At 39.4% G+C, this 144,179-nt stretch overlaps 1 protein-coding gene across 1 annotated transcript in view; it reads right to left on the bottom strand.

Annotated features, from left to right (window-relative positions):
* Positions 1–143,083: 143,083 nt before the first annotated feature.
* LOC148038050 (uncharacterized) overlaps positions 143,084–144,179 on the bottom strand; it is a 15,150-nt gene continuing 14,054 nt past the window's right edge. Inside the window, exons 3-4 of the mRNA XM_087668365.1 lie at positions 143,618–144,179; positions 143,084–143,334 (exon numbers count right to left, since the gene is read on the bottom strand). The exon at positions 143,618–144,179 is cut by the window's right edge and continues 311 nt beyond it. Of these exons, the coding sequence (XP_087524491.1) occupies positions 143,239–143,334; positions 143,618–144,179 (658 nt within the window). The 3' untranslated portion in view covers positions 143,084–143,238. The remainder of the gene's footprint in view (positions 143,335–143,617) is intronic.

Raw genomic sequence — 144,179 nt, 5'->3', positions numbered from 1 at the left:
AACTCAAGATTTCCTTAAAAATGTAAAATCCCTACATGTTAGAAAATGTAGAGAATCCAAAGCAAGAAAATATTCACTCACCAAGAATTTAGAAACTAGGATTGAGGCAGGGCAAGCTCACTTATAAGAAAGCTAAGTAAAATTAAGGAAGAATTGAGGGAACATGAAAATAAAGAAGCCTCTAACGTGCTACTCTTTACAAGGAAATGGTGGGCAATCCTAGAGATGTTTAGCATCCTTTAAAAAAAGAAAGGAAAAGACTCAGTTCCCATTCTTATCGAGGAAGATGGAACCAAAGCCAAAGACAAGGTTGAAAACCTTTTGGTAGCCAAGGACTTCTTCACCAAGATCTTTAGCACCCCAAGAACCAATAACTTCACTTTTTAAAAAAATCTTCACCTTTTAAAACATCTAATAAATGCATACATTTAAGCCATTTTACAAATTTTACCTATGAAGAGATTAATACTTTATAGTAAGATGACATATTTCCAATTTCTTCAAAAGTCTTTAACTTTATTTGAAATACAATTTTTGGCCATTTTTGAATTTGGCCCTTTAATGAGAAATGCATGATGATTCCTAGACTTGCAACCACAAATTCTCATTAATATCATCACTACTACATTTTGTATACCATGTGTATCATATATTTTAAAGAAAACAATATGTTTAATGAGTATATTTAATAATCAAGAATTACTAGTTGTTTGAACAAAGATAGGCTACTATATAGCACTTGTTTTGCAATTAAGGTATTCATTACTATGTTGATTATAGTTTCTCTTTGGTAGATGTGAATAGGGGTATAAGTGGTCCCACGCTAGCATTAAAACATCTCTCCATAATCTCAAAGGATCATGTATGGCATGTTGCTAAGCATAATTGGGGTAAGGGCGATGCATGCATTGGAATAAATAAGAAATTGAAGGATTGTATTACCCAAGCTACCATAGATAAGAACGATAATTGGATAGTTGTTGATATTAAAACAATTGATGAATTTGTAGTTATATCATTGTATGCCCCTAACAATTCAATGGGGAGGGAAAGCTTGGGATTCTTTGCACGTAATTCAATGTCCCATTATATTTGACTAGGGACTTTAACATTGTTGAAACCATTAAAGATAGATTTATGGAGAAAGGTCAATGCATTGCAGGTACAAAAGAAGAGAAATGGTTGGTAGCTAGAGCTATTCATGGCCTTGTAGATCTAATTAGTGAGCTTGGTTTCTCTTGATGAAACAATTAAACTAACCCCAACCTTAGAAAAGCTAGATTGGATAGATCTTATATGTTTTTCGGTCTACTTGATTAAGTTCTTTAATATCAAGTGTAAAATGTTTCACTCTATGTTAATGTATGATCATCTTCCTATTAAGTTAAGTCTCTCTAACAATGACCAAGTGGTTAAGGTAGGCTGATTTCACATAGATCCTAGACTATTTAAACTCAAGGAGGTTCAGAATTCTATCCAATATTTTTGTGCTAGTTCCTTTCCATCAACGAACTCCCTAACACTTGGACTAGAGCCATTAGAGAAACTCAAGATTTCCTTAAAAATGTAAAATCCCTACATGTTAGAAAACATAGAGAATCCAAAGCAAGAAAATATTCACTCAGCAAGAATTTAGAAAGTAGGATTGAGGCAGGGTAAGCTCACTTACAAGAAAGCTAAGTAAAATTAAGGAAGAATTGAGGGAACATGAAAATAAAGAAGCCTCTAGTGTGCTACTCTTTACAAGGCAATGGTGCGCTAGCAAACCTGACAGGCCAACCCTAGAGATGTTTAGCATCCTTTAAAAAAAGGAAGGAAATAACTCAATTCCCATTCTTATCAAGGAAGATGGAACCGAAGCCAAAGACAAGGTTGAAAACCTTTTGGTAGGCAATGACTTCTTTACCAAGATCTTTAGCACCCCAAGAACCAATAACTTCACTTTTTTTTAAAATCTTCACCTTTTAAAACATCTAACAAATGCACACATTTAAGCCATTTTACATATTTTACCTATGAAGAGGTTAATACTTTATACTAAGATGACATATTTCCAATTTCTTCAAAAGTCTTTAACTTTATTTTAAATACAATTTTGGTCAATTTTGAATTTGGCCCTTTAATGAGAAATGCATGATGATTCCTAAACTCGCAACCACAAATTCTCATTAATATCATCACTAATACATTTTATATAACATGTGTATCGTATATTTTAAAGAAAAAAATATGCTCAATGAGTATATTTAATATTCAAGAATTACTAGTTGTTTGAACAAAGATAGGCTACTATATTAGCACTTGTTTTGCAATTAAGGTATCCATTACTATGTTGATTAAAGTTTCTCTTTGGTAGATGTGAATAGGGGTATTAGTGTTCCCAAGCTAGCATTAAAACATCTCTCCATAATCTCAAAGGATCATGTATAGAATGTTACTAAGCATAATTGGGGTAAAGGGGATGCATGCATTGGAATGAATAAGAAATTGGAACAATAATTGGATAGTTGTTGATATTAAAACAATTGATGAATTTGTAGTTATATCATTCTATGCCCCTAACAACTCAATGGGGAAAGAGGGAAAGCTTGGGATTCTTCGCAGGTATTTCAATGTCCCATTATATTTGACTAGGGACTTTAACATTGTTGAAAACATTAAAGATAGATTTATGGAGCAAGGTCAATGCATTGTAGGTACAAAAGAAGAGAAATGGTTGGTAACTTGAGGTTTTCATGGCATCGTAGATCTAAGTAGTGAGCCTGGTTTCTCTTGATCAAACAATCAAACTAACCCCAACCTTAGAAAAGCTAGACTGGATAGATCTTATATGTTTGCGGGTTTACTTACTTCTTTCTTTAATGCCAAGAGTAAAATGTTTCACTCTATTTTAATGTCTGATCGTCTTCTTATTAAGTTAAGTCTCTCTAACAATGACCAAGTGGTTAAAGTAGGCTGGTTTCACATAGATCCTAGACTATTTAAACTGGGGGAGGTTCAAAATTATATCTAATATTTTTGGGCTAGTTCCTTTCCATCAAGGAACTTTCGACTAGTGTCTTGGACTAGAGCCATTATAGAAAATCTAGATTTCCTTAAAAATGTAAAATCCCTACAAGTTAGAAAATGTAGAGAATCCAAAGCAAGAAAATATTCACTCAGCTAGAATTTCAAAATTAGGATTGAGGCAAGGCCAACTCACTTACAAGAAAGTTAAGTAAAATTAAGGAAATTTTGAGGGAACTTGAAAATAAAGAAGCCTCTAGCATGCTACTCTTTACAAGGCAATGGTGGGCTAGCAAAGCTGACAAGCCAACCCTAGAGATGTTTAGTATCCTTTAAAAATGAAAGGAAAAGACTCAATTCCCATTCTTATCATGGAAGATGGAACCAAAGCCAAAGACAAGGTTTAAAACATTTTGGTAGCCAATGACTTCTTCACCAAGATCTTTCGCACCCCAAGAACCAATAACTTCACTTTTTAAAAAAATCTTCACTTTTTAAAACATCTAATAAATGCATATATTTAAGCCATTTTACATATTTTACCTATGAAGAGATTAATACTTTATACTAAGATGACATATTTCCAATTTCTTCAAAAGTCTTTAACTTTATTTTAAATACAATTTTGGTCATTTTTTAATTCGACCCTTTAATGAGAAATGCATGATGATTCCTAGACTTGCAACCACAAATTCTCATTAATATCATCACTACTACATTTTGTATAGCATGTGTATCGTATATTTTAAAGAAAACAATATGCTTAATGAGTATATTTAATATTCAAGAATTAGTAGTTGTTTGAACAAAGATAGGCTACTCTATAGCACTTGTTTTGCAATTAAGGTATCCATTACTATGTTGATTATAGTTTCTCTTTGGTTGATGTGAATAGGGGTATAAGTGGTCCTAGGCTAGCATTAAAGCATCTCTCCATAATCTCAAAGGATCATGTATGGCATCTTATTAAGCATAATTGGGGTAAAGGGGATGCATGTGTTGGAACAAATAAGAAATTGAAGGACTTTGTTATCCAAGTTACAATAGATAAGAACAATAATTGGATAGTTGTTGATATTAAAACAATTGATGAATTTGTAGTTACATCATTGTATGCCCCTAACAACTCAATGGAAAGAGGGAAAGCTTGGGATTCTTTGCAGGTAATTCAATGTCCCATAATATTTGACTAGGAACTTTAACATTGTTGAAACCATTAAAGATAGATTTATGGAGCAAGGTCAATGCATTGTAGGTACAAAAGAAGAGAAATGGTTGGTAACTTGAGGTTTTCATGGCATCGTAGATCTAAGTAGTGAGCCTGGTTTCTCTTGATCAAACAATCAAACTAACCCCAACCTTAGAAAAGCTAGATTGGATAGATCTGATATGTTTGCAAGTTTACTTGCTTCTTTCTTTAATGTCAAGTGTAAAATGTTTCACTTTATTTTAATGTATGATCATCTTCCTATTAAGTTAAGCCTCTCTAACAATGACCAAGTGGTTAAAGTAGGCTGGTTTCATCACATAGATCCTAAACTATTTAAACTCGAGGAGGTTCAAAATTCTATCCAGTATTTTTGGACTAGTCCCTTTTCGTCAACAAACTCCCCAACACTGTCTTGGACTAAAGCCATTCGAGAAACTCAAGATTTCCTTTAAAATGTAAAAGCCCTACATATCAAAAAATGTAGAGAATCCAAAGGAAGAAAATATTCACTCATCAAGAATTTAGAAACTAGGATTGAGGTAGGGCAAGCTCACTTACAAGAAGAGCTAAGTAAAATTAAGCAATAATTGAGGGAACTTGAAAATAAAGAAGCCTCTATCATGCTACTCTTTACAAGGAAATGGTAGGCTAGCAAAGCTGACAGGCCAGCCCTAGAGATGTTTAGCATCCTTTAAAAAGAGAAAGGAAAAGAATCAATTCCCATTCTTATCAGGGAAGATTGAACCAAAGCCAAAGACAAGGTTGAAAATCTTTTAGTAGCCAAGGACTTCTTCACCAAGATCTTTAGCACCCCAAGAACCAATAACTTTTAGGTAACTAATGCAAAACTTTATTATAGCTAGAGTCAAGAAGAAGGTATTTCCACTTGCCCTAACAAACATTTTGGACAATGACTTAATAGTACAAGAAATAGCTGACACTATAGATACCTTAGCTAAAGGTAAGAGCCTAGGGTTGGATGGCCTACCCAATGAATTGTTTATAGAATTCAAGGAATTCATGAAAACTGCTCTACTATTAATATGGGAAAAAATCCTAGCATATGGAGCCTTGCACCATATAATTAATGGAGTTGTCAAATTGATACATAAAAGGGATGACGAAGATGTGTTAGCGAATTGTTGGAGGTCCATGACTTATCTAACATCTGCATATAAAGTCTTTGTAAAAACCCTAGCTAGGGGTTTGTGTTACATCTAGATTCTTGGGTAAGAAAGGATAAAAAATGCTTCATCAAAGGTGGATATATTTTTGACTCTATCGTAGAATTATTGGAAGGAATTGAGTTCGCTCAAAAAAACAACCAAGATTTTGTATTCTTCAAAATATATTTTGATAAAGCTTATGATTGACTAGAATGGAACTTCATACTACAATCAGTATATAATATGGGGTTGGCAAAAAGATTTATAAAATTTGTTAGTACTCTATTTGGCAAGGCCTCTACTAGAATTATTGTAAATGAAGACATGACTAATTCTCTTTCTTTATGACCATCTATCTGACAAGGAAGCCCCCTTGCTCCATTACTATTTGCCATAGCTACAAACTCACTAGGATGGCTGATCCAAAACCAAGTGGAAAAGGAAACTTGAAGGGAATTATCTTGTCTAATAACACAAATATGATGCTCAATAAATTTGCTGATGATACCAATGGAACTATCAATAATGATCCAATCTCTTTGGTTACATTTTGGAATTGTCTGTTGCTGCAATTATTCTATAAAGACCCTTCTCTCATACGTTAATCCATGGAAACACACAACAAGAGGAGAGAGGATAGAGGATAGAGAAAGACTAAAAAATGATCTCTTCATTTAGTACATCATTTTTTAATCTGATTCCTTGTGTTGGATGGCGAAGGAAATCTTCAAGTTATTTTCCTCTTGCCTCTTCTTGATGCCAATAGCCACAATAATCCATTATTTTAATCAAGAAGGGATGCAAAAAAAAGCAGCATCTTTGTCCCCCCAAGATTTAGATTTGGAAGTTTTTAAGCCTTTTTATTAAGGCTTAAGGCTTTAAACACTAAAAAAACTAGTTCATCGTGAAGTTTTCACACTACGTCAAGTGTTTTTTTGTTGAACAAAGGCCCAAACAAACTCTAATTCATGAAGGGATCGGATAACCACCTTCACAACATTGAAATCTATCAGCCTGGCCTCCATCATGCACTTTATGCCTCTTGAATCACATGTTTCTTTATAATACAAAACCTTGCAGGGATTAAATGGGGGTCAAATAGACTTCGATAAACTAATCAAGACTTGCGTTGCGTTTTTGGCATCGAACTCTATTTACAAAAACTCTAGCTCATCAATACGCAATTGTGTTTCGAAAACAGATCCCAAAATTCAGCTCTCATTGGCAACCACAGATAGGGTGACTTAGTCTGTCAAATCCCACTAACTTATCTGCACAAAAAACAACCATGAAAAGCATCAAACTAATACAAAAATAGAAGGCACAAAAAAGCACAAACACAGCTCTCACCCTACCCCTTGATAGAATCAAGGCATGAAAATCCTCAAGAAATAGGCCCATGATAACCTGACAGAAATCCAAAGTGAGTCACTAACCAATTGCTCCAACATAGATTGGCTAAAAAGAACCATCAAAGAAGTTATCCTAGGTGGTGACCTGAACTACATACCTAACTTAGGACAACTAGACCAAGAACTCTGACTAGGCGAGGACTCCTATAGCCCAGTCATGATAAATTTTATTTTAACAAAATTTTTCATTTCAAAGTTTCCATACTTGGGTTAAGAAGGAGGGAGTCGAGCGTAGTGACCCAAGGAGAACAAGGCATTGGCCTCAAGTCCTAACTCGGTACTAAAGAACCTACCAAAGCTCTCGCAAGGCGACAATTCAAATTTTTCTCTTTCTCTTACTTTTATTTTTTTCTCTAACCTTCCTTAATATTTCTTTTTCCAACTAGATGCCATTCCTAGAAAGACAAGGCATTGGCCATGCGCCTGACTCGTCCCCACAAACCTACCAAGCCTTCACAAGGCAACACTTCAACTACTCTCAAATTTTTTCTTTCTTGTTTTTTTTCTATTTTAAGGGGTTAAAATCTCTTTTTACACACTTTCTATTTTTTATATTTCAAATATATTCAAAATTTTCTCTTTTTAAATTTCAATAGGCTTCTCTAACTGCCTCACACTAGTAGGAACTCCTACTAGCTACCTAGCAGGGACTCCTACTAGCTACCTAGCAAGCTAGCAAAATAGGGTCCCGAGGATTTCCTTCTAAACATATGGTTTTCAATGCATGACAATGTCTTGACAAGAGATGGACAACTACTCAAAACTCCCTGGCTGAATATACCTAACATAATCCTAGGACTTCATGCCTTGATTGCTTGTCCCTGACAAAAAAACAATTCTCCCCAAATAGATAAACACATATAGCATAAAAGAAAAGTACTCATAAAGAAAAAACACCACCTGGATTCGGCCACAATAAGCTTCTATGTAGCAAGGGGCTCCCTCTAGGTTCCACTAAATCTGTATAGCATAGCATTAAAACAAAACCCATTAACTGCACCCACACAAGACAGACACATGGCCCTCTTGTCCTAATGAAATGTGATATTTCACTATAGAATAACTAGTCCTCTTGGCCTAATGAAATAAATGATAATGCAACAAAAAAATGGCCCTTTTGGCCTTAAAAACATATGTCAAGACCTAAAACAGGCCCGACACGGGCTATAGCCACTAGCCAAGCCTCTCTAACACTCACAAGACAACCCCACACAACCTCGCAGCCAAGAGCATCCAAGGGACACACTGCCCTAATTGCTAATGTAGATATTGCGTTTGTAGTGGAATGTAGTCCAACGATTGCCATTCCTTACTCCTCAGAGGGAGATCCCACACATCTTGGTGTAGTACGTCAATGTGATACAAACATAAAGGAGGCACCACTCTGGCTAAATGTCGTGGCCCCACTGCAGCTCTCCTACACCTTGGGGATTGGCCCCGAGATGTGCTACTCTAACATAAAGTACATACGAACACACCATGCTCTTATATATTTCAAACGTTCCAGGATATAAAATTTCCTCACTTGACAATTTCCAAAAGGTTCGATCATCTAGCCTACAGCTTGGGTTTCATCACAACTTAGCACAGGTCGTGTTTGGCAATCAATTGCTATGCATCCAGGAGTTACCATGTGGTATGCACAATGCAATTGTGAATGACAAACCTCGTGCTCAAGCATTGTATGATAAAAACCAGCAATGTGAGGTGCAAAAAAAATAGTTTAATGATTTCCAAGCTACTCATAATTGTGACGTTGCTAAAGACTAGCACCGAGTTTCCTTGTGCTACTAGTTACTCCTAAATTTAAATGGTGATCGACCTATATGATATGCATAATCAAATAAATAATAATTTAATATATTTTCATCAACCACTCACTTTTACAACCCCCCTTTCCTCGTGCCGTTTAGGTTTTGCATTCGTTGGATAGGTGTAGCATTCATTTTGTGTAGTTTTTCATGTAAAATTTGATAAAAACCATACTCTAACATAGAAACAATGCTGAATCCCTCATGCTCCAGCCTTGTTATATGTTTACAAATATGAAATATATATTTTTCCTAAATTTTTAGGTGCAAAAACTATTTTCCCCCTATTTTCTCTATTCTTTCTCATTTATTTGTTCATAAAAATGTGGTATTTTTTATTTATGTTTCTTGACTAATCATATTGATTGAAAAATGATTTTTATCAGTTTTTTACTCCATATGAACTTCATCCCCCAACCTAAAATGGAAGAAACCCTCATTTTCCCTCTTAAAAGACCCATTTCGAGTTTTCAATTATTTATTACAACCTTGTATGACTATGGGTTTTGCATTTTATCATGGGCCACCCTCAAAATGCTTCAAACATTATTCATACAAATTTTATTTTCATGACCACATCATTTAAGCCATCAAACATTAAAACAATGAAATTTCCTTTGTAAAAAATGAGCATACCGCTTACTTGCGTGTTGTATGTTATTAGAAATGGTTTCAGGGCAGCCAACGAACCCATCATCAATTTCTCAATAGTGCTGGACATCGCTTGTCAATAGCCTTTTGATCTTGTAGAAATCTAGTCCATGTCGGACAAGCATTATTTATCCCTCTTTCTTCTTGATTCAATACCTATGACCAGCCTCTTAGAGGAGAGAGAAAGACTAAGTTTTGATCTCTTCATCCCGGTAGCCATTGCACGAGCAAAAATAAGCGATCAGAGGTGAGAAAATGGGGAAGTTGATTGCCAATTATTGTTGGGGGGTTGTTTGCAGGCCTGCAATGCCCCCCTCTCAAGAATCGTCGCCATATGGAAAGGCAGTAGCATCTCGCCACGCCATTTGAAATAACATCCCCCCCCCCCCCCCCCCCCCCCCCCCCCCCCCCAACAAAACAAAAAATTTAGGGGCCTTTGGCATCCCCAAAGGACCCATGTCCAACCCTCTTAAAAATCTTTGGCCCTTTTTCCTTTTTGCAATGTCCAACCTCATATCTCCACTGTCCAACTCCCGAATCGAGTTTCAAAAATTTATGTCTACCTGACTCGGGGTCATGCACTGCTGGCCACTTACATTAGTCTAACCAAGAGTCTAGAAAAATTATGAAAAATCCACAACTGCTCTCCGAAATCACTTTCAAATCCCGTCTTCCATGGCTTGTAAAAATTGGCAAATCTGTCTCTGCTGCTTCCAACAAGGTTCAATTCCCGCCTTGGAGTAAAATATTTTGGCACATTTTGTCACTTTTTGGGATCTAAAATCCATCTCTCATTGGTAACCATGGGATAGGGTGACTTAGACCATCGAATCCCATGAATTGATCTGCACAAACATAAGCATAAAGAGCATCAAGCTTATACAAAAAAGACACAACAAACCTAGCATAGCTCTCATCCTATCCCCTGACAGAATCAATGCATGAAAATTCACAAGGGATAGTCCTAGCATAATCTAACAGAAATCTAGAGCAAGTCACTAACCAATTGCTCTAACACAGACTAGCTAAAAAGCCTATCAAAGGGGTGGCCCTTTTGCCTTTGTGTAATGTCCAGCCTCATATCTCCATTGTTCAGCTCCCAAACCGAGTGTGAAAACTTCTACATGCTTGACTCGAGGTCCCACATTGCTGGCCACTTATGCTAGTCTGACCAAGCATTCGAAAAAATTATGAAAAATTTGCAACTACTCTTCGAAAGTGCTTTCAAATCCCGTCTTCTATAGCTTGTAAAAATTGGCAAATCCATCTCTGTTGCTTCCAATGAGGTTTAGCTCCCACCTTGGAGTAAAATACTTTGGCACATTTTTATTGCTTTTTGAGATCTAAAGTCCATCTCTCAACATAGATCATTTTGCTCTAGCCAAATATGGTCTATTTGGCATGTAAATTGTTTCTTAGTAGAAAAATGTAGCTAAATCAAAGTGACATAAGGTGTGAGGGCTAGCATCATACCACATATACATGCCAACTCACTATAAGTCCATCATTGAGTTTTAATTTGACATTATTTGTATATCCACAAGTCTAAGCCTTTCCACTCATATAACGTCAATATGGGCTATTAACTAAACAAATGACCTCCCTACGCTCAAGTATCTTATCATTCAAATAGATTGGTTCTTCCACCTGCCCAAAGACCTCTCCTACATAGAGATCCTCAGATTTCAACTCATTTGACCCTTCCATATTTGGATTTTTGAATGTGTCACTGTTACTACCCAAACTAGGTAGGGCTTCAAGGCCCATCACATCGATGCATCCCAAAGTGGTGAATATTGTTAGATGTATCATTATGACCTCTAGTCTCATCCACTTGGGAATTGACAATGGTATATCCACTTGAAATTCTTGGCATCTCATCTAGAACACTAGCCACACTTTTAGAGATTTTGGGCCTCCAAACCCATCTCCTTTTAATCATTGTATGGTTTGATTGGAAGTCACCACTCCTTCTATTTTTATATTCTTTCATGATGACCAATCTATCTCGGTTCAATTGTTGCCTATCACTTTCTCTAAATAGGATCCTTTTACTAGATCCAACCCTAAATGGGTCTTTACCATGATAAACCAGAGGTTCCCTATCACCTTGGTTCTCAATAGTTGAGACAACCTCCACACCGTAGCATATATCAGCTATGTTTTGGGGTGTCATCTCATTGCCATGATTTTGTTTCAAACTTAGATATTGAGGGATTGCTTAGTCGCCCCACTTCCCTCATTAGGTCTACATTGATTTCCATCTAGCTCATGGCTTTGGAACATAGGATTGGTTGCATTAGGATGCCAAGGTTCCTTGGCCTTGGGATCTTCATAATTAATGCCAAGATTCTCCCTAGTATACTTGTCATTTGCAACTTTGACATGACTAACATTCAACAAATATTTCCCATCCTTATGAATTTCAAGGGTGTGAGGAAAACTCCAATAGCTCTCCCAACACCTGTGAATATAACTCTCATAATCATCTACTTCAACCTTTGCCATCTTCAGTGACTAAGGGTTTCTTATCCTAACTTGGAGTTGTGTATTTATTTCCAAGCCGTTGACAAAGAGTTCACCAAGCACATCTTCTAGTAGTTGACCATGACTTTCCTTGCCCAAAGCTTTAGAATGTCATCAAAGGCTCTCATGTACTCTTTGACAGAGGTATATAGCTCTTGCCAAATCTATATAACCTATCCCAAGACCTAAGTCATGGGAACCTTATTTTCATATTCATCCAAAAATCTATCACATAATTCCTCAAATGGTTTGATTGACCCTCTTGGGAGGCTCCAATACCATTTCCTAACCTCTTCCTTTAGGGTACTCAAGAACACAAGCATCCGATGTAGATCATTGGACCCACTTGAAAGGCAAGTTAGGCCATATTCTTTCAAGTGTAGCATTGGATCCTCATCAAGTAGCCCATAAAACACTAGGAGATCCCTGTAAAGAGGAGGTCATTTAGTCCTCTTCTTTGGGATCAACATTGGGTCATCAAGGTCTTCATATTCATCTTAACCTAGTTCTAGCATTCCAGAGCTCCTACTCTCTTCTGTTTCCACCTTTATCAGTATAAGAAGATTATGGGAATTTCCCATAAGTTTGGGACATGTAGTCAAAACTTTGGATTTCCCATAACTTGAACACCATTTCTCCAAAATGAGCACTTTATGGCTCTTGAGATCCCATTTTTCAAGCACTTTCCAACAATAGGTCATATGATAGGGTTTTGAGAAATTTATGGACATGTTATCCATGCCCCTCTTTTTTAGTTTTCAAAAATGGGCATTGGGAGATTTCCAAATTCACTAATATGGTGTTCCATGGACTTCCCTATCTGCCAACTAATAGAGTGGTCTAGGGAGTCCTATTACTTTTAGCATTTCATTACGATCCTTCCTCAGAGGATCTTCCATACCTTGCCCATTGAAAGGCCATTCCATAATGGATTTATGCAGGAGCTTTTTCCCTTCATCTAAAGTAGATATATCAAGATTATTTAGAGCTTGAGGGTCAGGTATTTTGAGCAATGGCTCTCCCTTAACAATTAAGGCTTCCACCATCCTTATGAGGTCTAATAATTCAATATGATGATCCACCATATGGGACAGTTCAACCACAACTAAATTGCATTGTATGTCGGTATGTCTCCATGGTGTTACAGCTTTAGCATGATCATTGGTTGATGCCATGATTGCCATGAGTTCCAACATGCTTGTTGCATATCCTCTAGGTTGATGGATGGTTGCACACAGTGGTTCTTGAATAGAGACTACACCGAGGTGAGTCTCGGCCCATGCCATCATACTAGAGGATGGACTAACAACTAGGTACTTACTTTCCACGTTACATAAATCATCTCTCATAGAGAATTCAATCTCTATGTAATTAATTAGGTCCATTAGGAGATTTTGAATAGCGCAAGCCAAGTTTTTGAGACCTTGGGAAAGCTCCATTAATTAGGTCCATTAGGAGATTTTGAATAGGGCAAGCCAAGTGTTTGAGACCTTGGGAAAACTCCATTTTACAAATACTATAGTGCACCCCTAATGTAAAAGGTTATAAATTTTAAGTCACTTTTTGGCCAAGGTTTGAAAACCGCCACTTATTAGTAGCTCCCAGTAAATGCACCACCTATCGGGACCTAAAACGGGGCCGAGACTAGCTCTATGGCACTAGTCGGGGGCCTCTACTACTATGTACCCAAACCACCCCTCATAGCCTCATAGCCAAGAGTGTCTAATGGGTATACTACCCTAATCTCTAATGTACAACTTTGCATTTGTATGGATTATAATCCAACGGATAGCCCTTTCCACACTCCTTAGAGGGAGTAGTTACACATATTGACGTAATAGACCATGTAAGTGCAGACAAAGGGATTGCCCCTCGGCTGATTGCCATAGCCCCAGTATGGCTCTCCTACACCTCCAGAATTGGCCCCAAGATGCACCGTGAACACATAAAGCATATACGACACATCATCCTCTCTTTTAATTAGTTGTTTCAAGAGATGTAATATATGCCTCACTGAATACTCCCCAAAGGAACTCTATAGCTTAGGGTACCTCACCTCCTCAACGTAGGTCATTGTTCATTAAAATAATTTTTGTGCATCTAGGATGATACCATGTGTTGAGTGTAATGCAATTGTGTATGGTTTATAGTGTTCAAACAATTATCCTTATTGACAACTAACATTGTGAATGTGCAAAAACATTTATTTTCATGCCTTTACTCTAAACAAGATTGCTACATTGCATAGGTCCAGAACTGAGCATGCTCGTACTACTAAACCCTCTTAATTTTCAAAACCACCTATCCTATATGCCATGCATCAGAAAAAAAAATTAGAATTTAGCATTTTACTAGCCCTTAACACCCCCTTCTCCCTATCGCTTAAAGTTGTGCATTTTTACTTCATAAAAGCAATAAATACCCACGTTTAAATAAAGACAGGTTGAAGTGAGGCTAGACCTCATGCTTAATCTTATCATACATTCACAAATATACATATTATTTTTTCCTATTATTTAAACGTAAAATTTTTATTTTTCCTATTTTTCTCTATTTATTTTTTGATAAATATGAATATTTTATGATTTACTAATATGCAGTGGTTGAGTTTGTTGAGAAATAATTTTCTCTTATACATCCCAAAGGAACACCTCTACATGACAAAACCCCAAAAACTCATGAATTTTCTTAAAACTGCAATATTGCGAGATTTGTGTGGCTATAGATAAATTATTAGATGACTGATTTTTATTGATTTCCTTAATATTTTTGATAGATCACAACATTGACAATTAAATACAAAAATTTCAATGGACTTTATCATAAAACAATTATATTTACAACTTACTCATAGAATCGTGCATTATATTGTATGTATCTTGTGACTGGAGGCCCGTTGACACTTCCCAACAGTCCTTAACAATCCTTCCAACCTCCATGTATGCTCCTTCACGCTCCAACATTGTCCCACGATCAAAATCTTGCATCTTAGCCTACCCCCTTCTCTCATACATTAATCCACGAAAACACACAACAAGAGAGGAGAGAGTAGAGAGAGACTAAAAACACATCACTTCATTTAGTACATCATTCTTTGATCCGATTCTTGCATTGCATGGCGAAGAAAATATTCATCTTGATGCCCTCTTGCCTCCCCCTAATGCCAACAGCCACAATAATCCATTTTTTAAATTGAGAAGAGGTGCCAAAAAAATGGTGCCCCCTCCCCCCCACCATTCAGATATGGTAGTTTTTTAGCCTTTGAAATAAGGCTTAAGGCTTTAAATACTGAAAAAACTAGTTCATCTTTGAGTTTTCACACTACATCAAGTGGTTTTTTGTCGAATGGAAGCCCAAACAAACTTTGATTCCTGAGAAAGAACTAGATGGCCGACTTGAAATCTATCAAACTGACCTCCGTCATGCACTTTCTGGTCCCCCAAATCACATAGTTGCTTTATAACATGAAACCTTTCAGGGATTAAATGGGGTCAGACAGACTCCAATCGATGAATCGAGACTTGTGTTGTGTTCCTTGCATCAATCTCTATCTAGGAAAACTCTAGCTCATTGATCCCAACTTTTTCATTTTCCATGAAAATTTGGTATTTTATGCCTCTCGAGCACTATTGCACTTCATAAACAGGTCCCAAAATTGAGCTCTCAGATGCATGTATCAAAGGAAATGTCTAAGTAGGGCAAGGCTGATGAAAATTGGTAAATTGAATCTAATGACTCAAATCATATGACCTTGCTACATGGAGAATAGTTTGATGAGATGACTATAGACTCTCATGACTATGTATGTATTGGTGATGATACATAGCATGATATCATGTACAATTGTTGTACCGCTAGTCCTACATGATGGGAAGAAAAGAAGTCTAGATGATGTGTTGCATATATCATCTATCACTAAAAAAGTATTATCCATTAGAAAAATGGCATAGCAGAATATGCAAGTCTAATTTAACAATGATGGTTGTTTTATTGAAGATTATGGAAATGATTGTAAGCTAATTGCTAAAGGAAGAAGGAATCATGGCAATATCTTTACCTTAGATGCTAGTATTTCTGAGTTAAAGATAGACATGTTTGATAATGACACTGGAGCAGTCAAAGATGTGGAAATTTGGCATAAGCACATTGAATATATAAATATGCAAGGCTAAAAACCATGCAAAAAAAAAGGAGATTGTACTTGGTTTGCCAAAATTTAAGCATATGGACTTAGGACATGTATGTTGCGCTTGCTAGTTTGGGTAGCAAATAAGAATTTCCTTTATCAAACATGTTAGAAATAGTACTAGATCATTGCAGTTGGTGCATTCAAATGTTTAGGGTTTGGTGCATAATGCATCCTTTAGTGGTGCAAGATATCATATCTCCTTCATTGATTACTTCAATGGGTATACTTGCATGTATATTCTGAAGCACAAGGATAAAGTGCTAGATGTTTTCAAGGACTTTAAAACACATATTGAAATAGAGTTTTGATGTTATATCTCATACTTAAGAGTTGATGGAGGTGTGAGTATGTCTCTCATGAGTTTGATAGGTACCTGAATATAATATTGAAAGATAGTTTATGTGCAATTATACACCACAATGGAATGATGTGGTAGAGATGAAAAATAGGGTGCTTATGGAAGCTGCAAGAGCCATGCTAAATGAGAAGAATTTACCAAACTATTATTGGATTGAAGCAGTTGTATCCCTAGTATATGTCTTAAACAAAATTCTTACAATTGGTATTCATGATCTTACACCATATTAAAAACTATATGGGCACAAAACATATATCAATCATCTTAAAATATTTGGATGTATTACTTATGTATATGCGATGGGTGAGAAGATAAAGAATCTAGATTCGAAGGCTAGTAAGTGTGTCTTTATTGGCTATGCCATGATAAAAAGGACTACAAATGCTAAAATTCGATTACCCATGAGACATTGGTTAACAATGATGTAGTGTTTGATGAGTTGGCTTCATGGTATGGTGGTCCAAATTCAGTTGTTTCCAATGGACTAGTAGATGATACTCATGGCAAATTTTGTATTATGGATAGTACCACTGTTAGTAGGCCTATAGGAGACACATCCTCTACTATTAGTCTATGGACATGTCACTTGCACAATCATAGTTCTATGTCCACTAACATGAATATGTCAGTGAGGGGGAGATTCAATTAAGGCAAAGGGAAGATATTTGAAGATGTTATTTGGACACTTACTTTTGGTTATGAGTTACCTAGCAATGATAGTCTTGATAATGAACTTGGTATATCATCTGTTACTACACCTCGAGTTAGGAAAAGAAAGTATGTACCACCTCATGAGAGGAATTGCATAGTGCACCGCTACTAACAAGGTCAAAGAGATTGAGAAAGCCTGTTGATAGGCTAACTTAGAGTGGGTATTCAACCAAATACTTTGCTTACATGACTAAAGTGATAGGTCATAAGGAGCCTACAAAATTTAATGAAGCAGTTGATGGGAATCAATATGTAGCCATCAATGAGGGATATGCAGCATTTTCTCAAAAGAACACTTGGGATTTGGTGAGGTTGCCTAATGGAAAAAGACCCAATGACTATAAATGGGTTTATAAAGTGAAATATAAAGCAAATGGATCTCTGGAGAGATACAAAGCATAGCTGGTTACTAAAGATTATGCATAGTAGTATGGGGAGATTTGATTAAGGCAAAGGGAAGATATTTGAAGATGTTATTGGGACACTTACTTTTGGTTATGAGTTACCTAGGAATGATAGTCTTGACAGTGAACTTGGTATATCATTTGTTACTACACTTGGAGTTAGGAAAAGCAAGTATGTACCACCTCATGAGAGGAATCGCATAGTGCACCACAAGTAAGAAGGTCACAGAGATTGAGAAAGCTTGTTGATAGGCTAACTTATAGTGGATATTCAACCAAATACTTTGCTTACATGACTAAAGTGATAGGTCATAAGGAACCTGCAAACTTCAATGAAGTAGTTGGTGGGAATTGATATGGATCCATGAATGAGGGATATGCAGCATTTGCTCAAAAAAATGCTTGGGATTTGGTGAGGTTGCCTGATGGCAAAACACCCATTGACTGTAAATGGGTTTATAAAGTGAAATATCAAGTAAAAGGATCTCTAGAGAGATACAAAGTAGAGTTGGTTGCTAAAGGTTATGCACAATAGTATGGTCTTGATTATGAGAAGACTTTTAGCCCGATTGCAAAAATGAAAACCATGAGAACTTAACAATGTCTAAGGGATAGAAGCTTTGCAAAATGGATATAAAAAATGCATTTATAAATGGAGATTTAATTTAGGAAGTGTATATGGAATAGTTCGAGGGTTATGTACACCCTAATTACTCGAATCATGTGTGTAGGCTAAAAAAGGAACTTTATGGGTTAAAATAGGAACCAAGAATATGGAATGCTAAGATGTGCTCATATTTACAATAACTTGGATTTTAGATTAAAAATGAAAATCATAGTTTGTTCAGGAAGTAAATAAAGATAGGGCATATATTCTTGCTTATTTATGTAGATGACTTGAACATTACTGGAGATGATGACCATGGTATTATTGAAATTAAATCCATGTTATAGGCAAAGTTCAAAGTGAAAGACTTGGAAGACTTGAACTATTTTCTTAGTATTGAGATAGTGACAACACCTGAAGGAATTTGCTTGCTACAGAAACAATATGCACATGATATGCTAATCAAGTATGGAATGATGGACTGTAAGCCCATGGAAGCACAGCTCAATTAGAATATAAATCTTGTAGTGAATGTTGGTAGTGAGATAGAGAGTGTTACAATGTACATGCGGATGATGGGAAACCTAATCTATCTTACCATTACTTGTCTTAACCTCATTTATTTAGTGGGGTTGATTAGTAATTCATGCAAAATTCACACAAACCTCACTTGGATGCAATCATGAGAATTATAATGTGTATAACGGTTACTATTGATTATGGGTTTATTTTATGAGTTTGGAAAGTCACATGAGTTGACAAGTTATACAAATGCCGATTGGACTAGTTGTGCATATGAGAGATGATCAACTAGTGGTTATCCTTTCAGTCTTGAAAGTAGTATGGTTAGCTAGAGAAGTAAAAAATATCCTACAGTTTCTCTCTTTAGCATAGAGACAGAAAAAAGAGGTATAGCCTTAGCTTCATGTGAAGCAATTTGGCTCTTGAAATTGTTGCACGACTTGGGTATATAGATGGATAGGAAGGTCACATTGCATTGTGCCAACATGAGTAGTGTGATGTTGGCTAGCAGCCAATTTTACCATGCTGGATCAAAGCACATAGAAGGTCATTATCACTTGATCAGGGAAATGGTACTATAGGAAAGATAGATCTACTTCATGTGAAGACTGAAGTGTTGAGATATCGAGCTCCACTCGTGATATGCCAGGGTGACCGTTGTGTATTTATGTCACCGACTTGTCAGTTGCAGATGCGGTTGGTACACCGTCCATGAATAATAGCTACATGATAGCTATCCTTATCTACTCTAGTTCGTGGCTTTGTTAGTATGCCACCTTAGTTAGTTGAGTTTGGTTTGAGACCCATATATAGGGTTCTTCTATTTCTTTGTATGAGAGTTCTTTTGGCTTCCACAACTAAGAAGAGGAAAACTGTTTTTCAGCCTCCACCTCTGTGTATATTCCCCCATTGTGCAAGCAAGAAAGCTACAAGTGAGACTCCTTCCTTCTCTCCCACAATCTTGACATGGTATCAGAGCCTTGTTCGTGGTAAGGAGCTCAAGAAAGCAAGCCAAGCTCGCGGTGATCTAGTAAGAGGAGCAGTGTTGCTTTCATTTTCTGTTTTGGGAGCAGATCTCTGCAGGTAGCACAGCTGAAAATTGCAGGAGTGCATTGTCTCAGGTTGAGACGCCCTTTGCGGTGAAGCAAGAGGGCAGTATATGCTGCGGGAGAGGCCTTTAGCCCTTGGCGACCCTGTTTTTTTGATTTGAGGCCATTTCGGGGCCTGTTTTGGAGGCGGAAGTTTTCTGCACGCACTCAGGAAAAGGCCCACTTTTTTGCTGTGCAGCCACTGTTCTACAGGTCGGTGAAAAGTTTCTGTAGAAATTGCATCGTATGCTTGTGCGCAGAGACATTGGGAGTTACAGAATCATCCCTGTTGCCTGTTGATCCAAAATCGTCACTAAGAAGTGACTGTGTGGTCAAATACCACTTTCGCCAGTTTTGCAGATTTGCCCTTGTGAGGGTAAAGTTGTGTTTTTTGCAGTGACAGAATTTTTTGCAGTGTTCTGTAATGGCGTCTGATTCTCTTTCACAGATTGTCACTGAAAAGCTTGACAAGAACAACTTCCAAGCATGGAAGTTTAGAATGACGAATTTCCTTATGGGAAAAGGATATTGGGAATTTGTTGCAGGAAATGAAGAAGAACCAGTTCTTCCTGATGTTCCCAATCAATAGCAAATGCAGGCATTCAAAGCATGGCATGAGAGAGCCAGGAAAGTTATGTACTGGCTGTCTATCAGTATTTCAGACTCTATGATTGTGCATATTCAGGATGCAAGTACGCCAAAGGAGGCATGGGATACTCTGTCAAAAATGTATAGCACAAATACGCAAGCCAGGAAAATGCAGCTCAAGCAAGAGTTGCATAACGTGCAAAGAGAAAGTATGAGCATCAATGACTACCACATGAAGGTGAAGAAGATTGCAGATGCACTTGCTTCCATTGGGTCGCCAGTGGAAGATGATGATTTAGTTTCTGTGACCTTGAATGGTCTAGGAAAGGATTATGCACAGTTTCGGACATCCATTTCCGTCCGTGAAAGATTTCCTGATTTTGAGGAGTTGATTGCTCTTCTAATTTCTGAGGAGCAGAGAAATGGTGGTGCATCTTCTTCAGGAGGAACTTCAAAAGAAGCTGTCTTCTACTCAAATGCTGGAAGAGGTAGAGGCAGAGGTAGAGGAGGCCGATTTGGAGGTCGTGGTAGAAATCAAAATATGTAGCAAACTCAAGAAAACCAGTCCTATGGAGGAGGACGTGGTAACTCTAGAGGCAGGGGGAGCCAAAGAGGTCGTGGTGGATGGCAAAGAGGTCAAAATGCAAACAGTAATGTTAAATACTACTATTGTGGTAAAATGGATCATATGGCTAAAGACTGCTATAAAAAGCAGAATGACATCATGAATGGAAAAATGCAACAAGGAAATTATGCATCTTCTAGTAGACAGGGTGATGACAGAAATGAGCATTTGTTTATGGTGCAGCACATGAACAATTCTGTGACAAATGCAGAAGAAAGCAACGAAGTGTGGTATGTTGACTCAGGTGCATCAAACCACATGACAGGTCATGCAGAATGGATGGAGGATGCAAGGAAAATGGAAAAACCAGGATTTGTGGAGACTGGTGATGATACTGCACATCCGATTGTGCAGATTGGAAAAATTCCTTTGTCTATGCAGGATGGGAAAAAGAAATACTTGTCCGATGTATTTCATGTCCCCAATATCACCAAGAATCTGGTTTCTGTTGGTCAAATGATTGAACAGGGCTTGCAGGTCAGATTTAATCCTCATGGATGCTTTGTTGAGGATATGAAAAATAAAGGTTGCTTGATAGCAAAAGGAAAGAAGAAGGGCAGAATGTTTACGTTGGATGCAGACATGTCTGAATTGAGTACAGCAATGTTTGCACATGGGACCGGTGTAGTTGCAGATATTGATATCTGGCATAAACGCATTGGTCATGTTAATGTACAGCGACTTAAATCAATGCAGGCCCAAAATATTGTTGCAGGATTGCCTAGATTCAAGGTTGCAGAAATGCATAAGGTATGTGAAGCCTGTCAGTTTGGAAAACAGGCAAGGAAACCATTTCCTAAACATGTTCAAGAGAGTAAGAAGCCATTGGAATTGATCCACTCTGATGTGTGGACTACTAAAGCTGCATCTCTAGGAGGCTGTCATTATTTTGTTACTTTTATTGATGACTATAGCAGAAAAGTTTGGGTGTATTTTATGAAAAAGAAAAGTGAAGTTTTTGGGCATTTCAAAACTCTTAAAGCTATGGTTGAAAAAGAAACAGGTCTGCAAATAAAATGCCTAAGGTCAGATGGAGGGGGAGAGTACCTCTCAAATGAGTTTGCAAGGTTCTTGCAGGAGCATGGCATAAAGCAGCAATATTCATGCAGTCATACCCCACAGTAAAATAGAATTGCAGAAAGAAAAAATAGACATATTGGAGAGGTGTCTCGTGCCATGGTCAATGAAAAAGACCTTTCAGATTTTTATTGGGCTGAAGCAGTTGCTACAGCAGTCTACATAATGAACAGGACTCCCACTGCAGCAATACATGGAATGACTCCAGAGGAGAGGTATACTGGTAGGAAACCAGATATTTCTCATCTGAAAATTTTTTGTTGCATTGTCTATGTACATGTGCCAGATGAGTTGAGATCCAAGTTGGATCCAAAAGTTGAGAAGTGCATCTTTATTGGTTACTCTCTGCAGCAAAAAGGGTATAGATGCTATAACCCTTCTACTCGTAAGTTTAGAGTGAGCAGAGATGTTGTTTTTGATGAGATGAGTAGCTGGTATAAACCAGTAAATGTGATTGATGATGTAGATGCACAAAATGGTAATGCTGCACAGAATTCACAGCAGCAGTCACAAAATATTAGTGGACCTGGAGCGTCCTCTAGAAGTGGTTCACATTCTTCACCATGGACAGGCAGATTGAGATCAGGAGAATCTTCTCAAAGTAATGCAGATAGTGGTATGCAGGTATCACAAAAAGGAAAAGAGAAGGTTGATCAGCCCATGTTTGATGTGAATGCAGGTCACTCTTATGTGGATGGTGAATCCAGTGGCTCAAAACAGAGCATTGATGATGAGTTGGGTATTCCTTCTATTGTTACACTTGGAGTAAGGAAGACCAGGGATGTTTTGAGAGCACCTGGGAGTGAACCCACTTTGCGCAGGTCTACTAGAGTTAGGTATCCTGTGGATAGGCTGAAATATGATGGATTTACAGCCATTCACTATGCATATATGGTCAAGGTGATACAAGAACCAGAACCCACTTCTTTTGAGCAAGCCATGGGAAAAGAAAAATGGGAGAAAGCCATGGATGAAGAAATGGATGCCTTGGAAGCAAATGCTACATGGGAATTGGTACCTTTGCCTAAAGGTAAGAATGCAATTGGCTGTAAGTGGGTTTATAAGGTAAAGCACAATGCAGATGGTTCTGTGAACAGATACAAGGCAAGATTAGTAGTCAAGGGGTATGCACAAACATATGGCATTGACTATGAAGAAACATTCAGTCCGGTTGCAAGGATGGCAACCATAAGAGCAATCATTGCTATGGCTGCTTCAAAGGGATGGTCTTTACATCAGATGGATGTAAAGAATGCCTTCTTGCATGGTGATTTGCAAGAAGAGGTCTATATGGAGCAGTCACCAGGTTATGTGCATGCTGTTCATCCTGAGTTTGTTTGCAGGTTGAAGAAAGCCTTGTATGGCTTGAAGCAAGCACCTAGAGCATGGTCTGACAAGATAGGACAGTATCTTGTCACTATTGGCTTTCAGATTTCCAAGGCAGATTTCTCACTTTATGTGAGAAAAACAGAGAAAGGTATTATGCTACTTGTCATTTATGTTGATGATTTGATTATGACAGGTGACAGTGATGAAGATATCCTTCATGTGAAAATGCTATTGAAGCAGAAGTTTGAGATGAAGGATTTGGGAGAGCTCCGTTATTTCTTGGGCATTGAGATGATTAGATCACCAAGTGGGATACAGCTCTTGCAGAGGCAGTATGGATTGGACATGCTATCCAAATATGGGATGACAGGCTGTAAGCCTATTTCAGTTCCTTTGGAGCAGAATGTGAAGCTGAGCACAGATGCAGGTGAGCTTCTGGAAGACCCTACTATGTACAGACGCATAGTAGGAAGTTTGATTTATATGACTATTACCAGGCCAGATTTGAGCTATGCTGTTGGATTGGTAAGTCAGTTTATGCAGGCTCCAAGGAAACCCCATTTGGATGCGGCTAGACGCATACTCAGGTATGTGAAGTCCACATTGCAGTATGGACTATTTTATGAGACTGGGGTTCAGATACAGTTGCATGGATACACTGATGTTGATTGGGCTGGTAGTATCTATGATAGACGATCTACCAGTGGATATGTGTTCTCTTTTGGGAGTGCTGCAGTCACTTGGAGCAGCAAGAAACAGCCTACAGTTGCCTTGTCGAGCACAGAGGCTGAGTACAGGGGTGCAACAATGGCTGCATGTGAGGTAGCTTGGTTGCATAAGCTACTTTATGATATGCATCAGTCTACAGATGGGCCAGTTGTCATTTATTGTGACAACATGAGTAGTATACACTTGGCAAATAACCCGGTCTATCATGCTAGAACAAAGCACATTGAGGTGCATTATCACTATGTGCGGGAGAGGGTTTTACTAGGTTTTATTGATCTAGTTTATGTCAGCATAGAGGATCAGGTAGCTGACATATTTACGAAGGCATTGGGCGCAAAGAAGCTGCGCAAGTTCAGAGACCTACTTGGTGTGCAGGAATTGGGATTGAGCTCGAGGGGGAGTGTTGAGATATCGAGCTCCACTCGTGATACGCCAGGGTGACCGTTGTGTATTTATGTCACCGACTTGTCAGTTGCAGATGTGGTTGGTACACCGTCCATGAATAATAGCTACATGATAGCTATCCTTATCTACTCTAGTTCGTGGCTCAGTTAGTATGCCACCGTAGTTAGTTGAGTTTGGTTTGAGACCCATATATAGGGTTCTTCTATTTCTTTGTATGAGAGTTCTTTTGGCTTCCACAACTAAGAAGAGGAAAACTATTTTTCAGCCTCCACCTCTGTGTATATTCCCCCATTGTGCAAGCAAGAAAGCTACAAGTGAGACTCCTTCCTTCTCTCCCACAATCTTGACATGAAGACTAGGTAGTTGACATCTTTACCAAATCATTGGATAGAGATAAGTTTATTCACTTCAGAGAGCTACTTTGAGTATAGCAATTGACTTGAGCTTGAGGGGGAGTGTTGAGATTCAAGCTCAGTATCTATACCAACTTAGTTGTATAGCTCTAGCTAGCCATTATCTTCTTGTGTACCGTACTAATGAGTCAACCAAACTTAACTTAGATTAAAGATGCCTAATTAGTTAGTGACCTATTTTCATACATTGTATATGTGACTTGGACTTAGTACCTTTGTGTGTTACAAAATGAATGAATAATGGAAGAAGAGAGAGTACATTGTTCTCTATTCATGGCTCCCATTCTTGTTTGTCTCTTTCCCTCTCTTTGAATATTCTTTAGGATGGAATGTAGTGAGTGATCCATTGCTACCATGGTTGGGAATGAATTTCAATGAAAAGGTGATGAGACCAAGGGAGATTTAGAGGTAATTCACATTGGTTGGTAGGGGGTATTGATTTATTTCTTTGGTCTTTCCTAGATCTATTTATAGGACTCAATGTGAGACGATGAAGATAGGGAACTTAATGTGAGTTATGCTATATCAATACTATTTGTACTATAATTATAGGCTATTTTTAAATTATGTTTTTGAGTACTTCTCATAATACTTCTTTGTGTTTTGACCATGTTTGAGTATCAAGAATGTCATCCAGGTGGTAAAGTTCCACTACCTTCCATTTAACTATGTGTGAAGATTCTATCCCCCATGTGTTGCATTAGACAATCTGAATGGCATGTGGGTGAATTCATATAATCCATTTGTTGTTTTGAATGTTATTTTGTATGCATCCTATTTCTTTGGTGGGATATATGAGTATCGTAAAGCCAAGTCCAAGGATGTGACATACGTAGATTTCTAGTATTTTCTAAGAGGTCATCTAATCAAGGTATTAGGTACACATTGTGTTGAGTGACCTTGTTTAGTGGCCTAAGATCTACAAAAAATCTATAGGTTCTATCATCCTTCTTAACTAGGTGAGGTTGGGGTGCCCAGTGGCTTGTTGAAGGGATGATGATATCCTTTTGGAGAATTTTTTCAATAGCTTTCTCAATTTATTGGTTCTCTTTTGGAGATCTTCCTCGCATTATCATCTTTATAGGTAGTTTTAATTTGGTATGAATTTCTTGAACAATAGCTAAGCTTGTTATATTTGTTAATTTCTTGTTATAGAATAGGGTTGAAATTTTCCCTAGTACATTTTGAGGTTCTTGTTACCTTATGTGCCTTGCTATGATTGCCTCATGAAACTCAACATGCTACATGTATTGACTATGTGTACTATTATCTATATTGTTAGGTGGGATTGGGTGTGATAGGGGAATGATTAAATTGTATTTGAGAAAGTCTACTTGCCTCTACTATGGATAGCCAATTATATCCTAATATGATACTAAAAATGTGATTTGCAATTATACAAAATGTGTGTCTAAATGTGTTTTTCCCTATTTAATAAGTGATATTGACTATTTTTGATAGATGATTTTTTATGTCGAGAAGTGCTTAAAAATAGCCAAAAACTCTAGATTTTAGGGAAATAATAAACTTCGTCGAAGGCGGCAGTGGCAATCAGTATGATTTTGAGCAACAATGCCCAGAAAAGGCTTAAAAGACCCACCCACTTGACGAGAGTTGATGAATTTTCATAATTATTTGGCATTTCAAACAGGACCTTGGGAGATGCCCGGTAGTGGAGGACTTCAAGATGGATGCCAAGGATTTTTCAGACTTCAATTCGGGTACCAGATGTAGAGATAGGATGTCCAAGATGCCAAGAACCAAAGGTAAGTGTGAATGGGACTTAATAATAAGTCCAAAAGTTATGACCTTTGGGGGCTCCCTTTGGGAGCCCAACCAAAAAAAACGATTTTGTGGGTGTTGTTTTTCTCGCACGGACGTGTAGGGAAGTCATTGTTACACGAGCGGTGATCGAGAGCAAGCCTCACTCACAACCCAACAACGAGATGTTAAGGAGTGCCAGTTGGGGTAATTGACTTTGTTGAATGCACAACACAACTTGAAATTTTCAAATATTTGACAATACACTATGAAAAACAAAACAATTAAAAACTACCTCTTGTAGCTCAAACAACTAAAACCCTAATTTGGGTACAGCATCACACAACCACAACTCAACAAAAAAAATCCAACAATTTGAAAACAAACCAAGTGGAATATATTCTCGTACCTTAACAACCTTGAGCTGATACTCGGCGTTTTGACATCCAAAAACTCCAACTTCCAAATTAGCATGACAAGAGCTCACTCTAGCATGCGACTCTCCACTCTCCTCTCTCACAAAATATAATTGTAATCAAGGGGGAAGGCCCTTAACTCTTCAATCTCCTCTCCTTATATAGTTTTCTATCCACACTCACACACATTAGGCTTTTTGCTTTTAGGTTTTGGCTTTTGCTTTTCAACTGCTTTTCACTATTTTCGTTTTTTCTACTTTATGCATGTTTGCAACTTGTTTGGATCATAACTTTGTCATCTAAACTCCGAATATAGTTATTCGGATACTCAAAACGAAACACATCTAGTCCGACAAGCCAACGCGGGAAGAATTACAAAAATCTGTCAAAATTGGGCAAAAATACTGATTTTTGTAAATCGCATCATTTTTTCTCCATCTTTTATCTTGGACGACTTATTCCCTTCCTTGGCCTATTGTTCTTGTGATTGCATACACTTTCAGCACACATGTCCTTTTTCTCTTCAAGAAATACTCACTGACGATATAAAACATATGACCTTTTTCCTTTGATCCTTGGGTCTTCAAAATAAACATTCTCTGGATATGAACCTATTTTTTATGCAGTGTGCCCTTACAGAAATATGCTTTGGAATAGAACTTTGTGCTCATCCACTCTTGATTTGAGAAATATGCAATATCGAAACCATGATATGTAATCAATCAATCAATGCTACACACAAAAAATTATAAATGCATTGAAGAAATATGCCTAGCCTATCTACATGTGCTTGTATGTCATGCATAATGTAAACATAGTTCCTTAATTATTTAAATCCTTATCCTCACCTCTCAACTCTCATAAAAAAGATATGATATACTTCGCTCCACCCATCCAAAAATCTCACAATCACTCTAGAAAATGATGGTCCTCAAGATGTTGACCAAATATGAACAAGCCTTCTCACAATTGATGGCGTCCTTCACGACCCTCTAACTCACCCAACCACCTTACACTCTTAACCAGAGCTTCCTAACTTTGTGATGAACATCCCAAATGGTGCGTGCAAGAAATGTGCGTGCTCAATGACAAGTGCTCTCTCATGTGCACGTGCATCTAAAATTTACTGCATATAGTTGCAACGGACCTCATGCCGTGCTAGCACTCAATGATGGTGCAAAACGTGCATAATCCTAACCCATGGTATGGAAGCATTTGATAAGAACAGGAGACGACCCCCGAGTGCAGTGCATCAATAAGTGCAACGTGAAGTGCTCATGAACCCATTATCCTTGTGATGTGCAAAAATCTCGACAAGAAAACATACCTAGCTCCTCAATATTCTGTAGCTATTGACAAACACAAGCTTCATCCTGTTCAAAAAAATACCAAGCTCAACCAAGGCTATCAAGTTTCACACTCAACAAATTAAACAAAATGACAAAAACAAATCCTAAGCTAGACAAACACAAGAAATCCAACTACGAAATAACAAAAAAAACTGTCACGCAAAAAACTAAATTAGCAAATATCAAACCTAACTACAGTTTGACTAGGGCTTTTCAGTTTTTAAAAAAACACTTGACAGCACCATCATTCCAATCATTGAGGAGGGACTATGAGGCCTGTAAACAACCCCCCACACCGATTGCATACATGATTTACACTTAATCTTCACTTCTAATTGCTAGTCTCCACTCCTCCATTGGCTTCCCGGTTGTGGAGATCAGATTTCAGTATTTCTCTCTCCTCCCTCTCTCTCCTGCAAGGGGCAGTTCCTGCGTGTGAAGAAGAATGAAGCCCGGTTGGTGAATACTCATCCGATGTAATACCAGATCACTTCCAAACTAAAGATGGGCTGAAGATGGCAGTGTGGAGGTGTGCTGAGCATCAAACAGGGCCTGATTTGTAGACCCGCAATAAGTTTCCAAACTCGAAATAATAAAACATACACGATAATGGCATTTTTACAAAGGAAATGACTCTTTTTTCGCATTTGATGGGGTTAACAATGTTCTCATGGGCTCAAAATTGATGGACATGTTTGCTACTCGTTTCCTATTTGGATAATAAAAAACTCAAAAAAAGTACACTTAAAGTGTTGAAAATAAATGGGAAAAACCCGAAAAGCATGGTTTTTAGAGAAAAAATAGGGTTTTTAGTCTTAAAATTGGAAAAGCATGAAACAAAACACCAATAAAATCTACATGTTTGCTATTTAAGGAATAAAGAGCCACAACTCTGAAATAATGCTAATTTTCTTCTATTTTTATTGATAATAAATAAGAAAAAATAAGAAAAATTTAGGAAAATGCTTTTTAAAAGGGAAAAAAAATAGAAAACTGACGAGGAAAATTATGGAAAATTATAGATGTGTCTGTGAGTGTACAATGTGGATAAAGCATGAGGGTTTGCCTCAGGTTATTTACTGCTTATTTTGTGCGAAATACACATGAAATCACCCCTTTACCTATGCAATGCGGCAAAACCTTAAACGGTAGGGGAGGGAAGTTTGAGTACTGAAATATAATATAAAATCTGATACATTTACTGGATTATTCATATAGGATGATGTTAAGTTAAATAAAGGGAAGTACAACACGAGTGTAAGGCTCGGTGTCTTCTCTCATCATAGCAATTATGTGTTAGTGTATGGAAACATGAAAAGGATGGATTTGCACAATGCACAAGGTTGTTTTTCCAATTTTTTGAGTACTTAATTATATACACATTGGCATCAAGCATCGTTAAAAGGTATCAATTACAAGCTCCTAGATGCATAGCACTTGGTTTCTTTAGGACTTGACCCACGTATAAAGAGTGAGCAACCCGACTGTAGGTCTAGATGGTGGGTCCAAGGGGAGGGATAAGTGAGGATCAGTGCATTCCTAGAACGATAAATATATTGGCACTAAGAGGGGAGTTTGTTTCAAATGTGTATATATGTGGAAGCAACGCATCGAGGGCTCGATCCCCAAGATGTAGGAGAGCTGCAATAGGGCCGTGACAATCAATAGCCGGTGGGGTGCCCTTATGTCTGTGATATGTGGCATTTATTGCCAATATATGTATAATCTCCCTCTGAGGAGACGAGAAATGGAACATTTGTTGGATTACAGACTATAAACGCGCAGTGATTAGTGTTTAGGATAGTGTATCCCTCAACAGACACTCTTGGCCCGCGAGGCCGTGTGATGGGGTTGTCTATTGAGGGCATGAGGTCCAACCAATGCCTTAGCTAGTGCCTTAGCCGCCAATAAGTGGTGATTCTTGAATCTAAGGTTTCTAGGGACCAAATAGTTGGTTTATGTCCTCTGACAAGGACCGTCAAGCCGAAATACAAATAGCAAAATATGCTGAGAGGGCTTGATGGCGGTTGGAGATTATAAGTCGTTATTCTCCTCAAAGGAGCATCCCATTGTGCATAAGTGGTAGTGATTCTAGTAACTTAAGTGTTACAAGTAGCTCTTCAAGTGCAAGTGGAAGTCTTAGTACTTCCCTACTTCCAATTAATCGACCCACAACAAGTGGGGGTGTAGTTTTACTTATACGAACTCTTGTTGTCAATCTGATTGTAGCCATGGCACAACCTATCGCAATTCCAGTAGGGACACCAGATTTGCTAGCATTAGGAGCATCGGTGTCCATTTTCCATGGGTTAGCAGAAGAAGATGGAGAACTCCACATTAAGGAGTTTCAAACACTCATGTTCAATTATCAAATCCAAGACGAAGGATACCTAATGGTGTTCTTCAACATGACGTTAAAAGGAAGAGTGAAAGCATGGTACCATGGTCTCAAAGCTGGAATCATAACTAGCAGTGCCCAATTCTTTATGGCTTTCTATAGAGAGTTTGCCCCTGAGAAGGGTGGACAATATTGGTTGCGTGTCGTGAATGTAACACACCAAGAGCCAAATGAGAATGTCCAGGCCTATGCCAAGAAATTAAAGCAAGTTCTTCGTAAACTAAATACTTATATCCCCATTCCAGCACCTACCCAGTTACAATATTTCCTACATGGATTGGATTTTAATATCGAGGTGTAGTTGAGTGGTGTTGCTTTGGCCGACATTGACACTGCTATTACCCAAGAAAAATAAGTAGAGTCGTGCTTGCAAGCGGCTTATGCAGCAATGATAAATTGGAATGGTAATAACTTGGCCTTGACCAATGGAAGTCAAGGGGATCCCATGTCAAACGCAAATGGGAGAGGAGGTATCATGCCAAATTTGCTTATGTTACTAGCTCCTCCTAGCATGACTATGTCCATGAATAGCATGACTATGCCCATGGCTAGTCAGGCGGCCTCACTAAATAGTGGGGGCCAAACAATGCATCCTAATGTTGTCCTAGTAGGTCAACGTCCAATCCCTAATCAAGTGGTTAGGCCCATGGGACGACAAACTGACGATGGCAGCTACGAGTCGAGTACCTCTAATGTCCTTGGTGAAGTTAAGGACATGATGAAGCACTACACCAATATGATCTCTGAACAGTATCAACAAATAGCTATGGATGTCAATTTCCTTAAGAAGTAATAGAATTTGATAGGGAGTCGACACCCTGAAGAGGGTGGCCCCTCAAGATTCAGTTGTAAGTGGTGTGGTGGCCAACATTTCCCTAGGAATTTCCCGAATGTCAAATGTGATGTTTGCGGAAAGTCTGGCCCCTTAGCTGCTACCTCTTGGAGTAAGATCAATTCTCTCCAACAAGGAAGTAAACAACATGGTCCAGTTAATCATCGCGCACAAGGGAATAATCTCCAGCAAGATGAGGGACCAAGACAAATACTGCAACAAGGAAAGGCTGTTGTAGAGGAGTTTTCTCATAGCAATGGAGTCAGCCTTATTGAGGTTGTACGTGTCAATGATGCAGAAACTTCTAATCTACAAGCCATAACGAGGGAAAAAGGTTAAAGAGGGTGATAAAGAAACTGTAAAACCCGTCGAGGGAAACCCTAAGTAGGATGCTAGGGAAAAGCGAGTCATGAATCCGAATATGGAAGGTGGACCTCTAAGGCTTGTTGACGATAAAGTGGATCCCGAGAAGGATAGAGAGGTGCCAAGAAAGAAGAAAAAAGTCAAAAAAGAGGCACTAAAGCTGGTGGTCCAACGACCAAAGGAAAGAATGGTTTGGAGCGAGAAGAGAACTTTGGCTAACTACCATGACTTTGACCTAGCAATTTCTCTTTGCGAAGTCAAACTAGATGTGCATCTCCTGCAATTGATTAAACTTTCTCTAGGAGTACGCAAGGAATTTGAGAAAATACTGTGTATCGGGTATATAGTAGAACCTTTGGGCATATCTAGAGTGGGAGAAGATTGGTTTGATCATGCTAAAGAGCATTGCCCTAGGGTTCCAGCCTATGTGGATAGAATATTAGTGGAGCACACTGTTGTGGACACTGGATCTTCCGTCAATATCATAAGTTCAGACTTGATGGAGCGGCTAGGTCTCAAAATTCAAAAAGACGGCTCCACACTTCTTAGGATGGTGGATGATAGTCTAAGACAACTGGAAGGTTGCATCCCTAAAGTCCACGTTACTGTTGCAAGCATGGAATGCTATCTAGACTTTAGGGTGATAAGGTTTGCAAGACGTCCTAGCTATCAAGTTTTGCTAGAAAGGCCCTCGATTTTACAAATAGACTGTCAAGTCAATATACCCATTGGTCGAGTGATTCTAGGTCAAGGTGCCCCTCGTGTAATAGTGGATGCTTACCCTCAGTCTCCTCAGAGTGAGAGAGCTCCTTTATCTTCCACTGAACTAGAAATAGCAGATGATCCATCTAATAGTGAGACGTCATCGAGTGATGGATCTAAGGAAGGGTCCACTACAAAGGATATTTATCAGATAACCTTGAATGAGCCGATAGAGCCTCATGATTGAATAAGAGATGCGAATGCTATTGAGCTGGACCTTGGTACGCCTAATGATTTGTGGCCAATCAAATTGGTTTCTATGCTCAGTTTGGAAGAGCAAGAGGACTATGTGTCCCTGATTCAGGAGTTCCGCGACATCTTTGCTTGGAGCTATGACGAACTTAGGGGTATTCCTCTCAGTCTAGCTATGCATACTATTCCTGTAAAGAAAGATACCCACCTTGTACGCCAAAAATTAAGGCGTATGCCTTTTGAATTAAGGGACGGGTTGTTCGAGGAACTACAAAAGTTGCGAAAAGCGGGTTTGATCTTCCCTATTCAGCATACTCAATGGTGCTCACCAGTTGTGATCAGGAAGAATAATAATAATCAGATCCAATTTTGTGTAGATTTTAGAGAGTTGAATAAGTAAATTATTAAAGATTACTACCCGTTGCCATTTATTGACCAAATTTTGGACAACTAGCGAGTAGGGAAATCTATTTGTTTATGGACTGCTTTGCAGGGTATAATCAAATGGCAATTGCTGAGCAAGATAAGCTAAAAACGACGTTTATTACTGTCTTTGGTACCTTTGCATACCATGTGATGGCATTTGGGTTATGTAATGCACCAAGTTCGTGGCAGAGAACTGCCAACAAGACCTTTGGTGACATTATCCCCAAGGAATTGAAAGTATTCATTGACGATCTGGGGGCAGCCACCTTAAGAGATAGACAATTAATTATCTTATGGAAGTGTTTTGAGCATTGCAGAAAATTCTGCATAGCTCTCAACCCACAGAAGTGCGTCTTCGAAGTCCCTTATGGACTCTTGTTAGGCGATGTGGTCAATTCCGTAGGGATTGCGACTGATCCTGAAAAGATCAAGGTTATAGTTGCCATGAGTCCACTGCGTATTCCAAAGGAAGTGCATAGTTTCTGTCATCGTAGGGTATTATGGCAGATTTATCAATGCCTTGGCAGAAAGAACGTTGCCACTGACGAACCTATTATCCTTTAATTGTCAATTTTCATGGAATGATGCTTGCAAAGTATATTTTGACTATGTAAAGCAGGAGCTTGCCAAAGCACCTAAAAGGGATAAAATATTCTATATATTTTCAACAGCAACTATGTATAGTATCAATTGTTGTTTGGCCCAAATTTGGGAGGAAAAGTGGTACCATCTGATAGCTTTTGCTAGTTGAAATTTGGGCATATCGGAAATTAACTACACCTATATGGAGAAGTTTTGCCTTGAGATGGTATTTGCGACCAAGAAGTTCAGGCACTACATTCTTTATGAGAGGGTAGTTTTTTATACGAAGGCAGAAGGGTTTCAATTGTTGTTGAATAAGTTACAACCGCCTGATCGTTTAGCAAAGTGGTTAATCACTTTGCAGGAGTTTGATTATGAGATTAAGATCAAGCTGCCAAAGCTTCAAGGCCTTGTCGGTGTCGAGTGTCTTGTGGATTTCAGAGAGCCAAAAGAGGTCATGGTTGAAGGAAGTGACATGGAAACATTGTTTAAGATTGATACGGCGTTTATTCCCTCCTAGTATGCTGCTATAACGCATTATCTTTCTACAGGAGAGACTGGAGCTACTCTATCAAAACTCGAGAAGACGAAGATTAAACAGCAGGCATTGAAATTTTCCTTGATCAGAGGGACATTACATCAGCAAGGTGTTGATGATATCTATCGCTGATGTGTGATGCCTGACGAGGTTCCCTTTATTTTGGAAGAGTGCCATGACTCTGCTTGTGGAGGGCACTTTGATGGGTGGTTGATGGCACAAAAGGCTTTACGAGCTGGTTATTGGTGGCCGTCCATCTTCTAGGTTTCATTTGACTATGTTAAGAGATGTGATACATGTCAAAGGCATGACAATCGAGAGAATAGGAAGCGTTCACTTACGCCTATTATGGCTATCCTTCCATTTAAGAAGTGGGGCATCGATTTTGTGGGACCTATTACCCCATCCTCGACTACTCAAAAAAGATACATTATAGTAGCAACTGATTACTTTACAAAGTGGTCAGAAGCACAGCGACGAGGCAAGACAATGCAAAAGAGACTACTAGTTTCCTACTTGAGCAAATCATCTGCCGTTTTGGTCCCCCAAAGGAAATAGTATCGGACCCTGGAACTCATTTTTTGAATAAGGTAATTAGAAGCCTGACTAAAGCATGGAGCATTAAGCATAACAAGATGACCCCCTATAATCCGCAAGCCAATGGACAGGTTGAAAGTACCAATAAGCAGCTTGTGGGTATCCTATCCAAGATAGTCTCTGAAAAGAAACGCGACTGGGATACAAAATTATATGTGGCAGTTTGGGCGTATAATACGACGTTTAAATGAGCCACTTGCCACACCCCATTCAAATTAGTTTACGGGGAGCAGTGTGTCTTACCCTTAGAAATTGAGTTGCCGACTATAAGATTCGCAATCAATCATTCTTTGGGTGATGAAGATGCCTTATTTGAGTGGTTTACGACTATAGCCCACTTGGACGAGCTCAAATTGTAGAGTTTGTTGCACCAGGAGGTAGCTAAACGTCAGATGAAGTGGTTGCATGATCTAAGGCGAAGAAGTATACCTTTAAAAAAGGGCAATTAGTTCTGTATTACGATGTGTGTAGAAAGCTATTTCCAGGAAGGCTGGAACCTCGATGGGATGGCCCTTACATGATAGTTTGAATAGGTAAAAATAAGTCCACGATTTTATTATCTGATCTACAAGGAGTGGAATTTAAGAATAAGCAAACCTTATTATTTCTAAATATGCTAATGCACTAAATGCATTGCAGGTCGATGCTGGGGCTGATTTGAGACCTGCAAGAGAGCTTAAACTAGTTGATGGGGCGGTTAATCCCTTATTTGGAGCACCCATATCTAGAGCAAAGATATCATCAGGGGAGGCTTATCTGGTGGAGTAAGGGATACAAAGTGATTGAGTAAGAAGACGATACCTTTGTGTGGGAGATTAAAGTTTTCTGCCATCACTTTTTACAAATCTTGACAAGCATCCCTGTTGAGTTTAATGAAGAAGGTGGGATGGAGCCGTCAGTTCATCCTCTAAATATGTTGAATTTTGGTTATCATAAGTATGAATAGGGGAGTTCCTGATGGCTAACTGTGTAAACCCATTGTGGACGTACACGTTATACTTTGATGGAGCGTCCAGGGGACCTAATAGAAAAGGGAGTGTTGGAGTAGTTATCTGAGATCCCCGACGTAGAGTTACAATGAAATTAGCTGCTTATCTTGGGGTGGGATTCACTAACAACATGGCAGAGTATAAAGCCTTGATTATGGGATTGAATATTGCCAAGAAAGGTGACATTAGGCGGTTGTTAGTAAAAGGGGATTCCCAAACTGATCTTAAATCAACTTATTGGGACATATAAAGTCCAGAATCCTATCCTTCGTATTTATCATCAAACTGCTATAACCCTACTTGATGAATTTGAGAACATATCTCTTCAGCTCATTCCACGTTATTGGAATCAATTTGCGGATTCATTAGCCGATCTTGCTTATGAGGAGGACCTCTTTTTCAGTTGTGGTCCTAGTCTAGATGTTGTTATTGATAATGAGACGGGACCTAGTTACTTGAGGGGAATGTTATCAGACCACGCGTTATATGGCAGGCGATGGTTGATATGGGTAATGAGAAGAGTGGCTGAGACCCATCTACCACTATTCTCTTGGACCCATAGGTTGATTCGACGACACGTTATGCGTACGTTTCTTGTTGTATATGCAAGAGGTATGGGTCATAACTTAATGCATTTAGTTTAGGGTTGAGCGTCCTATCTTTCCCCTTGGAGTGGAGCGTGTGTTTGTATATCTGCCTTCTTCTAAGGAGGGATCTATATGAGCATGTTTGCTTGATTCCTTTAGGCCAAGAGGGCCAGTTGTTTTCAGGCTTTAATGATCTATTTTCTTAGGCCAGGAGGGCCAGCTGATTTAAAGTTGGTAATGTCTGCTTTCTTTAGGCCAAGAGGGCTAGCTAGTTTGCAGTGAAATGTGCTATTTCTTTAGGCCAAGAGGGCCACTTGTCTATTTGGTGCGGGTACGATTAATGGTTTTTTGTTGTAGTGATTGTAGCATACAGGTTGAGGAAGTCACTGGAGGGAGCCTTTGCTGCGAAGGAGCTTCTTGTGGCCATTCCAAGTGGTTTTGTCCCCTTTTCGAGTTTTTTCCCTTAAGCAATTAATGATATATGTGCATGTAAGGGTTACTTTTTTTTGTTTGGTGGGGACCAGCAATCAAGGCATGAAGTCCCAGGATTAGACTCTGTATGTCTAGGGGAGGTCTGAGTAGTCATGGCCTCTTGCAAGGAATTGTCAGGCATTGTAAGACCTGTTTTAGATGGGAGTTCTAGTGATCGTGTTTTGCTGACCTGCTAGGCGGCTGTTCTAGGAGTTCTTGTTAGTTGTGAGGCCGTTAGAGAAGCTTGCTAAAAATCACCAAACGAAAATAAAACCCTCAATATCTGAAAGAACATCTATGAATATACGAAGGTGTGTAAAAAGGGGTTCTAACCCATAAAAATAGAGTAGAAAGGAAAAATCTTTGAACAGTTGTTCATTACCTTGCGAAGGCCTGGTAGGTTCCTGGGGACGAGTCAGACCCACGGCCAATGCCTTGTCTTCCTAGGGGTGGCTTCTAGCTGAAACATAAGAATAAAAGAAGGTTGGAGCGAAAAAATAAAAGTGAGCGTTAGAAAAGGATTAAGTGTCGCCTTGTGCGGGCTTGGTAGATTCTTGGGTGCCAAGACATGACCTAAGGCTGATGCCTTGCTCTCCTTGGGTCACTATGCTCAGCTCCCTCCTTTTTACACGTCCGAGTATGAAAAATAAGAGGCTAAAGACCCAATGTGCTAAAAGAAAATATTTGTTGATCAGGCTATAGAAGTCCTCACCTAGTAGGAGCTCCTAGTTGCATTGTCCTTAGTTAGGTAGGTAGTTTAGACCACCACTGAGGATGACCTCTTTGATAGATCTTTTTAGCTTGGTTGTGTTGGAGCAGTTGGTTAGTGACTAGCTTTTGACGTTCTATCAGATTATGCTAGGCCTACTCCTCATGGATTTCATGCCTTGGTTTTGACAAGGGGGTAGGGTGAGAGCTGTGATGTGTTTGTTGTGTATCTATTTTGTATTAGCTTGATGCTCTTTGTGGTTGTGTTTAGGTGCAGATTTGTTCATGGGATTCAATGGGCTGAGTCACCCTATCTTGTGGTCGCCAATTACATATGATTTTTTATGCTGAGAAGTACTTAAAAATAGCCAAAATTTTTGAATTTCAAGGGAAAAATAGACTTCTTCAAAGGCGGCGATGGCAATCAGTATGATTTTAAGCGGCAATGCCCGAAAAAAGCTTAAAAGACCCACTTGATGACAGTTGATGAATTTTCATAATTATTTGGCGTGTCAGACAAGACCCTAGAAAATGCCTGGCAGTGGAGGATTTCAAGATGGACGCCCAGGATTTTTCAAACTTCAATTCGGGTACCGGACGCGAAGATAGGATGTCCAAGAGGCCAAGAACCAAAGGCAAGTGTGAATGGGACTTAATAAGTCCAAATTATGACCTTTGGGGAGCAACCAAAAAAAACGATTTTTTCGAGGATGGGGAGAGGGGGGGGGCGGGCGCTGATTTTTTCACACGGACGTGCAGGGAAGGCGCCATCATTCCAATCATTGAGGAGGGACTATGAGGCTTGTAAACAAACCCCCACACCGATTACATGTATAATCTACACTTAATCTTCACTTCTAATCGTCAGTCTCCACTCCTCCATCGGTTGCCTGGTTGTGAAGATCAAATTTTAGTCTTTCTCTCTCCTCCCTCTCTCCTACAAGGGGCAATTTCTACGTGTGAAGAAGAATGAAGCCTGGTTGGTGAATGCTCGCCCGACGCGGTACCAGATCACTTCCAAACTGAAGGTGAATTGAAGATGGCACTGTGGAGGTGGGCTGAGCATCAAACAGGGCTTGGTTTGCAAACCTGCAACAAGTTTTAAAACTCGAAATAATAAAAGATACACGGTAATGACATTTTTACAAAGGAAATTGCTCTTTTTCCGCATTTGATGGGATTAACAATGTTCTTATAGGCTGAAAATTGATGGACATGTTGTTTGCTGCTAGTTTCCTATTTGTATGATAAAAAACTCAAAAAACATACACTTAAAGTGTAGAAAATAAATGGAAAAAACCGGAAAAGCATGGTTTTTAGAGAAAAAATGGGGTTTTTGGGCTTAAAATTGGAAAAGCATGAAACAAAATACCAATAAAATCTAAATTTTTGTTGTTAAAGGAATCAAGAGCCATAGATCTGAAATAATGATAATTTTCTTTCATTTTTATTGATAATAAATAAGGAAAAATAAGAAAAATTGGGAAAATGCTTTTTAAAAGGGAAAAAAAATAGGGAACGGATAAGGAAAATTATGGATGTGTCTGTGAGTGTACAATAACGATAAAGCATGAGGTTTTACCTCAGGTTATCTCCATTTATATGTTTTTTTGAGTATTTACTGCTTATTTCATGTGAAATACACATGAAATCAACCCTTTACCTATGCAATGCGGCAAAACCTTAAACGGTAAGGGAGGAGGGAAGTTTGAGTGCTGAAATATAATATAAAATGTGATGCATTTGCTGCATTATTCATATAGGATGACGTTAAGTTAAATAAAGGGAAGTACATCACGAGTGTAAGGCTCGGTGTCTTCTCTCATCACAACAATTATGCGTTAGTGTATGGAAACATGAAAAGAATGGATTTGCACAATGCACGAGGCTATTTTTTCAATTGTTTGAGCACTTAATCGTATATACATTTGCATCAAGCATCATTAAAAGGTATCAATTACAAGCTCCTGGATGCATAGCACTTGGTTTCTTTAGGACTTGACCCACTTAGAGAGAGTGAGCAACCCAGCTATAGGTCTAGACGGTGGGTCCAAGGGGACGAATAAGTGAGGATCAGTGCATTCTTGGAATGATAAATATATTGGCACTAAGAGGGGAATTTGTTTCGAATGTGTCTATATGTGGAAGCAGCACATCGAGGGGCCAATCCCTAAGATGTAGGAGAGCTGCAGTAGGGCCACGACAATCAGCCGGTGGGGTGCCCTTGTGTCTGTGATATGTGGCATTTATTTCCGATATATGTATAATCTCCCTCCGAGGGGACGAGAAAGGGAACATTCTTTGCATTACAGACTATAAACACAAAGTGATTAGTGTTTAGGATAGTGTATCCCTCGACAGATGCTCCTGGCCCGCGAGACTGTGTGGTGGGGTTTTCTATTGAGGGCATGAGGTTCGGCTAGTGCCTTAGCCAATGCCAGACCATTTTAGGTCCCATCAATTTTCTAAGATTGATATCAATATTTTTAATCACCAAAAACACTAAAATGGGTTATAAATGGTTGTACTTTAGTTCTACTTGTTATGTAATATGTGGTTGTTGGTATGGTACTTTCTATGTCAAGCTATTGCATTATCATAATATCATTTTGAATAAATAAAATAGTTGAGCATGACATAACATCCACTCTTTCATTGCATTCATTACATGGTATTGGAAATATATATCATGGGCCACACAACACCTGTTTTTATGAACATTGATCTATATTGAGAGGGTGTCAAGTCCCTAACTATAGGGTTAGTGATCTATTTCCTTTGGAGGACTTATTTAGTTAGAATTATACTTTATCCCTTGGAATGATCAATTAAAAGAGAGGACTATGTGTTGTATGTGCTTTATGTTTGAACAACACATCTTGGGGCCAATCCTTGAGGTGTAGGAGAGCTAAAGTAAGCCACGAAAGTCAACCAAGGGGTGCTACTTGTGTATGTGATATGATCTATTTGGGTACTACATGTGAGGCATTGGGAAGGGATCCATTGGACTATAAATGATACAAACATGTGTCTAAGTTAAATCAGTGTGTGTACCCTTCGGATGTTCATGGCAGCGAGGTTGTGGGGTATTTTGGTTGAGCATAGAGGCCCTGTTAGAGCCTTAGAGCTAGTATTAGGTCAAATTTTTGGTCCTGACAGGTAGTGTGTTTGCCAAGAGCCGCTAATAAGTGGTGATGTCCAAATCTTGGTTGATAAGGACCAATTGATTAGTGTATACCAAAAGGAAGTGAAATAGATCCAAAAGATTTTCAAGCCAATCTTCAAAACCAAGAAAGAGCTAAAAGGGCTAGACAGTGAACCAAGATTATAAGGAGGTATTCTCCTCAGTGAATTAGCCAGATATCCCTACAATCGAGGGGTCTTAGCAACCCCTAGTTCTACAAGCAGTTCTTTAGGAGGAGGAGTAAGATCTAGTACTTCCTCTCTCCCAATTGGCCAGTCCACTTCTTTGAGTGGGGTAATAGTTCTAATACTTCGGAGACCTTTAGTGAATTCGATCATCATCATAGCACAACCTATTGCAATCCCAACAGAGACTCCAGACTTGCCACTTTAGTATTCCCTTTATCCATTTTTAAAGGGTTAGCAAAGGAAGATGCAGAACTCCACATTCATGAGTTCCAAAATTTAATGTCCAACTATCGAATCCAAGACGAAGGACATCTATGATGATGTTCTTTAATATGACTCTAAAAGGACAAGGTGTAGTATGGTATCACAACCTAGAAGATGGAACTATAACTACAATTGATCTATTTTTTGCAGCCTTTCAAAGAGAGTTTGTTGTTGAAAGTGGAGGTTAGTATTGGCTACATGTTCCTAATGTAACATCTCAAGAACCTCATGAGAATGTTCAAGGATATGCTAAGAAACTGAAAGAAGTGTTTTGTAAACTACAAACTTACATTCCCATCTCCGTTGTCGCTGCTCAACTGCAATACTCTTTGCATGTGCTAGACTTTAATATCTAGGTGCAATTGAGCAGTGTTGCTCTTGGTGACATGGATCAGCTATTACATGAGCAGAGAAGGTAGAGTCATGATTACAAGCAGTGTACACTTCTAGGGTAAACTTGAGTTTGAGTCTAGGGCTTGGAAATAATCTGGCATCTCATTGACCCCTGCCAATGGAAGTCAAGGAAACTCATGAACAATTTGAATGGGAGAGGAAGCATAATGCAAAGTGTGCCTATGTTATCAGCTCCCTCTAATGTGACTCTCTCCATAGCCAGTCAAATAGCTCTATTAAATAATGGAAGCCAAATGACAAACCCTAATGTCATTCCAATTACTCAATAGAAGTCAATCCCTAAATAGTTGTTTAGACCAACTGAACGGCAAGTAGACAATCGCGACTACAAGTCTAGTGGCTCAAATGTTCTTGGCAAAGTCAAGGACATGATGAAGAATTATACTGATATTATAACTAAACAATATTAAAAAATAGTCGCAATTGTTAATCTCCTAAAAAAGCAGCAGAACAAGAAGTCAACACCCTAAAGAGGGTGGTCCATCAAGATTTAGTTGTACATGGTGTGGCGATCACCACTTTTCAACAAATTTTCCTAATGTCAAGTGTGACATATTTGGGAAGTCCATCCATTTACCTAGTACTTGACTAGAGTAAGATTATCTCCCTTTAGAAAGGGAGTAAGCAAATAGGTCCAATAAATCATCAAACAAAAGGGAACAATCTTCTAAGAGATGGACCAACACAAATACTGCAAAGAGGAAAAGCTACCATAGAGGAGCTACTCATTGGTAATGGTGTCAGCCTTATCAAAGCTGTGCATGTCAATTTTGCGAGCTATTACAAGAGGACAAAAAGTTAAAGAAGGTGACAGGGATAGTGTAAAATCTATTGAGATAAACCCCAAAAAAATGATAAGGGGACGCAAGTCCTTAACCTTGATGTGGAAGCAAATCTTATAAAAGTGGTTGACAATAAAATTGACCCCAATAATGCACTACCAAAGAAGAAGGTAAAAGCCAAGAAAGAGATACTAAATCTTGTTCAACGACCAAGAGAAAGAATCATTTGGCAGGAGAAGAGAACCATTGCTAGCAATCCTGAACTTGATTTAGTAACTTCTCTTTGTGAGGTAAAGCCTGATATGAATCTCCTACAGTTGATCAAGTTATCTCCAAGACTACATAAAGAGTTCAAAAAGATTATTTGTACTATTGGGTATATCATTGTGCCATGGAAATAGCTTGGGTGGAAAATGATTGATTTGAACATGCTAAAAAGCATTGCCCAAGGGTAGTAGCATATGTTGACAACATATTAGTAGAACATTCCATTGTGGACACGAGATCCTCCATCAATATTAAGAGTTCCGAATTGATGGAAAGATTAGGCCTAGAAATCCAAAACGATGCCTCCACAATTCTCCAAATGGTTGATGATAGTTTAAGGTAACCTAAAGGTTGCATTACCAAAGTGTGCGTGACAGTTTCAACACTCATAGATCCCCCTCTTCCTACTATTAGGTGTTGTGCATGCAGTGGTATGTTTAGAGAGTATTTCAATGTATTGTTTTTGTATGAAAAGTGATAAACATGCACTCTAACATAGAAATAGGGCTAAATTAATACTAAACCTCATGCTTTAGCCCTATAATACATCCACAGACACATCTTTGATTTTTCTATAATTTTTGAACACATAAATCTTATTTTTCTCTCTTTTTTTATTTTTTCTCTATTTATTTATTAATTGGTTACTACTATTTTCTAATTTTTTGTTTCAATTTGATTAGAATTATTGGAAATCATCATTATTCTTCATTTTATTCCATAAGAACATGATTTTTTCACCCAAAACGATAAAATTCTCTATTTTTCACTTAAATATCGCATTTTGGGATGTTAATTATTTATAATGACCACATTTAATTACGTGCTCTAGATATTATCACTTCTAGCCCTCAAAGACATGTCAAAAAAAAATCATACAAATTTTCATTCCATATGCACTTCATTTGGATCATAAACGATTAAAAACAAGCAAATTTTCTTCATAAAATAGACATACCATTAAATTGCATGTTTCGAGTTACAAAAACTAAATTTGTAGATAGCCACCATCAGACCCGTCCTTGAACTCTACACAACACGAAATATCAATTCTCAGCATCTTGCAACAATTTGGTGCATGCCGACAAGCATCCTTTATCCCATTCTTCTCTTTCTTCCACCTGCATGAATTGCCTCTTGGGAGAGAGACAGGGAGGAGAGAGAAATATTGATTTTTTATCTCTTCGTCCAAGCAACCATTCTTCATGTGGAGACAAGCAATAGGAAGTGAAAATTTGGAAGATCAAGCCTATGTCATCAATTTGGTGGGTTGTTCTTCAGGTCCAAATGGCTTTTCTTCTCCACATGTTGCATGTTGCCATGGCGCCCTCCTTCTTTGATTTTACTATTTTTTTATTTTTCTAATTCAAGCGGATTAGCATTACTGAGAATCATCCTTATTCTTCATTTCATTCCATAAGAATACAAATTTTCCACCCAAAACGATAAAAATCCCTATTTTTTGCTTAAATATTGTATTTTAGGCTTTTAATTATTAATAATGATCACATTTAATTATGATTTCTACATATTATCACTCCTAGCACTCAAAGACATGTCAAACAAGGTTTGTACAAATTCTTATTCCATATGCACTTCTTTTGGATCATAAACGGTAAAAAACAAGCAAGTTTTCTTCATAAAATATGCATACCATTAATTTGCATGTTTCGAGTTACATAAGTTAAATTTGTGGATAGCCATCGGATTACCCACCTTGATCTCTACATAGCATGGAACATCAATTCTCAGCATCTTGCAACAATCTGGTGCATGGTGAACAAGCATCCTTCATCCCATTCTTGTTTTTCTTCCACTCGCATGAGTTGCCTCTTGGAGAGGAGAGAGAGCGAGAGAGAGAGAGAGAGAGGAGAGAGAAAGAATGATTTTTTATCTCTTCATCCGGGTAGCCATTCTTTGCATGGAGACAAGTGATAGGAAGTGAAAAATTGGAAGACATGCCTTATAGAACATGTAATATACCACGTGAGTTCAAAAGAAATGGTATTTTTATTATGTTGACTTAGAGTTTTCCAAAAACAGAAGGGGTTTATAAATGCATCTCATGTAAAATTTACATTAGGGGTTTTTTTATTCAAAATTTTTTAGAATCACACTTTTTTAGGGAATCGGGGGGGGGGGGGGGGAGTAGGGGATGTGTGGGATGGGAAGTTTGTCAGGTGAGGCAAAGCATCCATAATTGTTCCCTCTCCTTGAAATTTTATTAGCATTTCCCTTTAGGGCATATGCTAGTAAAATGGTGTGTGGCAAGGTAGTGCATGGCTCCAAAAAAATAGCCACACTTAACTCAAGTTAAGTGGCTCACTATCTTGAGTAAAGTGGCCCACTTTATGATTTAAGAGTTGTGGATCTTGGAAAAAAATGAGTCCTTAAAATTAGGCATTGGCTACATCAAGGCAGATTAGAAGTATCGGAGAAGGGCAATCAACTCACTCAACCTTGTAAACTATCATGGATAGTGGTCAAAATAGAAGTGATACAATGGTGTAGTAGTAAATCACATCTTAGTATGGATAGCACCCCCCTCTCTGCATAGAAGGCAAGAAGATTAGCCAATCATTGTCTTCCACTCATGTTAGGAAGATATTGTTAAGGTGTAGACTTGATTTTAGCCACATTTGCAAAATCTAGGGCATTGAATTGTCAAATGTTGAGATTGAGGAGGCACTTTTTCATCTTTGGAACATTAGGGCTCCTCTCAGAGATAGAGTATTTGACTGGAAACTCATTTCAGGTGCTCTTTTTATACATTAAAAATTAAAGAAGAAAGGCATTTTAGATGGCCTATGTGTCTATGGAGGAGTGAAATGTCTTCACACTTATTCTGGGATGGTTTTCATGCCCCCCATATTTGGAGGGAGGTTCTTCCCAAATTGAGTCAATGGGGATTAACTAATCACAACCCAAAATCCTATATCCCAGTCTGCAAACTTTTGTTGTTAACATAACTAGGTGATTTACACTACGTGAGATATGGTAACCACACATTAAACTCCTCTTAGGAGAAGGAGATGGGCAAGTTTTCTAGGCTGCAATATGGCCAAAAGTTTGGTGATATTTTAGGGGACTTTGTAAGGAGAATCACTTTAGCAATAATGAGCTAGGTTAGCTAGCCAAATGGCTTCCAATTTTGTAACCTAGAGATTCTTTTTTGACACCATTAATTATAATACAATACTTGGTCACCTTAAAAAAAGGAGTCCTTGATTTTAGGTTAATGCATACTAGACCATCAAATGGCCGCTTGATGACTTGATACTAGACAAATTTTCTCCATCAAATGGCCGCTTGATGGCTTGATACTAGACCATCAAATGGCCGCTTTGATGGCTTGATACTAGACCATCAAATGGTCGATTAATGGCTTGATACTAGACAAATTTTCTCCATCCTTTCCTACAATTAGAGATGTAGAAAAGGGGGTATCATCATCATCATCATTCACCATTTTCATCAATCAGATCATCATTCTTACCAGTAGCATTTCTACAAGCCTTAGTAAGAGAGATGGTCTAGCATCGGTAGCTCCCCTTTGTGAGCCCTTTGCATTCAATCAAATATCAAGAAGTGAAGACGGAGTTGTTATGGACGTAGTAGTTTAAAGATCCCTCGTTGTGGCAAGACAATTACAAAAATAAGTTAGTTTGCCCTGACATATCTCATCATGACGTATTCAACCTCTACAAAACATGAAATCTTTGTTGAGATATCGAGCTCCACTCGTGATACGCCAAGGTGACCGTTGTGTATTTATGTCACCGGCTTGTCAGTTTTGCAAACGTGGTTGGTACACCACCCATGAATAATAGCTACATGATAGCTATCCTTATCTACTCTAGTTCGTGGCTCAGTTAGTATGCCACCTTAGTTAGTTGAGTTTGGTTTGAGACCCATATATAGGGTTCTTCTATTTCTTTGTATGAGAGTTCTTTTGGCTTACACAACTAAGAAGAGGAAAACTATTTTCAACCTCCATCTCTGTGTGTATTCCCCCATTGTGCAAGCAAGAAAGCTTCAAGTGAGACTCCTTCCTTCTCTCCCACAATCTTGACATGGTATCAGAGCCTTGTTCATGGTAAGGATCTCAAGAAAGCAAGCCAAGCTCGCGGTGTTCTAGTAAGAGGAGCAGTGTTGCTTTCATTTTCTATTTTGGGAGCAAATCTCTGCAGGTAGCACAGCCGGAAATTGCAAGAGTGCATCTCTGCAGGTAGCACAACCGGAAATTGCAAGAGTGCATTGTCTCAGGTTGAGACACCCTTCGCGGTGAAGCAAGAGGGCAGTTTATGCTGCGGGAAAGGGCTGTAGCCCTTGGCGACCCTATTTTTTTTATTTAAGGCCATTTTGGGGCCTGTTTTGGAGGCGGAAGTTTTTTGCACGCACTCAGGAAAAGGCCATGTTTTATGCTGTGCGACCACTGTTCTACAGGTCGGTGAAAAGTTACCACAGAAATTGCATCATATGCTTGTGTGCAGAGACATTGGGAGTTACAGAATCATCCATGTTGCCTATTGATGTAAAATCGTCACTAGGAAGTGACTGTGTGGTCAAATACCACTTTCATCAGTTTTGCAAATTTGCCTTTGTGAGGTTGAAGCTGTGTTCTTTGCAGTGACAGAATTTTTTGTAGTGTTCTGTAATGGCGTCTGATTCTCTCTCACAGATTGTCACTGAAAAGCTTGACAAGAAAAACTTCCAAGCATGGAAGTTTAGAATGACGAATTTCCTTATGGGAAAAGGATATTGGGAATTTGTTGCAGGAAATGAAGAAGAACCAGTTCTTCCTGATGTTCCCAATCAACAGCAAATGCAGGCATTTAAAGCATGGCATGAGAGAGCCAGGAAAGTTATGTACTGGCTGTCTATTAGCATTTCAGACTCTATGATTGTGCATATTCAAGATGCAAGTACGCCAAAGGAGGCATGGGATACTTTGTCAAAAATGTATAGCACAAATACGCAAGCCAGGAAAATGCAGCTCAAGCAAGAGTTGCACAATGTGCAAAGAGAAAGTATGAGCATCATTGACTACCACATGAAGGTGAAGAAGATTGCAGATGCACTTGCTTCCATTGGGTCGCCAGTGGAAGATGATGATTTAGTCTCAGTGACCTTGAATGGTCTAGGAAAGGATTATGCACAGTTCCGAACATCCATTTCCGTCCGTGAAAGATTTCCTGATTTTGAGGAGTTGATTGCTCTTCTAATTTCTGAGGAGCAGAGAAATGGTGGTGCATCTTCTTCAGGAGGAACTTCAAAAGAAGTTGTCTTCTACTCAAATGTTGGAAGAGGTAGAGGCAGCGGTAGAGGAGGCCGATATGGAGGCCGTGGTAGAAATCAGAATATGCAGCAAACTCAAGAAAACCAGTCCTATGGAGGAGGACGTGGTAACTCTAGAGGCAGGGGGAGCCAAAGAGGTCGTGGTGGATGGCAAAGAGGCCAAAATGCAAACAGTAATGTTGAATGCTACTACTGTGGTAAAATGGGTCATATGGCTAAAGACTGCTATAAAAAGCAGAATGACATCATGAATGGAAAACTGCAACAAGGGAATTATGCATCTTCTAGTAGAAAGGGTGATGACAGAAATGAGCATTTGTTTATGGTGCAGCGCATGAACAATTCTGTGACAAATGCAGAAGAAAGCAACGAAGTGTGGTATGTTGACTCAGGTGCATCAAACCACATGACAGGTCATGCAGAATGGATGGAGGATGCAAGGAAAATGGAAAAACCAGGATTTGTGGAGACTGGTGATGATACTGCACATCCGATTGTGCAGATTGGAAAAATTCCTTTGTCTATGCAGGATGGGAAAAAGAAATACTTGTCCGATGTATTTCATGTCCCCAATATCACCAAGAATCTGGTTTCTGTTGGTCAAATGATTGAGCAGGGCTTGCAGGTCAGATTTAATCCTCATGGATGCTTTATTGAGGATATGAAAAATAAAGGTCGCTTGATAGCAAAAGGAAATAAGAAGGGCAGAATGTTTACGTTGGATGCAGACATGCCTGAATTGAGTGCAGCAATGTTTGCACATGGGACCGGTGTAGTTGCAGGTATTGATATCTAGCATAAACGCATTGGTCATGTTAATGTACAGCGACTTAAATCAATGCAGGCCCAAAATATTGTTGCAGGATTGCCCAAATTCAAGGTTGCAGAAATGCATAAGGTATGTGAAGCTTGTCAGTTTGGAAAACAGGCAAGGAAACCATTTCCTAGACATGTTCAAGAGAGTGAGAAGCCATTGGAATTAATCCACTCTGATGTGTGGACTACTAAAGCTGCATCTCTTGGAGGCTGTCATTATTTTGTCACTTTTATTGATGACTATAGCAGAAAAGTTTGGGTGTATTTTATGAAAAAGAAAAGTGAAGTTTTTGGGCACTTCAAAACTCTTAAAGCTATGGTTGAAAAAGAAACAGGCATGCAGATAAAATGCCTAAGGTCAGATGGAGGGGGAGAGTACCTCTCAAATGAGTTTGCAAGGTTCCTGCAGGAGCATGGCATAAAGCAACAATATTCATGCAGTCATACCCCACAACAAAATGGAATTGCAGAAAGGAAAAACAGGCATATTGGAGAGGTATCTCGTACCATGCTCAATGAAAAAGACTTGCCAGATTTTTACTGGGTTGAAGCAGTTGCTACAGCAGTCTATATAATGAACAGGACTCCCACTACAGCAATACATGGGATGTCTCCAGAGGAGAGGTATACTGGTAGGAAACCAGATATTTCTCATTTGAAAATTTTTTGTTGCATTTCCTATGTACATGTGCCAGATGAGCTGAGATCCAAGTTGGATCCAAAAGCTGAGAAGTGCATCTTTATTGGTTACTCTCTGCAGCAAAAAGAGTATAGATACTATAACCCTTCTACTCGTAAGTTTACAGTGAGCAGAGATGTTGTTTTTTATGAGATGAGCAGCTGCTATAAACCAGTAAATGTGATTGATGATATAGATGCACAAAATGGTAATGCTGCACAGAATTTACAGCAGCAGTCACAAAATATTAGTGGACCTGGAGTGTCCTCTAGCAGTGGTTCATATTCTTTGCCATGGACAGGCAGATTGAGATCGGTAGAATCTCCTCAAAACAATGTAGATAGTGGTATACAGGTTTCACGAAAAGGAAAAGAGAAGGTAGATCAACCCATGTTTGATGTGAATGCAGGTCACTCTTATGTGGATGGTGAATCCAGTGGCTCAGAACAGAGCATTGATGATGAGCTGGGTATTCCTTCTATTGTTACACCTGGAGTAAGGAAGACCAGGGATGTTTTGAGAGAACTTGGGAGTAAACCTACTTTGCGCAGGTCTACTAGAGCTAGGTATCCTGTGGATAGGCTGAAATATGATGGATTTACAGCCATTCACTATGCATATATGGTTAAAGTGATATAGGAACCAGAACCCACTTCTTTTGAGGAAGCCATGGGAAAAGAAAAATGGGAGAAAGCCATGGATGAAGAAATGGATGCCTTGGAAGCAAATGCTACATGGGAATTGGTACCTTTGCCTAAAGGTAAAAATGCAATTGGCTGTAAGTGGGTTTATAAGGTGAAGCACAATGCAGATGGTTCTGTGAACAGATACAAGGCTAGATTAGTAGTCAAGGGGTATGCACAAACATATGGCATTGACTCTGAAGAAACATTCAGTCCGGTTGCAAGGATGGAAACCGTAAGAGCAGTCATTGCTATGGCTGCATCAAAGGGATGGTCTTTACATCAAATGGATGTAAAGAATGCCTTCTTGCATGGTGATTTGCAAGAAGAGGTCTATATGGAGCAGCCACCAGGTTATGTGCATGTTGTTCATCCTGAGTTTGTTTGCAGGTTGAAGAAAGCCTTGTATGGCTTGAAGCAAGCACCTAGAGCATGGTCTTACAAGATAGGACAGTATCTTGTCACTATTGGCTTTCAGATTTCCAAGGAAGATTTCTCACTTTATGTGAGAAAAACAGAGAAAGGTATTATGCTACTTGTCACTTATGTTGATGATTTGATTATGACAGGTGACAGTGATGAAGATATCCTTCATGTGAAAATGCTATTGAAGCAGAAGTTTGAGATGAAGGATTTGGGAGAGCTGTGTTATTTCTTGGGCATTGAGGTGATTAGATCACCAAGTGGGATACAACTCTTGCAGAGGCAGTATGGATTGGACATGCTGTCCAAATATGGGATGACAGGCTATAAGCCTATTTCAGTTCCTTTGGAGCAGAATGTGAAGCTGAGCACAGATGCAGGTGAGCTTCTAGAAGACCCTACTATGTACAAACGCATAGTAGGAAGTTTGATTTATATGACTATTACCAGGCCAGATTTGAGCTATGATGTTGGATTGGTAAGTCAGTTTATGCAGGCTCCAAGGAAACCACATTTGGATGTGGCTAGACGCATACTCAGGTATGTGAAGTCCACATTGCAGTATGGACTATTTTATGAGACTGGGATTCAGATACAGTTGCATGGATACACTGATGTTGATTGGGCTGGTAGTATTTCTGATAGACAATCTACCAGTGGATATGTGTTCTCTTTTGGGAGTGCTGCAGTCACTTGGAGCAGCAAGAAACAGCCTACAGTTGCCTTGTCCAGCACAGAGGCTGAGTACAGGGGTGCAGCAATGGCTGCATGTGAGGTAGCTTGGTTGCATAAGCTACTTTATGATATGCATCAATCTACAGATGGGCTAGTTGTCATTTATTGTGACAACATGAGTAGGATACACTTGGCAAATAACCCAGTCTATCATGCTAGAACAAAGCACATTGAGGTGCATTATCACTATGTGCGAGAGAGGGTTTTACTAGGCCTTATTGATCTAGTTTATGTTAGCACAGAGGATCAGGTAGCTGACATATTCACGAAGGCATTGGGCGTAGAGAAGCTGTGCAAGTTCAGAGACCTGCTTGGTATGCAAGAATTGGGATTGAGCTCGAGGGGGAGTGTTGAGATATCGAGCTCCACTCGTGATACGCCAAGGTGACCATTGTGTATTTATGTCACTGACTTGTCAGTTGCAGACACGGTTGGTACACCGCCCATGAATAATAGCTACATGATAGCTATCCTTATCTACTCTAGTTCGTGGCTCAGTTAGTATGCCACCTTAGTTAGTTGAGTTTGGTTTGAGACCCATATATAGGGTTCTTCTATTTCTTTGTATGAGAGTTCTTTTGGCTTACACAACTAAGAAGAGGAAAACTATTTTTAGCCTCCATCCCTGTGTGTATTCCCCCATTGTGCAAGCAAGAAAGCTTCAAGTGAGACTCCTTCCTTCTCTCCCACAATCTTGACAATCTTATGATCTATCATAGAGACATGAATTTTTCTCTCACCCCATTCCAACCGCAAGCTAGTGCAAAGGTCTCTAGATTTCAAGCACAAAGTGACAATAGAAGTCTTGTGGTTGGATTGCCAGTACAATCCAACCTAGGTTTTTGAAGAGCTTAGAAAAACAAATCAAAGTTAATACTTGAATTGAACAAAGTGGAGCCTCAAGAGGAGAAAGGAGCTATCTTTTGATAGGAGACTGCTCATGTTGTGGGACTTTTTAAGGCTTAAGCAAATCAAACCAATCTATTCAAGGGCACAAGGCTATGCGAGAACATTTGCAAATGGTGCTTACTTGAATGAAACCCCTATGCTACAGGCACTTTAATAATTATGTATGCTAAATGTGGTGCTCTTGCAAAAGAATAACAAGTACTTGACAAAGGTATTGTTCATGAATAGATTCTCATGATCTACAATGATTGCAAGATATGCACAAAATGGCCATGATGATGAAGCTCTAAAATGCTTTGATAAGATGCAGCACGAAGGCCACTTTCCATATTCAGTTACCTTTGCATGTGCATTGAAATCCTATACTTGTGTAGAATCACTCAATAAGGGTGAATGAATTTGTGATGAGATTGTCAAATCAAAGTTGTTGGAGAAATATATTGTACTTGTTAGTAATGATACTTTGGTGAACATGTGTATCACTTGTGGTGCATTGGGAAAAACATGAGTGTTGGATGAACTTCCTATCCAAGATGTAGTCACTTGGAATACAATAGGCAAGGTATGCACAACATGGGCAAGGAAAGACAGCATAAAAATGTTTTGATGCAACATGAGGGACACTCCCCCACTTTAGTCACCTTTATTTGTGCCTTAAAATCATCTGCCAATGTAGGAGCACTTGACAAGGGCGAACAAATTTGTGCCTGGATCATTAGATTGGGGTGGCTAGGCTGAAATGTAATGCTTGGCAATTCTTTGGTGGACACGTATGCCAAATTTGGTGCACTTGTAGAATTGCACGAGCTCTTGGGCAAGCTTCCTGTGCAATATGTAGTGTCTTGGAGTGCATGAATTGTAGGGTGAGTGTAGGGTATGCACAGCATGGGCAAGGGAAGGAGGCGTTGAAATGCTTCAATAAGATGCGACATGAGGGGCACTACCCCACTACAATTTCCTTTGCTTGTTCCTTGAAAGAATGTGGGATGTAAAAACAATTGTAAAGGGTGAAGAAATTCATGATGAGATAAATAGACTAGGGTGGTTGGAGAGAGAGTGTGTGCCTGACAATTTTGTGGTGAATATATGTATGCCAAGTGTAGTGCATTTACAAAGGCAGAGTGAGTAGCTTCCTATTAGGTATGTTTGTTAACCCTCAAATGAATGAAGGTGGAAAATCCAGAAAAGCTAAAGAAAAAGACAAAGACAAAGGCCAAGGCAAAGAGAAACGGAAGACAAAGATGTACAAGGAGAAGAGTCCTAAATAAGGAAGAAAGGCGCACAAGGAAAAGCGCAAGTCAAAACTTTTGTAAAAGAGCGCAAGCGCATCATGGTTTAATTCAAGGAGCACCGGGCTCTCACCCATGCAATTTGTAAATGTAGACGAGCAGTGGAAAGGAAGCTAGGAAGATAGAAGGACAATGGGAAAAAGGGCCTAGGCTACGGCTAGGCTACGGCCGGCCATGTAAAAAAGGGGAAAAGGGGATGACCGCCCAAAAGGGATTTAGGGTTTTGTATATAAAGTTGAAAAGAGAATGAGAAACTCATTCTTGTGTGTGGCCAAAAGTAGCTCTCCTCTTCTTCTTCTTCTTCTTCTTCTTCTTGCTTGCTTGAGCTTGTGCTTGAGAGAGGGAGTGTGAGAGTGTGAGGGAGTGAGTGTGTGAGGGTGAGGGACCATGGGGTGGAGAAGCTCTCCATCTTCTCCTCTCTTCTTCTCTTCTCTTCTCTTCTCTTCTCTTGCTTGCGGCAATGGAGCTTGGAGCTTGGAGCGAGAGGATCGAGCTTGCTTGAAGCTTGCACTTGGATTGTGGAGCTACCAAAGTGCACGGGAGAGGAGGTAACTCGAACGGCATGGAGGTAAGCTCACTATACCTGTAGATATGGATGGCGCGTCGATTATGTGAGAGGTAGCCATTAGTGCTCAGCTTGGAACGCTTGAACAATAAGCAGTCCGTGGGTCTTGGCGGTTGAGCAAAAGCTCTCATATTTTGGTTCTGTTGCCGGGACCAACAGATTCAAGCCTTGAGCGCTTGCGCGCTTCAAATCGAGCATTGGAGTAGGGTTTTCCCCGAACCGATGCTTGAGGTAGATAGGTAGAAAGCGAGGGAGTTTGAAGAGGTATTCAATCTCCTTAGCTAGTAGGTTTTTGGTTTTTTGGATTTGGAAAAGCATGTTGGAGTAGTGTAGGTGATTGCTTTGTGATTTATATGCATTTAGGATAGGAAAAAACAAAGAAAAAGAAGCAAACACTAGGGTTTTTTGTTGTTGTATAACAGGCTAAAACAGGGAAATAGGGGCACAGAACCTTGGAGTGCCGTTTGATTCGAGCACCATAGTGATTCCAAGCATGTTTAGCATTTCCTTGTAGTGTTTTGTACATATTTGGAAGGCGCTAGACGATTCGGTGTAGTAGACGTTAGCCTAGAGGCATCGTGTGCAACTCTTGGGCTGTCGGCCGCGTAGTCAGACCAGCTCGTCCGAGTCCCAGAATCAGACCCGCCCAGAATCGGACCCACCGTCCAAAATCAAACCAGTCCATAATCGAACGCTCGGACAATCGAACCGCTCGGACCAACCCGTTCGATTTTGAAAATCAGACCACTTACACTCGGACACTCGGACCATCCTATCCAATTGGACCACTCAAACCAGCCAGAATCAGACCAGTCCAAAATCGAACCACTCCAAAATCGAACTAGTCAGAATCGGACCCAGTCCAGAATCAGACCAGACCACCCTGTCTGATCCGATTCCCAGAATCGGACATGACCAAAATCGGACCACTGGGCCAATCTGATTCCCAGAATCGAACGTGACCAAAATCAGACCACTGAGCCGATCAGACCAACCCAAAATCGGACGTCCGATTCAGATAATCGAACTCCTAAAAATTGGACATATGAGAATCGAACAAAAAACTGTCAAAATCAGACAGGTATCTAGAACACAAATTTTGACGCATCTAAACCTCGAAATTGACCCCAAAGGCTACATAGAGCTAAAGGCATATCACAGATCCGTCATTGCGCTGAAACTTAGAGCAAGTGGTTCAAATTTTGGCTATAAACGGTCCTCCAAATTGCGCATGGTGTTTACCGTAATGGCCCTACGGGCCGGGGGGACTGCCCCCCGTAGACCCCCACAGAGGGGGCTCTGCCCCCTCCGCACCTCCCCCAAGTAGGTTGGAGAGAAAACGCACGCCGTGACAGGTCCTCCAAATTGGACCCTAGTGTAGTAATGACTCTACACAAGCATAGATTCTCACTTGCAAAAGAGCAACCAAAAGCTCATACCTGAACAGAGAGAAACAGAGACCCTAGAACCTCAATGGGCCCATCTAGCCAACAAGGGCAAAAAGGCCACACTGCAAAAACACATACGTGTTGCATTCGGTCTACATCTAGTCAAAGCGAAAAGCAACAACATCAAGCTACAATAGTGATAATGACTAGATATGACAATCCTAACGAGAGATGTACCTTGAGCAATACTGCACAGACAACCCAAGACATTGGTGGAGAATCCATGTCTAGTCAGGCAAGTGGAGACTCAAGGGCATCTGTCAGAAGGCTTAAATTTACAAGCCAAGACCCAAAAGATGAAGACATAGTACCACCTGCTTATCTTAGGGTCAAACTCACCACGAAAAGAGAGCATACTATCGATGCTCTGATTGATGAAGGAGCAGATTTTAACATCTTGACCTATGAATCATGGACCCTAGTAGGCCAACCAGAGCTCACACCGACTAGTGCAACTCTTAGCCCTTATAGGGGACATCCACAAGCACTCATAGGGAAGTGCAAAATCGCAAAATCCTTGCGACAATTGAAACGGAAGGCTTGCCTATCCTATTTCATGTTCCTCCAAACAATGCTAGCTGTGGGAAAGAAACCCTCCTAGGAAGACCCTTCAAAAGGGCAACCAAGTGTGAGGCCGACTATGTAGCACAGAGGATGCATCTGACACTATCGGGTGTGAGGATAGTCACAACCTTTAGCAAGGGTGACCTCATCAAACCTCGAGGGAAAGGCAAGGAAGGTGCTAACGTAACAGTCAAGCCTACTAACGAGAGCAAGGACTTGTTGGAAAAACTTATACAAGCACAGGTCGAACAACAAGAACCAGTGAGAGTGAGGCCAGGCCTGAAACAAGAAGGTCAAGAGACAATGCCAAGGACGGGCTTGGGACTTACAAATATAGTAGAAGACCCCAAAAGAAGCCCAAGCATTATAGATGCAAGCATCGGTGGAGGGTCAGCACAATGCCACGATGGATATCCAAAGCGTTGCTACGTGCTCAAGGGTACTACGTAGGTAACCAATGGATTTGGGTACCAAAATCCCTTGCTAAACCACCTCTATCAGCTAAAGGCCAAAGTGCATCAAAAGCAATGAAGCACAGGAGGAAATCTAAGAGAAACTCTAGGTCTCGAGGCAAGAAACCAAACATGATTGTTCGAAGGAAAGAGCCTCAGCCTAGCATGCTAAATAGATAGATGTCATATGTAGCCATTGAGCATGCACAAAAATCGTTAGTGCCCAAAGAGCCTTTGATTTTCCAAGGGGAGAAAAAGCATCATAGGCACAACATTGCTCAAGGAAAGGCTGGTCACTCAACAAAGCAAATGGCACAATCGTCTAATAGCCTCGAGCAAATCATTTAGCCAGTGCCAAGTCCACCTAAGAGTCCTAGATCTCCTACATCCTCTTTTTCCAAACGGACACAGGAAGCACAACAACGGTTGTCACGAGAAATTGCTCAATTCCAATCTCTATCTCCATCTAAGCTTCCAAATGTCCAAGAGGTGGGACATGACGCCCTCTGTAGCTCTTGACCCAAGGATATGCATAAGCAACCTAATGTGACTAGATCAACTCATGCTCATCTACACATATGAGTGCTCAAAGGGCAACAAAAAATACGGCCACTTCTGATCACCCTAGGGACTTGACACCACAATCCACCAAGGGTAGCCAACCCACTAAACTAGCTGCTACTACTTTCAATCAGAGATCATTGCAGTCACAGCTCTTGGCTATGACAATGCCCCTTGTGGAACATGTCCTTAGTAGTTTACCTGTGGAGGTGTCACAACCAAATCCCTCAACAACTCCAGCACTTTCAAAGTGCCTAAAGCCTAGGTTGGAGGAGTTAAACACAAGGGAGTTGGCTGAAGGGCTAGACTCTCCAAAAAGGGAGGTAGTTGTGCTCTCACAACCTAGCAAGGCTTTTCAGCAGGCCACAGCGATGTCCCATAAGGACACACTAGAGAAAGAGAATATTGAGGCCCAACCAAGCACATCAACGGTTGACCTAGTCCAGGGTCCTGAGTCGTTGAGAGATGCACCTTCATTGACCAAGAAAAAGAGGAGAAAACGTCGAAAACAACAGCAGCTATAGGTGGTTGTGGACCCCAAGAACATTGGGACCAAGAGTGCTGGAGAGCTGGGGAAATAAAGCATCAAGTCCATCCATCAGTGAATCCATTGATGTCTTTTCTTATAGTGGTGAAACTTCAGACACATCCGTGTGTTCTGAAAAATCAAAGTAGCTGTTGCCATCAACAGTTGCTTTCAACACTCAATCCACCGACAATAGAACTCACATCGACCAATCAAGAGTGGATACAACACTGTCACAACGGGATGGCGAATTTACACCAGTCACGCCCAAGGAGAACCATGACGCAATAACGAAACCTCAAGAGCAACATGGAAACCCCAAGAGCATGAGCAATCCTAGCATTGACCAATCTTGCTCATATAGGCCTGAACCCCCAACTATGCTAAAGCCTAGACAAACTCCTAGAACCTTACATGAGATGGCAGCCGAGCAAGCCCTCGTTGAACATAGAAGTATCGCAGAATGCTTAGCTGAGTTGGATGCTAAGCTCAAGGTTTTTGCCCGAGTTTATGTCCTTATGGATGTGGGCACAATCCCCAAGGAGCATCTTGGAGATTACTTTCCCTTTCCTCTATCCTAGGAAGAGCAAGAACATCTTAACGAGCACTATGACAGGCTCCTGCATGAACACATGCGACTCATCTCTGATGAGGAAGCCGACGAACTGCGCTTAACTGTCACATTCAATGATGTGCTCTGCCAACCAAATCTCTTAGAGATAGAGCAATTAAAGCGACTAACAGAGGGCCGAAGTCAATTTGAACAGTGTTGGTGTGAGAACTACGTTGCGATGTCCGAACTAGGGGCTCAAATCATGACAGTCTTTGAGGAGCGATTGGCCAAATGGCGGTCTCAAAGAGACCCAACCTATGTGGCACCAACTTCCCTTCGAATACTAACTGACATTCGGGGTATGGACTTAGCTGGAACTAGCCTAGAGAGCCCTTTGATTGATAAGGTTCTCACTGAGGAGGAGTTACACGTTGCCAGTAGACTCGGACAAGGTTTCATGCTGCTCGATTTGGCAAAATATCTATTGGTACTGAGTAAGTTGCCACGAGTGCTGGATGCGTGTGCCACACTCCAGTACAATCCTAAGTTCTACAATTGGTTTTTATCCTCATAAAGCGACATGGACTTATGGATATGTATATAAATAAACAATGACTTTTGTGATCCTGTATAAACATCATCAACACACACAAGCAATAAAAACCCAAGCGCTGACAGAAGAATCAGGGCCAACAGGCTACGCTAAGCCGGTCCCCCTTTCACCAAATCATGTCCACCTCCAAGCAAAGGGCATGCACCTGCATTGCCACCATGGAAAACCCTAGCCAACGTCCCTCATGATGTAAGCAGGGCACAGTCTCTCTCTACACACTTTCCCTTCCTGGCCTATCCTTCCGAGGATGAGCCCTCCAAATGTAGGACTACCAACCGACGTAACTTGGCGTGAGTCAAGATCTGCTCATAGTTAGAGGCCAGAGGGACACCATTACAACGAGTACAACATGTTCCGCGCCTTCTCTTCTAGTTATATACGTTTGACAACCCACACGGAAATCCCTCTTATGTGAACAATCTTATTCCATATCAAGGCCTAACCCTTGGATTGCATCTTGCAGGCTTCCAGACAGAACACATGGAGAACCACAGACATCTGGCATGCAAAGATGCTCTTCACAGACAACGGGAGCATGTGGCACATGCCCCTCCACCGGTATGCTATGTACCCACTCTCAAGAAATATGCAAAGAAGTGAGGGCCTAAGCGACACCGACCCGGACGAGGGCCAAAGAATCCCCGAGCCAAGAGAGTAGAGACTCAAAGAAATGCGCAGCAGGTGGCAACGCCAGTTGCACAGACCCCCAACATACACTCGGGCGCCAGGTTCCCACGAAGAGAAAAGGCAACCTGGGACAGGGAAGAATTTAATGAACTGTTTAAAGATATTTTGGAAACGGTCACGGCCCGAGACTACACCATTCATGTCCCAGCTGACATGTTTCCTACCCAACCTTACAGGAGCCCTCCACCAGCACCGCCCCGGTCCCCTAGCCAACTAGACTCACCCCGCCTAGTACCTATCGACTAAGCCCCTATTATGTACAAGTAGCTTGACAAGTCATCATGCCATAACTTTTTGTTTTTGATGAGTAAAGGGGCAAGATCCCCACTTGTACACACTTCCTTCACCTACCATTAATGTATGCGTCCTTAACAAGTAATGGGATAGGCATCATAGCATTCTGAAAAATTATGTCTTAACATGATTGCATTAGTTTGTTGTACTTAACGCAAACAAGTACATACTCTCACGAAGTGACAAGTGGATGCAGAATGACACAAGTCAATGTCTAGAAGCATTTAATATCCAAGTCACCACAAGACCACCAACCCCACAAAGAACCATTATGGAGGAAGTGACAGGAATACCAGGAAACAAATGCCATGACAGAAACGCCACTGGATGAGAACCCAAGGACATCTCTGCAGAAAAAGCACATATTGCAATTGAGCATGGCCAAAGCATAATCATCGATTACCTCCTCCTTCTTGTCCAAACTCTATGTTTGGGCAGGAGCCACACTCTCAACAAGGGTGAACGTCTCTTCATCATCCAGAATTCAATTCACAAGATGCTCTGCCCTTGTCCATGCACAACTCACTCCAAGTGCTACCTCAATTGTTCGATGTCTCACATGTTACAAAGAGGTTTGCAAAATCTCAAGTGTATCTCTTCATCTCAACAATAGTTCCTCTAGCATCAAGGCTAGTGACACAATCATCTCTGTAATATCAATTCTTCATAGCCTTTGAATCCTAACATTTCTCAATCCAAATGAAAGGCTAACAGTCTCAATGTATGGCATTGATTGTATTCACTTTTCCCACAAAAAAAAGGAAAAAAGAAAAGGAAAGAAAAAAAAGAAAAAAAAAAGAAAGAAAAGAAAAAAAAAACGCACACGATCACATCGCCACACCTAGGGGTCCTCAAATTAGGTATGCCCAATGACCTTGGTCGGCTGGCTCCGTCCTTAATTCCCTAGCCATTTATACATCCCCCACAATTGTTCAGGGCACATCAAGGGCAGGACATACCTAGGGAGCTCGCCTCGCCTATAGTTAGACCTGTTACCCTGAACCACTTGCCATTTCTTTTGCACTCCATCTCAATGCCATTACAATTAACAGTGGTAAGCAAGGCATGAAAGACAATGGAAAAGTACACCATACTTTTCAAGCACTACAAGTAGTCACTAGCTACCAAGAGCTAGACATCAAGGAGCTCAATTATGCTACATGGCCTTGACAAGACCATAATGATGTCTCAAGCAATCTTCAAGTGTACTCCCCGTCTTCATCGACAAAATTTTCCATCAACTTAGCCCCTTGCTTCACTAACCCATTGCTATACAAGGAACCAGACCGACAATCTTCTAAGTAATATCTAAGTATGCACAAGCACTCACATAATACCTGCACCGGAGTATATACACAATTTGGGTCCTCAAGTGCAGGACCATACTCTCAGCTTGCTTAGAGTTTGACCTGTCTCCCAAACTAATTGCACTATGTCTTGTGCACAATAGAGAAGACTAGCACTACCCTTAGGGAGAGACCACATGAGAGGTTTTCAATTGTAGGTATTGAAGACTCCAACAAAAGTGTCGTTTGCTCTTCATCAACACCCAACTTTGAATGCTTATCCCTTACTATCCGACAAGCCCGCAAAGAATCGTCATGTGTAGAATCCCCAACAAACCAACACTTGTACTGGCCATCAATGCAATCCCCAACACAGAATAGCCCTACCACCAACTCCAACACCCTTCCACTAGCCACCTTGGCCACCAACAAGCCCCCAGGACCTTCTGCCACACCACCACCAACACTCCTCCACGGAAACCACAGGTATCCTTGTCACCCACGTCTTCGGTGCATGCTACAGCCTACTACCTATGATGGTGAGTGCCATGGGACTGGCATTCATCTAGGAGGGGGGTAATGTTAACCCTCAAACGAACAAAGGTGGAAAATCCAAAAAAGCTAAAGCAGAAGACAAAGACAAAGGCCAAGGCAAAGAGAAACGGAAGACAAAGATGCACAAGGAGAAGAGTCCATAAGGGAGAAAGGCGCACAAGGAAAACCGCAAGTCAAAACTTTTGTAAAAGAGCGCAAGTGCATCATGGTTTAATTCAAGGAGCGCCGGGGCTCTCACCCGTACAATTTGTAAATGTAGACGGGCGGTGGAAAGGAAGCTAGGAAGATAGAAGGACAATGGGAAAAAGGGCCTAGGCTACGGCCGGCCATGTAAAAAAGGGGAAAAGGGGATGACCGCCCAAAAGGGATTTAGGGTTTTGTATATAAAGTTGAAAAGAGAATGAGAAGCTCATTATTGTGTGTGGCCAAAAGTAGCTCTCCCCTTCTTCTTCTTCTTCTTCTTCTTCTTGCTTGCTTGAGCTTGTGCTTGAGAGAGGGAGTGTGAGAGTGTGAGAGAGTGAGTGTGTGAGGGTGAGGGACCGTGGGGTGGAGAAGCTCACCATCTTCTCCTCTCTTCTTCTCTTCTCTTCTCTTCTCTTCTCTTCTCTTCTCTTCTCTTCTCTTCTCTTGCTCGCGGCAATGGAGCTTGGAGCTTAGAGTGGGAGGATCGAGCTTGCTTGAAGCTTGCATTTGGATCGTGGAGCTACCGGAGTGCGCAGGCGAGGAGGTAACTCGAATGGCATGGAGGTAAGCTCACTATACCCATAGATATGGATGGCGTGTCGGTTATGTGAGAGGTAGCCATTAGTGCTCGGCTTGGAACGCTTGAACAATTGCTGGGCTTGGAACGCTTGAATAAGCGGTCCGTGGGTCTTGGCGGTTGAGCGAAAGCTCCCACAATGTTTCTTGGAGTTCACTTATCATAGGTAATGCACAACATGGAAACGTAAGGAAGCACTAAAATGTTTTGAAAAGCCATGTCAGGATGGTCACATTCCTAATGCAGTCACCTTCTTGAGCGCCTTGAAAGCATGTGTGCTGACATAAGAGCCATTGACAAGGACAAAGAAATTCATGAAGAGATTGCTAAGCTAGGGTAGTTGAAGGGAAATGTTGTGCTTAGAAATGCTCTAGTGGATATGTATGCTAAGTGTGGCAAATTTACAAAATCACGGGAAGTGTTTGATGAACATCCTGTGTGTGCGATGTAGTGCAGGATATAGTCTATGTAATACCTGGGGTTGTTGACTAGGTTGATGAATATAAAAGTTTTATAAAACAAAAACTATCATGTATCATCAGGACTCCATGAGGAATTTGTGAAAAGTGAAAAAGAAAAGAGTGAAAAGGTGTAGGATTGGAGTAAAGGTCATACAACGAGGGGCTTGCTAAACTTCTTTCAAATCTAGCAAGTGCCTTGTAAGTTTGTGATACTTTCTTAGCCTTATTTAAAAATTCTTTAAACAATGTCTCGAGAAAGAAAGCATGTACCATGGGTTGTGTTTGTTGATGTGGAGGCCGCTACAATCGATGAAGTGCACACATGAACATACTTCACATTGAGTAACTAATCAATGGCAAGGAGGTTGCTACACCAAGTAAGAATCTTTGCATATAAGATGCTTCATTCTTCTTTTTTTTTTTTTAATATGTTTTCTGTCATAATTTCCCTCTCTATAAAGATAGTGATTTAATGGTTGAAATTTCCTAGAGGTTACTAAATCATGATTGGGTCTCCTCTATCCCCCCATCGGTTCCTCTCTCTCTCGCCTTCCTACTTGTTGTCGATGCTGTCGATGTTGCTACCAAGTTGATGATGTTTTCGATGATACAATCGATGCTGCCTCCTACCTGATGTTGATGATGATGTCGATGCTACTGTCGATGATGTTGCCGATGCTGCCTCCTACCTACTGTCGATGATGCTGTTGATGCTGTCGACGCTGCCTTCTACCTATTGTCGATACTTCTTGGAGCTGTCAATGGTTCTACTGAGTTGATGACGGGATGCTGCTAGTGAGCTAATGGTTACTGAGTTGGCGATCACTGCTACTGAGTTGCCGCCGGTTTCGAGATGATGATCGTTGCTACCTGACGATCATTTTGTTTATGGTCGCTGCTATACCTGATATTCATTGCTACTGAGCTACTAGTTTTGAGATGATCATCGCTACTACTACCTGACAGTCATTTTTTTGATAGTCGCTATTATCTGAGCTAACGGTGGCTATTGCTACTGAGTTGACGGTGATAAGCTGACGATCGTAGCCCGACGTTGCTCCTTGAAGCTGCCCAATGCTGCTACTCAGCTAATGACTTCTTGGAGCCTGCCCGATGCTGTTGCTAAGCTGCCCAGCATACAAGAAGTCCTCCGTAGGTGACCTTGCCTCTCGCCACCAAGCTACCCCATGTTGTTGAGCACACATGAGCTCCTACCCTCTCGCCAAGCTGCGATGATGCCTATTTAAGTCCAATTTTGTTTCTATTTTATTAAAAATTTATCTAAAGAGTCTTACTTTATCCTCTCAGCTGATCCCTTTCCAGCTACTGTGTGCTAGCAAACAAGTGACATCAGGATAATATTGTATGATTTGTCATCTCCAATGAGAGGATTTGCTAGAAATAATTGCCACACTGTATCACCCCAACTACCTGTACTCTTTCCCAATGCAATTTATTGGCACCAAAGTTAACTCAGAGCCAAAATAGTGGTTATTAAAAATGGAAGGGAAAACACTGATAAGCATTGCGCCATGTGATAGTTGCTACATTGACTAGCATGTGACTAGGAAGAACATAATAGATGCTTCATCGAATGAATGGCGATAAAGCTTAAGGAGGTATTTGTTCACTCATTGAAAATAATCATTCCCTTGTAAAAGCATCCCATGTAGGACATATATTCATCTCTTTGCCATCATCTTTATCTTACTTTGTATAATTTGTAGGTACACCTTGGTGACCTGGAACAAGGAGAAGGCTCTCAAGCCTGCACAAGGGTGAGTAGTTCTGGTTGATCAAGTGCATGCTATCTCTTTCTTTCCCTCATACGGGAGTGCTCGAAGCCAACAATTTATATTCATCATCCTCATCTTCTTTGAGGTATACATAGTTTCAACAATCCAACTTTGTGTTGTTATTATAAGAATAATTAAGACATCTACTTTAAGATGCTTGGTCCATTATATTTCACAGAGAAATGCTTTCCAACATAGATGGTTTTCTCATACTGGTGTTCAGATCTTTCTATTCAGCGTGCACCTCTCCTATTTTGGTTGAATTAGCATGAATGGAGATTTACTTCTGCAATATTGAAAATAGAATAAGATATTATTGCTTAGACCCTCCCTAGGACCTACAAATTGATTTAAAAGCTTCAAAATTGTAATGAGAATCCCTTTGATTAAGAGAAAGGGAGGATAAGAAGAGGATTGTGAAAAAGAAGTTTATGACAAATGTGCAAAGTAACGTGTATAATTTGAAAGATTGCTTATGTACTTATATCTTAATAGATATATGTATGTATTTATGTTTATGTACTTCTATGATTAACACTTAATTCTCCCCTACCTCCTTGAATGCATAACATAGGTACACACACATGATTGGAATCATCACTATGTACAAGGGTCTTAGGGGATGAGTGCGTCATGATACATTTGTCTTGTGATGAGTCCGTAGGGCCAAAAGGTGCTTGTCAAATAGGCACTTAGTCGTGAACTCAGCAAGTAAGTGTCTTTTGATAAGTATACCACAATTGACTTGGCACTATGTTGTGAACTCGGCATAGAGGTGTCACTTTGGTTGTGATACCCTCCCTTCCCCCCTGGGTGTAGATGGGCACTTGGTCGTGAATTCGGCTAAATAGTGTCTTGAAAAGCTACACATAAAATAAGTGATGGGCATTTGATCATGTATTCGGTTTCTTAATGTCCTGATACACTAATTGTTCGCTATTGTTTGATGGGATGGGCATTTAGGTCATCTATTCGGCCAAAAAATGTCCTAACCTATGTGTAGTTTTTTTTAAATCTATCATGTTCTTGCATTTGTATGTTTTTTATAAGTTATGACTTGATGTAATTCGTGTTACCTTTTCAATGTTTAGATGGTATCATGCAATTGAAGTTCATATGCAACACCAACATAAATTAAGATTGATATCATAAAATTGTATTCTTAATCAAAGATTATATATCATACATTTATATTAAAGTTATGTAGCTTAACTTACAATTGGTTGCTTAAGTCTTGGCCATTATGCTTATACACTTCTTTTCTTTATTGTAGAGAGTTTACAATTTGTGAAGAGGACCTTTAACATTGCCAAAGCACTATACATTTGCTTGATAGAGGCTATATCATCCAGCACAGAAGAGCAGATATCACTTGTCAATAGTAATGAAATTGTCTTTGTCAATTTGTGCAATTCAACATGTACAACCATGCAAAGCATGTTGCAATAGCAAGGGCTTTTGCACCCAGTCACTGATGCACTTTGGGATCCCGAGAAGAGCTTGCATCTTTGTCGTACACTGCTTGGGAATGCACCCAAGATGGTTGAAGATCTTCAGGAGTTAGCACCAGTGTCTACATCAAAGGAGAGGTTAGTCTTTTGGAACATGAAGTGGAGAGAAGAGGTGGCACGCTTAAAGCCAGCAAAGGACTTGTCCAAGATAACCTCTCTACCAAAGCATCTAAAGACCACTATAAATGCAAGTCCCAGTTCTAGTCCTGCAAGGTAGAGAGAGAATCCATCAGGGGTAGGAACTATGTTGCGCACATTATTGAAGAATCACCAATGCGCACCAACGATTGGCATTCCCTTTGATGCCATCAAGCTAGGTAGAGTCATTGGTGAAGGTTCCTTTGGATAGTGTGTCCAAGTTACTATAAATAATATTACTTATTTTCCTTTAGATTTAACATATTGTGCTAAAATGTACAAGGGCTTCAACAATGTTAAGCTACAGCAATTCCAAGTGGAGTGTGGGATGCAAAAGGTCAATGCATCCATTGTATGATGCATTGCCTTTACTTATGAGCCCCCTTGGGTTACGGTCTTTCCCTGTTTTCATGGTGGTACATTAGATGATATATTGATGTGGGGCCCTTTTCAAAAATGTAAATATAGGAAAACCATCGAGCACCTCCACAAGCCATCAATGGGGTTTAGACCTGATCTTGACAGTGTGCCTATTGCAGAGGAGAGGGCTAGGATCATGGGCGTCATCAATAATATGCCAAACATTATTCATGCATTGGTGGATGGGATGAAGGCCATGCATAGTGCTAGTATTATCCATTTGGACTTACATGCCAAGAACATGGTGTTGGATTTCACCAGAGATAACACCCCCAAGGTGGGCATCATAGATTGGGGTCTCATGCTTATTTTTGGTATGAAAAGATGAGCTCTCAATTGCCCATCTAGGGGACCAAATGAGCCCATGCACATCGTAGATGAGTGCTGACGGAAAGGAGTGTTGGAAAGGAAAAGAAGGCCATGGATTGCTCCCGAGATCTATGATCCATTGTGCGAGTCTACTTACAACAAGGAGTCAGATGTATACGCAGTTGGTTGGCTCATCATCTGTCTTGTTGAATTTTGGCACTTAGGCCAACGTCTGTGGTTGCGTAGGGAGTCGAGAGATACCCTAGATGAATTCATCATGCACTTAATAGAGTTCAAGGCAAGGGATTGCATGTTGTTAGATGATAAGGCCATGTGAATGTCTTTTGCAAATCTCGATGACTTTTTGAGAGCACGATGCAGCACTGATCCTCCAAAGGCACAAAGATTGCTTGTAGAGCTTGGCCCTATTCTAGCTCACCCTTTTTTAACATCCCACCTCTTGTAATCTCTCCTTGTATTTTGTAAAACAACCTATCAATTTTTGGAGTCTCTATGACTCATGAAACCAAGGATAGTTGTATATTTTTTGTAAAGCTCTATGCTCTATAGAATACACCTTGTAATTTGTGATTTAAGATTAAGCTACTTATGTGGATATATGTCTTTAAGAGCAATTATTTCAAGATTCTGTGTCTTGTTAGCAATTTGCATGGTTGACTTTCTCAAGTTTTGAAATTTAATAACCACATTGTTTCATATGTAGTATCATGGTGTAGATTGTATATCTATAAATAGTCTCTAACTAGTATACGTGAAACATTAATGAACCATTTAATGTATATACAAAGTTTTAATCTCTCTTATTTTCTTTGCTAAATATGATTGTGCAAGTGGAGTGATGTAGACATGCGATTTTTAAAGTTTCCAAAGAGATATATTTTTGTTGTAAACACATAAGTGTGCAAGAAAGAGAACTACTTCAATGGTTTAAAAAGCTATGATTTTCACATCATATTCATATTGCATTTTAAATTATTAATGATTAGAAAACAATAATACATTATAAATGAATTATTAAAAAACTAATGACCAAGTGTACTAGCAATTATAGATGATACCAAACCTCTTAAACTTTCCCCAACAAACTATTGCTTTTGAAGTGATGCAATAACTTGTCACCTCCACTAGTGCAAGTAAGCATTCTCCTATGAGAAATACCCTAGTTTTGTAAGCTTAGTCATCAACGTGATCAAGTGTGCAGAATGTATTGGTGAATTTTATATCTTGTTATCATTTCTAATGCCATGTACTTTATTTTCTATGGATAGGACTTATTAGATAAATATTTAAGTCTTTACTAAATGCATTGCTTTAATAGTTACAAGCTAAAAACGTGGGGTGTATTTTCCACTGAGTAGAAATTGATGCTTGTATTATGTGATGGAACCACTTCTAATTTATTTTTTAAATATTAGCGTATTTCTTACATATGAGAAGTTACTAAATTATTTTTTGTTTTGTATTTGGTTATAAGGTTGATCATTCATGGCTTCAAGAACTCACATGAAGGTCTTTGATTATGGCTCTAGCGAGAAGAAACTTTTGGGTTATGTCCGAGTTATGGTTGATTCCATGTATAGTGAAATACGATAAGAGATTACACAAGATGAGCTTATATTTGGTCCCTTTAAATTCATAATTGAAGATGAAGATTATGATAGTGGTTGCATCCTAAACCTAGTACAATAAGAACATTGGCATGTAGAGAATGTCAAGTTTATTGGTATAAAGAGATATTCAAGCATGGTAGATAAGGTTGGGGATGAGGGCAGGCCTAGAAAACGCATATGTGAAGGCTTGAAGGATACTCTCAAGGACACTAACTTCAATGCAAGCGATGAAGGTGATCATAGTTTTCACAAGTCAAGTGACAACCTAAAGCATGTTAAAAGCATGCTCAAGAGCACATTGATTTCAAAGTCTACTCTTGAAAGTTGGCTAAACTAATGTGAGAAGACTTGCAAGAAGTTGAGGGAGCGAAACCCACCAAGATATGATAGGTTTGAGCTTGCCATAGAAGATCTTAATGGTGCACCCTTGGCTCGAGTATGGTGCCATGAATGTGAAGCTCCTTATGGATCGGGAGTCATTGGCAAGCAATCTGCTTACTCATGTCTTTCTAATTTCATGAGAACCCATATATTAGAAGGCCAAGCGCATCAAATAAGATATTTGACAAATCAAGGGTTGAAGGTGGGAGCCACATCTAGCTCAAAAGACGTAGAAAAAAGCAATGAAGATAATATGGTTGCGGTTTTAGTTGTAGTAGAGGAGATGGATATTTTTAATAGCACTCATGAAGGCAAGTGACATCTTTTTAACCATTGAAACCTCCAATAAAATGTTATTTTCATATACAAAAATTAGTGGCTTATGAAAGAGTTGAGCTTTGGTAAGGTTTGGGTTTGTTTTAAAATCACTTTTGTATATGTATCTTAGGGCCAATTTCTAATCATTTTGGAGATTAATTTGTTAGTCTTGACTTGAAATTGCATAGGATCTGATTTTGAGCTTATTGAGGCAACATTGAATGACTACAAAGATAAAGGGAGAGTAAGAGTTGTATGCAAGTATGATAAAAAATGGTTGCATTTGTGCCCTTCAAGATCAAACTTGCATACGATTCTCACAGAGCATATCAAGTCAAAGTCTCACATCATGGCTATATCCAAAAAAACATCTACCAACCATGTAGTTTTGACAAATGCTAGAGGGTGACCAAAGAAGCTCTTTCATGCAGATCCACAACAAAATTCACTAAGCTCTTTTCTTCACCCAACCAAAGAAAGTACCATACTAACAAATTCATAAGGACCTTCTACTTGTACGAGTGACCCATATATGCCTTCTTGTGATTTAAATTTGCTCTGTTGGGGATTATGGCAAAAGACCGTGCCTTACAAAGCATGTGACATCAACATAAAATCTAATCTACATGACCTTAATATAGGAAAGGAATGGTATCCAAAGCCATATACAAAAGCTATCTTGTATGACTGATCTCTTGAAATTAAGGTAGATGGACGCTACAGGCACAAAAATTGCCTTCGTATTTCATGTGGTGGAAATCCCTTTGAAAGTTTTACTTGTGAGTATTGTTAAAAAAATCCCACTTATGAATTGTTGTGCTTTTTGTTAGAAGCAAGAATTGTTGTGCTTTTTGTGAGGATTAGGTCCTTGAAAGAAGCAAACTTTGAATTCTTTAACAAGAAGGATTTGCAGTGCTTTTGTAATAATATAGTTGAGGCCCATCAACAAGGTAAATTTGGAGGTAAACAAGCTTTGTGGGACTTTTTTCAAGATGTAGCAAAGAATATAGTACAAACAAAACAAGCACAACGATTCAATGAGTCCATAAAGGCCATGTTTGAGCTCATTAAGCTTTGGGGCAGACCACGCTTGCATGAATTTATGAGTACTAACCTTGGAGGGCCATCCATGTGCACTACAAGTAGGCAAGGGAAGAAAGCAATTCACTTCATGCCTAGAGAGCACGAGTATATATTTGAGGCAGTGGATAAGATATACATGGATGCAAAAAGTAAACATGGAGTAATGTCAATGATGCCGATTATCATTGTTGAAGATGAGACAGCGATCAAACATCGCATAAGGTGAGCTTAATAGATCTAATATCTTGTAGTTTGTAATGTTTTTTACTTTTAATCATGTAAAAAACGTTTGTAAGATATTGAAAGTTAAAGCAAACTTTTTTTATGTAGGTGGAATGCAAAGGATGACACTCTTATTGGATTCTGTGGAAGTAAAGGAGAACGTCACCAATGCCTTACAAATGACACAATTATTGTGGGAGAGGAGTCACATGGTTATAATATGATAGTGGATGCCTTTCAAAATCATGTGGTGGGAAATTATGTAAGACTTTTGATAGTAAACCCTCTTCATGAGAGTCTTCCATGACTATCTTTGGTAGTGCAAGTCACATGTAATCGCTTTGATGGAGATAGTGCACTATTGGACTTTGATGGAGATAGTGCACAATTATTGGACTTGAACATGTAATCTCTTTGATGGAGATAGTGCAAGTCACATGTAATCGCTTTGATGGATACAATAGGTCCAATAATTGGGCATGCTTTAGATGGAGATAGTACACTGCACAAGCTCATGCTTGAAGATTACCTTGGAGAGCATAGTGACCAACTCTTTATTAATTGTTGTGGATGGAAATTAAGAGGGAGAACACTGGAAGGGCATGTGTATGGTTTACATGATCAAGACTTTGTATATTGTGGAAAAAAGCTTGTTAGTCCACTTGATAAACCTACTCAACAACTTGTAATTGGTAAAGTTTGGATTACACTCAATCATGTTGCAATGGTTTATAACTCATTTTCCATTGATAAACACAAGCTACAGGATGGAGATATACAAAGAAATGATCGTCGAAATTGGGCAGTTGCCAAAGGATTGCAAGCAAACAAGTGCAATGTTGTATGAGACAATTACAAAAGAAATAGAGAAATATGCAAGGAACTATGGCATATTTGCATATTGTGGCTGATTACATTGATGTTTTCCTATCACCGTATCTAAACTTGAAGGATCGTGTGGTGATGGCAGCCAAGGTTAGTTTCTTCTTCAAGATTTGGTGGTTGTGGATACATCAACATGCAATGTACAACTTGAAGATAAATTTCATAAGTAGAGAGGCCTACATATATATTCAACTCTCATGCCATTTTGTTGTGCTTCTCATAAAGGTTTTTCATTACTTTATCCTACTCTCAAGTGCCCATTACATCTCACTGGATCGGATGCAACTCGGTAAAATTGGAGGTATGGTGGGACAAGAGAGAGCCTTTGACTTTGGAGATTTGTTGCATAGTGTTGGTACTTTGAATAAGATTGCCATGCATGAATGTAGTTTAGATGGGCTGGTTTTCTCAAGGGCTCATAAAAAACAAGAGCATATATGGAAATGCTTGAATAAGAAAGATGGAACTGTGGAAGTAGATTTAGGAAACTATGAATTTGTGTCTTCAAATGATGTAATAGTGGATGCCTTGAAAGAGGGCTTGCATCAAGCACAAATGTTGTGTTAGTCATTGGGATTGAAACTAGCAAAGCAGATAACTTGAATTGGTGGTTACACCCTTGGGAGGATACAGATTTGACATGGTCAAAACTAGATGCTGAGATGGGGCAGGCTGATGAGTACAATGACTTTCCACAACCAAGCGGTGATGACCAGCAATTACAAGAGGCTCCAGATGGGAATGATGAGATCATTGCTCTTAGTGAGATTCGACATGAAATTGTGGGCTCTTGGATGAAGTTCATGACTCATGCACTATTGCAAAGAGACAGAAGATCAAGCCAATAGTAGAAGTTGATGGAAAGTATATCTTTAAGTCCACATTGGTCAGCCAATTGAATGGGAATTCAAAATTATCAAAAGATCAATTGGCAAGAGTGAGGCAAGGTGTCTATTTCATTCACAAATCAAAATCACAATCATCAAGCAATGTGAATCTCTTTGGGATAGGTTGTGATTGTGCTGTATTTTTTGTGTATGGCACACAAGATCGAGGTAGTAGCAAGCATCCAACGAGACATGGAAAAGCCACAATCTTAAATAAAATGGATAAACCTCGTGGCACATGGTATCTTGGCCAAGTCCAAAAGATGAGGAAGAAAGTAGGATGTAGATGTGTGGATTATAAATCGGGCTTTGATTTGACAAATCAACCTCAAGGGATAGAAGTTTAGCTTGGTTGGTACCAAAGGGTGAAAGGACAACGCATGTTCACGTATGACTTAACTGACTTGAATATGATTGCTATAGAGTCAGTCATAGCATTGGAAATTTTAACACACAATGCATCAAATGATAGATACCAACTAGATGAGAATGATTTTAAGATATTTAATGACTTTCTCAAGTGCACTGAGTAATCATTTTCATACTCAAAATAAGTGATTTTAATCTATGATAAGCTTTGTATTGCCTTTCTAAATAGGGTCATTACCTTTATTGTAGTGTCTTCTTTCTTGTAGGTAATGGACATCCAAGCTAGAACTTGGCAAGGTTGGGTTATACTCTTTCTAGCTGAAGTATTGCAACAAAAGAGTTCTTTTGAGATATCTTCAAACTAGTCATATGGCAATGTGCTACATTGATAGAAGTATATTTTTGTAGTTGAAGTATTAAGGTGATGTATCACTATTGCATCATGGTTGAAATATGGTGCATATATTGTAAGTAATATCTAATCTTTTTCTTTTGATTTTAGTTATGCTATATACTTTGCACACACTATTGATGTGTGAGTGCTTGACAGAAGGAATTTGTTTTTGTTTTGATTTCATACCAATTTTGTGGCATTTTGATCTTTTGGGATTCTCAAGCAGCATAATGCATGGAGATGGCTAGCCATGGAAGCAATGAAGTCAACATACTTATGTATTATTCTTTTTTATAATATACAACCTTTATCATACTACACAATCCAAATGTATAAGACATGCCTTGGACATGTGGATCTTGGAGTCTTTTGTGTATAGCTTTATGTTGCAGTGCTATTATAAAAGTTTCATAATATTAACATTGTGTTTGGATATCCATCTTGGATCATTGTGAGAATTCCATGGCTACATCAAGGGGCCATGAAAATGCACATTCGATTCGAATTTTAGATTTATAGAGGGGGTATAACTATTGCCTTCAAAATTCACAAAAGCGGTATATAAAATGGTGATTTTTTTAAAAGGGGTTTTTAAAGTATCCTTTGAATGCACATTATATACAGGGCTTCTATAAGGTGAACCCCTCGAGGACCACTATTTGATCCCCGAAAGTCTAGCCTCCAGCTTCTCCCTTGTTTGGCACTCGAATTCATGTCTGAAAAATCATGCATGTCCTCTTAAAGTCCTGAATGGCTGGAAACTTGTCTTAATTTGACTTGACACTGGAAAAAAGTATTAAAAATTTGCAACCACTATAAAGATTGGTTTTTGAAATAATTTGAATTCTCGTCTTTCTCCATGGCCACTTAAAATTATTGGATTGGCGGCTTTTGCTTCTGTTAATCATTAACTTCTTCTTTAAATTTGCATCAATTGGTACTTATCCGACATTTCTTGGTGTTTAAATCCCACTCTTAGTAGCAAGGGAATTACAAAGCCCAAATGGCATCAGTCTATTGACATAGGTATCCCATTCTATTGTAAATGTTGTCTTGGATTGGTCCTCCTCTGCTATCTAAACTTGGTTGTACCCATTAAATCCATCCAATAGGGAATAGAGGTCATGTCCCACCACTGTACCCAATAGTTGGTGGTCTATGAAGGAATAGGGAAATGATCCTTCCTTGTCTTGGAGTTCAACTTCCAAAAGTCCACACATATTCGTAGCTTTTCATTCTTCATGGGTACTACCACAATGGTGGAGTCCCATTCACTATTGCCCCACTGGATAGATGAACTCAACTTCTAATAGCTTCAATAACTTTTCTTTCACCAGGGCTGAGTAATTTGGGTTCATGTGCCTTTGTTTTTTCCTTACATGCTTGGCATCAAACTCTAGGTTGATGTGATGGTAATATACTATGGGATCAATCCCCTTCAAGCTTGGCAACAGGCTTTAGGTCGATGTGATGTTGATACACTATGGGATTAATTAGCTTTAGGTCTTTATATGACCATACAAACATGTTTAAGTTCTCATTCATGTTCAGATGGCAAGCTCAACACGTGCAGACATTGATGACGGACCGCCTAGCTAGATGAGTCCGCACATCTACACTTAGCACGTTGGTGGTCATTATGATACTCACATGGCCACTGACTTATCACTTATTATATTTAGTTTGTTACACCAACCTACAGCTAGCAAAGATATAACGTCAGTCAATTAGTGTAGTTGGTTATGCACTGTTTGACTTAGAAGGCCACTTTCCTTTATGTTGTATCTTATTTATACTTTGTGTACATTGTATAGTATGTGGAAGAAGAAGAAGAAACTAGCAAGAAACATTTTGGCCTCCATCTCTCTTCTTCTGTTCTTGAGTGAGATTCCTCTTGTGTATACAGTGTGTGTTTAGCACAACGATTCCTCTTGTGTATACAGTGTGTGTTTAGCACAACAGCTCAAGCACATCCCCCCATCACGCGATTCTTGACATGGTATCAGAGCCAGCCTTCTTCCACTCTCTCTCTTGGATAGTGCCTATGGAGGCACCGGTAGCAGGGTCAAGCAAAAATCTCAAATTGCTGTGAGATTTGGTGTGTGAGTAGATCATTGTATATTCTGCAGATAAGCCCTTTATGGCTTGCCTACAGTTATTTTGGGCGTCTGAGGTCGTTTTAGGCCCCATTTTAGAGCCACGAACAACAATTTCAGGGTACATTGTGATTTCAATTGTATTGACTGAAAGTGGGTGCACACATTACAGATTGCGAATCTATAATTTTTGAGGTATTTACAAAAAGCAAACATAAGGTTTATTAGCAAACAGGTTGCAGATTAAATGTACTATTGAGCAATCAATGAAAAAGGTTGCTTGGTGTATTGTTGTGCATGTATTGTGAAAGATTGCAGAAGACTAGCTTGATGTGTTGTATCCTTGTTTGTGATAATGGCAGAGAACAGTGGAAATCCCATTATTGAGAAGCTTGATAAGAACAACTACCCTTCATGGAAGTTTGTGTGATGAACTTCTTCATTGGAAAGGGCCTTTATGAGTTTGTTTCAGGTGAAGAAAAGGAGCCAGAGCTGGGTATTCCTTTGACTGTAGATGCAAGAGCTGGGTATTTCTTTGACTGCAGATGAGTTAAAAGAATGGAAAGAGTGGAATGCAAAAGACAAAAAGGTGATGTACTAGCTATCTTCAATCATTGATAATACTATGCTGGGACATATGAGGAATGCAAAAACTTCACATGCAGCTTGGACAAATTTTGAGAGAATGTTTTCAGTAAATACAAGGCACAAAAGATTCAACTCAAGCAAGAGTTGAATGCCTTGAAGAAAGGAAAAATTTTTGTCAATGAGTATGTGTTGAAGGTGAGGAGCATTGCAGATGCTTTAGCAGCAATTGATGCAATGCCGGATGATGATGATTTGGTTTCATCCACCCTAAGTGGCCTTAACAATGAGAAGGCATGGAAATCATTGGTTACTTTAGTATATGTATGGAAGCCATTTCCAGATTTTGATCAACTGATCTCTCTCATGATTACTAAAGAGATCAATATGCACGGTTATTCATCTGAAAGAAATGGTTAACAAGTCCAACCATTTTACTCAAGTTCAGGAAGGGGAGGTGGTAGATTCTCTTTGAGAGGCCGTGGTATGGGACATGCTGGCAATAACCAATAAAATAGGTTCAATCAACAATTTGATGAAATGCAGGTTTCTGTAGGCAGAGGAAACTTTAGAGGTAGGGGGAGCTTTAGAGGAAGAGGTGGATGGCAGAATAGAGTTTTTGGAAATTTTGCTATTGTTTGCCATTATTGTGGCAAAACATGCCATATTACAGCCCATTGCTTTGCAAAGAAGGATGATATTCGCAGTGCCAAATTGCAACAAGGAAACTATGCATCGTATTCACAAAAAAATGAAGACAAAAATGAGCATCTATTTGTTATGCAGCGTATGATGAATGCAGTTACATGAAAGGGGACACATGATGATGTATGGTATGTCGATTCAAGTGCATCTAATCATATGACCAGTCATGTTGAATGGTTTGGAGAGATGCAAGACTTACAAAATTCCAGGTTCTGTGCAGACGGGTGATGATTCATGCCACCCAATTTCACACATTGGAAAGGTTCCCTTGTCCTTGTATGATGGCCAGACAAAGAGTCTGACAGATATATTACATGTGCCATCAATTATAAATAATTTAGTGTCTGTTGGCCAAATGGTAAGAGCAGGGGTTGTAGGTCTGATTTAATGCAAAAGGTTGTTTTGTAGAAGACTTTAATGATAAGTGCAAGTTGGTCGCAAAAGGAAGTAGAGTTGGCCAAATGTTCACTTTAGATGTTGGAATTCCTGCAATGGATGTTGTGTATGCTAAAGGAAAAGGAGTAGTTGCAGATATTGAAATATGGCATAAACGTATTGGACATACAAATGTGCAAAGGCTAAAATTAATGCAATCCAAAGGATTAGTTATAGGATTGCCTTCTTTTAGAGTTGCAGAATTGCATAAAGTCTATCAAGCATGCCAGTTTGGTAAGCAAGCAAGACAACCCTTCTTGCATGATAGAGAAGTGAGCAGAAATATACTTGATGTAGTACATACAAATGTTTGGGGACCTACACAGAATGTATCTCTTAGTGGCAGCAAATACTTTGTCACATTTATTGATGACTATTCAAGGAAGCTATGGGTATACTTTATGAAGGAAAAGAGTGATGTGTTTGAGCACTTTAAATCTTTTAAGGCAGCTGTTGAAACAAAAACAGGCTTAAAAGTGAAGTGCTTGAGATCAGATGTAGGGGGAGAGTACCTGTCTAATGAGTTCAGTGGCTTCTTGAGGACTCATGGGATAAAGAGGCAATTTACTTGTAGGTATACCCCACATCAGAATGGTATTGCAAAAAGAAAAAACATGCATATTGCAAAAGTTGCACAAGTATTAATGGCTGAAAAGAATATGCCCAAACATTTTTTGTCTAAGACTGTCCATACTGCTGTCTACATTATGAACAGAACTCCCACAGCTGCAGTTCATGGGATGACTCCTAAAGAGTGCTTTACTGGCAAGAGGCCCGATGTATCACACTTGAAGGTATTTGGATGTGTTGCATATGTTCATGTGCCAGATGAGCTACAGAAGAAGCTTGATCCAAAGGCTGAAAAATGCATTTTTATTGGGTACTCTTTAGAGTAGAAAGGGAATCGCTATTATAACCCTATCATAGGTGAGTTCAGAGTGAGCAGGGATGTTATCTTTGATGAGATGGGCAGCTAGTATGCACCTACTAGTGATGTATTAGATTATGATAATGATTGGGATAGCTATGTGCAAAAATAAAAACAAGAATCATAGAGTCTTAGTGGACCTGGTACTATACCTACAGTGAGCCCTTGGTCTGGGAGACTAAGGAGTAGTCCCACATCTTCAGGTGGATCTATAAGTGTTGCAGGGAAGGACAAAGGAAAGAAAATAGTGTTGGATGGTAATGATGCATCTACCAGTCATTTGGGATTTGACAGAGATTCCAGTGGTTCGGAGAGTTTGGATGATGAGCTTGGCATTCCTTTAGTCAGAACACCACATGTACAAAGAGCACATAGTAATGTAAAGGCTCCATTGAGTGATATGGTGGTACGCAAATCTAGCAGGGTCAAATACCATGTTAAAAGATTTTGTTTTCAAGGTTATGCAGCTCACCATTATGCTTATATGGTGAAACTAGTTGAGGATGTTGACCCCACTTGTTTTGAGGATGATGTTGGTCACGCTCATTGGAATGCAGCAATGGTTGAGGAGATGGCTGCATTAGAAGCCAATAAGACTTGGGATTTGGTACCCTTACCTAAGGATAAGAAAGCTATTGGCTGTAAGTGGGTTTACAAAGTCAAGCATAATGTAGATGGTTCAGTTATTAGCAGGTATAAAGCTAGGCTGGTTGCAAAAGGCTATGCTCAAACATATGGCATAGATTATGAAGAGACATTCAATCCAGTTGCTAGGATGGCAACTGTTAGATGTGTGATCGCCTTAGCAGCAGCCAAAGGTTGGAGTTTGCAACAAATGGATGTTAAGAATGCCTTCTTGCATGGTGAATTGCAAGAAGAAGTGTATATGGAGCAGCCCAGGTTATGAGGATTTAGAGCATCCCACATATGTATGCAAGCTAAAGAATGCACTCTATGCGCTGAAGTAAGCACCTAGAGCATCTAACAAGATTGGAGAGTATCTTGTCAATATTGGATTTTGTCTTTCTGATGTTGATCACTCACTCTATGTGAGAAAGAGAGATGCAGGGTTGGTCATCATAGTCATCTATGTGGATGACTTGATTATTACAGGTGGCAGTGATAATGGGATTGTTGAAGTTAAGGACTTCTTGATGAAGAAGTTTGAGATGGAAGATTTGGGTGAGCTGAGATACTTTCTTGGTATTGAGGTGATCGGATGTGATGATGGTATATGGCTATCCCAAAGGCAATATGGCTTGGATATATTATCCAAGTATGGTATGACAACATGTAAGCCTCTTTCAGTACCATTGGAGCAAAATGTGAAGCTGAGTACTGATGTTGGAGATGAGATAGAAGACCCTACTATGTTCAGGAAGGAGGATAGTAGGGAGTTTGATTTACATTACTATCACAAGGCCAAACTAGAGCTATGTTGTTGGTCTTGTCAGTCAGATTATGTAGATGCCTAGAAAGCTTCATTTGGATGCAATTAGACATATATTGAGGTATGTGAAATCCACTTTATATTATGGACTTTTTTATGAGGTAGGTAAGGACATACAGGTCTTTGGATACACAAATGCAAATTGGGCTGGTAGCATGTCAGACAGAAGATCTAAAAGTGGATTCATGTTTTCCCTTGGTAGTGTAGTAGTTACATGGAGCAGCAAAAAGAAAACTACAATTGTTTTATCAAGTACAGAGGCTAAGTGCAAAGGTGCTGCTATGGCAGCATGTGAGGTGGTATGGTTGCAAAAGTTATTAGGTGATTTGGATGTGCAGGGAGATGGTCCAGTAGTCATTCATTGTGATAACATGAGCAGCATACAGCTAGCTAGGAATCCAGTGTTCCATGCTAGAATAAAACACATTGAGGTGCACTACCACTTTGTGAGAGAGAAGGTACTTGCAGGAGAGATTGACTTGGTATATGTCAGCACAAAGGATCAAATAGCGGGCATTTTTACAAAGGCATTAGGTGCAAAGAAGATTCTAAAGTTCCGAAGCTTACTTGGAGTTGCAGAGATAGAGTTGAGCTTGAGAGGGAGTGTTGAGATGGCAAGCTCAACACGTGTGGACATTGATGATGGACCACCTGGTTAGATGAGTCCGCACGTCTACACTTAGCACATTGGTGGTCATTATGATACTCACATGGCCACTGACTTATCACTTATTATATTTAGTTTGTTACACCTACCTATAGCTTGCAAAGATATAACACCAGTCGATTAGTGTAGTCAGTTATACATTGTTTGAGTTAGAAGGCCACTTTCCTTTATGTTGTATCTTATCTATACTTTGTGTACATTGTATAGTGTGTGGAAGAAAAAGAAGAAACCAGCAAGAAAATGTTTTGGCCTCCATCTCTCTTCTTGTGTTCTTGATGAGCTTCCTCTTCTTCTGTATACAATGTGTCTTTGGCGCAGCAGCTCAAGCACATCCCCCCGTCACGCGATTCTTGACACTTCAATAGGTCATGCAAGATCAACAACTTGACTTCTAGGAGACTATTACCCACTTTCAAGTGCCATTTAGTGCCATCTCTAATAGATTGCTGAATGCAAGTACATTGGAAAATATTTGAGCAATCCTAAGTTTAAGTTTGTGAAGGAAAAGGTGATTTAGTGCACATTAAAAGATGTGTCAAATGAGTTCTCAAGTGTGGATGCACAATCCATTTGTGACAGGGCCAGTATTAGCACAAGGACTTACTCATAGATATTCAAAGGTGTGAAGGTTGGGTTTGGTCATGTGTTGAAGAGAAATAGAGTCATGCCTCTTCCTCAACCTTCAAAGTTAATAGAGGCCCGACAGCAACTTAATACAAAGGTTTTGGAGCTGATAGGAAATCCCATGCATGTTCAATGCATGGAAACACTAAAGGATGGGATTGAAAATGCATATAAGGTGAAATTTATTGAACTCAAAAATTACTATTTAGATTTATAAAATGTGCAGTCGGCAATGATAATGTACTACAATATGTATGTTGAGGAATGTAATGGTAAATTGCAGCTTGTTATAAAATTAGATGAAAGTGAGGTCGTCAAAGAAGTAAAGCTTGAAAGAGTTAGTGTAACTCTAATGAATAGAACTTTACAATTGGACAAGAACAATCCATGGAACTTTAGTGTTCAATCTGAGTGCCGTGTGGTGGCTCGCTGCATTTAAAGTTCCTAAGGAAACATTTGAGGTGCTGCAACTATTCTTTATACACACAAGCATCATCGATCATCATGAACATGGTGAGATGCTCTCAATTAAAGGGTATGTTCAATACTTGGTTGAATGGCATCCTACAGAAAACTTGAAAACTTTAAAATACATGTGTGGAATCTCCAATGGTGCAAACACAAAGAATACATGCCTATATTACTTGACAGAGAGGATGGAAGGAAAGGACAGAAAGAAGAACTAGTAAAGGGTGACAAGTGTTGCATTGACATGCAATAGAGAAGATCCCACTTGGAAGTCCATCTTCAACATTCCATTGGATCGTATTCACATTTGTTCATTGCATGCTTTTGTTAGAATCATGGAGAAACGTGTACATTTGCTTTGCTTATAGGATGCAATCAGAAAAAGAAGCCATCACAATGTGTAGGAATGTGGAGCGAGAACTATTAGAAATTGGGCTACACAAGCATCAAGTGACGATTGAAAAAGATGAGAAGAGATCAGAAAAATCCGATAACTTGCCAAAAAAGCCTTGCTTTGGAGAGAAGCAAAGGCTAGAAAGTTTCTCTCACCACCCAACAATGAGGAAGGGAATGTCATGGTTCACAGGCCACATGACTATGATGGGTGGAAAAGTTACATTTTGCAATTCCTAATCAAAGTAATGGAGGAAAAACAAGGTTGGCCAAAGCTAAGGTTTGGATAAGTCTTAAAAAATTGGCTCCCTTACTTCGCAAGATAGTGTTTAACAATGAAGATAAGCAAGAATATATCGATGTTGTGCATAGCTTCTACGAAATCATGGTGGAAGCATGGGGCAAAATCTCTATCGCACATGACATGGTGCGTACTAAGTTAATATTTTAAAATTATATGAATTGTATAAACTATTGAGCATAGTTTTACTCATGTGTGACATGTGTCTTTGTAGCATATCCTTGAGGCACATGGGCCATACTTTGCAGAAAAGGGAAGCATCGAAATTTGGTCCACACAAAGGATGGGAAATTCACATTGGATAGCATGTGGTGCATACCAAAGAAGAACTGATCATGGTGGAGAGGTGAATGTAGCAATCCAATGATCCAATTTCTATATTGGTAGTATAGGATTATAGTAAGGGATGAAGCTAAACTCTTGCAAAAGAGAGCAAATGAAAGTGCTAATGAATCGGCTACAGACATGATGGAATCACATCGTGTCACTAAAAGAGTGCATTATGAAGAATCAAGTGCCAAAGAAAACCATAACAAGTGGCTAGAAATAAGGCTTCGACAAGGCACCAAATGGGCTTGAAGAGAGCTAAGATAGTAAGATAAACAATGTATTCAATGTGAACGTAATTCATAGTTTAAGAGAGAAAGAGAGAGTGTGCATCTGTATGAATGAGTCTTACAGTTTAGGGTTATATAAAAGAGGGTTTCACTTTCTATCTTATTCGTTGAGTTCTCATATCTCTTGTGTAGGAAAGATGGCTAGGTCTAAGGTAGTCTGCTCAGCGCCCCATATTGTGTTCAGCCCCTTGGAGCATCTACTAGCTCAAATGCACCCCCTTCTCAACCTGACCCAGCTTCCTCAAGCCACCCTCACAAGAGTCCTCCTCAGCATCCCCATAAGAAACGCAAGTGGAAGCCAAGTATAGTGGTCCTAAGAGAAATTAGGAGGTATCAATGCTCTTTTTATCTCATCATTTCAAAGGGGAGCTTCTCAAGACTTGTTTGGGAGATTGTGCAAGGCCTCTACCGCACAGAAAGCAAGAGATTGTTTTTGGCACAAGGTCATGATAGACCTAATTGCTTCACAAAAGAATGTCTTCATGCTCTATAGTGTGCTGCAGAGGCCTTTTTAGTTGACTTGATGACTGATGCTCAGCATTGCGCAATACATGTGAAGCGCATCAGTGTAACTCCCAAGGACTTCCAACTTATAAGAAATCTTCAAGCAGTGAAGGATGCATTCGTTCCAATGGAATGAACACAATTTGTAATGTTATTTTTTTGGCATAGTGTTCTCATCTTGCATTGAATATATGACTATGTCCCAGTGCAAAACAATTGTACGTACTCTTAAAATATGAATTAAATTTTTACTCTTGTCCTTCGCTCTCATCTTTGACTATATATCTTCATTGTATTTTCAATTCTTACTTACAGTTTTTGCTAGCACTGTCAATTTCAATAGGAAAAACATGCAAAATTTTCCATTTCTTGTTGTAAACTTTACTCCTGATGCCTTTGTATAGTTTATGTGGTGTGAAGTTTCTAAGGGCTAGTAGTTGCAATGTTGATTTCTCGATTATCAATCCATCCATAATTTTGGTGTGGGATAATTTTTGAAATACTAAATTGTATCTGAATGCAACAAATCTTCACACGCACACTCGTTAGGTGGCCAATAGCCCTTTTTTTTGGAAAAAAAATGCCTGCACACCCCTGGTTCGAAGTCTGATAGGAAAGTGGCTCCAGATGCCAAACTTTGGACCAGGGTCTACAAGCTTTTTTTTCCCTAAAAAATAATTTGGGCTATTTTCCACCTAACGAGTGCGCATGTGAAGTTTTGTCACATTCCGATAAAAGGTTATGGATTTATGATCACACGATAGATAGTGCATATGAAGCTATACTAACCCAGTTTTGGGATTTAAATGGTTAAAAGTTCATTCTTCTTCTCATTTTCACATCTTACTTTCTTTGCTTCCTCCATTCTCGCACCCCCAACCTCTGTCTCTTCTCCATCTTGCTCTCCTCAAGCTTGCATGGCATGCACCAAGCAAGCGTGTCGTTGTTTCGGCCCTAGGAAGACCTCATGCCAAGGCCTGCCACCTAGAGCACAAGGTGGAGCCTCCTCTAGTGTAGCAAGAGGTGCTCCCCATAGAGTAGAATGACCACTACAGAATAAGAGGAGATGAAAACCAGGAAGAATTGTCACCTTCGAGAGATAAGGAGAATCCAATACAAATACGAGCTTCTCATCCCAAAACGATCCGTTCATAAGGTTGTTTGGGAAGTCATGCAAGACTTCGAGTTGAAAGGGATGGGAAGATTTTGGGCATGAGTGCGGGATGGCCCACCAGCAAGAAGGTGGATTGCTACAGCTGTGGAGGCCCTACAAATAGCTGCAAAGGGGTTTCTCATCAACTTGTTCTATGATACACAACTAGCGGCCATCCATACAAAGCGTGTCATAATCACAGATAAAGACATGAACTTTATCGTTCGGCTTCAACATGGCAAGGGGACTCCTCCATAGGTTATAAGATTAATGCTACAAGGTTTTTGATGCCAAGAGGCATATTCCATGGTGGATTCCGTGAGGTTTTATGGTGGATTTTGTAAAATTGTATTTATTGTCGGGGCTCATACACAAGGTGGATTCCTTGTGCGAAAAGTCGATGGGGACGCATGTCCTTTTCGAGTGTCTTGTTAATTTAATGTACAAGTGGGTGATTCCATAGCGGGTGATTTTGCAAAATACATATTTAAATTAATGGATGTTTATGAGTTTAGAGTGTGCACTCGTAATAAATTAAGGTTAGGATTGAGTTCTAACCAATTTATTTATTTTGTAGTTGAAGACTACTAGGTATTCACTTTTGTCGGTATAGGTGAAGAACCCCCTGCTACATTATTAGATCGCGAAGGACCTCTCCCAAGAAGTGGAGGACCACCTCTGAAGATCTTTTGTAAGTCTCTTTGTTACAAAGAACAGAGAAGATTAAGCTTTGAGTTAAAAGCTTGATAAGCTTTATTTAAAAAGTTTAGCTTCAAAAACTTTTTGAAATGCTATGTGAGGATGTCTTTGTTGGCGACGATTGCACCAATAGCATACCGTTGTCCTGATCGACTAATTTAAAATCATTAAGCTTTAACTAAAACTTAAGGTTATTGAATTTTTTAAAGACTAAAGCTTCTAAGCTTTACACAAAGGCTTTGATTCAATTTTCAGCCCCTCCCATAGTGGTTTTTCATATACAAATAGTCCTGAACGGGTTTTGAATTTCATCAAAGCCCTTGTTCACACCTGTGGACTGACAGAGTTCAATTTCAGCAAACAAGATTGCTACATGCAGACTACATGCATGAATATCCTCTTGGAAGAAGACCGTAACATCAATTTCAACATCCGCAAAGAAGAAATACTGTAAAAAGCCATTTAGAAAAAAGAAATAAGCCTTGTAAACTCGACTTTGAGCTACGCTCATCCTGCTAACAAGATTTTGAGTGTGTGAGGTCTTTTGGAATTTTGTAGGATGTCCGATCAAACCATGGAATATTTTATAGCCGAAGGTGATCTACCGGAACCAATGATGGAGAAAAAATTGGATTTGATTATGATGCAGCTTCAAGAGGAACAAAGAGCACGTCAAACTTTGCAAGCTCAATTGGCCAATCTACCATCGACCAAGATGGACCGCAATCTGAAGATCTTATACGATGTATGATCGATGCAACACTTGAAGCACAATCTATTTCGAAAGAAACAAAGATAAGTAAAAGAAATTTCAAATTTTGTACTTTCAATGGGTCACACGATGGAAAGACTATACTTGCTTTTATTAGTCAATTTGATGATTATTTCCATGAAGAACAGTATGCTGAGAAAGACAAAATTAAGTGTGTCACTAATCATCTAGTGGATAGAGCATCCCTATGGTGGACTGTTGTCCGCAAAAGCATTGATTGTCCTACTACTTGGGAGACTTTCCAAAAGAAATTTTTGCAGAATTTCCTTCCACCCCAATTCCACAAAAAAGCAATCAAACAATGGAATCTTCTGCAACAGAGGGACCGTGAGCCTATTTCACAACATACCGAGCGTTTTTGGAATGCTTTATGGCAATTTTGAATGCTCGAAGATGTACCTAAGGCAACTCATAAACACAAGTTTATGTCTGGCTTACTTGGAAATTTTTATGTGGTTATGCGAAGGTGAACATTTTCAAGCCAACGACTCTCGAAGATGCAATTTCCTTGGCCCATGACACTGAAGACAAAATTCAAGGACAAGAGAAGCGACCACAAAAATTTCAAACTAATGCTAGCTTTGGTTCAAAACAATTCAATTCAAATTTTTGAAGATTCAATCAAAATCTTTTCCTTCCATCTTCATTCCTAAATCTTGGACACGACCCCTTGCTTTACCATCAAACACAAATCCAAATCCTAAGCCATCTTTCCAGCCAAATTCCAACATTCCTAAACTTCCAATTGTTACCAGTAATGTGTCTAAAGCCAAACCTTTAGTCTATTACAAATGTCATCAACTTAGACATCTAGCAATGAATTGTCGATCCAAAAAGCCAATTGTTCACATCAACTATTTGGGAGCAACAGAAGATGAAGAACATGAAGAAATGCCAAATTTCACAGAAGACGATGACGATATCGGTACTACTTTAGATACTTTACCAGGTATGCCAAATCCCCATTCTTTATTAACGATGAAATGTCTTGTGCATAGTAAAGAAAAGATTGGTTTACATAATGATGGGAGCACACATGACTTTATTTCTGCAAAATTGGTCAAATAATTAAATTTACATACTATTTCTACTCAATATCACATCAAGGCTGCATTCTTAAGCACTAGATACAATGGAACACAAGAAGTGCATGACTTAGAAATTAAAATTGGTGACTATGTTGAACGTAGAATTTCTTAGTTGTGCCTTTACAATCTAGTGACATTATCTTAGGAATGCCTTGGTGTCATCAGTATAATCCCAATATATATTATTCCATGCATTCAAGATTCATTCTAATGGGAAACAAATCACATTGCATGGTATGAACACTTTCGATAATTTTCCATTGCTTAGTCATACACATGCTAAACGTGCATTACGAAAAGGTAGCAAATCCTACTTAATATGGGTGAATGAAATTGAAGCTAAAGAAAATCAGATGCATCCTAGGCATGCACAATTTCTTTCACAATTTCAAGATTGTTTTGCTCTGCTGACTTACCACCTATACGTCCCGAATATCACAAAATAGACTTAATTCTTGGATCACAACCACCATGTAAATCACCATATAGACATAACCAAATTGAACAGAAAGAAATTCAAGCCCAAGTTGAATAATTGTTAACTCGATGACTCATTAGACCTAGTAGTTCTCTATTTTGTGCACCTGTCATATTAGTGAAGAAGAAAAACAATACCTATAGGATGTGCATTGATTATCGTGCCCTAAATAAGATCATTGTTAAGAATAGATATCCGATTCCTAGGGTAGATGATCTTATGGACAAACTACAAGGATCTACAATATTTAGCAAGATAGATCTTAAATCTGGATACCATCAAGTACGATTGGACACATCTGATATTTTCAAAACTGCATTTAGAACGCAATTTGGACACTATGAATTCCTTGTTATGCCTTTTGGTTTAACTAGTGCACTAGCCACATTCAGTCGTATGATGAATCACATATTTTTGATGCATCAGCATTGTGTCATTGTTTTCTTTGATGACATATTGGTTTTCAGTAAGAACGAGAACGAGCATTATGAACATCTATCCTTGGTTTTCAAATTATTGAAAGAGAATCAATTATATGCTAATCCTGAAAAGAGTGAATTTTTCCAAACACAAATTGAATATCTAGGACATATTGTTTCATCTGAAGGTATTAAAGTTGACCCTAAAAATATAGAAGCAATTTCGAATTGGTCAATACCTAAAAATGTGCACAAGTTACGTTATTTCTTAGGTCTTGCTATGTTTTACAGAAAATTTGTGAGAAATGTTTCATTGCTTGCATTGCCTTTGACCAAATTATTAAAGAAAAGCATTGTGTATCATTGGTTCGACAATCAACAAAAGTCCTTTGATTTACTAAAACATGCTTTAACTCATGCTCCTATATTGCAATTACCTCACTTCAATAGACATTTTTCCTAGTAGTCACATTAACGCTAGTGGATTTGGAATAGGAGCAATCCTTATGCAAGATTCCCATCCCATAGCCTACTCTAGCTGCAAACTTAAACCCTCTGAACTTAAGTATTCTACTTATGATAAGGAATTGCTAGCTATAGTACAAGCTTTACGTGAATGGAAACACTATTTAATGGGATCTAAATTCATGAACAAAACTGACCAACAAAGAATTAAACATCTCCTTAGTCAACCACAAATATCGACACATTATATAGGCTGCTTTTATTCAAATTTTTCATCCACTTATACAATATCAACTCGAAAAAGAGAATGTTGTTGCCCGATGCTTTAAGTTTGACTCTCTTCTCCCTATAAAAGATACCTATGACCAAGACCCTAGTTTTCAAACTAATTAGAATAAATTAGTTTCAAATAACTGGATTCCAATTGATTCATTGTCTTACGCTGATGGATTTATGTTCTATGAAAAAAGATTATGTGTAACTGTTCCATTTCGATCATTTGTTTTGCATGAAATTCATTGTCCCCCATACCAAGGTCATAGAGGAATTATTTCTACTTTGCGTACACTGATTGAAGATTTTTATCGGCCACACATGAAATTTGATGTATCTAACTTTGTATCTGAATGTTTAATTTTCCAAAGAGTTAAACGACACCATGGTAAACAATATGGTTTATTAATGCCTTTATCAATTCTAGAATGACCATGGAAACGGATCTCAATGGATTTTATCATTGGTTTGCCTAACACTAAAGCTAATACTGATATGATTTGGACTATTGTCGACAGGTTTAGCAAACAAGCATATTTCATTCCATGCAAGAAAATGTTAACAGCATCTCAAGCTGCTCAATTGTTTTTGAAAACTATTTTCACTAATCATTGTTTGCCAAAATTTATTATTTTTTATTGTGATTCTAGATTCTGCATTAATTTTTGGATTACTTAGTTTGCTAATTTAGGAACAAATATTGATTTTTCATCTGCATTTCATCCTGAAACAAATGAGCAAACAGAAGCTACTAACATTACCATTTTAGATCTTTTGCATGCATACACAATTTCAAAACTACAAACATGGGATACACATTTACATTTACTTCAATTTGCATACAATAACACACCACATACAACTACACATAAAGCATCATTTGAAATTATTTATGGATATAGATTGCCTACACCTGCTACATCATTGTCAAACAAAGTTCAAGCTGTTAATGATATTGCTAACATGCATGCTACTATTTTTTATGAAGTTAATGATATGATTGTGAAAGCCCAGAAATCATACACAAAACAAGCCAACAAGAAAAGAAAAGCTATGAGTTTCAAAGTTGATGATTATGTTTGGTTACGTATTGAAAAGCGATTATTACAAAGTGTTGACAAACACCCTATTGTAAAGTTAGCTCCTAGATTTTATGGACCTTTCAAGATCATTCACAAAATCAATAACAATGCATTTAAGCTAGAATTACCACAACATTGAAAAATCCACAACACTTTTCATATTAGTTTATTACGACCTTTTAGAGGCCAATTACCTGTACATCCTGTCTATGAAAACCCTCCTTTGCTGGAAGAAGAAACTAAAATCCTTGAACCTGAAACTATTCTAGATACTGACTTTATGACCACTAGAACTAGCCGTAGATATTCTAGATATTTGGTTAAGTTTAAAAATCATCCTGTTGAAGAGGCCCAATGGATGCACACTCGAGACCTAAGTGCTTACCCTTCACTATTGGCTCCACATTGAGCTAATAGCAATTGAGGACAATTGCTATCCTACCCCGAGGGTATGATGCTAGGAGGCATATTCCACGGTGGATTCCATGAGGTTTTGCGGTGGATTCTGTAAAATTATATTTATTTTCGAGGCTCATACACAAGGTGGATTCCTTGTGTGAAAAGTTGATGGGGATGCATGTCCTTTTCGAGTGTCTTGTTAATTTAATGTGCAAGTGGGTGATTTTGCAAAATACATATTTAAATTAATGGATGTTCTGCAAAATACATATTTAAATTAATGGATGTTTATGAGTTTAGAGTGCACACTCGTAATAAATTAAGGTTACACTTTTGTCAGTTTAATTTTATTATTTTCTAACAATTGTGAATGCTTCAATTGATGTGTAGAGCAGGTAGTGGTAGCATTAGGAAGCACTGGGCGATAGCGTGTATTCAAGTTATTTAGAAGAAATTATCATTTTTGGAAGCGCATATCATAGGCGTGGCGCCAATATTTATTTTGATGCACTTATTTATTGAAGCGCATGATATTTATTTATTATTTTGTATGCGCATGGACGCACGATTTAAATATTTGTTATTGGACATTGTATTTAGACACATCCCAAACCTTTGGGCGCCCAATCGCTTTAATTCTTTAGTGGGACAAAAGCAAACACAAAAGCTAAAGCATGCTAATTGTAAATTGGACTATTTTTTGAGCTTGGAGATGAATAATATATCAAATACATGTTTTGTGGAGCGCTCACACAAGGCATGGGGGGAGATTGTACCCAATTGATCTTTTGATTCATGTCGTGCAGGTCTTCTCTCTTGTTTTTTATGCAAAAATAGAGTTCTTTTGTTATTGGGAACCTTTCGGCACTCGCTACGTACGCATACAACATTCGATATGTGCACCAGTTTTGTAATGAGTGTTACAACACCATAGCATCTTGGAAGGCCAAAAAATTTTGTATACTCTACCACATTTGAATATTTATTTATATATACATAATATCTCATGCAATGTGTATTGAAAAAATAATTGAGTATTGTTTTGTTTTGTTTCTTGAAATACACAACTCTTAGTTTTTTTTAAACATACCAACGCATCAAAAGTAGTAATACGTATGGATACAAGTTACGTTATTGCTTATGCACAATCGCAAGTGCAGTACTACGCATTGATATAATTAAATTGGATTATGTTAACGTATGTGAATGTGTCATTCACATACGACACATTATCATCACATTTACACGAACCACACATTTATTCAATAAATGTTTATTTATAAGAACAAAGTAAAATATCGTATATTCATCAATACATGTGATGGCTAATAATCATGGCAGATACAAAAAGCTAATAGCCAACAAGAACTCTCAGTTGTTCCTTGGCTTTTTCATCAGTGGAGAGGAGGGGCCAGCTTTCAATAAAAATATAAGTTCCTTCTTTGCTTAAATAATGATGTGCTCCCCCTTCAGCTCTTTCTCCAAGAGAAGTGGATTTGACACTTTAGCAAGGTCACCTAATGTAGCAAGCACACACATTGCTCCACCACACGTTTGGTCAAATAAGTAAAGAAGCTTTGACTGCTTGATTAGCACTGCCTTCTCCAAGCTAGATATCACATTTATCGCTCGAAAGATCAAAGCTCAAACTTTCATGATTATTTCTTGTCCTCGTGGTGAGCACTTCTTATGGAAGATCACCAATTCCACAACAAGGTTGGCAATGTACTCCTTCAGAGCTGAATCCTTACGTCGATCCGCATGTTGAGCTCCTCCTTGCCTTGATGCAAACTCATCTATATACAGTATGTCCTAAATGAAAAAGTCAAATCAAACAATATATTTAGTAACTAACCTAGAGTTATCAAAAAGTGATGAAACTTGACAGTAGGGTGCGTTGGGTCCCTCGAAGTTCACCAGTATAATCTTGGAAAAAAATGATGGCCCCCACGCCAGACTTCAGACAGGGCAGGTACATGCATCATTTTTTGCCAAGATTTCATCGATGGACTCCGAGGGACCCGATACACCCTACCGTCAAGTTTTGTTGCAAAAAAATATATGGTAGACAGAAATCTCACCTTCTCTAGATGATCTACAAAATGTATATCTTCATTTCCTCGTGTGTCAACGAGGCACCTCTTTGGATAGAAGGATCTACAAACTCCTTGGTAGGAAGCTGGGGCCTTGGTCTAAACAGATCATGCTGTAGTGCTTCAAATTTAGCATCTTCCACTAAGGTAATATGCTCCTGTGCTACTATGATGGAACTCACTGTATCTAAGTTTGTGCCATCATATCTTCCAATCTCTGCCATCATCAGATGCCATCCATGTAATCATAATTGATCAGGTCTTTCATCAAATTCTCGACTAGGATGGAAAACAACTCTTCTTTCTTCATTTCCAAGTATTGTAGCACATCTAATAGAAGAAAGTATTGTACATAATCTACTTTAATGGTTGTCAAGGAGGCAAGGTTGGATTTGTCGACTTGTGGTTGTTCTGAAGAAGATGGCACCATGAGAGCCAACCCTTACTCTGCCACCACACCCAATATTCCTCTTCAATATTTATGAGCTCTTCAATCGGTTCTTCTCCCGTGTATATGATAGCAACTACCTATGGAGTTGTATCTTCATGAGAGCCAACTCTTGCTCTGCCACCACACCCAATATTCCTCTTCAATATTTATGAGCTCTTCAATCGGTTCTTCTCCCGTGTATGTGATAGCAACAACCTATGGAGTTGTATCTTCATCGCTCTCCTCCTCTAGGGGTGTATCCAATGCAATGAGGTAAATTGCCAATGCGCAATCACACTCCACAAGATTCAAAGTTGTTGTACTTGGTGCACTACCCATGGGAACAGTGCATACTTTGTGCAAAGGATCCACATGGGAGGAATGTGGTGGATATAAAGAGATGAAGAGAGAAAGTGTGAAATGAAACAATAAAACAAGAACTAAACTAGTTCCACCTTTAAAACCTTAAGTTTTAAACCATTAAGGGCTGTTCGCATATGATATTTAGTGGCTTTACTTACATCTTTGTAAAGTTTAGATGCATATGTAAATGTGTTGATGTGAAAAGTGTATAACAAGTGTATGATTTTGTATAAATATCATAATTTTTAAATATTGCAAGTTTGCAAGTGACAATATTCTATTGGCCAAAAAATTTCGATAATTTATAGGTGTTGGATATTACAACTTGTGGTGTTGGGATTTTTAGGGAGACTCTACAATTTCTAAAATACGTGGAGCCACACACTTTCCACTGGTAACAATATTCTCATCTCGGCTTTGAATTTTCCTACTATCTACTTTAAAATAGAAGCTAATAGGTGGATTTTGCATTAACATTGTAATTTCTTGGTGCATTATACTCAAGGACCAATCATCCTCCATTTGCAACGCTTGGGGCTCGTGGCCCTCACAAATGATAGTAACATCCACAGCTGCACTTTCACGCATGTCTTGATCAAGGATAAACATTTACCCTTGAGCATCCTCCATCTACGATACTTGAACACTAGACATAAAGTCTATCGCATAACAAAGTACCTGTAATTGGAAAGGGAAGTTAGTCGATTCATCCCAAAGTAAGATAATAGTCAACTAAGAGAGAAAAATTTTACCTAAAAGCTATGTCCCTTGTTGTGACTCGACACTCCACTATGTCAAGACTATGATTAATTTTTTATGTCCAAGTTTTGTCTAGAATCCTTGATACATAATCCTCTAATACACTTTTTATGATGTACATGCTTTTGGTGCATCTCAAACCCTTACATTCCTTGAACATGTGTGCAAAAATTACAATCGATATGAACCAACTTAGATGTACATTCTTTGAGCTGATGCTTGGCTTCATAGAATTCAATATATCTGTTGAAATTTTTGTGTTACACATGTGCAAAATGTCGCTACTACACAATGGCCATTCTATGTTATTGAGATTGGATATATACATAGACTCAAGGGTTCCATATTGTCAACCCCCCTTGGGCAATATGTACTTGGAGTCATAGAAAAAAACAAGGTTCTTTGCAAGCTGCTTAGCTATATACCCCTCAAAGAGCAATCTACCAATTTCGAGGTGGTAACACTTAAAAGAACCGGTGAAACTTTCAACATTTTGCCACTCACAGCAATCCAAAGGGTATACTTCTGTAAATACAAGACAAGTAGTTACATAGATATCATGAAATTTCTCATTCTCACTGAGTTGCAAATACTTACTATTTGCAATGTTTCATTGAAAGAACATGAATACATGTTGTACGAATGCCTCTATTACAAGGTGAGAATCAACATTCCTTTGTTTGAGAGCTAAAATTTGACCCTTCTAGTGCTTTGATACATCTACAATTGCATATGCTTTCACCCTGAAAGCTCCCTTCATACTTGGACACATATGTACCCAAGACGAGCAATGATACATATCAGTGATCCAATTTCCTTCTTCATCTTTTTTGTTATGTACTTCTATTGAGAGAATGCTTGTTCTTCTCTCAGGCATCATAACCTATGCATTAGATGTAAAGAAGTATGTATTAACCCTTAAATAATAAGTATTTTAAGTTTGTCTAATAATCACCAATATGCCATACAAATCAACATGGCATTAATAGATGTTTAAACTTTGGTAAATAGACACAAACATTGACATCAAAATGCATATGGATATGTACATCAACACAAACTATAGATTCAATTTCAAGGCATCACTTTAATCATACCATTTACATGAAATATAATGAAAAGAATAGCATAAGAATACTCAGAGAATTTTACCCAAAAAAATATTATAATGAATAGGAGTCTGATTTGACTCAATACATTGTATGAAACGTGGGTATTATAGAGTAGTTGTTACAAGGATAGCAGCCACATGGCATGAAATCTTAATAGGCACATTGGATTGACACCTGAGATATTCTATGACTCAACACACTGTGTGTTATATCGATGACATGATACACGAGTTTCATGGATCATTGCCTATTGGCTTGAATATCTGAATGGACACAGGACCAATAAAGCAAAGGATTTTTGAACCATTAGCTTCCAGAGCAAATCCATATCATCCAACAAGCACAAAGGAATCACTCACCACATCAAAATAGTCGATCGATAATTATGTGCTTCACCCAAACCTTGTGCAATACTTGCATGTACAAAAAAATACCTGCATGAATCCCTTTTAACAAAAAATATATAGATAATTACATGAATAGAAGCAATACAAAATAGGGCCAATTGAATCGTTGCTTATCAAAACCCATTGCAAATGATGGACATAAGAAAATATCAATCCCATCAAATATAAAAGTCACTAATTAAATGAATAAATTTTGGGTACCACAAAATATGGCAGATTTACCCATAAATTGAGCTATAGAATCTCTGCTCTACCTTGTGTTATGTACTACAACAACAATTGATCCTTAAGTTAGAACTAGCATCAAACCCTATTGTAAAGATAGTAGAAAAGGGATAATGCAGAGAGGAAAAAAGAGAGTGTGTGTGAGTACGCATGAGAGAGAAAAAAATGAGCACCTATCCAATCTTGCCCAAATTGATCTCTACAAAAGACAATAGTAAGAGTTAGTATTTACATGAAGGTATACTGAAAAAATAGTTTAAAAAAGGAAACATAGAGAGAGAAAGAGAGAGGGAGAGAGAGATGAGCACTTATGCAATGTCACCCAAAATGATCTCTGCAATAAAACAACAACAAGGGTTAGAACTAACATCATGTTGTATTGAAAAGATAGCATCCAAAAAACCAAACAAACTGAGAGAGAGATTAACACCTTTGTCTCTTGCTCCAAATAAGCTCTGCAAGAAAACAACAAGTAGAACCAACATTAAATTCTATTGAAAACACAACATAAAAGAGAAACAACACATAGAGAGAGGGGGGAAAGAAAGGAGAGAGAGAGAGAGAGAGAGAGAGAGAGAGAGATGAGCACCTATGTCTCCTACCCAAAACAACCTTTGCAATAAAATAACAATAACAGTAAGAAACGACATCAAACCCTATTGAAAAAATAGCAAACAAGAGAAAATGCAAAGAGAGATGGGCACCTGTGTTTTGCGCAAAATCTAGAGTTGCATGGAGAAGAAAGTGTAGAGATAAGCAGAGCGCTCAAAGCCCTAATTATTATCAGTAGGGAGCTTCAATGGAGACAAAAATTCACGAGTATAGAGAAGAGAGTGAAAATGATATGTTGCTCAACTTTTTGATCAAACTAATTTTGTGAGAGGGAAAAAAACCAAAATTGAAAATTCTCCAAAAAAGGGGGAGGATACGAGGTGAGAGAAACTTAAATTTTGTTTACTGTTCATTCTCCCTTTTTTTTAATCCCCCACTACCCCTTTTTTTAATAGAAAACCTAAGATTTGGAGAGAGAAAATTCACCCTCCATGGATATCAACATCTAGCTTTCCTATTAGACAATCCAAAAGGCCCACATCTTAAACTATATTATTTTTAAGGGCCCATTTGTAAATTTATTTTTTCCTAATGTGAGCTCCAACTTGATAGAATAATGGATGCAAGGAAACGCGTCCTTACAAGCAGAACCATTAGAAAATATCTCATTCAATGGAAATACTATCCTAAAGAGGATGCTACTTGGATGGAGGATAATACCCTATGTAAGCAACATCCCAAGTTTCTTTTGTTGATAAAAGACTTGGACCCAAAAAAATCTTAGAAAGTACTTCACGAGATGTAACAAACCCTGTACTTACAATAAGAACTGCTTTATAATGGTTATTCTACCTTGTCCATGTAATCTTAAACTTTCAAATAGTGTAGTAAAAGCATTAACAAGTCCTAACTCACAAGCTTTATGACCCTCGCTTATGCTAGAATTTACAATCCTAAGTTTCCTCGAGATGAGGACATCTCGATTCCTTTAAGTGGGAGAGAATGTTATATCCCCAAACCACAAGAAAAAGGCTCATGGTGTTTAGATGGCAAGCTCAACATGTGCGGACATTGATGATGGACCGCCTGGCTAGATGAGTCTATACGTCTACACTTAGCACGTTGGTGGTCATTATGATACTCACATGGCCACTGACTTATCACTTATTATATTTAGTTTGTTACACCTATCTACAGCTGGCAAAGATATAATGCCAGTCAATTAGTGTAGTCGGTTATGCATTGTCTAACATAGAAGGACACTTTCCTTTATATTGTATCTTATATATACTTTGTGTACATTGTATAGTATGTGGAAGAAGAAGAAGAAACTAGCAAGAAGACATTTTGGCCTCCATCTCTCTTCTTCTGTTCTTGAGTGAGCTGTCAAGATTGTGGGAGAGAAGGAAGGAGTCTCAATTGTAGCTTTCTTGCTTGCACAATGGGGGAATACACACAAAGGTGGAGGCTTGAAACAGTTTTCCTCTTCTTAGTTGTGTTAGCCAAAAAGAAATCCTGTACAAAGAAATAGAAGAACCCTATATATGGGTCTCAAACCAAACTCAACTAACTAAGGTGGCATACTAACTGAGCCACAAACTAGAGTAGGTAAGGATAGCTGTCATCTAGCTATTATTCATGGGCGGTGTACCAACCGCATCTGTAGCTAACAAGTCGGTGACATAGATGCACAACGGTCACCTTGGCATATCACGAGTGGAGCTCGATATCTCAACACTCCCCCTCGAGCTCAATCCCAATTCCTGCACACCAAGCAGGTCTCTGAACTTGCGCAGCTTCTCTACGCCCAATGCCTTCGTAAATATGTCAGCTACCTGATCCTCTGTGCTGACATAAACTAGATCAATAAGACCTAGTAAAACCCTCTCCCGCACATAGTGATAATGCACCTCAATGTGCTTTGTTCTAGCATGATAGACTGGGTTATTTCCCAAGTGTATACTACTCATATTGTCACAATAAATGACAACTAGCCCTTCAGTAGACTGATGCATGTCATAAAGTAGCTTATGCAACCAAGCTACCTCACATGCAACCATTGCTGCACCCCTGTACTCCGCCTCTGTGCTCGACAAGGCAACTGTAGGTTGTTTCTTGCTACTCCAAGTGACTGCAGCACTCCCAAAAGAGAACACATATCCACTGGTAGATCATCTATCAGAAACACTACCAGCCCAATCAGCATCAGTGTATCAATGCAACTGTATCTGAACCCCAGTCTCATAAAATAGTCCATACTGCAATGTGGACTACACATACTTGAGTATGCGTCTAGCTGCATCCAAATGTGGTTTCCTTGGAACCTGCATAAACTGACTTACCAATCCAATAGCATAGCTCAAATCTGGCCTGGTAATAGTCATATAAATCAAACTTCCTACTATGTGTCTGTACATAGTAGAGTCTTCCAGAAGCTCACCTGCATCTGTGCTCAGCTTCACATTTTGCTCCAAAGGAACTGAAATAGACTTACAGCCTGTCATCCCATATTTGGACAACATGTCCAATCCATACTGCCTCTACAAGAGCCATATCCCACTTGGTGATCTAATCACCTCAATGCCCAAGAAATAACGCAGCTCTCCCAAATCCTTCATCTCAAACTTCTACTTCAATAACATTTTCACATGAAGGATATCTTCATCACTGTCACTTGTGATAATCAAATCATCAACATAAATGACAAGCAGCATAATACCTTTCTCTGTTTTTCTCACATAAAGTAAGAAATCTACCTTGGAAATCTGAAAGCCAATAGTGACAAGATATTGTCCTATCTTGTCAGACCATGCTCTAGGTGCTTGCTTCAAGCCATACAAGGCTTTCTTCAACCTACAAACAAACTCATCCATTTCTTCATCCATGGCTTTCTCCCATTTTTCTTTTCCCATGGCTTGCTCAAAACAAGTGGATTCTGGTTCCTATATCACTTTGACCATATATGCATAGTGAATGGCTGTAAATCCATCATATTTCAGCCTATCCATAGGATACCTAGCTCTGGTAGACTTGCGCAAAGTAGGTTCACTCCCAAGTGCTCTCAAAACATCCCTGGTCTTCCTTACTCCAGGTGTGACAATAGAAGGAATACCCAACTCATCATCAATGCTCTGTTCTGAGCCACTGGATTCACCATCCACATAAGAGTGACCTGCATTCACATCAAACATGGGCTGATCTACCTTCTCTTTTTCTTTTCGTGATACCTGCATACCACTTTCTGCATTGTTTTGAGGACATTCTCCTGATCTCAATCTGCCTATCCATGGCGAAGAATATTAACCATTGCTAGAGGACACTCCATGTCCACTAATATTTTGTGACTGCTGCTGTGAATTCTATGTAACATTACCATTTTGTGCATCTACATCATCAATCACATTTACTGGTTTATACCAGCTACTCATCTCATCAAAAATAACATCTCTTCTCACTGTAAACTTACGAGTAAAAGGGTTATAGCATCTATACCCTTTCTGCTGCAGAGAGTAACCAATAAAGATGCACTTATCAGCTTTTGGATCCAACTTGGATCTCAACTCATCTGGCACATGAACATAGGCAATGCAACCAAAAATCTTCAAATGAGAAATATCTGGTTTCCTACCAATATACCTCTCCTCTGGAGTCATCCCATGTATTGCTGCAGTGGGAGTCCTGTTCATTATGTAGACTGCTGTAGCAACTGCTTCAGCCCAGTAAAAATCTGGCAAGTCTTTTCGTTGAGCATGGCACGAGATACCTCTCCAATATGCATGTTTTTCCTTTCTGCAATTCCATTTTGTTGGGGGGTATGACTGCATGAATATTGCTGCTTTATGCCATGCTCCTACAGGAACCTTGCAAACTCATTTGAGAGGTACTCTCCCCCTCCATCTAACCTTAGGCATTTTATTTGCAGGCCTGTTTCTTTTTCAACCATAGATTTAAGAGTTTTAAAATGCCCAAAAACTTCACTTTTCTTTTTCATAAAATACACCCAAACTTTTCTGCTATAGTCATCAATAAAAGTGACAAAACAATGATAACCTCCAAGAGATGCAGCTTTAGTAGTCCACACATCATAGTGGATTAATTCCAATGGCTTCTTACTCTCTTGAATATGTCTAGGAAATGGTTTCCTTGCCTGTTTTCCAAATTGACAGGCTTCACATACCTTATGCATTTCTGCAACCTTGAATTTAGGCAATCCTGCAACAATATTTTGGGCTTGCATTGATTTCAGTCACTGTACATTAACATGACCAATGCGTTTATGCCAGATATCAATATCTGCAACTACACTGGTCCCATGTGCAAACATTGCTGCACTCAATTCAGGCATGTCTGCATCCAACATAAACATTCTGCCCTTCTTCTTTCCTTTTGCTATCAAGCGACCTTTATTTTTCATATCCTCAACAAAGCATCCATGAGAATTAAATATGACCTGCAAGCCCTGCTCAACCATTTGACCAACAGAAACCAGGTTCTTGGTGATATTCGGGACATGCAATACATCCAACAGGTATTTCTTTTTCCCATCCTGCATGGACAAAGGAATTTTTCCAATCTGCACAATAGGATGTGCAGTATCATCACCAATCTCCACAAATCCTTGTTTTTTCATTTTCCTTGCATCCTGCATCCATTCTACATGACCTGTCATGTGGTTTGATGCACCTGAGTCAACATACCACACATCATTTATTTCTTCTGCACTTGTCACAGAATTGTTCATGTGCTGCACCATAAACAAATGCTCATTTCTGTCATCACCCTGTCTACTAGAAGATGCATAATTCCCTTGTTGCAATTTTCCATTCATGATGTCATTCTGCTTTTTATAGCAGTCTTTAGCCATATGACCCATTTTACCACAGTAATAGCATTCAACATTGCTGTTTGCATTTTGGCCTCTTTGCCATCCACCACGACCTATTTGGCTCCCCCTGCCTCTAGAGTTACCACGTCCTCCTCCATAGGACTTGTTTTCTTGACTTTGCTGCATATTTTGATTTCTACCACGGCCTCCTCTACCTCTGCCTCTACCTCTTCCAGCATTTGAGTAGAAGATAGCTTCTTTTGAAGTTCCTCCTGAAGAAGATGCACCACCATTTCTCTACTCCTCAAAAATTAGAAGAGCAATCAACTCCTCAAAATCAGGAAATCTTTCACGAACGGAAATGGATGTTCGAAACTGTGCATAATCCTTTCCTAAACTATTCAAGGTCATAGAAATTAAATCATCATCTTCCACTAGCGACCCAATGGAAGCAAGTGCATCTACAATCTTCTTCACCTTCATGTGATAGTCATTGATGCTTATATTTTCTCTTTGCATATTGTGTAACTCTTGCTTGAGCTGCATTTTCCTGGCTTGCGTATCTGTGCTATACATTTTTGACAAAGTATCCCATGTCTCCTTTGGCGTACTTGCATCTTGAATATGCACAATCATAGAGTCTGAAATGCTGATAAACAGCTGGTACATAACTTTCCTGGCTCTCTCATGCCATGCTTTAAATGCCTGCATTTGCTGTTGATTGGGAACATCAGGAAGAACTTATTCCTCTTCATTTCCTTCAACAAATTTTCAATATCCTTTTCCCATAAGGAAATTTGTCATTCTGAACTTCCATGCTTGGAAATTGTTCTTGGCAAGCTTTTCAGTGACAATCTGTGAAAGAGAATCAGATGCCATTATAGAACACTGCAAAAAATTCTGTCACTGCAAAGAATACAGCTTCAGCCTCACAAGGGCAAATCTACAAAACTGACGAAAGTGGTATTCGACCACACAGTCACTTCCTAGTGACAATTTTGTATCAACAGGCAACAAGGATGATTCTGTGACTCCCAATGTCTCTGCGCACAGGCATACGATGCAATTTCTACATTAACTTTTCACCGACCTGTAGAACAGTGATCACACAGCATAAAACAAGGCATTTTCTTGAGTGTGTGTGCAGAAAACTTCCACCTCCAAAACAGGCCCCGAAATGGCCTCAAATCAAAAAAACAGAGCAACCAAGGGCTAAAGCCCTTACCCGCATGGAGCCCCAAGAGGAACACCAAGGAAAAGGGAATTATCTTGCAAGAAAATCTATCTTGTAACATCAACAAGCTTGTTTATCATGTTTCATATTATCACAATGAAAAAAAGAACACCAGGCACAACAAATCTTCATACAGCATCATGTAGATCTCCCACAGATTTAATAGAATCAACCATATTCTTCAACATCTTCACAAAATCCATCAATAGAACAAAGAAAGCAAGGGAATACACCATCTTTGAATGGAAATACATCACATAGTATTCATCTTCAATATCTTCATAGTCTTCTCTCTCAATCTCTCATATACAATCACTCTGTTTGAGTAGAATTGGCTATCTCTGACTCTCTCTCTCTATCTCACTCCATCAATAATACATCATATCCTCACTACAATCTCTCAAAATCACTCTCAATAATCACTCTTAGGTCGTGGATACCCCTCCCAAGAGGTATGTCTGATATGAAGGGTCACCAGAGCCACTACAGTGTCTCTTCACAGCTCACTACTGTCACTTCACTCTAATCTTCACTTGAGTCTTCAGCAGCTACTTCTTCCACTTCTTTCAGCTCTTTTGCACTTGTATTCACCTCTTTCCAAGGCTAGAAAACTTTCCCAAAGTCACACATACATTCCACAGAACACTTACAGAAGCATACAGAACAGTCTACAGAACAGTACCAGAACGGCTACAGTACAGAACAGAACAGAAACAGAACAGAACAGAAGCAGAACAGAACAGAAGCAGAAGCTCTATAGAAGACCTACAGAAGGTTACAGAAGGTTATCAAAACCTCATAACTCATTCTCAAACCATTTCAAACTCTCACAAACCATTCAATAAACTTTCACAAGCTCTCAATCTTCATCAATCAATACTCCATCCCTCCTTACAGAAGACAATCAGAACAAAACAGACCAAAACAGAACAAAACAGAAGGTATACAGAACCAATCAGAACCTATCAGAACATCATAGAACCATCAACAAACATCATGAACTTCCAAAACACAATCAATATCATCTAAAACACTCTCAAAGTTGGTTAGTACTCTGGGCAAAGGTAGGAGCTGTGTTTTGTCTTTGATTGAGGACCACCGAATCAATCATGGGATGCCACGAATTATCCTGACAATTAGCCACTTTGGAGGAATAACTTTGGAACATATCAGCTATGCGCAACTCCAAATGATTGACATATAAAACAGCCTGTAAGACCACATCCCCCACATACCATGTCATATTTACCTCATCTGGGATTAATAAATCTCCTCGGAGATACATGTATGACATCAACATGGTATCTGGCGTGACAGAATCTTCAAAGACCATTCTGACTACCTCTGTCAACAACTTAGCAGACCAAGCCCCACTCCAACCATCCTCTGTAAAAGGTAAATCCATCGTGGAAAGCTTCATATAGAAAACCAACTTCTGTAAGTGGTAGTGGACAAAGAAAGAATGGTCGGGTAAGACATATCCCTGAAACTGCTCAAAGGTAGACCATAACAAGTCCATTCTGGACTGCAATCTTTCCACTTTATCTTGGAATAGAGGACACAAAGTAGCCTGTCTCTGTAGGGCAGCCAAGTCCTGCTGTGAAAGAGAAGGAATCAATGGAACAGGAGGGCTTGGAGGAACAGAGCGGGACTTTGCAAGCTGATCTTGCAACTGCTGGATTTGGGAGGCTTGGTTGGCCACTGTGTCATTAGCCATCTGTAAAGCTGAAAGCTTGTCATCTAAGATAGCTTGGAATTCTTTCGCTTCACTGGACATCCTCTCCTTCTCTGCTGAAAGGCTAGTAACCTGGGATTGAGCCTCTAGTAACTGGGTCTTCAATGAAGAAATCTCATCGCTTTGGGTGGCAACCAGTTGGGTTTACTGTTCCATTTGCTTAAATAAATCTGCTAGGGTATCCTTAGCAGAAGCTAACTCAGATGTTGCCTTATGCAACTGGTCTTTGGACTGCATGAGCTCCTCATAAAAGGACGCGTACAGCTGTTGAACACAGGCTGTCACTGACAACTCAATGGAACTTTGAATATCCTTGCAGAGGAAAGGAATGGCATCTCCTGAAACGAGACTGTTCAGGGAAGGAACTGAGATCTCCAATGAGCCTTCTCTATGTGCTTGGAACAGGTTATTGCAAGTGAGATACCCAGGGAGTTCACTGCCAGAAGTAGCAGGGATAGGCACTGAGGGAAGTACAGCAGGGGCTTTATCCGCTACCCTCTTCAAGCGTTTGCGTTGTATGACCAGGGGAGGCGGAGAATCATCATCCTTGATGTCAATGGGTGCTGACTCTTCTGAAGGTGGAGGAGGAGGTACTGGATCTGATGGAGGAGGTGGAGGTACAGTCTTTTGTAAACCTGAATAGGTCAAGAAGACAGACAAATATGATCCGTATGTAACATTGGTAACATTACCCCTGGTGACTTTAACAAAACGCTGATCCATTTTAGTAAGGAGGTAAGTGCTCCAATCAATAGCAACTCCTTTCAGCACCATCCTGGAAGCTGTGAAAGGCTCTTTGGACAAATAGTGGGATGGCGTTTTGGCAGGCATAAACCTGTCCTGAAGGAACTGACAGATTGTCTTCCATACGGGATCAGTGATCATAGAAAAAGAAACTCCTGAAGAGTTTATCACTTTCTTAACATCAAGGACTTCCCTTGTCTGCTTTTGCAACAGCTTGAGAATCTCTTCATTAGAGAAGAGCTGACGAGTGGTCACAAAAGGTTCTCCTTTGAAGGGTAAAGACAGAGCCTTCCCTAAGCCTCGAGATGTCAAAGTCATAGACATGCCTTGGACTACTCCTGTCTTCTTGCTGTAAGAGGCCAGGAACTCATCACATAACGACGGATCCTCTGGAAGCAATGGAAAAGAAGTGGCCACAAAAGCAGCAAGTCCTGCCTTCGTGAGGGGCTCAAAAGTAAGTAGGGAAGAGTAATCCCTACTAACTAATGGGACGTACTGGATAGGGGGAGGAGCATGAGAAGGCGCCATTCAGATGGTTACACACACACCACAAACACAGACAATCAAGGAGAATGCCTGCAAAGCAACAGACAAAAACCAAGGATAAGAGAATTACCAATAAAACGTGACTCGACCTACTAACCCCAAGCAAACCACATCCTTAAAAAAATTTGACATGACCTCGAGACAAATGCGACCGAAAGCTTCATGCGATGCATCAGACAAACACCCTGAACCCCGTATCAGGCAATAAAAGAAAAAAAACTGCATACCGTACCCGTAACCGTAACAAAGACATGAAACCAAAATAATACCATAGCCGACACATATCAAAACTATACCTGTGATAAACCAAGACTGGACCATGGAAAATAACGTTAATGACTGCGTATACCCATCCCTCAAAACGGTTCATTAAAAAAGGGAATTAAGTGCAGTGAGGGGGAATTAATTTAATGAAGGATTTATTTTAATAAATTAATAAAAATAGGTGAATTTTTATTAGGTGATAAACCTTAGCAAGAAAACGGCGGTTCCTTATTATAAATTTAATTACCAATTATTAGGTGAAACGGTGCTTTTATTCGATTCCCGGACTTCGATTCCCGACTGGGTCTCTAAATGCAATTCATTGATTACAAATTAAGGTGATGTGGAGCGCTTTTTTGCCAGTGCGTGCTCATGTAACGGCTGGTTCATTTTAAATAAAACTTAAAGTGCCTCTGTAGCGCACATAGCGCGTGCTAAGTGAACGGCTAGTTTATTTTATTTTAAAAGTATGTGTGTATAGCGCGAATGCGCGTGGAAACTGTGGGTGAATAAAGAGTTCATTTTAACAATTAATTTGTGATTAAGGGGGAAATGAAAAATAAATAAAGCACATAAAATAAATACCTGGAAGGGGTGTGTATGTAATGCAGAAATGCGCACGGAAGAGTCCCCCAAAAGAAGTGAATCCAGTAAAGAAAAAGTAAAGATCACTGATGAAACAACAAACAGAACACCTTAATGGATGGGTTGATTTGTTTTTTGGTTGTTTTTTTTTTTGTAAATTTTATTTTTGTAATTTGGGAGTATTTATGGTGGAGTTTTGTTTGTGAGGTTATTATGTGTTGTGGATGTGTTTGTTGTTGTGAGTTTTTTTTTTGTTCGTGTTTTTTTTTCTTTTTTTTTTATGTTTTTTGTTTTTGTTTTTGTTTTTGTTGTTGTGTGTTTTTTTTTTTGGTGGTTTGGTTTTTGTTGTTGGGTTTTTTTTTTATAAATTTAAATTGTGGATAGGTATTGTTATTTTGGTGTTAAGTCCAAGAAATTGATCAGTATGGCATGTAAGCTACATATAGAGAGATATGTATATATATATATAATGGAATGTGTGCGTTCACGGGGAGTAACATGGAGGAGGAAGAACATAGAAGTGACTGCATGACGTACAAAGGTCATGGTGAAATATTGGAAGAGTAGTGATAGATCAAGTCACGGGGCAACCGGAGTTTGCATTTGCAGAAATGCTAGGACATCAGCAAATATGGGAAGGTGGTCACTATATCAAGGTTTGTTACAACGTGGATTTGGTCGGCTAGATAATCTAGGGTGATACCATGTTGAGCTCGTCCTAGACTTGGTGATAATTTTGAAAACAAAATGAACGTGCCACACTTTTAACTCCTTACCTATTAACTAGAAATGCGGCGACCTTTCCTTAACTCGTGAAACTCTAGTGAATCTTGATGATAAGGCTTGAAAGGAGAAAGATGCCGCAAGGGATGTATCCAAGGTTTGGACTCATACACCCATGTACACATTGGACATCAAACCACTGCGGCTACAACCCCATGGAGAACATAGGGGACGCTGCAAGGGCGAAGCATAGTATGTCGTCAAGGTCTACGAAGGAGCTGTGAGTGAAACAATAGGCACCACCCTAGGTAGGAATGTAGAAATACATCAGCACTATGGAACAATGAACGATTAGTATCCAAATAGAGGGACTCTACCAGCTGGATAGCAACACGTAGGGAGAGCGCCTTCGATGGTGATGCCGAGGCCAAAGGCGATGGCGATGCCCCAGTTGCAACCTGGTTGAACGTCGGAGAGGGAGTCGCGGCGACGGAGCTCGTCAAGGACGAAGAGCACGGTCGATGCCGAGATGTTGCCGTAGTTCGTGCGGATGTGGCGGCTGGCGGCCAGCTTCTCCGGGGAGAGCTGCAGGGCCTCCGCGAGGGCGTCGAAGATGGCAGGGAAGGAGCGTCGTCTGGAGAAGGGTGATGAAGCGGATGATGAGGGAGAGGAGGGCGATAGTGAAGCGCCAAACTGAACCGGGCTCGGTGGTCGAGGAGAAGACGATGATGATGTAGGGGATAATGAAGATGATGGTGGGAAAGGAGAAGAGGTCGATAATGATGAAGAGGAAGACGAGGGTAGTGCGGGGGCTGTAGGCACCGCAAGCCGAATATTGGCACGCAAGCAGGGAAGGAGGTGATGATGGTGGGAAAGGAGACAAAGATGATCGTCGAGATGATAATGAAGGCGCTGATGCGGAAGAAGATGGCGGCCAGATTCACCAGGGAGAGCTGCAGGGCCTCCGCGAGGGCGTCAAAGATGGCAGGGAAGGAGCGTCGTCTGGAGAAGGGTGATGAAGCGAAGACCAAGAATGGCAGGGTACGTGGGCGAGGGAGAAATGCAGACTGGCCAGCCGTAGGATCCGTGCGATGAGCGGCACCGAGTCGGGGACGAGGACCACCCCAGCCGAGCGGTTCAGAGACAACGGCTGCTCGACAGAAGGCTGTGGGCGTTGTAGTGGCGGAAGGAGGAGAGGAGGAGGTAGGGCTAGGCGGGGCAGGGGGCGCGAAACGCACTGCTGGGGAGGTCGACAGGGAAGCGATGGAGACGAAGGGTCGACGGGGCAGCGTGGAGCAGGAGCAGGAGGTCGTGAAGTGGGGGCGTGAAAGGAGAACGCAGAAGGCGACGGTTAAGGGTTGGGTGGTTGAAATTCGTGTGTTTTATTCGCGTGTGTTGAGTTGGTTGGTGGTTAAAGGTTTTGTTTTCTCTTCTTTTTTTTAAAAAAAAATTGTTTGATAAATAGGTTGCTTGTAGTTTTTTTTGTTCTTTTCTTGGCGTGAATGTGTAAGTTTGAAAAGAAGGGTGTGTTGGTTTGGGTGCATGTGGTGTTAGGGGTGATCGTGGTGGGTGTGTTTTGTGTAAAATGAATAAATTAATTAAGTATGTAGTGTGTGTGTGGGGGGTGTTATTTGGATTTCCGGATTTGTTTGTTTCTTAGTGGTAGTGGTGTACTGGATTGTATTCCGGTTGAGTTGGGAGGTTTGGGTGGAGGGGTAAGATAAGTTAGTTTGTGTTGGTTTGTTGTGTGTGTGTTTTTTTTTTTTAAAGGGTTTGGTTTGTGGGTGTTGTTTATAGTTGTTGGCTTTAGTGTGGTTAATGCAAGTTGTGTGCACCCCGAGCCCGGACCTATGCGCGGGGTGGGAGTAAAACAAGTGGGATTGGTAGTAGCCAAAGGGACGAGGACGGTGATCCACGAGGCACCAAGGTCACGGGGCAACCGGAGTGGCACGCGGACACGACCGAGGCACGTTTAGACGCGTAAAATCGAAAACAGGGGCGGTCACGTGTCAGACGGGCGCGTAAAGACTCATAAAAATAAAGAAAATTTAATAATTCCCAATCCGGACGGCAAAACGAAATAGCGTAAAAACAAAAAGTGGGCAGGATGGTAGGCGGAAAACAAGAAAAATATATGACAGAGGCTCCGGGAGGGGTAAAGGGCGGTCACGTGCAAAAAACACAAAAAACGAACCAAAAAACGCAATTAAAAATTAATAGCGAAAAATCCGTGCAGCGGAATGAGGTGCAGAAAAAAGGAAAACTGTGCAGAAAGATGTACTCGACAATTCTATCACATCAAAACATAATTCCGACTGAGATAAGATGCACTCACATGGGAAAAACCCCAAAAAATAAACCCAAAAATGGGATCGGAAATTAATATCGGACAACCCATTCACCGGAATGACATGCAGTATGAAGGAAAAATGTCCGCAGGAAGGGGTGGCACAGGGTTATCATGTTAAACCGCAGTTCCGGTGGAAGGAAGAAGGGTTCACATGCGAAAAACGCCAAAAATACTCCCGAAAACTCATTTAAAAATTAATAAGTAAAAATCCGGAAGTCGAAAAAGGGTGGAGGAAAAAGGAAAAAGGTAGGGGAAGGCACAGGGACACGGGTATCAAATCAATTTGGAATTCCGATGCAAATAGGGCAGGTTCACATGGAAAAATATCAAAAATACACACGAAAAAGTTATGAAAACCCAGAAAATTAATAACGGACAAACCGTGTATCGGAATGATGCGCAATAAAAAGAAAAAATGTCAGGGGAAAAGTGGTTGGCAGGGCTAGAACGACAGATCCTAGTTTCGAAGCAAGAAAAGCGCGTTCACATGGAAAACCGGCTAAATTGCGTAAAATGCTTCAAAAATTAATAACTCAAAAACCGTGCACCGGAACAGGGGTAGGTAAAAAGAAAAAATGGTCAGTTCAATGGGAGGAACAGGGCTATAAGGTTGGATTTGGATTTTGGTGAACGTAGGGTACATTCACATGGAAAAACCTCAAAATCAGGGAAGGAAGGAAAACTGCAAGGGAACAGCCCCAAGAGTGGGTGGAACATAACCAGGTGGTTGGGAGGGACCCCTGGAGGGTAAAAATAAGGCATGGCCTACATGCATGAACAAGATAAGGCATATGCAGAGGGGTATGCAACATAGACGCGGAGGGACGCGTCCCCACACTTAAGACCTTAACGGATAGGGTTAACCGAATCAACAGGGACCTAGGACCACTCCACAGACCATCCACTAACTTCCCCACACTTAAAACATGACCGGCACGAAGAAACCAAAGTGTAGGGTTAGAAAAACTTGGCCCGTTTCGTCAAGAATCAAGGTTGAGTATCGATGGCACGTCCAGTGTGGTTGTCGGCGCTGGAGGGACCAAGGCATCTTCTCGGCACATGTCCGTCATGGCAGGGACCACGCGGCAGTACCCAGGGAGGTAGCTGATGGAAGGAATCACAGGAAATTCGTTGATGATGATGAGGGATACTACACTCAACTCACAATCACTCAAACGAAATGAAAGAACAGTCACTCGCCCCATGACTAATATCACTCGAGGAAGAATGATTAAAACCCATATCTCATACTCGGTTGAGGAATCGACAAGGGGAATTGGTGCAGAAGGAGTATGCCAGGGTGCACAGTTGATGGTGCATTAGTGCGTCTAACCCGTCTGGCATAAGTGCAAGGAGGAAGGCAAGGGAGCCTTACGGTGCAGTGTACAAAACAGGGTGATGTGTCTTGTGTTGACAGCAAAGACCCATCCCGTGGGTGCACAGGGAAACTGAAACATACCTGACTCCAAGTGTCGTAACGTCCCTCAATCTCACCTCTCGGTAATTGATTGAAGAAACTCCAGTCACACTCAACCCACCCTCTGTCTCACTCTCTGTTGATAGATACAGGAGGGCAGCCTTTTTCTGAAACCCATTGATGTAATCCTCACAGTCACTTGTGCAAAGGTTGTATGCCTTGTGCGCATTTGATGGTGCAACTGTGCATCCCGCCCTGTGCCGGCATACGGTGCAAGAATGAAGGCCAGGGAGCCTTATAGTGCAGTGCACAGAAACAAATTGTGCTTTGTGCATTGAGAGGCCCATCCCGTGCGTGCAACACTTCATTCACACTACTCACCTCTCATTTGATTTGAAGGGAAAAGACTGGTCTCTCGCCCCACCCTCTGTCTCACTCTCTGTTGATAGATACAGGGGGCAACCGTACTCACTTCCCCATCCGGTTAGGATGAAAGCTCACATCACTCGATTGGGTTGTCGATGAAGATCGCGTCATCAGTTGTTGAAGAGGCGTACCCAGGGAGGTAGCCATCAAATCGATTATTGTATTGGATAGGAACATGTTGTCTGCTAGAGGACAGTTAGATGCTTTGCAGAGAGACCCATGACACAGCGTACCAAGGGAGGTAGCTTCGGAATTGAATCCTAGGAATATCAATTAATGAATCCACTTTCTGGACTGCTGGGTGTTACCACCTTTTCCACAGCCAGCTTCTCGCCCAAGGGTGTTTATCACCTTTTTCTTGGAACGAGGCCTGCTATGACAGGGAATTGCTTCCTTTTCTCTCATAACAGATTTGTTTTTTTTTGTTTTTTTTTCTTCTCTTGTTTTCCCCTATTCCCGAGGGTGTTTCCACCTTTTCTCGAAGAATAGGTCGGCATAACAGGGACCTAAGTCCTTTTCTCCCATAACCGATATGTTTTGTTTTTTCTTCTTCTTCTTTTTTTTCTTTTTTTTTTTCAATATTGAGCAAGGGAATGGCAGAACTACCATTTGTCAGAACCCACCTCGCCACTATCGCTGGTGGAAAATAGAGGATAAGAAATCAAGGCTGGAAGGGGGTTTTGAGGGGACAGAGGGTTGCATCCACTTCATCAGGAGTGATTGAAGAACGGCTATCAGAAGTAGCATCATAACAAGTACAGTGCCGCGCCAATGAGGGAAAAGATCAAGTGACCGTAATTGTCAAGATCCCCAAGGAGGGAAGTACTTCTTCAGGCGATATCCATTGATCAGAAAGGGATCATCAGAGGCATCAACGGTCTGTACTTGGACAGAGCCATTAGGGTTGACTGCAAGTACCTTATAGGGGCCCATCCACCGCTGTTGGAGCTTGCCAGGAAACTTGCCAAAGCGTGAATCATAGGCTAGGACCAAATCACCTTCTTTGAACTCATTGTGCTTGATGAAGCTGTCATGGTAAGCCTTGCGTCGAGCTTGCGTGGCTTCCATGCACTGTAGAGCCATCCTACGAATTTCGTCCAAACATTCCAGGTGCAGGAGACGGCGTTGCAGTGAATCATCGTCCTCCAAACGCTCTTTGATAGCCATCTCAAAGAGGGTAATTCCAGTTCAACCGGAAAAACAGCTTCTATTCCATACACCAGCTGGAAGGGTGTTTGTCATGTTGCTGCTTTATGGGAGGTTCTGTACGCCCAGAGGGCCTCTGTAAGTCGATCATCCCAATCACGACGATGTGTAGCAATTGTTCTTGTCAGAATCGAGCAGAGGATGCGATTCGTGACTTTGACTTGGCCGTTGGCTCTGGGGTAATAAGGAGTGGACTTGCGATGGCGGATCTTATACAACTCCGTCAACTCTTCCATGACTTTGTTAAGGAAATGAGTGCCTCTGTCACTTACCAGCTCTAAGGGACTGCCAAAACGGGTGATGATATTCTCATACATGAACAGGGCCACGCTGTTACCATCGTCCCGCTTAAGGGCTTTAGCTTCACACCACTTTGTGACATAATCTGTACATACGAGGATATATCTGTTCTGTTTCCTTCTGGTAGGAGGATCGATCGGACCTACAAAGTCAATGCCCCACTTCTCAAACGGCCTCAACGGAAGGATAGGTTGCAATGGCATAGCACTTGTCTTCGTGGGTTTCCCCATTCTTTGACAAGCATCACATCTTTTACAGTAATCATAGGAATCTTTGTGAATTGTAGGCCACCAATAACCTGCTAGCAGAGCCTTCCTAGCTGTAGCTTCTCCTGCAAAGTGACCTCCACATGGCTCATTATGGCAAGCCTTCAGAACAATCCCAATCTCTTCTCCTGCAACACATCTTCTGAGCACTTCATCCTTGCCTTTCTTGTATAGTGCGCCACCTAGCAGGGTGTATGGGGCTGATTCTAGCATAAGCTTCTTCCTTTCCCGACTAGAAATACCAAGAGGGTACTGTTGGGTTGCCAGCAGATTGGCAATGTCTGCATACCAGGGAGTTACAGTCTCTACCAAAAACAGGGAAGCATCAGGGAGGTCTGGATCATCCTGCTCCTCGTCTGCAGTTTGTGGGATACGCGACAGATGATCAGCCAGAACATGGGAACGACCAAGCTTAGTAATCACCTCAAAGTCAAACTCCTGGAATAAAAGGAGCCATCTCATCATTCGTCCTTTCACATCTGCTTTGTTCATCAAGAAGGACAGGGCCTCATGATCCACATAAAATTTAAAGTGGGTAGATAGGAGGTAATGGCGAAACTTCTCCAGGGCAAACACCATTGCCAAGCACTCCAGCTCGGTCACTGTATAGTTCCGTTCCCTATCAGTGACTTTTCGGCTTGCATAATAGATCGGTTGATCCAACTTCAAGGAGCCCTTTTGGCAGAGGACAGCACCTAAACCTTCAATTGATGCATCAGTGTGTACATGGAACTCTTTCGTCCAATCAGGAGGTTGCAGAATGGGTGCCTCTATCAGACACTGCTTCAGAGTGTGGAAGGCTTTGTCACATTCTTCTGTCCAAGTAAACTCTGCATCTTTCCTCAGGAGCTTGTGCAAGGAAGTTTCCTTTGTTGCAAAGTGGGCTATGAACCTCCTGTAGTAACCCACATGGCCTAGGAATCCCCTCAACTGTTTGAGGTTGGTGGGTGCTGTCAGAGCTGCAATCTTTTCGATCTTTGCAGGGTCTGTTGATATCCCTTGTGCAGAGACAATGTGGCCCAACAGAACTCCAGAAGACACCCCAAAGATGCATTTGTCGGGGTTGAGGGAAATCCCATACTCCCGGCATCGGTCAAAGCATTGCTCCAAATGTCCCCAGTGTTCACTGATCAAACTATAGACACAGAAGTCATCCAAATATACTTCGATAAAGTCGTGTAGATGATTTTGAAATGCAGCCATCATGACTCGTTGGAAAGTAGCAGGGGCATTGCAGAGCCCAAATGGCATCACTCGGTAAGCGTAGGTCCCCCATTCTGTGGTGAAGGTTGTTTTGGATTGGTCTTCTTCTACGATTTGGACTTGGTTGTATCCGCTGAATCCATCCAGAAGGGAATAAAGTTCATGTCCTGCCACTGTGTCCAACAGTTGGTCTGTGAAAGGGATAGGAAAGTGATCCTTCTTCGTCTTGGAATTAAGCTTTCGGAAATCCACACATATTCGCAATTTGCCATTCTTCTTGGGTACAACCACGATGGGTGAAACCCATTCACTATTTGCCACTGGATAGATGAACTCGGCTTCCAGAAGCTTCAGCAGCTCCGCTTTCACCAATGTGGAATAATTCGGGTTCATTCGCCTCTATCGTTGCCGTACTGGCTTGGCATCAGGCTCCAAGTCAATATGATGTTGACATATTATGGGATCAATCCCCTTTAGGTCTTTGTAAGACCATGCAAACACATCCAAATTCTCTTTCAACAAGTTGTACAAGGTTGACAACTCCTCTTTTGGGAGACTGCTACCCATATTCAAGTGGCGTTCAATGCCTTCAGCATCCACAAAGGTTAACTGCCTTTCACCTTCTACTTCACGGATGAAGGTCCCACGGACTGCTTCTGGATACAGATCCGACTCCTTCAAGGGAGTGATGTCCTCTTCTGATGTCCCACTAGAACCCACTTCTTCTTTTGGTGGAGACTTAGGTTGCTCGTTAAGACGTTGGAATGGGATAAGAGCTATTTCGGGTTTGCTTTCAAAATTAATTACCTCTTGGCTTGAAGACTCATCTTCTGATGATACATCCAGGAACGTCACATAACAGGGACCCTCTGATGCTTGTTGGGTTAGTTGGATTGGTGCTTGTTGGCACGGTGCATCATCATCATCTTTCTTTGGCAAGGATAGGTTAGGACGACATGAGCCACTGCTGAAAGACGGCTTGCTCTTCTTAATCCATCCCTTATAAAGGTTTTGCATATGAGAAGATCCATTTACCAGACCAAATGGTACCATCACCATACTGTCCCATAGCATGAGCTCATCGGCTTCTGATGCTTCTGGAACTTCTACCTCAAATGTATCCTCTTCAGGTGGGATAGACTCTTCCGTTTCTCTTTCATAACCTTCTTCGTCCATATCATATCCATCCTCTTCTGTCTCTGTCTCTGCTTCTGCTTCTGTCTCTGTCTCTGCTTCTGTCTCTGTAGGAGCTCTGTAACAGAAGAATAGATTCTTTGTTTCCTCTTCTGCCTCTGTCTCTACTTCTGCTTCTGCTTCTGCTTCTGTTGTGGCCATGTAACAGGGAGAACAGTACATCCATGCTTCTATCTCACTGTCAGAAGTGATTTCAAAAGTCATGCCTGATTCAGGCAGGAAGTATTCACCCATTGATAACGGCTTTGCCTCTTTTGGAAGTCGGCTTACAGTATCCACTGTTAATGAATGTGCCACTGTTTTCTTGGGAAGGAACTGTTTGACAGCATCTTCGTCTGCTGATGTTCCATCTGTAGCCTCATTAGGGGAGTCAGAAGATAATTCCAAGGAGGTGGATCCATATCCTTTTTGAGAACCATACAGTTTCAGCACCACTTTGTTGGGTCCTCTACCCAAGGTCAAGGTTCCTTTGAACCAATCCGTCCTTGCTCTGGCTTCAAAAAGCCATGGTCTGCCCAGTAACAGAGGGTAGGATGTACCATAAGAGTTTGGCTTCACCACCAAATAGGTTAGCCAATAATCTTTTCCAGCCACTGTAGACTTCACATATGGAAGGATGCCCAAAGGCTTGATTCTACTCTGATCCGCCAGTCTGATGAGCCATTGGGTGGGTTGCACACCTTGTAAGCCTAGATCCTTCATTGTAACATCCGTCATAATGTTCACTGACGAACCACCATCAATCAGTGCGTTTGAAATGAAGCAACCTTCTATCCATACACCAGTCTCTGGAGTACCCGGATCTAGAAAAGCATTAGCCACATCCACTTCTTTTACAGGCTCTGGAGCCTTGTTGGACTTTGTCATTGTTGAGGGAGCAATCCTTAAACCACGTCTTTTTGTCAGTATACTTTTGAACCTTTTCCGGCAACTGGGAGACAACATCAATAATTGTCGGAATGTGAGGTTTGGTCTAAAGGTATCTAGATCTCTGACCAGATCGTATTCCTTAATAGGATCCACTGGCTTCTCTAACCGATTAGGGAATGGGACAACACCCATTTTCATTTTCCCTCTTTCTTCCAACAGAGGAATTACAGGAACTTCTTCTGCCACTTGTGGCACTTCCTCCTCTTCTATCTCCTGGACCTCTGGTCCTATCTCTGTAACTGTCTCTGTAACTCTCTGTGGCACTGTAGTGCTCTGTACGGCACTGTTAGGCTCTGTTCTGTTCTGTTCTTCTGGTGGAAGATTGAACTTCACTGTTCTGGCAGGAGGGTTATTTTCTTTCTGAATAGGTGGTTCCTTCTGCTTTGCACGCGTGATGGCAGCAACTTCCAATTCCACCAAATTGGAGGTAGGCTCTTGGGCCTTGGCCGGACTATCAGTAGCACTATTTTTCACTGGGGCTAGGCTTGGACAGTCTTTTGCAGTGTGGCCTTCTTCTTTGCATCGACTACATAAGGGCTTGTAATCCACTGACCTTCTGGGATTTGGACAATTTGGTGAGATGTGTCCCTTTTCTCCGCATCTGTAACACTCCACTTCTGATCTCTGACCACCGCCAAACTGTCTTCCTCTGTAACTTTGAGAGGGAAATCTTCTGGGTCCGAAATTAGGACCAAACTCTCTAGGCTTGGGTCCAATATCTTGTGTTGTCATTTTGGATTCCAGCAAGTTGAATCTTGCGTCTTCTTCCTTCCTTCTCCTATCATGCATCTCCTTCAGAGAGCAAATGTCCTCTGTATGGTTCTTCCGCAAACAGTAGGAACAGAAGGCTCCAGGGATGGTTGGTTTTCGTGTACATTCAGTGGCTAAATGGCCTGCTTGATGACACTTACCACACCAAGTATTTGACCGCATCACATCTCTTCCTGCTCCTGCAACATTGGATATGCTAGCGGTATTCACTTTCAACGTCTGTAGTTGCTCTGTAATCACATCCATCAACTCCTTTTTTATGTTTGCAACTGAGTTAGATAAATAATCCTTCAAGCTTTCTCCTCCTGACGTACTGGCAGGAGGGTTTTGAGGAGTTTCTGTAATCACTGCATAAACTGGTTGGGCTGGTACAGAGGGGTCTCTGTTCTGGTTCTGATTCAGAGCTCCTGTTTGAACTGTTGGCTGTTGACTCCAGTTGGTAGGGTTCCACTGTTGCTGCTGATTTGGCATTGAGGAAATTGGTTGGGACCATTGTTGTTGTGGTTGAACCATCATTTGAGGCATGGATTGTGGCCACTGTGGATTTGGTGCACTGTACTATGATACCGGGGGCATCTGTTGGTAGGGGTAGGGAACAGTCCCTGGGACTGCATTTGGTGGATACATCATTCCTGGCATCAGAGGAGGTAGGACTCCTCTTCCTGTATTCATCGCCAATCTAGCTTCCACTTCATCGTACAGTCTTGCTCCTTCTGTTGCAGCTTGCAGGGTGGCTGGTCTTTGCAGCTCCACAAACTTAAGGACTTCTGGTTGTAATCCTCTGAGAAACACCCCCTTCTGAATGCCATCATCTAGATTATGGTTAGTCCATCTCTTCAGGATGGATTCCATTCTTGAGACATAAGCTTCCACTCTTTCTCCAGAGGACTGACTTAGGTTCATAAATTCCTCTCTCATCCGCTCTTCAAAACCTTCACGCCTGAATTTAGTGAGGAAGGCCAACTTCAGGTCGTCCCATGTGCCAAAAGTTCCTGCTGCTTGTCTCTCATACCACTGAAACGCCGCGCCCTTGAAAGTGGCGGGGAATATTGCCAACCAATGCTCAGGGGTTCTGGCATTGTTAGCCACACACGCTACCATAAACTCTGCTACATGAAGATCGGGGTCTTCATTGTACTCTCCCTTAAAAACTGGCAATGGGACTACATTCGCTGGCCTGTCATCAATATTTCCAGGACGGATCTGGCTTGGAAGTGGACCTCCAGCAGGAGGAGGAAGGGCTTGATGTGCCATTGGGACTTCTGTAAAGAGTTCCGCAAGGGCGTCAAAGGCGACTTCTGCTGCGAGCTCGCTCTCGGCTCTGATTCTTGCTTTCTCTCTTCTCACGTACCTCTAGACTCGTTCTAACACTTGCCTTTTTATTACGTCATTCATCAGGGGGTTGGCTCCACTATGTTGTTAGTGCTCCACAGAGGGTTAACAGAAGACTTCAGTCTCTGTAGGACTCCCTTGCCAACATTTCTTCTACTTCTTTCTTTTCAATGTCCCTGAATTCTGCTTTCATGCCACTGCACAGAGGAAGGTATTCGGTTCTAAAGGTGTCAAAATACATACGTCTGAGCATTGTGGTGGTGCCATCATCATAGTAATGCCAGCTTCTGATGGTTTCAACAGTGTAGGTTGTGAAAAACACTCTGTCTACCAACTTCCAGTGGGTTGCTAATTGAACAAACAGAAGATTATCAGTACACCAAGCATCCCATGTATCTTGCTGTTGAGCATCCATGAACAAATTCCAACTCTTTTCCTTCTTGTCTTTGTGAACCTCTACAGACCAAGACTCCTGAAGCTTCTTCACAATCTCCCACTTGATGTTGTCTGGAAACTTCTCAATGAATGCCAAATCTTCCATGGATGGTCATTCTCTCTGTTTTTGCTCTTCAGTTTGTTCCCAAACAATTTGCCACCAAGATGCAAGTTTCTGCGGCTTCAACAGGAAGAGGAAACTGTCCACCACATAAAGCATGCGTCATGATGGTAATGTGTTTCCGCTATTGTGGGATGAACTTCTTGTGGAAAGTGGCTTTGATTATGAGAAATTCCAACTCTTTAGTGGAAGAATGAACTTTACAAACATCCATTGAATTCTTCTCTTCTTGGCAATGCCCTTTCCTTCATTTTCAGCCTCTTCTGGTGCTTGTTGATGGCAAGTTTCCCCGGCTGCGCACCAAAAACATGGAGCCCCAAGAGGAACACCAAGGAAAAGGGAATTCTCTTGCAAGAAAATCTATCTTGTAACATCAACAAGCTTGTTTATCATGTTTCATATTATCACAATGAAGAAAAGAACACCAGGCACAACAAATCTTCATACAGCATCATGTAGATCTCCCACAGATTTAATAGAATCAACCATATTCTTCAACATCTTCACAAAATCCATCAATAGAACAAAGAAAGCAAGGGAATACACCATCTTTGAATGGAAATACATCACATAGTATTCATCTTCAATATCTTCATAGTCTTCTCTCTCAATCTCTCATATACAATCACTCTGTTTGAGTAGAATTGGCTATCTCTGACTCTCTCTCTCTATCTCACTCCATCAATAATACATCATATCCTCACTACAATCTCTCAAAATCACTCTCAATAATCACTCTTAGGTCGTGGATACCCCTCCCAAGAGGTATGTCTGATATGAAGGGTCACCAGAGCCACTACAGTGTCTCTTCACAGCTCACTACTGTCACTTCACTCTAATCTTCACTTGAGTCTTCAGCAGCTACTTCTTCCACTTCTTTCAGCTCTTTTGCACTTGTATTCACCTCTTTCCAAGGCTAGAAAACTTTCCCAAAGTCACACATACATTCCACAGAACACTTACAGAAGCATACAGAACAGTCTACAGAACAGTACCAGAACGGCTACAGTACAGAACAGAACAGAACAGAACAGAACAGAAGCTCTATAGAAGACCTACAGAAGGTTACAGAAGGTTATCAAAACCTCATAACTCATTCTCAAACCATTTCAAACTCTCACAAACCATTCAATAAACTTTCACAAGCTCTCAATCTTCATCAATCAATACTCCATCCCTCCTTACAGAAGACAATCAGAACAAAACAGACCAAAACAGAACAAAACAGAAGGTATACAGAACCAATCAGAACCTATCAGAACATCATAGAACCATCAACAAACATCATGAACTTCCAAAACACAATCAATATCATCTAAAACACTCTCAAACCACTTCCAAATCAATCAATCATCTCATAAAATCAACCATTCAGCTCTCCAAAACAACAAAAATCAGCCAAAAAACAAGTCATTTCAACACTCAACACCGCAGCATATACTGCCCTCTTACTACACCGCGAAGGGCGTCTCAATCTGAGACAATGCACTCTTGCACTTTTCGGTTGTGCTACCTGTGCAGAGACTTGCTCCCAAAATAGAGAAATGAAAGCAACAGTGGTCCTCTTACCAGAATACCGCGAACTTGGCTTGCTTTCTTGAGCTCCTTACCACGAACAAGGCTCTGATACCATGTCAAGATTGTGGGAGAGAAGGAAGGAGTCTCACTTGTAGCTTTCTTGCTTGCACAATGGGGGAATACACACAAAGGTGGAGGTTGAAAACAGTTTTCCTCTTCTTAGTTGTGTAAGCCAAAAAGAACTCTCATACAAAGAAATAGAAGAACCCTATATATGGGTCTCAAACCAAACTCAACTAACTAAGGTGACATACTAACTGAGCCATAAACTAGAGTAGATAAGGATAGCTGTCATCTAGCTATTATTCATGAGCGGTGTACCAACCGCATCTGCAGCTAACAAGTTGGTGACATAAATACACAATGGTCACCCTGGCATATCACGAGTGGAGCTTGATATCTCAACATGAGCTTCCTCTTGTGTATACAGTCCCCCCATCACGCGATTCTTGACATGGTATCAGAGCCACGCCACTGAGAGAGGCTGATTTTGAAGGCTAAAGTGAAGGAGAAGAAGCAAGGTTCGAGCAAGCAAGCAATGAGTAAGAAGCTCTCCCATTCTTCCACCCTCTCTCTTGGATAGGGCTTTCCTACAATTATTTTGGGCGTTTGAGGCCATTTCAGGCCCCATTTTAGAGCCGCAAGGTTACAGACAACAATTTCAGGATACATTGTGATTTCGACTGTATTGACCGAAAGTGGGTGCACAAGTTATAGATTGCGAATCTGTAATTTTTTAGGTGTTTGTAGGAAGCAAACATAAGGTTTATCATCAAATAGGTTGCAGATTAAATGTACTATTGAGCAATCAATGAAAAAGGTTACTTGGTGTATTGTTGTGCATGTATTGTGAAAGATTGCAGAAGACTAGCTTGATGTGTTGTATCCTTGTTTGTGATAATGGCAGAGAACAGTAAAAATCCCATTATTGAGAATCTCAACAAGAACAACTACCCTTCATGGAAGTTTTGTATAATGAACTTCCTCATTGGAAAGGGCCTTTATGAGTTTGTTTCAGGTAAAGAAAAGGAGCTAGAGCTAGGTATCCCTCCGACTACAGATGAGTTAAAAGCATGGAAAGAGTGGAATGTGAAAGACAAAAAGGTGATGTACTGGCTATCTGTAGTCATTGATAATACTATTCAAGGACATATCAAGAATGCAAAAACTTCACATGCAGCTTGGACAATTTCTGAGAGCATGTTTCCAGTAAATACAAAGGCACGAAAGATTCAACTCAAGCAAGAGTTGAATGCCTTGAAGAAAGGGAAAATGTCTGTCAATGAGTATGTGTTGAAGGTGAGGAGCATTGCAAATGCTTTAGCAGTGATTGATGCAATGTCGGATGATGATGATTTGGTTTCATCCACCCTAAGTGGCCTTAACAATGAGAAGGCATGGAAATCATTTATAACTTCAATATATGTACGGAAGCTATTTCCAGATTTTAATGAACTGATCTCTCTCATGATTACTGAAGAGATCAATATGCAGGGTGATTCATCTGAAAGAAATGGTGAAAAGGTCCAACCATTTTACTCGAGTTCAGGAAGGGGAGGTGGTAGATCCTCTTCGAGAGGCGGTAGTATGGGACGTGCTGGCAATAACCAACAAAATAGGTTCAATCAACAGTTTGGTGAAATGCAGGTTCTGGAGGCAGAGGAAACTTTAGAGGAAGGGGGAGCTCTAGAGGAAGAGGTGGATGGCAAAAGAGAGGTTCTTGAAATTTTGCTATTGTTTGCCATTATTGTGGCAAAATAGGCCATATTGCAGTCCATTGCTATGCAAAGAAGGATGATATTCGTAGTGGTAAATTGCAGCAAGGAAACTATGCATCATCTTCACAACAGAATGAAGACAAAAATGAGCGTATGTTGATTCAGGTGCATCTAATCATATGACTAGTCATGTTGAATGGTTTGGAGAGATGCGGGACTTACAAAACCCAAGTTATGTGCAGATGGGTGATGATTCATGCCACCCAATTTCACCCATTGGAAACGTTCCCTTATCCTTGTATGATAGCTAGACAAAGAGTCTGACAGATGTATTACATGTGCCATTAATTACAAAGAATCTAGTGTCTGTTGGCCAAATGGTAGAGCAGGGGTTGCATGACTAATTCAATGCAAAAGGTTTTTTGTAGAAGACTTTAATGATAAGTGCATGTTGGTCGCAAAAGGAAGTAGAGTTTGCCGAATGTTCACTTTAGATGCTAGAATTCCTGCAATGGATGCTGCTATATATGCTAAAGGAAAAGGAGTAGTTGCAGATATTGAAATATGGCATAAATGTATTGGACATGCAAATCTGGAAAGGCTGAAATTAATGCAGTCCAGAGGATTGGTTATAGGGTTTCCTTCTTTTAGAGTTGCAAAATTGCATAAAGTCTGTGAAGCATGCCACTTTGGTAAGTAGGCAAGACAACCCTCTCGCATAATAGAGAAGTGAGCAGAAATATACTTGATGTAGTACATACAGATATTTGGGGGCCTACACAGAATGTATCTCTTGGTGGCAGCAAATACTTTGTCACATTTATTGACGACTGTTCAAGGAAGCTATGGGTATACTTCATGAAGGAAAAGAGTGACGTGTTTGACCACTTCAAATCTTTTAAGGCATCTGTTGAAATAGAAACTGGCTTAAAAGTGAAGTGCTTGAGATCAAATGGAGGGGAAGAGTACCTCTCTAATGAGTTCAATGGCTTCTTGATGACTCATGGGATAAAGAGGTAATTTACTTGCAGGTATGCCCCACAGTACTGTTGCAGAAATAAAAAACAGGCATATTGCAGAAGTTGTATGGGCATTAATGGCTGAAAAAAATATACCCAAATATTTTTTGTCTGAGGTTGTCCATACTGTTGTCTACATTATAAATAGAACTCCCACAGTTATAGTTCACGGGATGACTCCTGAAGAATGCTTTACTAGTAAGAAGCTTGATGTATCGCACTTGAACGTATTTGGCTGTGTTACATACATTCATGTGCTCGATGAGCTACGAAAGAAGCTTGATCCAAAGGTGGAAAAATGTATTTTTATTGAATACTCTTTAGAGTACAAAGGGTATCGTTGTTATAACCTTATCACAGGTGAGTTTAGAGTGACCAAGGATGTTATCTTTGATGAGATAGAAAGTTGGTATACATCTGCTGGTGATGTTTTGGATGACGATAATGATCAGGACAGCTATGTGCAGAAAGATAAACAAGAATCACGGAGTCTTAGTGAACTAGAAACATCATCTGCTACTACACCTACAGTGAGCCCTTGGTCTGGGAGACTAAGGAGTAGCCCCACATCTTCAGGTGGATCTATAAGTGTTGCAAGGAAGGACAAATGAAAGAAGAAAGTGTTGGATGGTAATGATACATCTACTAGTCCTCATTTGAAATTTGATGGAGATTGTAGTGGTTCGGAGAGTTTGGATGATGAGCTTGGCATTCCTTCAGTCAGGATATTAGGCATACAGAGAGCTCATAGTAATGTAAAGGCTCCATTGAGTGATCTGGCGGTACGCATATCTAGCAAGGTCAGATACCCTTTTAAAAGATTTGGTTTTGAAGGTTATGCACTATCCTTATATGGTGAAACTAGTTGAGGATGTTGAGCCCACTTTTTTTGAGGATGTTGTTGGCCGTGCTCATTGGGATGCAGCAATGGATGAGGAGTTGGTTGCATTAGAAGCCAATAAGACTTGGGATTTGGTACCCTTACCTAAGGGTAAGAAAGCTATTGGCTCTAAGTGGGTTTACAAAGTCAAGCATAATGCAGACGGTTCAATTAGCAAGTATAAGGCTAGGCTAGTTGTAAAAGGCTATGCTCCAACATATGGCATAGATAATGAAGAGACATTCAGTCCAGTTGCTAGGGTGGCAATTGTTAGATGTGTGATTACCTTGGCAGTAGCCAAAGGTTGGAGTTTGCAGCAAATGGATGTTAAGAATGCCTTCTTGCATGGTGAATTGCAAGAAGAGGTGTATATGGAACAGCCATCAGGTTATGAGGATTTAGAGCATCCCATATATGTGTGCAATTTAAAGAAGGCGCTCTATGGGCTGAAGCAAGCACCTAGAGCATGGTCTTACATAATTGGAGAGTATCTTGTCAATATTGGATTTTGTATTTCTGATGCTGATCACTCACTTTATGTGAGAAAGGGAGATGCAGGTTTGGTCATCATAGTCATCTATGTGGATGACTTGATTATACAATGGGATTGCTAAAGTTAAGGTCTTCTTGAATAAGAAGTTTGAGATGAAAGATTTGGGTGAGCTGAGATAATTTCTTGGTATTGAGGTGATCAAATGTGATGATGATGGTATATGGCTATCCCAAAGGAAGTATGGCTTGGATATGTTATCCAAGTATGGTATGACAGCATGTAAGCCTCTTTCAGTACCATTGGAGAAAAATGTGAAGTTGAGTGCTGACATTGGGGATGAGATAGAAGACCCTACTATGTTCAGGAAGAAGGATAGTAGGGAGTTTGATTTACATGACTATCACAAGGCCAAACTTGAGCTATGTTGTTGGCCTTATTAGTCAGTTTATGCAGATGCCTACAAAGCCTCATTTGGATGTAGTTAGACGTATATTGAGGTATGTGAAGTCCACTTTACATTATGGAATTTTTTATGAGGCAGGCGAGGATATACAGGTCTTTGGATACACAGATGCAGATTGGGCTGGTAGCATGTTAGACAGAAGATCTACAAGTGGATTCATGTTTTCCCTTGGTAGTGCAGCAATTACATGGAGCAACAAAAAGCAGCCTACAGTTGCTTTATCAAGTACAGAGGTTAAGAATAGGCAAAAGTTATTAGGTGATTTGGACGTGTAGGGAGAGGTTCTAGTTGTCATTCATTGTGACAACATGAGCAACATATAGCTAGCTAGGAATCCAGTGTTCCATGCTAGAATAAAACACATTGAGATGCACTACCACTTTGTGAGAGAGAAGGTACTTGCAGGAGAGATTGACTTGGTATATGTCAGCACAAAGGATCAAATAGCGAGCATTTTTACAAAGGCATTAGATGCAAAGAAGATTCTAAAGTTCCGAAGCTTACTTGGAGTTGCAAAGATAGAGTTGAGCTTGAGGGGGAGTATTGAGATGGCAAGCTCAACACATGCAGACATTGATGATGGACCACCTGGTTAGATGAGTCCGCACATCTACACTTAGCACGTTGGTGGTCATTATGATACTCACATGGCCACTAACTTATCACTTATTATATTTATTTTGTTACACCTACCTACAGCTCGCAAAGATATAATGCCAGTCGATTAGTGTAGTCGGTTATGCAATGTTTGACTTAGAAGGCCACTTTTCTTTATGTTGTATCTTATCTATACTTTGTATACATTGTATAGTGTGTGGAAGAAGAAGAAGAAGAAGAAACCAGCACGAAAACGTTTTGGCCTCCATCTCTCTTCTTGTGTACTTGAGTGAGCTTCCTCTTGTGTATACAGTGTGTGTTTGGCATAGCAGCTCAAGCACATCCCCCCATCACGCGATTCTTGACATATGGAAGGGGGGGGGGGGGGGGGGAATTAACCATAATAGAAAATTTAAAAGAGAATATGAAAACAAAGTTGTTGCCACTATCAATCATGCCATCATCATCATCCTCGAATGCACTGCCACCCATCGACCTTAATGCCCTCTCGATCAAACGTACAATAATGAAGACTAATCATCAAAATCGTCAAATCTACCACTACGCGTTAATTCCCAAGCAAAGCATACAAGCTGCCAGTGAGAATATGCCATCATCAAAACCAACGGCCATTAGATTATAATGATTGTCAAAGCCTATAAAGCCTTAGCCTTAGCTTAGGCTAACGCTTTTTCCTTAACCCACTAGTTGCACACATGGAGAGAGAGAGAGAGAGAGAGAGAGAGAGAGAGAGAAAGAGAAGAGAAGAGAAGAGAAGAGGTGGAGAAAAAGATAAGAGGAGAAGAGGAGAAGAGGAGAGGTGGAGAAACATGGAAGAGAAGTAGAAAAATAAGAGAATAGGAGAAGAGGAAAAGAGGAAGAAAAGAAAATAAAAAGATACTGGAGGAGAAGAAGATAACAAAAGAAAAAAGAAAGGGGTAGATGAAGAGAAGAGGATAATAGAGAGGAAGAGAGTGAAGAAGAAGAGAGTGAGTGATTGAGATGAAGAAAAGCAAGAGGAGATCATCATCAATCGTGAAAGAGAGCACTATTTCAAATTGCGAAAGACTCATCTACCCTTCATGCCTCTAGTGTACGTGAAACAAGTCCTTCTCTTCTCTACAAAATCTCTATCTTGTAAGGAGCCTACTAACCATTTGGAGTTCTAATCAAGACTAAGTTCAAAGCTAGTATACACGGAATCCCTACTCATGATGGCCCTAAAGAGACGGTATTCCAAAGTAGGGAGCGCAAAGCTATGAATACGGTCGCAAATGTGGTCAGCATGCTATCACACACAATACAAATCCAAGTTCTTTCGTAGATCAATGATCATTTATTAATACATGAAAAAGAATTTAAGTAAAAGTATTTTATTATTCAACAAAGAAGTTATAGCTTCATGGAAATTCAGTAGGAAAGAAATATTAGAACAAGTAGGGGCTATTAATTTAGAGGTTTAAATTTCAAAAGGTAGGATAACTTGCATGGCATTGCAATACATTGAATAGTTTATCTCTAGCTACATATAAAAAAAAGTGCATCAAGGAGATCAATTTTTTTTCAACAACAACCATCATTTTAAAAAAAATCCTTATGGATCACCAAATCGTGCTACTGAGGATATCTCAAGTGGGCATGTCACATCCTTTCTAAAGTAGGACAATAGCATCTACTACCACAAATGTCCTAGGTGTTTTCCATTAATGTCTCTTTGGAGGAATGGATTAAGGCCTCATGAGTGTACCTCGAGGAGCAAGAAGCTACTATTGCAAAGCATACATCCACAGGAGAGGTTTATATTAAGGTCCTTCAACACATTTATACAAACAATGAATTTCCCAAAAAGGCCCTAAGAAAAAGGTTCAATAGGGCAGTGTTGAGGGTTCTTGAGAGCATGAAGAAAGTAGATTTATAGCGATCTATGCACAATTAGATTTGTTGTCATGGAGTACTTTCATGGGTTTGTATTCTTTCTACATGTATTGCTAGAGGAAGAAGGGAAAGAGCTTGTCCAAGACCAAGAAGATACAAAATAGCTTGTTGAAGCAAATATTGATAAGGCACAAAACGTTTTCGAGCCAATAGATGTGACTAATGAGAGGGAGCAAAGCTTTGAGAAGGGATAATAGAGAGGTAGGCTCAATTAATGAGCAAGAAGAGGCTAAGGAGGAGGATAGTGAAGCTTCTACAACTCTGCTGCCCACCTTCCCTATTGGCGAAGGTCAATATGTTCTTTTGTTTGATATCCAAGCCCTTTTTAACATCGAGGACTATTGCCTAGCTATCATTGCACAAAATCTTGAAAAAATTTGTAACTTTATTGTTTCAAATTGGGATAAGTATCTACTTGTGGATTCAAATGTCAAGGATACAGAATACTACTCTGTAGCAAAGGCTTTGACCATGATATACAAGGATGCACATTAATATGAGTCAACCCATCCTTCAAAGGAAGAGTTTGAAGCAAAACAAGAAAATTTGAATGGATCTCACTTTGACAAATCAAACAAGGACTTTATAGCTTGTAAATATATGATTGCTACTCAAAATTTCATCCTTAGCTTTTATTATAGCAGATGGCATTATGTTGGCGATAGTCTGATTGTTTTAAGCCAAAATCTTGATAATTTTAGCAAGGATCCTATAGTGGATCTTGATGTTTGGTACAATGAGGACATTATTGCAATCCTAAATGTTAGATCATCATGTACACTACATCAAGTGAGGATGGATTTACAGAATGAAGATATTGAACTACCATACTCATTTGTGTTCCAACTTAATAACAAACGAGTAAGTTTTTATTTCAAAGGTATATATCTGATTTCACTTCTTAATTAATAAACATTTGTAACATATATTTTTTTACAAATATCAATGAGGAGAGAGAGAAGAATATAAAATGCAAGGATATTGAAGAAAATATCTATTTACTATCAATATAAAATACATATACAAATTTTTGTCAGCCATCTCCATGACTTATACACAAGGGCTTACAATCTGAGGCAAAGCTACTTTTTTTTAGAAAGAAACATCCTTTCTAGGAGTCATTTTGCCTATCTTTGATGCTTTGGTTGTTGAAGGCATAGCTTCACCTACTGAAGCTACATGCACCTCCTCTCCTTCAATGTCCAAGCCCCCACTTCTTGTCAGTTGTATACAATTGGTCATTATGTACTTCAAGAGCTTTGCTCTTATATACCAAACGTGCTCGGTTGTATAGCAATCCCTTATAAACTGTCATACATTTGTAAAAAAATATTTTTAGTTCATTGTTATTTTTTACAATTGACTATTTTGCAATAAAACTCTATCTTAAAGTTTAGTATGTTTCACATTACCGTTATATAAGTTTATCATCATTGAGACAAATAAACTGAACCAATCTTCTGGCATTTACAATTACTCTCCAGCCACACAAGAGTAACTATCATCCTAATGAGGACACTGCAATCAACAAGAGTAACTTGTTTACATTAGTTTTTAGAATAAATTTTCTTATTATGTTCCAACCATATTAATCAAGAACTTACCGCAACTTGTCTATATTACATTGTTCCAAGTAAGTCAGAAGGCATGGGAGGCCTTTTCTCTAGCACTTCAATCAATATTTTACAAACTCTGTACCAAAAAGGCAATAAAATTTAGAGTTATTACAAAAGAAATATCAAAATATTTAGATTATCTGCAACAAAAAGATCAAAATATCAAGGAGACCCTAGATTATATAACTTACAACTTGGCATTTCCATGGCTTCCTTTTATAGAATTGATGAGGAAACATTGCCTCTCCACACAGTCTATTCCAATTAGGCTCCAATGAGAACTGAAAATAAAAATGTTTCAATAATCTAGCAAAACAAGATCTCACAAAATCTTTAAAAATGTCAAATTACTTACTTTTCATTCTATGAAATTAGAAGAAGCTCCAAAGATTCAAAGTTAATTGAATTGAACCAATAGTCAAAAGCACTTGCATCAAGCTCACTCCTCATATAGTATGAGATGGATGGATCAAGAACCTTAATCTTTTTTTGTATATCGAAGGGGAGCTCATGCATTACACACCTTGCAAAGGAATGGAAATAGTAAGCATCAACATGAAAGTCTATTGCTATAAAAATATGGTGAGTTTAAACAAATTTTGGTAAACTATACCTCATCCCAAAACAAGAAGAATTGAGTCATTTACTTCTCTCACTTTATTTTGGAAAATTTCAACACAATCAGAGTCCAAAAATATCATATCAGATCTCTTGTTAATATCAGTAAAAAGCAAGAAACATTGAAGCCCTTAGGGTCAGCCCTTTCAAGGAGGGTAGATAACTCCTCTTCAAAATATGGGAGTTTTTCTTCTTCCTTCTTTCTTTTAAACTCCCTTCATTTATCTCCCTGCTCTACTGTGGCCTTTTCCTCTTTCTCATGTTGTCTTGTGTCATTTTCATCCGTAGCATCTTCAACCTTCAGACCATTATCATTTTTCTTCTTTCTATATGGAGACACATTTAAAATATCGAAAGCCTTAACATCAGAAAGAGGGACTGACTCAAGGACCTTTGAAAACGTGTACCTCAATCCCTTGAGAATAATCATGTCTTTATCCATAAGTGCAAGCCTATGTGCATGAGCCACGCAGATATAGGAATCTTGGAAAAACTCAATCAAAAAATCCTTTGTAGCCTCCTAAATACAATTGAGACCTGCCCTAGTCCATCTAAAACTCTGTAGACTATGCTTGTCACAGATTTCTCTGACAAGCCTCTAAAAAGACAACTTTGGAATTGTATTATTCAAAGTCTTCATTGCACTTCTAATCTCCTTAAGGCACCTTACATGCTGTGAGAACCTTCTTCTTAGCTTTCATTTCCTTGAAAGTTTGGAAGGCTTGGAGGACTTATCTTTGAAGCAAGACCTCTAGGATCAACTTTCTGCTTCCTTGTAGTGGACTTAGTTCTAGCCATCTAGAACATCCAAAAAAAATAATAATACTAAAGAATTAGGAAAGATCTCCTAATCTCTCATATCAATATATCTTCAATCACAAAGTAGTAGGCAAACAGTAATCACAAAGTCTAAATACAATCTCAATAAAATGGTACGAAGACATATGAAACGTGAGTAGGCCTTGAAGACCGAGAGAACTCAACATCGTATCGTGAGCATATCGCATTTCACATGGCACAAGGGGAACAATGCATGCTCAAAATGGATGAAATGCGATATGGCCTTGCTCGAAAAAAGGAACATAACATCGTTCGTTTTTCATACGTCACATGACAAACACGGCAATCCTAGTCGTGTTCAACTCATCTACCATTGCACATCATATTTACTACATAGTTGAAATGTATCCTTAACTCAAGCTAACATGAGATATTGTTTGGCTATGCACTCTTACCCATTAGTATACAATGAAACAAACTTGATTTATGAAGGTGAGTTGGATCTTTTGCTTGGTATGGAATTTACAATTTTGTTGATTGAGAAGCAATGATATAGTGCATTATATTAGCATCATAAACTATTATTAAACTAATCCCAAGCATTGTTTCTAGATACCATCTTTGGATAGGATTATTGATGTAAACTAAAGATCCCTAGTCCATTGGGATTGTGAAAGTGTTAAGGAGGTGGAGTAGTTCATGAAGTCACTCCCCACTTTTAGAGAAAGGTATCCATGCCCTAGGGTTGTCCATTAAGGCATGCTAATGATCCTACCTATCATGTATATGGCTATTTAAGAGGCATGACATTAATGAAGAATGAAGAATTCTATTATCATTGCATCTCTTCTCCATTGCAACTCAAACCCTAGCCTGCATAGCCATAGCCAATTATGGGATCTACCTCCCTATTCTCATTCACAGCTCTTAATAGGCATATCCATAGCCATTTAGGGGATCTACCTCCCTTCTCTCATTCATAGCTTTCAGTAGGCACATTCTATGCTTTCAATTTACTACATAGTCAAAATTTATCATTCAAAGTTCTATAACCTGCATCAAGTTAAACGCATGAAATGCGAGTATGGCTTTAATGGACAAAAGAAACCTAGCACCCACGTTACAATAGAAACTTGTAGGCCTTAGTCATTGAAACGTGAGGAGGCCTCATGTGGACAAGAGAAACCTAGCACCCATCGTGTTTCATATGTTTGGCATTTTTGGGAATGATTGTAGGAGTGTTCAAGTGATTCAGAACTTACTCATATTTTAGAAAAAAACTTACATTCTTGAGTGCTCAGTGCATATGATGTCAATGAAACCTTCTTTGGTACCCTTGCGCGGAAGAATAATTTTGTATTGCGATCAAATTAGTGTTGTGTTGGTGTGGTTGAGCATAGAGAGGGTTTTGTCTTTGAAAAAACTATTTTGCGGTTTAGAAATCGGATTTATAACAATGTTGGTTTATACGTGTGGCTGCTGTAATGCATAGTTAATTTCACACGTGCGACTGAAGACTGTTTTGCCTAGGAAATTGTGCCATGTGTCACTTACTTTTTCAGCATGATAGTGCTTTTATAGCTCCGATTGTTAAGTTTTTTTCTTTTCCTTTTTCATTTAAAGTGGACGTCCTCCGAATTAGTGTAGCATACTTTTTGATAAAACATGCGGTGACCATTGGCATATATATATGAACACATAGATTCGGATCTTGGTTACTATTTCTCTCACATATCTTGTCTTATCTTCAATGAGCTTTTTATCTCGTAAGCATCATAAGCCAAACCAAACATATGCTTACAAGAAACCATTTATTCCCAAAAGCAAGGCCTGTAAATATTAGGTATCACACTTTTCTTAATATTTTTTGCTCAATCTTGAATTTTGAGGCATTGAAGATTTTAGTTGGTTTAAAAGGAGAAAGATACATCAGGGACTTAGAAATTTTGTATTGTTTTTACTTTTTTTTTCTAGCAATATTGGTCTAGTAAACATGTAAAATGATGGGGTTTTGATGTTCTTGAGGCATTGTTTTGTTCAAATTTTTCGAATGTATAAAATGCAAATTCATCAAGTTTTTTTTATAAGTTACATGTGAAACGTGATTTTGTGAACTATGAGGCGGTCTGAATCATTGTTTTCGTGTTTCATGAGTCGAAAATGTTAAAAAAAGTTTGATCGATGAGACTTGGAATTTCATGCTTTCTCTACTACATAAAGTTTTAATTTATTTCTTTCATCTTGGTCTAGTAAACATGTAAAATGATGGGGTTTTGATGTTCTTGAGGCATTGTTTTGTTCAAATTTTCTAGATGTATAAAATGCAAATTCATCAAGTTTTTTTTATAAGTGACGTGTGAAACGCTATTTTGTGAACTGTGAGGCACTCTGAAACATTATTTTTGTGTTTCATGAGTCAAAAATGCTAAACAAAGTTTGATCGATGAGACTTGGAATTGCATGCTTTCTCCATTGCATAAAGTTTTAATTCATTTCTTTCATCTTGTATTTCGTTAATTTTCTTAGCAATATTTCTTTAGTCTACTGCATATGAGCAAATGTTGATTTGTATATTATGACCCTTATTTTTGTTTTCTGGATTTTCTTTTGTGAGTATTTGGGGTGACTAAAATGAAGTTTTCATTAGAGGGAATGGAGGAGGAGGATCTAGAGGTCACCTGTGATGAAAGGCTGTTTAATTTTCTTCATGCAACTAGAAATTCATCTAGATTTATTTACATTAGAGATATGTTCAATGTTCCCTTTGATTTGCAAGAGCTTTTGAAGGATCTTGAAGATAAACTGAAGGATTTTAAGGTGTTTTATGATAGGCATGTGGAAGGCCTAGAGATTGAGGGATTTGTCCATTATAGCGATGTAATTGAAGCTTCTAATGCTGCTTGAACAACTTTGCAAACAAGGTTTAGCCCTATTGATGAAGAATTCAAGAAGTGGAAATTGGATTGTCCTTTCCATCAAAATCAACAACAATGTCTTCTTGTATAGAACGGTGTTGGATTTCTTGTATATCTTCAATATATGGATAGTTGTTCTTCAGATACAATACAAGAGAAGAATATGGAGGATATTGCATGCAAAGACAAAGAAGTTGAAGAGAAGAGGGAAATGTTTCGGGAGGATATTGAGAACCAGTTAGTGTAGGGATTTGATGTTGCTTTATTTAAAAGTGAGAACATTACAAAAGTGGAAGAAAAGGAGATAGAGTTGAGTGCAGAGATTAAAACATGTCCTCTTGAATGTGTCCCAACATTTGCCAATTATCTCATCAACAAAAAGAGATATTGATTGCTAAATGATATTCAACACCTTTTTTATCTTAGAGAAGATTATTGTTTGGCAATCCTTGCTGCATGGGGTCAAAATGATAAGAATTTTATAGGTTATGCAGAGGAATTGCTAGCAACTCTTAATGTTGAGGGAGAAATTTTTCAAGACAGTTCTGTAGCCTTGCATTCTTGCATTAATCAAATCATGGAATATGAAAAGGGGGGATACCTTCAAAGGAAGAGCACTTACAAATTCAACAGAGACTTGGTATTAATAACATGGGGTATGAAGAGAAATTGAAGTCTCCATTAGAGGAGAAACCAAAAGGTTCAATAAATCTATATGATTATAGTCTTCTTGAAGAATATGAAAACCCTAAGGTATGAAAGATAATTCTAAGATATCCATTGTGATTTATATTAGAGTATGTTATGCATTATACACAAATATTTTTGGATATTTATCTAATGACATCTTATACTATTGTGGTTTATTGTATAGATAGAAATTGAAGATGCATACAACTTTCTTGGAAGAGCCAAGGGCTCAAGGCCATTGAAGCTTGGCAAAAGTCAAGGCCTTGGTCATTATATTGGAGGCTTAACTAATCAAACAGTTGCAATTTATCATAGCAGGTTGTCAAGCTCTCCAAGCTTACCAATAATGGCTTTGAAAGCTATCTCCAAGGTGATTGGATCCCAAGCTTTCAATAGAGGTTTAGACAAGATAATTTTGGTGGAGAATGAAGAAGCTGTAAGAGTTTTTGGCTCCATGCTTGGATACAGTGGATCTAGGGTAGGATACTTTGGAGTTTTTGCCTCTTATTTACTCTCCCATATAGGAGATGCCAAGAATTTGAAGCTCCTTCCCTCCAGGCTATAGAAAACAAGAGTTCCTGAAATGTAGAGGTCTCATCGAGTGGGATGAAACAAAAGATTCCCTTAGAGGACCCAATGAATTCCCTAAAACTAAAGACTCTTCTGCAAACAACAAAATTAGACTAAAAGATGTTAAGGGTTTCTTGAAACCCATATTTTTCCATCTCTTTGTCTATTTTGTAACCATTCAGAATATATTTGCTTTGCACAAGAGTTTAAATATTCATCTTTTCTTATTTAGGTAATAGTGGATATAGTCCTTGCCAAAGATAATGTATTACATGATTCGATTGTGTCTTTGAGCTTGAATTTGTGCCAAATTTGTTTGTAGAACCATTGAAAGACATCTAATAAAGTGTTTGCTTTGTATCTTCCACCTCCATGTCTTCTGTGTCTAAAGTATTTTGTTCTTGCTTGATAATGTGATTTTTCCATACCTTGGGTTGACCAAATAGATAGAGATCCATATTTCTTGATAAAATATGGTATAAAATATGTTACATAGTTAACAAATAAAGAAATTCAATTAGAAAACCCTATATGAGTCAGACAATAAAGAGACATACATATGCAAACTTCTTACCGTATAGTGAGTGAAGTGTTGATTACCCCAAGCTTCTATCATTGCCTTTTTAAAAAGGTTCGATTGGTTTTTGAAGTCTTTGATATCATCATCATTCCACTCTGTTTTATCACAATAAAAGAATACTTTGTCTAGTGATTCCCAAACATTGGCTTTTCTATTTTGATCTTTTCCATTATCAACATGATCCTTAACCGCATTATCTAGGCACTTCCATTGATTGTATCTAATAGTTGATCCACCATTTCTAGAGTTTATATTATCAAGTCTACCATGAAAGTCTAGGAACCTTCTAGCCTTAAATCCACCAATAGATGGTATTTTGGGGACACAATTTCCATCCTTAGACTTTTGAAGATCCGGTTCAATAACAACATTACCACCATGCAAATCAATTGTAGATAAGACTTTTTCAATCTTTATTATAGCAACTATTCTAGCTAAATGGCTTCAGCTTCCATGCAAATCCTATATAAATATGAAAAATCTTTTCAATTATCCTACAAAGTGCATGAAGTGTACAGATATGGGCATTTACTAAAGGAATATCTAGGACTAGCTTAAACTATGGATCCGTGTTGTGCCTAGAGGGAGCTCTATTTCAACTCTCTAGCTAGGGACATGCAATATAGGCAAGGAGATCTAGAGTTGGCTCCCTTTGATACATTATACATACATTTAAGTGTCTTTAAGTCACCAGCTATGTGCTACTCAATCTTATAGTTTCCAAATCCTTCAACAAATAGCTCTTCTCCTACTTGTTGTCTCTTAATAACATCAGGTATTGGTGTTTGATGAAAAACCATACAATATATCAAAATCCTTTGTATCTACTTCGAATGCTCCTAGCCACCATATGTTGTGTTCCGATTAAACACTCAATGATAGTGAGTGATTATAATGATCTAATGAAAGTGCTCTATTCATCAAGGTAATAGAGACCCTCTCTAGTTTTGTACATTTTAGAATCTCACTTTCATCAAGTTTAACCACAAATTTAGCCACTCCTTGTGCCTCTTCTAGTGACAAGTCAAAGAATCTAATCATTAAGCATTCTGGGTGGGCGAGTCAATGAAAACATTGTTAAATTCATTGAATACAACTTTCTTTTTTTTTTGCCCTTGAAGCTAGCATTGATATGGAAAGGCTCACCCAGAATCTCCATTACCTTATTATTAACTCTCTATCTAATAGTTCTAATCACAAATTGCCTTGGAAGTATGCAATTACGTACTTGTCCTTGCTTCATATTTGATTGTAAAAGCTGAAAAAGTTGTATATAAGCATCTCGACTGATACCAATATTATCTAGTGTCTTATGCACTAACTCAGTATCCAAAGAGAGATCCTTTATAAATGACTCCAAGCATTGTTTCTTTGCCTTTTTAAATTTCTTATTCTCCAAAATATATTTTGAAACAACAACTAAGGATAAAGATAATAATAAAACTGAGATGCTTTGAAAGAATCTCTTTCACTTGCATTCGGTTGAAGAAGAGACCTAAACAAAATCAACATCACAAATCAATACAATTAATTATAAACAAAGTCATATTTCATATTTTTAAGGTGGAACAAAAATGTACCTTGTTGCTTGGATTGTTTTACTACAACCACCTCCTCCTAGTCTAAGACTCTCAATATTTCTAAGAGCCTTTTGGCGATTTCGAAGTCCTAAAATAGTTTGCTTTCATTAATAAGATTTAATGTGTTTCTCCAACAAATGAATCCCCTGTTGATAGCCTTCTAGCATCTGCAGTAACTCGTTGTTATGTTTTGATAAAAGATGGTTCTCCAATTTGAGGACATCCTTTTCTGCAACAACCAAGTGTATAGCCTAGAAACCCATTATAACCATCACCAGTGAACCTCAACAATGAAGCGCTATTATAGAAAGGTGAAGTGCTATTTTTGCTAGGATCTTTGGGATATAGCCTGCCATCTAACCAAAGATCAAGATTCTTCTTTCATTCATACTTGAGTATATGTTTCATAGACTCTGTAACGATAATGGGTTCTGTTCTCTTCCTTATTGGTTCATACTCACTATCCAACTCAATATGAAGATGATAGAGAGGCCTTTTACTAGAGCTACAAAGATCATTGGATGACTTATCCATAGCTAAGGATGTGATTAGAAGATTGGATTGAAAAAATATGTGAATTAGAAACAAGAAGGAAAACGAAGAAGAAACTAGTAAGGATGGGAAAGAAAGAAGAGAGTGAGAATGGAGGGAAGTAATTAAACGTCGAACAAAATTCAAATTGAATATTAGTTTTCACTTTAATGAGGATGAGTAAGATGTTGATTATGACAATCTTTGTCACCTTTATGGCGGCCTAGATTTCTAAGTTTGATGTGACCACAAGAATATCAGGACAATGACTTATTAACAATTTTTTATATATTTACTTACCAAAATATAAAAGTTTTTAAAAATAAAAAATACTTTTATTTCCTAAAATATTTTCTCTCTCCAAGATCGCTTATAGGGCATTTTCGAGACCTCAAAATTCCCCTAATGTGGCATGTATTATCCCCCATACTGTATAACTCTTCCTTCAATCTTTCATGTCAGGTTTACCAAAGATGTTGGTGTATGTAGCATCTATATGGACGAATCCATGGAGACTTCAGGAAGAAGAGCTCATAGAGAACAATTTTTGTAGATGAAGATGATATGAAACAACAAAAATCCAATATATGTAAGAATACCAACTATAGATTATGACTATGGTATGAAATCTTTTGTGAGACTAATATAAAATAATGTGTCTATGACTCAAAAACAATCTCATACATTAATGAGAGTATCCTAGAACCTATACAACCCATACAAATATGAACAACCCTATTCCAAGTGTTCTTTCATATTCAAATATCAATCTTGGCAAACAATCTTTAGACATAGAATATAGAAAAATCTCTATGAATAGTAGTAGACTGCATAAATCCCTATTTCAAATCAGTTTTCAACAACAAGTATCTTCATGCAACATTCTTGAGCCACATAGACATTGTTTTTTCCTATTCCTCACTTTTTTTCAATATGGTATACCCTTGATCATACATATCATTATGCTTCTTCCCTTTCTATTGTCTATGTTTTGCCCAAGCTTGAAAGCACATGTTTTACCCACTTTTTGTTCTAAAAAACATAATCATGTCCCTGCTCCACATTCTCACTTTGGTTCAACTCAAAATTATGTCCATGATCCTTAAATTTGTCCACTCTAATGTCCTAGGACTAAAGTTTCTTAACACATATCTTTAATCTAAGACGTGAATTCAACTTGAACTTCATGATAGATGGTCATTGATTGTATGCATTCAACATATACCAACATATACACAAGCAAGTCTAGTCCCATAGGCATACAACTCGAATACTATCACCAATTACCTTCCTTAAGAGTTTTAAATCATCACCAGTATTTCATCCACATGAGAATGTTTTCTTAAATTATTTATTCCACACACCTCTGTCTAATAATCTACTCACCACAACGCTAAACGTATTAATATCCTTCCATCCATCTACCAAGCATAATGTGACCTATGCCACACACATGCACATGTGCAAGAAGTCATGAATCATGCAACAAATACACAAAATCCACAAAAATAAATAAAAGAAAAATCATCTATTGAATTATGGCAATATCCATAACCCATGTGATCCAATGGAAATCGCATTTGTGGACTTTGTAAATGCCCATCAAAAAAGAAATTAATTTTTTCTCGTATGACAAGAGCCTATGTTAGCATCTGTCAAAAGCTTGGAGATAAATGGTTCCAAATACCCTATTTCAAGACTAGTGTCCACAAAGCCTTTACTAATAAATCATTTGGTAGTAAGTAAGAATAACTTCTTCTTGCAAAAGACGAATGGATTATTCGATGCCTTATTGATACAAGCAAAGTAAAGGTCATTTGATAGTATGCTATTTTATCTAGGCATGCGAATTCATGTTCATCAATCAGTACACTATATAGTTTCTTAGCAAAATAGCTCTTATATGTACGCATGCTCATCAAGTTAAGTGTTGAAAGAAAACCTTTGAATCCTTGAACTAAGGAATCCCTTGTGTCAATCACATCATAAGGTTTTGATTAAATGTGATTCAATCCTTTAGCCAATTGTGGCTTTAAGAATTTGTTAGCCGTAGAATAGCTAGAGCAATGATATGAGTGGTACAAAGCAATTAACGTTTTGTGAGGTCTACAAAACTAGACCTAAGCAAGGGCCAAAACCTCCATCCAAAAATCACTTCATCTAGTACATGCAAGGGGAGTGCTTGTCCAATCAAAAATAAGAATTCATTTTAACACACTTCTTTGGACATATTTTTTGGAGTAGAGCATTGTTGAAAGTAGATGGATTATATGGAGAAAATGTAGCTTTCTCACTCAACTTGGCATGACCATGCAATTGATAAACATGTACATGCATTAACTGAAAAGTAATTTCTTTACTATAGAACTGCAATCATCCAAGAGAACACATTTTCTTTTTGGATTATGTGAACTAGACTTAGTTAATGCGTATGCAGAATAAAAGAAGGGTTTGCTGCCAAAATTATTTGGTTTATATAGCCCTTGTGAGCATTTACTACCTCCAATGATGCCATCAATAGCCCTAGTAGAGGAAGTATTATTGTTCCCACTATACATGGTTCTTGGAGGATTAAAACTCCTTTTAATGAGCTTGACTACATCACCTTTCTTGTTGCCCACTAGAAGAAGGTTGCTATGAGGATCATTTCCCTATAACATGTGAACGTCAAGGCTGCCCTTAATTACTTTGTGTTTCATTGGCCACCCACTAAAAGAATAGTGTTATAGGCCCATGTAGTATTTTGATCGAAAAAAATGTACCAACGTATGTATCATGTACCAAAGCACATGATCAAACCATAAAATGGTATTATTCCTGCATTTTGGGCTATGCCCAACAATATCAAAATAGCATTTCACAAAGGGAAAATGATAATTAGATACCTTGTAGAGAGATTTAGCTTCTTGTTTCCCTTCATTAGGCCTACCGGTCTTTGTGGAAATACAAACCCCATAAGGGGGTGAACACGTGCTAGGCTCAAACAAGGACATTTAATGGGGATATTCAAAACAATTGTGTTGCAAGGGAAGAGGTTTCTTTTTTGGCCACTAGGAGGATTCTCTTCTTTGTCCTAGGATTTTCCTCCTAAAAGACGATTGCAATGTTACGGAACAAACTCTTAATGATTGCCTTAGGAAGAATCCAACCAATTCCTCTCATCCTTGCTTACAAGACTGTCCAAGTGGTCATTCAAAGCCTTAAGCTCAGAGATAGTAAGCAGTATTGGAAGGAGGTCGGTATACACCAAAGCCATGAGGTCCAAGTGTGAAGAAATTTTGCTGCAATGATAGTATTTTTCTCGCTAGAAAAATATGTTATTGTGAAAATAGCTGGTGTTCACACCATTCCATTAGTTAGTATTACAAAGAAACATTACAACAATTATTTTCAAGAAGATATCGATAGCTAAAGCACGCATTTCCTTTTGTTATAAAAATGACGATCGGAAGCCATGCTGACTTAGGGTTTTGGAGCTATTAGGGCCCCTAGAGACTAAGGTGACCACCATGTTTTGTTTGTGTCCTAGTTACTCGGCCTGCAATGAACAAATTGCGGGAGTGTTGAAGTCTCCAGATACAAACTTCAGTATAATGTCCTAGTCTCAATCCAAATAATACTAATGTTCCCAACAATAATACATTAGTCAAACCAAATACACGAGTCATTGCTTATCAGCGTGGTACTCACGAAAGCACAACACTCCAACGGTAACATCATCATACATCCGAGCAGCCCGAATTGATAAGGTTACAAGACTACAGTGCCAGCCTGTCCAGCTTAACTGTGTACTACCATATAATATGTCAGGACCGCTATGGGACAACTAGACATGGCTTTGCAAGCAGATACAAGTCGCAACACTGGATGGGATTTACCACAGTGATTAACATGTATTTATCATTTATCATAATCATATCATAATGCTAATAATGATGAGCCACGAGGGGGTGGCACAGACTCGAGCTATGAGCTGGGGGTCGCCACCTGCAGGTACCGCAAAAGGGGGGTATAGGCTGGCTGCTGACATTGGACAGTTACTGCCTGCCTTGGGCCTAGAAGCACATCATGGATGAAAATGGCCATGGGATGGCATCCATGAGAGTCAGTGTTTAGGTGAACAGGTCAAATTAGCGTGGAAAGAAATAAATTTAGGTGAAATTTTGTGTTCAATGTTATGTAGAGACTTGCTTGGTCATCTAAGAACTTACGGTTTAGTATATGTTATAATATATAAATGTTAGCATTCTTTTACTTTGAGCAGTGGGGGGGGTGTGTGTGTGTGTGTTTGTTTGTTTGTTGAGGATGGGCGGGTTGTAAATTTAAGCATGATCTTATCTTCCAAATGTGTAGAATAACAACATCAAAGTCCCGCTTCCATTTTATCTTCCAAATGTATAGAATAACAGCATCAAAGTCCCACACCAATGCAAGACTCTTCACTGCTTCCCATTCATGCACTAGACTTGGAAGAGTTTCAAGTTAAAGCATTTTACATCACAATATTCACTGTGTTAAGAGCTTCAATTCCTTAGACCGGCCAACTTCCTACGATTTTTGAACTGATTCATCATTGTAGTACTGGATAAACCCAATCTGTTTGGTTTCGTAAGCATCAAGATTTCACACAATCACTAAACATTTTTAGGCCGAGAAAGTGCCAAAAACTGCCATGAAAATCATGTTGCTTTATTCTTCTTTTGGAATTGTTCAAGCACTCAACATCTCCATCCAAACTTAGGATCCAAAGATGGCTCCATAGACATGAAATTGGTGGTATTTCACATTGGATACAGCTAGTTCGAATGGTGTACAGATCGTTCCAATTGTTGATGATTTCACTCTACTTCACGTTCTTGAAGAGGCTCCTCCATGCTGATCGTATATATGGCATAATTATCTCTTCTCTCTTTCGTGGTATAGCCATTTTAAGATCTCGGATATTCAAAGGTAGTGCAAGAAGCAATCCACCAACATACAGATAAGATAAGCTTTTACAAGCTATCTTCACCTGTTCTGGACTCAATAGGGACCAACACCACACAGGCCCACTTGATTGATCTTCAAACTAGCCATTTATTTAAGCCTTTGGGAAGAGCCCCTCTTAAACCCTTCCCAACTCATTCAACCAAGAGGTCCAAAGGCATGCAAAGGATGGAGAATTGTAGCCGTTGCTTTTACACATCACACTTACCAAATACAGTTTGTACTTGCCTTAAAAACAGAATGGTGTCATACAGTGTTGCTTAACGTTGTAACAGGCTTTTCTGAGATGATAAATGAGAAAGGAGTAAGGCACACTATTGGACAACTTGTTCCGACATGGGCAGTGGTCTTTGAGACCCAGACCCTGCTTTGAAGTAACACCTATCAAAATACTGGTATCATGAAGTGCTCTACCAACTTTAGATTTGAGGACCCAGGCCTAAGCTCCATGAGAAGCTTTCTCTGTGCTGCTGAAATGAAGCTGTGGAAACAAGAGCTTGCAGGATGAGATAGTATGCTGTTGACATGCTGTGACAACTCTAATTCATCAATCAAGAGTAAACTAAAAGGACACTGCATCCAGTCTTTCTTAACGAAAATGTGTAACCTAGTTTCTGAACTGGATGACCACTTGTTTGAACACTCTTTGAGCGAACCATACTCTTAATGAAAATGTGTAACCTAGTTTCTGAACTGGATGACCACTTGGTTGAACACTCTTGACCAAACCATACAATCCCAAAATGGTCATTAAGGACAAGGTTTGATGCCCAATGAGCTCTATGTTTGATGAACTCCACCTAGTGGCTTTTATCAGCTGCATTCTCCTTTGTGTTGCAATGCTCCAGTACAGTTCTCTATCATGTATCCTCCCCAATGAAATGCTCTCTGTCAGCAATATGCTTTGCCTTTTGATGTATTCATCACCCAAGACGTACACCCTTCCCATTAAAACAATTGCTGCAGCATTTGAATAAGGGTTTACCATTGGGGACACAAAAGATAACTAATGTTTAGTTGGACAGTAGACATCCATCCAGACACATTTCACCACATTGTGGGCACCAAGAATTTACATCTTGTGAGAGGAAGCATTAGGTTCAAGCTCTGCCTCCAAAGTAAAACTTCTGTAGATGTTGCTTCTAGACAAACTTATCACCCTGTAATAGAGTTTCTAGCTGTTTTGACATTCTATCCCTATCCAGCTTCAGAATTTCTATTTCTGAATGCAACTGGACCTGAAAAAGAAAAGCAGCAGCAACAACAACAACAGATCAGTGTAAATCCTTTTATCCCTCCCTCCCTCTGCCTAAGCCATTTCCTTTAACAGCAAGCATGAACAGTGCCTATTCAACCCTAATGTACATTCTAGAGCCCCATTCAGTGGTGACTTTCCTGACAGAAACTCTCTCTTTTCTAACTCATGCTGTCCATCCTTGTTCATGAATAACTGCCTAAAGTGGCTGCTCTTGAGAGCATACTGCTAAAAATAGATCAGCCTAGCACAAGAACACAAGTTACCTGAGTATGCTCCAGCATTGCATTCCTCTCCCATAGTTTGCCCACCTGAGCTAAAGCAGTTGCACAAAGCTCTAAGCTTCTGTGTATAGCATTGGCCACAGAAGAATCCACAGACTGTGGGCTTTCTGTTAACCTATCGCACTCCTCTCTTAGCATATTCTGCTCCTGCAAAGACTTTTCTCTTGCTAATCTTTCACAATCAGGCAACGTGGTGCTCCTGCTCCCAGACCCTACTGCTCCACTGCTTTGAAAGGGAGAAACAGCACCTGTAACTTGTATGCAATTTTGCTCTTGTGACACCTTCAACTGCTCGAGCCTCCCCAAAAATTTAGATTCAACATCTGCCTCTCGATATTCAGTATGTGCCAACAACACACCTGAATTCTCCTGACTGATCGCAATCTTGTGAGAATGCATTTGTTCTTCACAACCAGCACCTGATATATAGCCCTCATCAAAATCAGATGCAACTGATATCGGACAATTATAAGTAGCTTCATCGATTTGATCCCAGTATTCAGGTGCCTGCATGTGTGATGGGCTTCGTAAAGGTATGAAAGGC

Source organism: Lygodium microphyllum, chromosome 3 (assembly GCF_053477565.2).
Source record: "Lygodium microphyllum isolate KBCC chromosome 3, Lygodium_microphyllum_v1.1.10, whole genome shotgun sequence".
NCBI lineage: Eukaryota > Viridiplantae > Streptophyta > Polypodiopsida > Schizaeales > Lygodiaceae > Lygodium > Lygodium microphyllum.
The sequence above is the reverse complement of the archived record's forward strand: the minus strand, read 5'-3'. Positions and strand labels throughout refer to the sequence as shown.